Source organism: Aythya ferina (genome assembly GCF_964211825.1).
Source record: "Aythya ferina genome assembly, chromosome: 3".
Taxonomy (NCBI): domain Eukaryota; kingdom Metazoa; phylum Chordata; class Aves; order Anseriformes; family Anatidae; genus Aythya; species Aythya ferina.
In genome coordinates, this window is record NC_140298.1 from 57,886,915 (window position 1) to 58,031,093 (window position 144,179).

The window sequence follows — 144,179 nt, forward strand, 5'->3', positions numbered from 1 at the left end:
ACTATAACTGAAAGAAACAACAGAGAAATACATACCCTCTCTTTGACATCTGATTATGTGTCCGTCTTAAATAAACTGGTATAGGCATGTTTTCCATGTTCAAGCTCTCATTTCTCCCTTATTCAAGAGTCTTATGGATTTCATCAGGGAATTAAAAACTTCCCTTTTTTTTTTTTTTTTTTTTTTTAAATAATTAATTCAGAGTATATTACTTAAGTGCACTTCACCAGAAAGCGTGTATTTCTCACAAGGAAGTTTAAAATTCCAGGAGGGTCCCTTTCAGTTGTCCTGAATAAAATAACATTCAGTCTGGTGGTCCTGGGTAGCTTTTACATAGGAGTATTGGTGATAAAAAGCAGGCATATAAATTCTATTCCCATCCATGAAAGGGTTGTCCATTGCATTTAATGGAAGATGTAATACATAGGAAATCATTGCTTTCCTGTAAGGGCACAACCCTGCTTTAATTAAAGACAATTTGAAATCTGATATATCAGTGGTAGTAAGTGCAAACATTTATTTTTGTCAGGAATTGGTTTAATTCATTGTACTTCAGCTAGCAATTCTGACACCTAGACTGCTAATCAAAGGCTTGGGATATAATTCCCAGTTATAAATATTTATATACCAGAAGAAAATGAGAGGTCCCCATGATTTGCCTTAATTTCTCCCTTCAGATTATCACTACTTCCTTTTACAAAAGTCATATTACAGTATCTGGCAAGCCCCGTTAACTGAGGCATGACTCACCTAAAGTACAGTAGCAGAAGTGTAACAGTGGTTACAGCATGTAAGAATGTCAGAGATGATCACTAAGAAGTACAAACCAGAGGAAAAAGCCTGCCATGAAGCAGCTAGTTACAATCTATCACAAACTGCAACACTAACTTTATTAAACTCAGGAAAATCAAAGTGACAATGTCTGAAACACTTATTTCTCTGTATTGCAGAAGAAATTGATAATTCCTGGAATACCTGTTTAAAAGTGCCATTGTCATGATGCATAAAAATAAGCAGATGGAAATATAATGGGCACTTTTTAAACCACAAGATGTGACATAAATTAGTACACATTTTGTATAATTTAGCACCATGATCTCTTTCCATCACATTCTGCTTTTTCTCTCATACTCCTCCCATTTCCTTTTCCTCCCACTCCCATCCCATCCTATCCTACTCTCTTTCCTCCTGATGTTCCCTCCCTATGTCCCCTGTTCACCTTATTCCAACTTGTGCATGTGGAGTATAAATAGTGCCACAGCAGTTCCTTAAACAGTACATCTCATCCTCTATCCATGGCCTTCAAAGCCTTTTAGGCACTGCTGATCTGCTTCCATACACTGCAAAGAACTGTGTAGGTTCAAGTACTAATTTGGTTGTTCATATGCTAAGTTGGAGAAGGCAAACAACTACTCACAACCCTAGGGTGCCTTAGTTTCAGCAATACGACCAAGTGGGTTGCACATAGGACTGGGAACCCAGAAAATCCTAAATGCAAGAAATAGCTTTAACTAATGATTCTCTCAATGGATCCCGACAATTCATTAATTCTCTGTCTCAGATTATCTGCAATAATATATAATAATGCTTTGCTTGTCTTCTCCACAGAATTTGTGAGACAGGATGACATCCATATTCTTTTCTTAATATACACATGCTTGAGTTTCATTTATTTAAATGGGAGTTATGCCTTATTTCCTCTGAGTGAAGAACTCAGTCCTTCTACATTCAAGATTATGTTGCTCTCTGAAGATGTAAAACTCAAGTTCTATTATACTTTTATTAAGAAGCATATGCAAAATCAAAATTTGAACAGAAGGCTGTTACTCCTATTAAGTAGAGACCTCACAGGAAAAAGCAAATAAAGAAAAAATGAAGAATGGTGTTCCTTTTAAATTAGAACAAATTTGTACCCTGAAATAGAAAATGGAAGAAGAAGATGCGTGCTTTCAAGGGAAAATATGTTAAGTGCATAGGACATTGACTAAATTGTTCAAGAACACTTCATGCTTACTTAATGACTGATTACTCAGAAATGTTCCCAAGGTCAGCAAAACCTTGAGTATCTGTCATCTGAATAGCAGTTCCATGAGTTAAAGTGACCAAAATGAAAGTAACTTTGGACAGCTGACAGTTTTAAAGGCTGTGTCCCTTTACGATATTGTTTATTTATTTAAATGTAGTCAAAATATCAGTGTTCCATCCATTTCAAACTAAGTTCTAATAAATAGAAATCTCCAAACACTTAGACCTTCCTACTTTAAACCCCCAAATTAAAAAAAAAAAAAAAAAAAAAAAAAAAAAGTCTTCAATAACATGCCTCTCATTTTTCCTCCCCAGAGAAGATGTCATAGAAGAGGAAGCATGACCCAAAGGTCAACAGATTCATGCTCTGGCAATAAATGGAGGAAGCAGATTCCATAGTAATAGATTTCCAACTTAGATGTGCCCTGCATCCAGCCCCTCATCTGACCATTAGCTCAAGCTTCTCAGGTATCTCTAATTCAGTATTATCACAGATGGAGAGGAGACGCTCTTTTTGTTAACTAGGGAAAATATATTTATGGCTTTGGGATTTAAAGCTAATTCTTTATCTCACCGCCCTAAACATATCAAAAAGCAGCACAGATCAAAGGACAAGAGCTTTGCACTGTTCTGTATAGGAAACAGGAGAACATGCACATTTGGTTCCAGCGGGAGCTCTAGACGATCTCTAAGGTGTGGCACCATGACAAGCATTTTGCTATGAGCTAATGATGAGGTTTTAAAAGCATAAATCTACTGAAAGGAAAGGTTACAAATGCCAAGTTGCTATTTTTCAGCTTTTTGGACATCTAGAATCAGCTTAAGAAAGGATCTGTAATAAAAGCAGCGCACTCTCCCTCCACTGACTATAATTTTAAATGGCTCACTAAAATGTAACAAAAAACAAAACAAAAAAAAAAAAAAACTGTTCATACCAAAAATGCTATTCCTAGAATTACATTGGAGTGCTGTGACATTACAATATAAATTATATCCTCACAGGAGTATTAGAAAAATGGGTAATTAAAAATGCCAATTTATACATACATGAAACACATTTTTATTGCTAAAATGAAGTGCTTATTATAGAAACCAATTATTAAGCTATATCACGCTTTAGATTTTATGAACTAAACCTACAAACAACTTGGGTGCCTAACTCCATCTTTAGGTATCTCACATTAACATTTCAGCATTACCTCAATCCACAAATCCCTTCCAATTGCTGCTTAAATTTGAGGGGAGAGTAGGATATCAACAGGTATCCACAGGCCAGATTGTGAAACTGCTCAAAGCCCTACCTCATGCTTAATCCTTGCTGGAAAACTCACTTTCAGCATTTTGGGGGAAACTAAGAGGGAGCAGCAGGGTCAAGGCACACATCTGTCAGGATTAGGGCACTTGAGTGTATATTGGGAAATACACTCTGAAACTCCTCTCTGCCTGATTCATTGAATGAACTTGAACCCATTCTCCTGCTTCTCTGGGAAGTGGCCAAATGTCAAAGCTATTCAGTGTTTTGAGAAAATCTGTCTCAATCTGTCCTGCTATAGCCGTTCCACTTTGTATAAACATTTGTACAGTTATTGGAACACATGTGAATCTGGGTCTCCCATATGACCACTTTAACCAGCAGGTTAGTCTCACAAGGTCCCTTTCCCAATGAAGAAGAACAGCTTCAGTAGAAGATACTTGCCCAAAAATACACCACAGCCTCAGATATTGGAAATCAGTGTTCATATGTTGCTCCAAATCAGACCAAATACAAATCTGAATATTGGCCTGCATTTTGTGTCCTCCATCACAAAATAAAACAAATTTTAAAATTAAAAATAAAATAATAATATAAACAATATGATATAAGCCTGTGATGCACTATCTTTCAAGGCATTTCATACTGTTTCATGAGAAATTATATACTAGAGTGAGCTCCAGTCAAAGTTTTGAGTAGGAAAAGCAAATCATTCAGGCAGCGGACCCTACCAACCCAACCAGACATAGAAGCAGGGCAGTGATTTCTTGGTCTGAGCACCAAAAGGCAGGGAGAAGGGGGCAAAGTAGTATTGGTCACACCCAGAGTGAGCTAAGTGTGGGCAATGAGCTCTCCACAAAATGGTACACAGAAGAGCTTGAATAAAAGAATGCAAGAGCCAGCTTGGGAGACAGCTCAGGTATTTAAAAATATTCCCTTAGCACACCAACCCACCTCCAGATTGATTCTGTTTCCTATCAGCCCCAGCTTAAGAGACTCTCATGATGGTAACAAGAAGACGTTATCCTGGAGTACATTGAACCATCCCAATCTTTAAAAGCTGTCTAGATAAGCATTTGTCAGCAGCCTTAGACTAGAAATACTTTGCTTTAAATCAAGAAAATTTAACCCAAGCTTGCCCTGAGCAAAATAAGCCATTTAGTGACAAAGGGTTAGGCTCTGTGAGCTTATCCTTTCCCAAGATAAAGGAATAAATCTACTTCCTCACACCTCTAGCCAACACAGATAGCTGCACAGATAGCCAACACTAGACACCTGCAAGTGTCTAGTAAAACACCTAATACAAAGCCTAAGGCTGAACATACCAGGCAGCAACAGTAAGAGATGCCCATTTTAGTGATCCACTCTCATGTTCGTGGTACTGGGTACTGTTGACGATGGAAGGTGGGTGGGTGTGGGTGTGTGTACCTGGCAGTGAAAAATGAAGTCATTCTCAAATATCTATTCATTCCCTGCCAAGAGAGTATTATTATCCACATAGAAAAGACAGGCAATTACTCATCTGCTCTGAGGTCTCTCTTGTGTAGAGCACTATTCTGTGACCACCCTCACATTAAATTTGGGCTTGTCTACACATGGAGTTGTTCCTGATTAATTGTTCTTGATTAATGTCATGTGTGGCCAGAGCATTCACATGTGGCATTAATCAAAAATAGCTTTATGTGTAGACAAGCCCTTATTCACACTAGTAGTCCTGACAAGATCAGCAGGAATGGCCCATGCCTGGCACTTCTTGAGGCAGATACTTCTAATGTAACATAACGTAACACGGTCCTCAGTCCCTGGCTCCAGCCACGAAACAGCCTCAGAACATATACCTAACCCAATGTGAAGCAGAGTCCTAGGTACTTTTCTTAAGCCGATGGCAGTTGCTTTTTACATAATGCTGTGAGCAGATGCTCAATTTGGAGACAAGTGTGTGAATGTTCTCTAATTGCTCTCTTCTGATGTACATCCCTGCCCTCAAAGAACTGGAGGGCTCAAATGACTCAGTTCCAAGCCTGTTCAAGCTTTGATGATTTTGCTCAGAGAGCAAAGAAAGGGGGAGGGAGGTGAGCTCACTCAGCTGACTGCCTAAAGCAGACTGAGGGAGCTTTTTCCTCACTACCAACCTACAAACTCATTTATTCCTAAATAGCCACTGAATCTTCCATGTTCCTTCCTTCTCTGCCCTGGTTTTATGTTCTTGTTCTCTCCAGTTCTTTTTTTCCCCCATGTTTCTGATGCATGGAGACAAACTTGTTCCTCAGCAAGTTTGTTTTGTTTTGTTTTGTTTTCCAACCTGGTTCAATTACATATTGTATTATAGAGAGCCAAACTGTTATTACTCCAAGTGCCACAATTCAAAAGTACTTTCTTGAATAATTATTTACTGTTTTGTTTTTGTTTTTGGTCTGCTGGGCACCTACTTTCAGTTCTGGCAGTGAACAGAATTTAAAGAATAATTCTCAGCAGAACTTATTAAACCAATGTCATCTGAGCACTCCAGTTTTCTTATTTATATACTCAAAACTAAAGTAGTACTTAAATTTACTAGCTGAGATAAAACACATTTATTTCAATGGAGACTCTATTTTGTGAATGTTTATTTTCCTAGTTCTATCCTAAAATGTTTCTATCTTTATGATGACTCAAAAACTGAACATTGATTTATACAAACTAATAATAATAATAATAATAATAGTAGTAGTAGTAGCAGTAAAGGGAACAGTTCAGTAAATAGAAATTGTCGTGCTATGACCTACATTTTCTTCCTTTTTGTAAATCTTGTTTGTAAAGTTTTGAGGTCTGAGGTTTTCTGGAGGTTTAGGGTGCAAAGGGGAGTTTAACTGCCTGTTTATTTCATAGTGTAAATGATACGTCTGTGTGTTAGATGTGACTTTGGAATTCTCTTTTAACAGTATATCACTTGTGTTAGACCAGGTGTTGACTGGTCAAATTACAGGAACACGAAGTATAATTTGTACTTGTCATGCAGGCAGCCCTTTCTTAAAGACATTAAGTACTATCTTTTTCACCTGATTCACTGAAAAAAAGATCTAAATGTGTGGTGGGCAGTTACACCCACCCAATGTGCCTCCACCCCCATCACCCCGTGGATGGTGCTTTGTTATCTGAGCACTGGAATCATGATGGACCCAGCTGGAAAATAAAGCAATGTGGGAGGAGTAGAGCTCTTAGAAACCATTCCTGGTTTTGTAAATAGGAAAAAGCAATTTTAATTTGAGATGATGTAGTTTCCAAGTGATTAAGCCAGAGAGAAAGATGACTTATTCTTCCAGTGGAATTGGAAGAGGCATGTAGTGAGTCCCTAATCCAAATAATGGGCCAGCCAGCCAGCCAGCCAGAGGTGCCAAAATTATATTATTTAAGTCTTAGACTATGTTTATCATTAGCCAGTAATTTGATAGCTGCAGATCAGTTGATCAAAGTTGTTGGTAGTTAGGCCTCCTATATCTGCAATTCAGGCAGTCTGGGGGACTTGCTTCAGACTAGGCTTAGTCCTGTCCCTCGAGCAGAGTGTGCATCCCCCCCACAGCTGATTAAATGTTATTCAAAGAACCAGTCACAGGCTTGGCTGTCAAAGTGTTGCTGGTGTACAAGCAGAGCAAATCTGGTTTAGTTTCTCTGAGAGGAAGTAAAATTTAGTTAGCACATACCAAAAACACTTTACAAACTAAACAAGAGCATGGTAAGCAGAGACAACTGGGGAATTAACTTCAAAACCGCATCACTGCTCCAGCCTGGAACACTGTACACAGCCTCAGGCACCTAAAAAAAATCTTGATTTCCAAAGCAGCAAAGTACCAACAGTACCCATGGACTGTTTGTCTTAAGAAATAAATATGTAACATTAAACTACATAAAAAGGCCAATTAATTAATATATATATAGAGAGAGAAAAGCCTTGTACATTCTTTCTAATGTCTCATATGACAAATTACTGAATTAGAAAGTTCCGAAGAAGTGTTTAGAGCAAGGGACTGGAGGCCAAATATTTAGGCCAAAAGCTACAAAGGTCTAAGGGAGCCAGCAGCTGTCTAGATGGCGAGCTCACACGGAAATCACTCATTCTCAGTGAGATGCCTAAATAAATTTGTGCCTATTTCCTTTTCCACCAAACAAAGTAGGGCAAATAATTACAAATTTTCTGGGGTTAGATTAATGGTTCTCCACTTAGGCATTTGTATAATCATTTTGTACTTCATCACTTCAAATGCTAAAACAACTGAGAGACTTTCAGACTGTAGATAAATTAATACTACACATACTTTTTGTTTGTTATTCAGTGGATGCTGCATAATTTTTGCAACTATTGCACTTGCGCAACCCCTATTTCGGGCAATGTGTGCTTGTGTAGGAAGAAATGCTGTAGAAGCAGTCCCCATAATGCACTTATTGACAAGATTAATCCTCAGTTTTCCTTCAAACTCATTACAAGCTGCATCACCATTCCAGTGTTCTTAGATAGATTCTTTACATTTCTCAATATGGTGTTAACAAGAAGTTTTAAAACTTTATAAAACAAAAACTTGACTTTATTAAAAAATAAATAAATAAATCCCTTTCTCTCTCCCATATGTAGGACATTCCTCTTGGTGATATCTACTGTATTACAGAATGATTTCCCAATTTAAATCAAAATCAACAAAATTTATAAAATTAGATTGGAAAAACAGTAGAGAACATGTTAAAGTGTCAAGAATCATCAGGCATAAACAGTGCAGATACACTGCTGAATGACCTAACTTGTCATTTGCATCTTGAATGCCTAAGATATAATCTCCACTCCACATTGTAATTATTAGAGAAATAAATTAATTTATTGGCTTCAAGGATGTTGTGAGAGGAATAGAGGTGTGAAAAGAAGAAATCAAATTTTATAGAACCATTATTCCAAAAATAATTCAGAAAATAAAAATCCTATATGTGTAAGAAGAGGGTAAAGGGTTATGGAAGAGAACTGAATCACAGCAGTCAGTTAAAGAAAAAAAGTTTGTATTGCTAGAAGAGGGGCAATAAATTCCATTCCAGCTGGTTTGTTCTGTTTCACTGATCTTTGCCGTTTGTTTTTATATTTACTGTTCCATACAGCAATTAGGAATTCTTAGCAGGCCTTGTAAGCAGTAGAAATTTAAATCAGATTACAAAAAGAACCTCAAAAGCAAAGCAAGATTTTAAATATATCATTGAAACCAACTGCAAAATTCTTTTATCACAAGGGGGAAAACTAATGCTTTTTAAGAATGCCTTAAAATGAACCCAAAGGAGTATCACTTATTTTCAGCATGTCAGATTTGTCAGGTCTTGACTGAGGTTAACATGAAAGCAAATGTAAAAAGTTTTAAAAATTTTTGTTCACCAGACTAGAACACCATGAACCAAAAGCTTTGGGAAAACAAGTTGATACCAACAGTACCAGCCGCTGAGTATGTATATGCCCAAAGCATATACTATTGAGGGAACAGAATGAGGAAATGCTGCTTCTCTTCTTTATGCTACCTGGAATCAGGGTATCAGGATATGTTTTACTTGATGGGATCCGCATCCTATAATGCAGCTGCTCCACTTCATTTAAGCCAGCAAACTAAGTGATCCAACCTTCTCTCAAGCCACCAGACTTCCATTTCCCTCCTGCCCTTGGAGGCACAATGGTCACATTTTGACTAGAATCACAGCTGTGCTTGCATATTTAAACCTCTTATCTTCTGCTAGAAAAAGCCAACAAGTAGTAAACAAAGCAACCTTCAAAACTGCAATGTCTGCCAATTGGGGCACAGTGGCCTTGTCTATATAAGTTTTTTTTCTAGCATCTCTCAGGACTGACAAGGCCAGCCTAACCCCATCTGTATCAGCAGTGCTTGGGAGTACAGCTTTAGATGAAGTTCCCTAGCTGCCCGTATTTTAAACACTGCCATTGAGACTTCATGGCCTGACACTGAAGTGCTAAATTTGCTAAGGTCAAAAAAAAAAAAAAAAAAAAAAAAAAAAAGACACTAAAAAATCCAACACTACCACCAGTAAAAAGAAAGTAAAAATTTCTTAGGGAAGATTAAGCTTGTCGCCTAATTTTAGAGCACCTTTTCTTTCCAGTTGCTATTCTACTTCCAATGGATTGTCAGAGGTCTATACTACTTTCTGCCATTATTTTTTGCACTGGGTGATCATTTGAGCCCTCCTTCCTCTTTTTAAAGTAATTTTCCATTCTCTATACCTATGAAGAAGAGTTTGGGAAAAAAAAAAAAAAAGAGAAAAAAAAAAAAAAACATAAATCATGCCACTCCTCTTACATAAACCTGTCAGTTTGGTGATCCTGACTCCTGGCTTTGGGAGCAAAATAATGATCACTAGTGTGAAACAGAATCATAACAGCGAGGCCCCAAGAGGAGGTTTTGGCTTTGCATTACATTTTACCCTCACAGCCCTTGGTGGAACACCTGGCCTGATGGGGGTCTGCAATAACCCTGGGGCTGCAGACCCAGCCTGGCCCTACCTGGGGTCAGTCCAGCCCTTTTCCCTCTCCCCACAAGGCCCCTGCAGGCCCTAGACGTGCCTCCCCTGCCCTCCAGGCCACAGCAGCACAGTGAGGGGCAGAGGGAGGCGAGCAGGCAGGCAGTGGGCCACTGAGGGGACCAGGACAAAGGGCTGGAGGTGAATGTGCCCCACAGGGAGTGATAGCTGCTGAGTGGCCTGCATCAGAATTAGCTGTACAAGCATGGGACCCTTGAGTTAAAAGCGAACCCTCAGCCAGCTCCAAACTGGGATGTGAGTACTTGGATATGTCCTTGCTGAGAAAGCCTAATTTCTCAATTTTATTTTATTCCTGATACTCTCAAGTGGCTGAGAGAATTGCTTCTGAAAACATTTTTACTCACACAGAAGCAATCAGGCCTTTGGGTGAATTCAGTTTACAAAGCAGCCCCCCTTCGCAGCAGCACTGCAGTAAAATGTTCCTGAAGCTCACCTGCCTTGGCAGGACACTGGAATAACAACACCCTTGGCAATGAAAGCCTCTGGGTCAACCAAGAGTTTGTAAAACCAAAGAAGGTTTTGGTCAATGACCTTTGGATTTTGGAGCAACTTTGTGAAGTGATAGCAAAATGTGAGATAATGAGTAATCAAAGGAAGTTATTTAAACAGACAAAGGCTTTCAATAAAGACCTTTCACAGAGGACTACCAAAGAAAGCTAGTTTACAGGAGCAGAAGAGGTAACATCCTGCCAGTGGTGGATGCAAATCTAGCACACAGGAGCAGAGTAGGAATAATTGTTCAGTCCTCTTCAAAAACGTTAGTGGGGTACCCCATGGATCAATACTAACCATGGTGTTTTGCAACACACTTCATGAGGACCTACCAGAGAGGTTAGATATGTAGGCATGGCAGGCATGATGAGGCTGGCGGATGGCAAGGCACCTGAGAAAGTCTTGACAAAGCCAAATTATCAAGGAATGCCATGGCAGATGGGATGTAGTGTAGATAAGTGCAGAGTAACATGCCATGGAAGGCATGATTTAAACTACTTGTATACACAGATGGGTTCTGAATTAATTGTAACCTTTCAACAAAAAGATTGAGGCATCAGTGCGGACAGCTTAATGAAGATATCTGCTCAGTGTACTGCAATAGTCAAACCCAGAAAACAAGCTGTAATAAAAAGTAAATAAATAAATAAAAATAAAAGACAGAAAAAGACAGAAAATACTGTAATGTGATTATGTAAAGCAATGACAGAAAGTTTCTTTTAAGTACTCTTAGAAGGATGAAGAAGAGAAACATGCCTACAAAATAAACCAAATGACCTTGCAGAGGTCAGTCCTTACAAGTGTTACATTATCTCCCCTGTTACTGACTACTGGGCATCTTAGGCTCTCAGCATGTTTACACAGCAGAATCATAATTTTTGAAGAAAGACTACAAGAAAGTTTATACAGTGAAGGATGGAACAGACATAGCATATATCTTGTTCAATAGTAATAAAACATTCAAAAGGACATAGTTTATCAATGCAACATATAACTAATCTGTGGAAAACTAGTCATAAACTGTTATTATGGGAAAGAGTCTAGTTTACCACTGAAATATGGAGACACATACATTAAAAAAAAAAAAAAAAAAAAAAAAAAGCAGGAAATAGTCTTTCAGCTGATGTAAATTGAGTCAGTCCATCAACTGCTGTAATCAGCAGAACTGATTATACAAGCCAGGGAGGTACCATTTCATCTGTTGTTATAAAGAAAATAAAAATGACAAGAACCTTCATCTTACAACGTTCAAAACTCGACAAGGTTAAGACAGAAATCCCTCAGATTTACATCTCTATCAGTGGTGATATAACTAGCTAGTCACATTGTATTGTAGGTTTGTCTTCTCTGTTGTATGGCCATGAAAGAATCCTTCCCCAATTTATAGTATTGTTCAGTGCCTGATGCATTATGAGTTCTTTAGAAGACATTAGTGTTGGCACTGCTAGTAGGCAGATACTGAACTTACTGTACCAGCAGCTTTTTCTGTGCTGTGAGTACCTATCTTCAGGCAAAATATGTGTGACTGAATTTCAGATATCCTTTTAGCTATATGTTCTTTCTGAAATCAAGTTCCTTTGTGCTGTGCTAACAAAAACTGAGCCAGGGATAGCTAGCCATAATACATGAGCAGCAATGAACCTAATATTACAGTTAAAAATAGCATTAATCAGAGCTATACAATCAATTTAAGCCAGTATTAGTCACAGAGCTGTTTGTTTTATTCCACAAGCGACATAAATATTCTCAAGCAATCAAGTAGCCTTGAGATTTATACACTGAAGACAATGAATGAAACATTCATAAAACATTGTAAACTGGCAGGAGTTTTATCCTCAAATATGAGGACTTCCAGAAAATCTGTAAATGAAAATACAGAGTAGTGAATATTTCTCAGGCTCTTGGAGGAGTATAAGCTATATGTATACAGTTAGTAGTCTTCCTGCCCTGACATGGGACTGGTAAGTAGAGGTGTGAAGAGCAGGCAATATCAGGAGGTAGAAGGGTAGGTCAGCCTCATACTTTGAGGAAATATTTCACCAAAGATCTTGAGGAGAACTTCAGACATACATAAAACACATTCTGTCACTGCACACCTTCCATAATAGAGAAAACTACAGGATATTTGTTTTATTGTATGTGAAGTTATAGTCAGGGAAAGTGGATTTAACATTTGCTGCATGAATGGAAATTGGTTATTGGGGTGTCGGAGTCTGGAGGGAAGAAAGAGGTTGTGGACGCAGTTATGTAAAGTTATCAAAGGTTACAACTTCACAATCATGGATAATATGTTGTTGAACTTCTGCAACTTGCTGGGTGAGAAGGTTTTTGGGGAGAAGGTGTTGCATGTAGCTGCAGGAAAGGGGCTATTCTGAAGGAAAATTTCTGTGATCTTCCTGGGCAAGAGCTATGAGGATTGAAAGTCTGCAGAGATAATTCACCCTGGAGCAGAAAGGAAGCAAAAGCCTCCAAAGAGTCTTGCAGGGATAATCAGTAAGAGGCGCTAGGAACAGAGTACTTAGGACACAGGGAAGGCCAAGAAGGGTGGAGAGCATTTTGTCCTGCTGCTTGAACAGGAGTGAGTGCTGCAAGGAACTGTAGCCAAGAGGTTTTTGGAAAAGAACTTTAGTGTGATATTCAAAGCGGCCAGGTGAACCTTGCCTCCACCGAAGCTTATGATGATAATAACTTTCTACTGACATTAAGGTTGCCAGACTCATGATCCAAAATAAAAGCAGCAAAATAGGATAGCTTTACAATCTTTGACATCAAATATCCATGGCCACAGTAATAATATTCACATGTTCACACCAACAAGATCTCCACTAGGCATTTTCTAGGAGGGGAGTCTTATTTTTTTCCATTTTATAGAAAGACAAAATAGGGTGTGTTTGAGACTTTCACAAGGAGAAAGGAATTTAGGTGCTTAAGACTGAATTTCATTACACTGCTGTAATTGGGAAGGTGGAGGAGAGGGGAGGAGAACAAATACCCTGGCTCCTGGTCTGTTGGTGAAACCACTAAACAGGCTGCTAAAGGGCTTCTTTTCCTTTCTGATTACATATCAGCATTTGAATCCATCAGCTTCTCCTTTAAAAGGAAAAGACTGTGTGCTCAATTCTAGAGTAATTAGGTAGTTGGTATTATGCACTGGAGCTGTAAAGTGCTAATTTATGTAAAAGGCAACTAGTAGCATTATTAGTGCTTGAGTATGATATCATCAGGCTGACGCACAAAAACAGCAAAGTGTGAAAAATCCTGTACATCTGCTGTGCCTTCCTAAAAACATCCTAAAGCCAAATTAATCAGTATAAAATATCAGTGTATCATAAATTTGCAGAAGCCATGAAGATATGCCTGATAAGAAAAGAAGGTTAATCTCTGAGATTCTAAATAAGCAGCTAAGAAACTTGGATTTTGACTAATTTGGGGAAATACAGACTATTTTGAAATGTTTACATTTATTTTGTTGATATTTCATTGTTTTCCAGGCTTTCAGCTGACTTACACTGTACACATTTCAGAGCAAAACTTGAAAGGTACTGAAATTGGGTCTGTTGCTTCTGAATCCCACAGCCCACGAAACAGCCACTTGCACAAGTGGAAACAGCCCTGGCTGGTGCCAACCAAAATGAAAGGCTGAGGGAAAACAGGAAGTAATCCGCATAGAAAGCGTGTAACTAATCTTGAGAGGAATAGCAGCGAGCCTTGTCTGCAGCAAGCATTCAGGAAGGGAGAAGCCTAGATAGGCATCTTCTACACTGAGAATGGCCTGTCTGAGCAAGATTAACCCTTGCCACAGAGAACAGAGATAAGATATCACTGTTCCAGAGAAAGACGATGTGAAGTACTGGATTGAGATGAGACCCAAGTTGATATATAAAGACTAAAAATAGAGGTTTGGGTTACAGGTTTTCAACTAAAGTAATGCAGTGTAAATCCACTGAAAAGATGGGTCATACTGGAATGATTCATGGATCCCTCATGCTTGTAAAAGGAAACGAAACTAGAGAAGGTATACACGAATAAAGTTGCCTAAAATGCTGAATGAGATGAGGTTTACTGCTTATAAATTCTCCTGAACCACTGCATATTCTTAAAGGCCTGGAATGAATGCTGTTGCCATTACCACATAGTACACACATTACAATTATTTAATTTAGGAGAAAAACATAATCAAATCAAAGGAGAAAATGTAACTGAAACTGCAACTGTCTGCTGACTATGTGCTACACGTGACCAACACCACAGCTGCTTGTAACCCTTTATTGTCATGGGGAGGATTAAACTTCCCTATTTATTTAAATAAAATTAAAAATGGCAAGGATGCTGGAGAAGCCTTAGTGACCACTGTGATTATACTATAGAATTACTTGCTACATACTACAATGCAGATTTAACACATATTTGTTTGCTGTGTACTGAGCTCTTGTAGAGTCCCATGGGAGTCAGTATTTCTCCTGTGATTTAGAAAGATTCTCCTGCATATGATACCATGAGGTCCATTAAGCATTCCTAAAGTATGTGCTTACCCAAATCTAAATTGATGTTCAGTATAGTAACAGAACATTTGTCTTGTATAAACATTATGTTAATTCTACTAACATTTTCTTCATTTCAGAAATATTGAAAGTGTAAAGGGAAAATGTAGACTTAGAATAAAGGCAATAAAATAATACAATTAGATTTTAGATTGGATAGTATTAGATTCCAGGCCAGAGACTCACACAGATCAGTGCCTCATGCATACTGTTGTGCTGTAAAGATGCAACCACCTGGAAATCCAGCCCCAAGTATAAACCATCACTGTCTTTAAGTTGCATCAATTTGGTCAGTTGGTGGTATGAGAAGTTATATTTTGTCACCTTTACTCATACTGAGAAGTGTCTTACTTCCTGCATAGACTCACTGATTTTAAACACAGTATTTCTATGCAGATGCAAGAAAGTAAAGTAACTGTGAGAAATGTTCTGCCTAAAAAATGTTGTTGTTGATCTGCCTAAAAAATGTGTACAAATGTATCCTGGACTGGGACCTATATTTGTAATCATAAACATTTTTCTTTTTTTTTTTTTTTTTTTTTTTTTTTGTAAAATTCCAATTCATTCTAATAATAAACTTCAATTATTCAGTGGACTTCAAATAAATTACTTGTCAACTATGAGTTCAATTAATTACAGAATGTACGCAGTGAACACTTTAGGTGTAATCATCCAGGTCTAATACATACTTAAAAGTATGTACTCTGCTTTCTAATAATTTTTAATTAAATAAAATATTTAATTCTATCTAAACATTTTTAAAAGCCTTTGTTGACCCAAAACAGTATTATTATTAGTTGGCTCAGTCACCAATGGAACAAATGGAACAAGATTATGTGTCTACAGCCTTGCTGGTGACTGCTTTTAATCTCTGTGCTTAATTTGAACCTGGTATCATTTGGTTTACTACAGAAGTTACTGCCACATTTCCAAAGGTACATGAACATTTTCCTTTTGTTATTTCTGTTATTTGGTTATTTCTGGATTTTTTATTTTATTTTATTTTTTTTTTTGTACTTCCCACTGATACCCAAAAGTAAAGAGTAGCAAAAAAATCCATGTTGGGGTTCTGTGTGACAGAACAGAATGAAGTGATTCTTCATCAATGATAGATGTATTTATGTGTTTATTTTTTGTATTCTCTTGGACCTCTTCATGAAATAATGTTCTTAGTAAGTATTCCTATGTTTTCCAGAATTTTGTTTTCAAAGAAAATACCTTGCAAGAAAATTACACTTATGGACGAGCCTCAGCAGTGATTACACAGTCTTGAAGCACTGCACTGAGAGGGCGTAACAGTAAAACAACAGAGCCTATCACCAAGACTTTCTCACATGAATAAAACAACTTGGATGAAAGGTGCAAAGCCACATTCATTGTCACCAATATAAAATATACCAGCATATTACTATCTTGAGCCATCTAAACAAACAGGAAATGGTGAGTGGAGAGAGAGCAACACAATTTGCATAGCCCATATTCCTTTATTTAGAACACTGCTTTGATGACTGCATCTTCAGTTCCTCGCACACAAACATGGGATGCGAGCCCATGAAACCCTCTAATGTACTCCCAAATGGCTCAGCAAGTTCCTTGCTCCATGTAATTCTTTGCTTTTCATAAAGATTTGTTGCTAACAAACAGGATGGTAACCACTGTTCTCAGCAGAGTAACCTCTTCTAATCAGCACAGTGATCGATTACCTCGTGAAGCCTAGCAAAGAGAAAACGAGCCCTGTGCTGACTAATGGAGAGCACATGCTCTGCTCCTCCCTACCCTGCCACCCACCTTCCCACACTAGCCAGCTGTGGGGAGGATGACACAAATTTTCTGTTGCTTTGACATCATTCCAGTAATTCCTTCTAACATAAGTCACCATCAGTGCGGTCATTACAGGTACATCACCTCACCAAACTGCAGCCTTCCCAAGAAGAAAAGGCTGCTAGAATAGGAGGGTTTATGCTGAGCTATGTAGAACGACTGGCTGGTGCCTGGAATCAGCATTGGGAATTGTGATGGCTTTAGGAAGCTCGTATTGAATGAATTTAACTGCATTAATACTATGTCTTCTACCATAGTCTTGACTTTGGTGCTTGACAAACAGCAGAACTTGCCAAGGTCATTCCTTCCCACCTGGATACTTGGAGGATCTCATGCCCAGGCCCATAGCTAACCCCGTGTCTGCCCTTACCCCCAAAACCATTTAAGAAGAATAGGTCTCTCAGTAAAGCATGTCAGAAAAAGGAACCCGCCTCCTAGTTAAAAACCCTGTGTTTTCACCCCACAGACAATAAACCCACTGTTCTCCTGACAAAGGCAACTCCAGGGGAGAAAAAAAAATGCATTTTGAGAGACTGAAACAGATTTCTGTGCTTCCTGGGTGCCCATCTGGAAGAAACTTGTCAAGTTCATTGTTTTTCCTAGGGATGGGCAGTGAAACGCAGCAGGCACCCTTGGAGCTGGTAGGGCAAGGAGCTGGGACCCTGCTGTGCCACAGTTGCCCCAGGGAAGGGCGGGATTGAAGGAAGCAGTGACGAGGTCAGAAGTAAGAGCAGCCAGAAAATCATGGCTTGTCATCTCAATAGAATAGCTTAATCATTTCTACAGAAGGGGCATTTCTTCCAGGATATCATTCTAATATAAAATTTCCTATCAGATAACCCTAGCAGATGTCATGAACTTGGTTTTCCTGACTGCTTTGTGTCAGCGTGGGAGGGAACACACAGAAACTCACATCCAGGGGTGATGTGGGAGAAACAAGTCACAGAGAGTTACAGATTATATTTTCAGAGTTGCAAACAACAATTTAGAGATCCAAATCCTTCCAAAGCTCATTGCTCTGTATTCCCAGTTCCAGTGACAGATCCCTAGAACCACAAGTATTCAGTTGACTTGAACATTTCCAGTGAATACCTGGAAAAACACCATCTGGGATTCTCCTTTATAATTTTCCTTTCTGTTCCACCACGCGCTGCAGGCCTGGAAGGAGTGAACTGGGCCACATCCGGAATCCATCAATTCCTGTGTGACCTTCTCATCTAAAATGTTAACACCCAACTGAGGATCCATCTTTTCCTCATTTTTCCATTTCTGTGTTTGATAGTTCTCAGGGATTCTTCCTAAATGTGCATAGAAGCTGCATTTTGCTTTCAACTGCACTCTGTGTCTTCACTGAGGAGCATCAATGTGAACTGTCTGCTTTCATTCCCACCCCTGGCCACCTCCAGAGTTTTCCTGATACGCACTGCCCTGCTTTCTTGTTGTTTGCCTGAAGAACCAACTCAGTTGTGCAGATGACTCTGTGGACTATGGGTGACAATATTGCTTTAAATAACTGTGGCTCGGGTCGGGAGTGGCAAACAGAGGAGATTCAGAGCTTGCTACCAGCTCCGTGGTGATGGGCTCATGCTTTGTCCTGCATTCCCTTAGCCGCCTGTCACCAAGTGATTTCCTGAATGGCTGTCACCAGCCATTTCCTGGAAAGCAACCAATTGATTGTATTCCCATTTTGCTATGGCCATAAAGCCTGTAACAATGAAAAACTTGGCTCATCTTGCACCACTGTGCTGAGCCTTATCTGGACCACATTGCAACCCCCAATGAAGAAAGCTCCATCCTGCCTGCTTCTTTGCATACGGGCTGTAAATACCTGGAGATATGTTTTATATGAGTGAGGTGCCATGGAGGCTGTGACATGCATACTATTGCTTCTGGCAGTCTCTTGCCAATTCTCCATAACTCACTTTGGCATCTGATACCACCTTCCAACATCTGAAAGCTGAAAATAGGAAATGGCATTTGCAGGGCTGTGATATGATGTGTGCCTGGCTTTAAAAAGGATCTCAAACTCAAAGCATGGGAGAGCAAAAAGGCATACCAATATCACCATGGATATGTGACATTAAACAAACCACTTGTCATGATACACAGCTGACTACTTGCCAAATGGAACGGGATCTTCTTATTATTCATTGTTTTGCCCTGTAAAACCTACACAACATTGAGAAAGAAAAATCTCCAGAAAGGTAGTGTCACTCTTCCGACCACCCCTAGCCAGACTGCAGGCCCTGGTTCAGTAGGTGCCTTCCCAAAAGTGTACTTACTCACAGGCATCAGAAGACCAAAACATGAAATCATGGTGGGCATTGTACGTAATCCCTGCAGGAAACAGAGCTGCAGAATGAAGTCACTTCCTTGAGGTAACTCTGACACTTGCAAAGCTGCCTGTCCTCCAAAGGTTCTAATTCCATCCTTACCGTGCCTCACAGCTGGGGGCTCAGTGGGGTGTTTTTCTGGTATCTTGTATGCATGAGGATTGCAGCAGCCATGCAGGGGATTGTCCCTCTCCTCTCCTCCATCACACCTCTCTGCACTCAGGAACCCAGCTCTGCCTCCACCACAGTGGACATGAGCTGGAGTTACCCCTCCTTTTGGTTTCACCTCCGTAATTCACTGTGGCCAGGTAAGGGCCCAAAAGGGGGCAAGAGGGCTGCCGTGTGCCCAGCATCTCCAAGGATCCCCTTTGCCCTTACTGATGTCTCCCCCCAGAAACTCTGTGCATGTCCTCCACTGCTGTGTCCTTGCACAGCACGTGGAGGGGCAGAAACTCCAGCCCAGCCTTCATGATGGCTGCTTTGACCTCTAAAGACGAGCCTCGTGTCCGGGGATGGTGTCCTGCCTACCGCTTCCCCCTCCTTGTTCGTTTGGCAGAGGACAAATGAAAAAGGGGGAAAGCAGAGAGGGGGAAAGCCAGATGAAGATGCTATTGAAAATAGGACAACACCCAGCTCATCCCTGCAGCAGGCCTGCCCCCATCTTCTCGGCTACTTCAGCACGGCCACCCTTGAGAGGAGCTGGTGGCCTTGGGGCGAGAGGCGCACGGTGCAGGAGCGCTGATGGCGGGGGCATTTGGGACACGCGTGTCCCTGGTGGGGCAGCACAGGGCAAGTCTCGCCACAGCACTGCGGGGCACCACATAGGTGGCAGGGCCGTGCCCAGCCAGGACGAGCACGTTTACAAAGCCCTTCCCCACGGTCTGTATTATCTTATTTTTCCTGCCAACGCAAGGAAACAATTCACAATAAGAAGCCTCACAAAGCCGACCACAGCCCGCACACCTGGGGCGGCCGCTAAATTGCGGCCCAAAGCCGGGAGAGGAGGCAGGCAGGGCCGGAGGGGCTGCGTGTGCCCGCACCCCCTCGCCTCCGGCATGCGGCGCCCGCGGCTGTGGAAAAAGGTGGATCTCGGATCTCGCCGCCGGGAGAGGGGCCGGCCCCGGGGAGCACCCACGGGGGTCCGTGGGGTCCCACGGCGCTGGGGCCGGGCACCTGGAGGCCGGGATGCCGCCGGGAGCGGGGGCAGCGCCGGGCGCGGGGAGCCCCGCGGGGGCGCCCGGCCCCACGCGTGTCCGCGGCCGGGGGGTGGCCGTGAGCGGAGCGGGGCCGGCGGGCAGCGCCCTGCGCCGGGGCTGCGCTCCGGGCCGCGGAGCGCCGCTTTGTTCCCGGGGGGAGGCGCCGAGAGGGGCGAGGGCGACCCGCAGGCACACACGTGTGGCCCAGGCGAGGAGGAGCGGGGCCCTTTGGATGCCGTCCAGCCCCGCCTGGCCCCTTCCTGAGCCTCCCCGTGCGTGTGTGTGTGTGTGTGTGTGCCCTGCGAGTGTGTGTGTGCTGGGTGTTGTTTTTTTTTTTTTTTTTTTTTTTTTTTTTTTTTTTTTTCCCTCGCTTGCTCCAGGTTTTACTTCTGGTTGCCTGTAAGGGTTTTGCTCCTCCCTTCTGAAATCCTATATTAGCTGTGGCCAAAGCTGGGTAAGAAACACAGCTCATTGTTGGCAAGTGCCGATGAGCCTCGCCGAGGAGTGAAAAACAGCTTTGGGGCTGCGGCAGCGGCAGCGATAATATCACCATCACGTAAGCGCCGAGGAGAGAGCCAGGGAAGCCCTCTCTATGCTGGGTGACTTTTACTGACTGATTTCACCGCCACCTTTGAAGCAAAAGAAGAAAGAAGCCGGGAGGTGAGTGCGGAGGTTGTGTAGCTGGTGCTGTGTGTCCCTTTTGTGTGCAACAGGAAAACGGGGACCGGTTAAATACCCGAGGAAAGGTGTTTCTCGGCTGCCTGGCTCAATCTCCTTATCCGTGCATTCTGGTATTTTTTTTTTTTTTTTAATCGGGACTTAATTGCAAAAGTTGCTGCCAGCGGCTAGGTGGGACTTCCTAATTCCTTGCTCGTTGCCTGCAAGTTAGCAAGAGTGCCTTTTAAAAACGCTGCCTTCGCTGACAAATCCGGGGGGCTCGGCAGCGTTTTGGACGTGGCCGGGAGGAGGCGGCTGTTGCCGTATGCAACACTTCCCGCTGATAGGTATGCACAAGTTGAAGTGGGAAGGCGTGCTGCTGGCTGGATGAGCCGAGGGGACCGGGCTTTTCGTGCCGCGGGCTCCTCTTCCTTTTTCGTTTCTCCCTTTGTGCTCCACGGCGGAGTCGCGGTAGGAGGTTTTTTTTTTTTTTTTTTTTTGCTCTCCCTCCCGCCCCCCCTCCCCAAAGCGAGGACGGCGGCACCGGCGCGGTCGCTTCTGCCAGGGCCAAGCTAGCCGCAGCGGGTCCGAGAGCGGGCGGCTGGATGTCCGAGGGGGCGCTTTCCTTAACCCGCTCGCTCGCTAACTTTCCAGGTGGGCGATGGCAGAGCACATGATGGCCATGAACCACGGGCGATTCCCCGACGGCTCCGGCGGGCTCCACCACCACCCTGCGCACCGGCTGGGCATGGGGCAGTTTCCCACCCCCCATCACCACCAGCAGCAGCAGCACCAGCAGCAGCAGCAGCAACAGCAGCAGCCGCACGCCTTCAGCGCCCTGATGGGCGACCATATACATTACGGAGCGGGGAATATGAACGCGAGCGGCGGGGTCCGGCACGCCATGGGGCCGGGCGGCGTGGCCGGGGGGCACCCTGCCGGCAGCATGCCGCCCCCCGCCCGCTTCAGCGGCTCCCAGTTCCTGGCCCCCCCCGTGGGCAGCCCGGGAGGGCAGCTGAGCGCCAGCATGCAGCTCCAGAAGCTGAACAACCAGTACTTCAGCCACCACCCGTACCCCCACAGCCACTACATGCCGGACTTGCACCCCGGCAGCCACCAGCTGAACGGCAGCAGCCAGCATTTCAGGGACTGCAACCCCAAGCACGGCGGCAGCGGCAGCGGCTTGCCGCCCGCCGTCCCCCACGTCCCCGCGGCGATGCTGCCGCCCAATGTCATAGACACTGACTTCATCGACGAGGAGGTCCTCATGTCCTTAGTCATCGAGATGGGGCTGGATCGCATCAAGGAGCTCCCCGAGCTGTGGTTGGGACAGAACGAGTTTGACTTCATGACAGACTTCGTTTGCAAACAGCAGCCCAGCAGGGTGAGCTGCTGATTCATTTAAAACAAACAAAGGACTTTCTATCGGTGTGAATGAAAACATTCCCCTAGACGCGGTGTCTCACTTTTCAGTGCTTGAAAAGGTGAGAATCTGGAAAGCAAGAGTAAACTATGCGCTTGTATAAATTCTTTTTTTGTTTTGTTTTTCTTTTAATTGCTGCCACTTTTTTTTTTTTTTTTTGTAGCTTTGACATTCACGTCCCCCTCCCATAGTAATAATTTCTAGCGAACTCTGCCTTTTTACGTTGTTCGCCCCCTCCCCTCCTCTCTCTTTATTTCCTCGCAGTAACATGCCCATAATTCCCACAGTGCTGAACTGTTAGATATTAATCTTGGCAAATTGCTTAATCTTGTGGATTTTGCAAACGATGATTTCCACTGACTTGAACTGCATTCAAATTCTGAGTGAACAGGGAAAAAAATCACATTAGTTGGTTGCATGAACTTTGAAGGGCAGATTCTACTGCACAAATGCTGCCATCTTGCTTAATTTTTAACTATGCATTGCAGTGCAGACTAATAATTTTCTTTTTTTTTTTTCCAAATATGCTCAACTGGAAGCTTAACAGATGTGGGCCAAACCTTTCCAGATCAGGAAAAGTAATACTGTTACTTAAGTCTGCTACCCATTCCCCCTCCCCCATATGTACAGACAATAATATGGTGTGGATGGAATGCTGACTAGTGGCAAACATTTCACAGGTCTTTTTTTTTTTTTTTTTTAGTTAGATTTATTTTGTTTCTGTCTTCAGCATTTTGACACTGTGCTAATATAGTTTATTCAGTACATGAAAAGATACTACTGTGTTGAAAGCTTTTCAGGAAATTTTGACAGTATTTTTGTACAAAACATTTTTTTGAGAAAATATTGTTAATTTATTCTATTTTAATTTGCCAATGTCAATAAAAAGTTAAGAAATGCTTTAGTTTTTCTAGAAGTCATTTACCAGTATTTTTCTTCAAAATTCTCCCCACTGTCCCTGGTAAGTAGAGCATCTATCTGTGCTACCATGTCGGTGTTCAAAAAGACATTCCAACATATAAAGTATACTACGCCCATATATATGTCATGGTGAACTCAGTAGGTGAGCGGGATTTAAACATACTTACAGCATAAAGCCTCATACGTAACATTGTAATATGCCTGTCAGTGTGGTTTTATGAAATTTAAAGTTGCTGAGGTGCAACTTTTGTGACTTGCCAACATACTTGCTTTAAATGTAGTTGTCCAGAGTTATGATGCATAAAGTATTTATTATATTTATCTATTAAACTTGTAATTTTATAAATCTGCTTTCATTTATATAGTAGATTTTGTTCTTTTGTATATTTATTATCTCACCTGGAAGAACTATTTAAAGAAAATGAGTGTTTAATATACAGTAAGTATTTGTAACTTGGGAAAAGAGGGTGGTGGGCTTCCTCCTTTCTCTCTCCCCTGAGATAGTTAGCACAGAAGAGTGCAATCCAGATCTGCATCGCATCAGGACTACGTGTCATTTCTAGTGACTTAGGTGAAGGAGGCAGTAGCTAGCACATCTTCCTAAAAGTATTCCACCATTGGACATCTCTAAAACCTTTCTCTGAGAAATTGCTACCAACTAACACCACTGAGACAAATTTATAAATATCTACTTTGAATATTTGGGAGAAAAAAAAAAAAGGCCCGTTATTATAAGGCAATTGACATCTTGTTCCTTAAGTGCCAACTGTTGCAGCCTTCTGGCCCCACTCAGTCCTTGGCAAAACTCCCATAGAAGTTATTACTTTAGTGAGGACTGCAGGATCGGGACCCTGATAATACACGTAATCCCATTTAGCCTCACTTCCCAAGCTCAATATAGGACCAATACCACTGGGCTTTCTTTTTGCTTAATTTTTCAGTCTTGTGTTCTGAATTTATTAGGAAGAAAAACAGCATGGTGGATGTAGTTAAATTTTAAACCTGGACACGTAAACAGGGGAGGATATCACCACACAATGGGAGCGTAAATAGCAATGTTTTGAATCAAGCTGGGAAATTAAACTGATTACTATTGCTAAAATTGTCCCAGATGGTGAGAAAAGTGATACTTGGCCTTCTTCGCCTAACACAGACATGAAGGAGCTAATACATTTTATGTTAAAAAAAATAATATAATAATAATACTTGTACTAAAGTATTAACAAAATTAAAAATTGTGAAGTGTACACTTCTGGGAAAATCTGATGATAAAATGATCTCTGTAGTTGGTAACGGCCCATTCTTAGACAACTCTCAGTACCCAAGAATTTAAAAAACAACCATCTGGTTTCAGCCAGTGATTGCTAATGTTTTATGACAGTAAATTTAACATCAAATGGGAGTAAATATTAATTTATCAACTCACCAGTAACATAAAAGAGTGTTTAGAAGAATAAAGGTGTAGTTTTAAGAGCCATTGCCCATCTTGCCACTATATAAATCCTTTTTCCATTTTAAGCCTGTTTGATCTGCACACATCACATCGCTTTCTTCTGCTAGAGTTTGGGAGGGTGATTCTGATTCTAATCAACTTCTTGCAAAACAGACTATCAAATTCTGTGCATACCAAATTGTGTAGATGTTTAAATCCTACATGATCTCCTAAAACAAAAGGGAATATTCTAATTTTAATGATAAAGTGCTTTTGCTTCATAAAGTTGGTTAAGCAACAGATTCTTCACAGTTGAGACATCACTACTTAAGTCTGTCAACATTAAATCCTTCCATATAATCTTTTCCAAGAACAGGCAGTTTCACAGGCATGCTGGTAAAGTCTATTTTGTGTACAACTGCTTGTAAAACTCCTGAGAGCCGCTGCCTCTGAACAACAGCAGCTACTGAAAGCGCTGGCTTTGAGCAAGGCATTGTCAAGGATTTTTGCGATTTCTTAAAAGTAGACCCTGGGGAAATCTGTAAAACAATCATATTGGCTACATTGTCCCTTAATTTCTAATGAAGAGTCAGATCCCAGTGGATATCATGGTTCTGTATATTCTTATTCATAATACCATCTACCAAACAATATTGGGGGCCTGACCCTAATCTTCCCGAGCTGAACCCCTTGGCGATGCTCCCAATGGCTCTCACAGCTGAAGCAGTAACAGGCCTTTGAGTTGATCCTATCTAGCCTCTACGTTGTTTATAAATAAGTTAAAATAATTTATTATTTGAACCCGGTGGTTAGCGAAAAATGCATGATGACCCAGTTTTCCAGCTACCACCAGATACTCGCAAACGACATTGCTGCCTCGCGTCCCATTAAGTTGCTTTTAGTACAGGAAACTTGACCTCTGTACTTTGGCTGCTTTTCAAAAACTTCCACCATGGTACACGAGATCTGCTCCTCTTTAAGCCACCTCCATAAATAGACGTGCGGCTTTATTTGGAACGCACATCAGCCCTAAGCCTCCCCGCCACGCCAGGCAGAAAAATAGGTGCCGATGGACGCCGTCATCTGCCTTTTTCGCTGGGAATGCCGAATTTATGGCCGGCCCCTGCGGCGGGCGGCGGCGACAGCAACTCCCCCCTCAGCCCCGGGGCCCGCTGCAGCCGCCATTACGCGATGGGCCCGGGGGTGCCCGGCCCGGCCCGGCCCGGCTCCGCCGCAGCCACCTGCGCGGGGCTGCGCGGCGGCAACATGGCGCCCCCGTGTGGGCGGCCGCCGGCGCCGGGCTCCGCGCAGCCGCCGCCGGGCTCGGGGGCCAGGCCCTCGGCCTTGTGAGGAAGGAGAAGGGGCCCGGGGGCTTCGAGGGCTCGGTCCCCGGCACCACCTGCCCCGAGAGCCCGCAGGATGGACGAGGGGTGGCCGCAGGCTGCGGCGCTCCCCGGTACCCGGCGCGGTGCGGCGCGGCGCGGCGCGGCTGCCCGAGGCGGTGGGGGGCCTCCCGAAAATTCGCACTGTGGCTTTTAGAGAATAAGCAAACAAACCTTGTGAAAACATGCCTGTTGGTCTCAGGTTTTATTTAAAAAAAAAAAAAAAAAAAAGTTATATAAACGAGGATTATCCCCTGCTTATCTTGTCTTGCTAGGGGGATTGGAAAATTCCAACATCTGGATTTGCAGCGTTCCTTTTATTTGTTTCTTTCTTTTTTTTTTTTTTTTTTACTTATTTTTTTCTTTCATTTTTTTCCTTTTTTTTTTTTTTTTTTTTCCCAGGAGATGTTTTCCACACACCAGATCTGCTAGGGAAGTTGCATGCCAAAGTCACTGCGGATCACTGGTGTTTGGCCGAAGGCTACAGCATGTATCTGTGGTGCCACATGGTTACGCTTCTCCATGGCATGGATGGTTTCTGCATCATTGTCCTACTTTAGCAGCCGTCCTGCTCCCGTTTCTGCCTTCTGCCTCCGCTCCCTCCTGGCTGTGCTGCCCAGCAGGGCTTAACGTGGGAGCTGGTACTGAAAGGACCGATTCTGCCTTGAGCTCAAAACCTGTGCAGAAGTGGGGGTGGGCAGGGACACGGAGAGGAGGGAAATGATGTCAGAAAAAGCAGTTTTTGCCCATGACCTTACGGCTATCCTTTCTGAAGCCTTCATTTCCTCTGAAATACTTGCTGCAGTGCTACCGTGGACAGGAATAAGAAATGCCTGTGTTACAGATCTGGGCCACACATACTGACCTTAACCTGATCTATTTCTGTATCATCACTCTTAGGGATAGAAGGATAGAAGAAGTGTGAACAAGGACTAAGTAACATTGACAAGAGCTGTTTAAATGATGACGAAGGTTTTTTTTTTTTTTTTTTAATATTCAGGCAAATATATTTGTCAGATAACACTGCATATGCAATAAAACTAAGATGACAAATCAAAGGAATTGGGAACTCAAGGCAGTAGCATTTTCTCGGGGTTTTGTGTATTCTAAGTGCATCATTTTGTCAGTACAGAGGAGGTGTTTTACATAGTTTCTTAAAATATATTTACACATTTCAATATGGTGCCGCTATTGTGCTCATGCTACAAGATAAAGCAGAGTCTCTGCAACAATATTGTTGCAGTAGCTGCAACAATAACGAGATACATCAAATGACTGAACAGATGAGCTACTGTTATGGTAGGTTCTCTGTTATTTGCTCTGCCTCATTTTAGAAATAAATTTGCATCACCAGGTTTTTAATAGAGATAGATCAGGTATTTCAGTCCCAGTCCATCTGCTGTGCCCTTCCCCCAGTAAAAAACTACAGAGGGGCAATTTCATCACAAACGTGTAACTGATTTTGAAAGATATATATTTAGCATATTAAAAATAAGCAAAAGATTTTTCAGCTTATCAAGCTTCATAAAATAACTTTTCTCACCTTTTTCTTTTACCAGGACATTTTGTTATTTTTTCTATTAGAGTTTTCATCTGGCAATATATTCCCTACTTTATCAGTCATAAAGTAAAATAAAAGAAACTTTCAGAGTTGTCAATCTAAAACTCTGGCTGAAGATAACAGAGTGTGTACATAGCATTTCTTAACACAAAAGCTACATATTTAGGAGATACTCATCACAATTAGATTTTGGAGTTGCACCTACTTATCTGCAGTTTTGACACTGAGCCTCCTAACAATTGCTCCGTGAATTTTATGCTGCAGCCTACTTAGCTAACATGAACCCAGGAGAGGGTGGAGTTCTTGAAAGTCTATAAAATGTCTTATCTGCTGCTACTTAAACATAAGTAACACAGAGGTTTTCAGATTTTTTTCCCCTCTTCCTTTGTTGAGATAAGTATTTAAAGGCTAGTTACTCAAAATCTTTCTGTTTTCTTCAAACTACATTATTTAGCCCAATAATTGATATTATATCCATCTACAAACAGATATAATATATCTGTCCTCCATCAGCTTTGTATGCCATAAAGTATATATTATGAAGGCAGGAATGGATTCCTGGAATTGTCCAAAGATAGAAAATTACATCAAGCCTCTGCACGTCTGCTTTGTGCAGAAGCTAAATAGTTATATTTTGTGTTGCTTATAGGCAGGCTGCTGGGTTGGTTATCTGCAGGCTGCACTAAGGCTAGCATGTGATCCAACAAGGAGATGAAGGACAAGGTATGAACAAGGTGTGGAGATGAGTATAAAGCATTTCTAAGTGGTAGGCAGAAAGAAAAATAGTTACAATCACCACAGAGAAAATTTTTAGAAAGTTTTTAAAAAACAGTCAGACCTAACCAACAACAACAAGAAAAAAGGTGCCTATGACTGGAACAACCTAGTTTTGCTTTTAATGTTTGACAGTGCACAAAATTGTACCCCAGATAAGTGTAGAATTATTCAAAAAAAAATGATGTTAGCCTTCCTCACAGATCAGTATTTACAACATAAATCTGAATTTACTCTGATGGAGGTGTATGAGTGAAACTGCCATTGGATGAAGCCAATGAAGCCTGCAAACATGTCCTGGCTGCTCTGCTCTCAAGGATGGGCATCATTGCTGCTAGAAGATGACTGGGAAACAGTCCTGTTCCCAAGTCAGTCACCATGCTAAAAGCTGTTTTAGCCAAAACATGGACTTGAAGGGCTCAATCCTTCTAAAAAACACTTTCTCTATTTTTAAATCCCCTGTAACCCAGTATTTCAGTCTCATCTGGCAAGGTTGGTTTTTGGTGGCCCGAAGCATCACAGGGCCTATGTTTTCCCTTGTCCTCGCTTCAGTTTAATCAGGGCACAAACAAGCCATTGAGAGTGTTTTGAGGTGGTGGTGTTTGCATTTGGGATGCACGGTGAGCTTGTGTGGTGGTTCATCGCAGCTGTGCCCTAGGATTGCAGGGGAGGGTGACAGCTGATCTACCACAGGTCACCTTGTGTGTGACTTTGCCGAATAAGGCCAAGAGCAGACTGACGGGCATCTCGCCCTGTCCCCTGGTGCACAGATGGGGACCGGTTGTGCTTCCATGGAAGCAGCAGTGCCCATGTCAGGGTTGTTTTTCCCTTCCTTTGCTCTCACCTCCTGAGATGAGGTCCTCTTTGCCAGAACTTTTAATCAAGCACTTCACATTAAAGACAACGGTGTGCAGATAATCACACGGATTTTTCAAAGCAGCTATTTAAATTGTTGATACTTACCTGGAGGTGTTTAGGTTCAATTCACAGTTTAAATATTGAAACAAAGCAGGGGTAATTTAACATGACAGATGAGCTAATGGTTGCGGAAAGGCTGCAGTACTTGGCTTTTGTCCACTAGGTGTAGCTGAAACTCTGCATTTCTTATTGATTAAAGTCTAAAAAAGAAGCCTTTTAATTTGATTTATAGTATATATTTTAACTGAATGGAAGGTAGTCAGAATGAAAAGTGATAAATGCTTATAGAGTAGAGCCTTCACCTAATGCGAGAATTGCATCTCAAGCATGCAGCAATATCATCACAAAAATAGATTAATGTGCACAGGAACCCTGTCTCCTAACCTTCTAATCCAAAGATCCTTCTGGCATGTAGAAAAGACAATAGAAACCTTTTAGAAGGCTTGGTTTTGGTTGTGTCTTTTCCCCAGATGCTATTACCAGAGGCTCTATTTCAATGAGGAGAGTGGCTTCAGAGAAACCAGTAAAGTGAAGCACTTCTAAAACCCTAAACTAACGCTCAGTTTTTATTTTGACCTAAGGAAGAAAGGGATAACATTTTGCTTCCTTGCTTCTTTTTCAGGTCTCTCTACCTCTTGCTGTACATAACAGCTTTACCCTGAATGGTATCCTTCCTCATTCCTCATTGCTCTGATTGGAGAGAAGGCAAAGCAAGAAAAGACCTGGTGTGCAAGACAAATTCAGGAGGCTTGTTCCCCATATAATTGTTTTATTTTATTGTTTTGTTTTATGGTTAGCTTTCAAAAGACAGTGATCTTGATTTGTGAATTGTGAAGATTAACAGGAATTAAGATCATCATTCCTCTGTGATTTTCCCAGATAAACTTCATCACCAAAATCTAGATAGATGATTCTCTGGGTTCTGAGCTTGGCCAGTGGTGTCCAAGTCAAAGATCAAAGCTTGGCTGGCAGATTACCCAGTACAGCTATACCTTTATGGTCCCTTTTGGAGTACTTTATGACAAGACGGCATTGCATATTCTGAGTCTAACACAGTTGTTCAGTGTCCCCTTAAGCCACCCACCAGTGTCAGTGGGCCTGGAAGTGCTCTGCAACCATTGTTCATTTTAAGTGGACTATTCATGACTTGGCCAGGGCACACTGTATTGGTGAAAACTAGTCTCTTTTTTGCTCAAGCCAAAACATTGCATGAGCACAGCACACAGGTAGAGCTATTAACCATCCTCTATAACTCCAACACCTCATGTTATGATCAAAATTATGATCAAAATCCTGGATTAAGTCAGGATTCACAATTACTATGATGACCAGGAGCCAATCCAAGGTCCTTATTGACTGAATTCATGTATAATATCATATATTTGAGTATATTCTTAGTGTGGCATTTGCATCAGGAATAGAATGGAATATTTTTCAATCCATATTTTCCTCTGTCATTAGTTTATTGTTCTAAATTATTTTATAATCATACTATTATTGACTTAGTGGAACTTTTTTTCCTCTGCATAAAATGAAATTATCTGAAAATGTCTTTTTTACTAATTTTGTTGTTGCTGTTGTTTGCTTTGTTTGTTTGTTTGCATCACCCTAGTAGCAGGTTGCCTGTAGTTACTGAAAAGGAAAGGAAGGTAGATGGAAAGCTGTTAGATGTTTTCTACTAAATCTGACTGACTAACTTTTTCCTAAAATGTTTGTGTTTTTTGTTGGTGGTCATTTTGTTTTCCTACAAAAGTGGAGAGCTCCAAACTGCTTTTGGTCAGTGGCGTCTGCCATCCTCTTTCATTCTGAGGAAATTACATGTTACTTTTTAAGGAACCTTAAGTATATGCATGCTGAGGTCTTCACTTTCACATATGTCACAACTTAGGGGTATAGATACTTTCTTTTTCTGCTTGTTCTGCTAAATTAATGAAGAATAGAGTAGATGTATGTCTTACTTAGTATTCCAAACTATTCAGGTTGCCAATAAAGCATTCATTGTTATCAGAGGATTTTCATACTTTCCTTTGAAAAGGCAAGTTGCCAGCTTATACTTGCTTGTGCAGCAGTTACTGGGTTCATGATTCCTCAGCATTTGTTGCCTGAGATGGATGATCACTCTGAAATGCTGTATTCTGCTCTTCTTCCACGTTTTGATCAAGGTTACCTGGAAGACTGATGACCTGTGTGTATCCTCGACACCTGACAGTCTAGGAAGGAACAGGATGACAGACAGGACTTTGAAATTGATAAAGTGTTGTAAGGACACAGCTAGACAAACACTAGTTGGTGACATATAAGGAAAGAGAAGAGAGAGCAAGCCAGATATAAAGGATCTGTATGCTCTTGTTTGGTGTTGGCTAGCACATGGGTAGCTGGTATATTCTCAAGGGCTTCTTGCCCAACATGCCCTCTGATAGCTTTTTCTTTTTTATGTCTGTTTAACAAATAAGTTAGAAAGAAGAATAGGAGTAAGGACTTATTTTCTTTTCCATGCTCTGGCTGGTGAAACAGTCCACAAACTTACAAATGGTAACTATCCTTCCTGCCTACTCTATGGGATGATCTCACTGTGAGAAAGGATTATGCCATCAGTATTTTTCTCTGCTATATCTAGCCTGTGTAGACACAGGGAGAATTCACATATTCCATGTGAATTCTCTAATACCAGGAAAAAATGTCCACTTGGTACTGCTGGACACTGGCAGACTGCTTTATACAGGTTATATTGGACAAAATTAGTCCCAAGATCTGTGTGAAACATCAGGATAGAGGAATACTCACCACTGACCTCTTTCTGACAGAAAAACTGTACAAAATAACTCTGGGTGCATGTATTTTCTAGCTTTATAATGTTCTCAAATGCAATGCTTAAGGTGCCTGGCAGGTTTGTAGAAAAAGTTGCTGATCATGATGCATTTTTAAAGGAATAAACTTTGTCCAGCTAGCATGGAAGAGGTGCAGATAGAATGAATGCAAATCCAAGTGCAGTTTTTAATACAAGTGCACACTGGTTTTTTTGTTTTGTTTTGTTTGGGGGGGGGGTTGTTTTTGTTTTTTGTTTTTAAATAAATGCATGGTTTTGTTGTTATTTTTTGTAAGTGCAGTTTTTAATTCTACCCCCTCTTCTTCATAATTTAACTAACTTTATGATTTAAGAATTTTAAAGGACCATTTCACTGAGCAATAGACGATAACACTAAGGAGAACGAGTGGCTTGCTGCAGTTGCTGTTATTTTGTGCTGCTCCTGAGCCTAAAGGTCAAATCAGGGAGCTGGAGCCTATGGTGCTGGTACAGTACATGCTTGTGACAGAAGGGTGGCCCTGGCACTGGGGAACTTGCCCACTGGCTATCCTATAAGGCAGGAAAGACAGGTGGAAGAACAAATGTTAAGGGAAAAAATGAGAAAATGTATTTATCAGTTAATCAGTTTATCAGAATATATGACAGACCAGGCTAGGTTGTCATAGGTGTAACCCCAAAAAATGACTCAGAGATCTCTAGATGTTATATGAATTTAATGAAAATTAGAAGATTAATTTTCTGTGGTCATGTGAAGGACATTTCTTTTGTGTAGGTAATATTACTTTATACTGACTAACATTTAGGCCCACCAGTCACATCATTTACCTAGCTTAGCCCTCCTATTTCGTACAAAGCAATGTGGTTTTCAGACTGTCTTTATTCAAGCTGACCAGCCAGACCCTGTGAATTTGACAACCAATGTAAACCATTTGCAATTAGTAAAAGCACACAAAGACCATTTTTGTGAGGTGGAACACCCCTTCACTCCAAGTGAGCAACTCCAATCCTCATGTATAAAGCAAGCACACCACAATTTAAGTAGAAAAAAATCTGAACACATCTTGTTCCCATCTGCATGACCTTGGGCAAGTCTTTATTTATTGCGTATTAACATGTAACACTTTTTGTCACAGTTTAGCCTTTCAAATAATGAGTACAATGTGTTTTTTATTGTTCATTACTGCTTGAGGTTGAACTTGCTTAATAGATTATATTGGATGCTTGCATGCAAGATACTACACAACTATAAATCACTGCCACAGAATTTTGTTCCTATATCTTTAATTTAAAAAGGTTGTTTTAAATATTTTAACCATGGACAACCATGATCTGTAGTAAAATACATTTTGGACTCAGAAAACAATAAATAACATCAAAAAAAAAAATAATAGGATAAACAGTAACTAATGATGTCTGATGCTATAGGAACACAGACAATATTGCAGATGGCTGAAGGTGATTTCAGAGCACCAGAGTGAAATAGAATTGTTCTCTTTGATTCCAAGGAGGGTGATAAATAGTTGATTTTTCCCTTGTTCAGCAATTCTCCATACTCCAACTGGTTTGGGTGTGTCCAATTTACACACCCATTGTCCGAATAATTCTGAGGGTATTTAGAAGCACTGAAATCTAAAAACATGTCTTTCAAAATGTTTTAAGAGGGAAACAAAAATAAAATCCATGTATTAGTAGAGTTTTGGAAGTATATATGAAGGTATCCAAGGCATATCTGAAGGTATCTATCTGTATACTCCTATTCAAGCCTATGATCTAAGTTGGGGACCAAATTTATCTGTCATAATAAATATGATTTACATAGACTTTTTATCTACACAAAATGAAGATTTGCTCTATTCTAACAAAATTATTGACATTGTTGCTTTTGTCATATTTGTCTTTCAGCTCAGAAAAATATGAAAGTCATTCTATCTTTTCTTTGTTCACCCCTTCAGATGTTGGGTTTTATTTTCTTCCCCAGTTTTCTTATTTATGTTATTCCCAAGAGATGTTGGGATATTTTTTCTTCCTCTGTCTTTATTTATTTAGTTCCCCAAATGTGGCATGTTTAAGAAGATGGCTAGAAGACGGCTAGAAAAAACTTATCCACACATACAATTAAAACCATTTCATAGTTTTGAACTGTTAATACCAATATACCTTTTGTATCCCTTCACATTTTCCATGCAGTGATTCTCCTTCCGTGCATGTCTTAAAATAGGTCATTAGTATTTACATCTACAATGGTTATTTTAGACATTACACAGTAGTACTGCCAGCTCTGCAAGTCACTGCATGGTTCCTTCTGAAATAACAGTTCATCAGCCACTCTGTCATTATCCTATAAAATAAGGGTCTCATTATGACCTATTTCGCTATCTGCCTCTATTATTTTTCCTCTTCTTTCTACATGCCTTTATCTTTCAGCACAAATGTCCCTATCACTTCCAAGCTTCATTAAAGTATTATCTCAGTCTGTGTCATTCCTATTGTGTCAGTCTCCATTCTTCCCTCCTGTATTCTTAGCTAGCTGCTCAGCCCACCACACCCACAGCTTACTTAGGATTGTCAGCAGAATTCGGACCTTGTCCTTTCCAGAGAAAGATGTTTGGATCCAGTTATGAAATGCTTTACCACCCTTGTACAGCCTGTACAGCTGAGAGAGCTAGCCTTCAATTTCTAATTTGCTTTATTCTCTATTCTGCTCACCAGCAGGTGTTGCTTGTGAAATCAATGGGAGCTCCACATACGGAGCAGCTGCAGGACCGAGCCTTTAATAAGTCTTTTCCATTTCTAATTTTTACAAGCCAGTTAAAGCAGCAATCTAAAAAAGGAAAAAAAAAAATGTTGCATATTGATAGCAAAACTGGCGCAAGTGAACATTACCAGCAAATGGAAGGGGCTATGAAAAGAAAGAGAAAAAGCAACCTTATACGAGGCAAGTCAGTTTACCCTATCTTACTGGAATAGATAATTTTATTCTCTATAACTCATCTTTAACTGATGTACCATTGACATTTAAAAGACTTCCAAATTATATTTGATATGTGATTTACAGCATGATTGCATCTGAATTGGTCCCAGAGATTTCCCCTGGCAGGATCACAAAATGTTCAGGGTTGACAATTGATTGAGCCCAACTCTGCTCCCACTGTCTATTGATAGAAGGTCATTTCTAGCTGGAGGGGCATCATTTTTAAATTAGATTAAATTAAAAATAGATAGTTTCAGCATTCAGTACCTTTTTGAAGTTTCATAGTAGATTATGTATTAGCTTATAATGGTGTAAATCAGCAGTAAGTTCACTGCAGTACCAGGATAACTGGAAACAGATAATACTGTTCTTTTCCTTCCCAATAAATTATCTGTATATATTGGAGAAGAGCTATTTCCAAACTGCAGAGATGCATTCAGGTGTGACTGCATGCCTCACCTGAGGGATTCCTTTACCTCAAGTGTGATTTTTCAAGTGAAGCTATTCTCCACTTTGCCAAATTCTTCAAATAGTGCATAGCATAATATATTTATGGAGACTCTATCTCTTGGGCAAGCTGAAGCAGTGGAAATTGCCTGGAGAAAATTGAAACCCTGATAATTGATTTTGTTTGCTCTTAAGGTTTCAAAAGACTTGAATCTTTCCAAGAATAAATCAAAAACTGTTTAAAGGCAATCCATGGGGAATTCCTCCAGATTCTTAGACAGGTTTCCTTGCTAAAATTCAGAAATTATATTCTTTCTGATGTAGATCAAGAATTAAATTATTTGCTTAAAATAGTTATGTCTATTGCCTATTGGGATTTTCTGTGTCAGCTAATTTGCCTGTGTTATTAACTGCAATTTGTGGCCAGGATCTTTGAGGTGTAAAGAGAAAACCTGGCAAACCTTAGGTATATGACAAACCCTTCAGGACATAAAATCTTATTAGGAGGCAAATCATAACCTCTCAACCCTTTTGAGACTGATTTGGAGTGAGGGAATCTGTAGGAAATGGATGCAGTATGGAGTACCTGCTTTGTGTATGTAAATAAAGGAAAATAGGGTGGTTTTTTTTTGTTTGTTTGTTTGTTTTTAGTTGGTTGGTTAGTTTTGGTGTGTCTTTTTTTTTTTTTTTTTTTTTTTCGACAAAGGACTAATCAAGAGAGAAATGATTCTCAAGAGATCACCATGCAAAATGTCTGATTAGTCCAGATGCTTACAACATTTCTATAGAAATAAATTAAACCCAGCGGAGATCAGTCTTGACAGAGTTGGCATTGGGACCTTGTAGGACTCTTCTCACAACACTCCTTTTCCACAGCAGGGGAACACTGCCAGATTCAGCAAGATTCTGACTTTTAGACCACTGTGTACATATCAGTACGCTTCTTGTACATATCACTATGATCTCTCAAGACCTTTATGAGAGCTATTTCCAAACTACTTTATGTTATAGTTTCATTGTATATCTTACATACATGCTTGCTACTACATATTATGGTTTATTATCCTGGTATAAATATATTATGAAAGTATATAATAGCGTAAGTATATTATAGTACATGTTTAAACAGAATGGATCAATTTTATTTCCAATATAATTAGGTGAAGTGGTAGTATTACAGGAAATTACTCTGCCCAGGCACAATATAATTCAAAATACTTGTATCTCCCCAAAAATAAATAAAAAATTGTTCAGCAGGAAAGCAGTGAAGAACTCCTCCATATTGTTTCCTTGCTAAAATCCAGAAATGATACTCTCCCTGATACAGATTTGGCATTGAAGTGCCACGCCATGGCAGTCCTCTGCAGTCTGCAACAACCCATACAACTTGATAAGGAACAGTTGTCTCCAGATTTTCCTGTGCTGCTAGCAAGCAGCTATAATTTGCAAAGGGGTGCAAATGCTCTCTTCTGGCCAGTGCAGAAGGCAGGAGACCCTATGCAGCCTCTTCACCTTCTATAAAGAGACAGGCCTGCGGGCCAAATCAGTCCATATGGCTTCTAGGGGATATTAGGGCTTAAGTGGTAGATAAACTTTCATTCAGGAGGAAAAAGAAAAACCCTCAAAGGTTTTTAAGTGACTTTAACCAACACAGTATTGTCTGCAGACAGAGTCTACGTTTTTGTAAAGCCCTTGAACATTTGAGAGGGAGACTCTACATTTGAACTTAGGTCTTGAACCTGAAGATTCCCATGGCACACTAAATGAATAACCGTCCGTCCATCCATCCGTCCGTCCCCCACAGTAGGCATTTCAATACCAATGTCTTTAGTGTTGGTGGGAGAGGGGAGCATCAGCAGGTGAGAGCTGCATGTTGCAGGTAAGTAAAACAGCCTGTGGAAAGAAAGACAAAAAGTATATATATACATATATATACATATATGGAAAGAAAATCAAAAATCTTCAACAGCAGTGACTTACTTAATGGTGAACTTGGTAAGGCTGAATTCACTGAATGTCATATCAAGCAAATGATAAGTGTAGGTAAAAATTACTTATTAGATTTTTTTTTTTCCCCTGGGAAATCTGTTTCTTCAGTAGCTTTATACTGCTGATGATTATATTTAATCCAGACACAGGCTACAAGGTGAGCAGTTTCTGTGTAACATTACCAGTGACATCAGTAAAAATGCCACAGTGCTGGTTATGGATGTGTAAGCCATCTGGCAGAACACAATTAAAGAAAAAAATTCAGCCTCACTACAGGAAATTATCAAGAAGTGGTCTATCTTTAAAATGAGGAAGGTACATTTTTCTTCTTTCGCATGGATTAGAGAAAGCTTTTCTTTCTTTTACCCTAAACAGGGACATGAAAAGCCCTAGGCATTCCAAAAGCAGAAACCTCAAAAGCAGTGCAGGTTTTACAGAGAGTGTTTGCATCATGCTCTCTCCTCAGGTTTAGTCTCAGCTCATCAGATGTAACCGTCCCAGCATGCACATTCAGGATGCCTTCATTCTCAGCATGTACATTGACTGCATGACAGTTTCAACACGCTCTCTAAATTTCTCAGTGCCTGAATTCCCCTTTTCATTCTTAAGGTGGTTGTTTCAATTCACAGGCCAAAATCCAGCAGATCCCTTATAATCTTCAGGACCTGCACATACATGCTACCCACGTACTCAGGAACAAGGATTTTGTTTGCCCTGTTCCATTTCCTGACTACCAGAAGCTGTTTTCCTTATTGGATACTTAGGAACAATTCAGAACACATAGCTTTGGTTTTTTTGTGGCTAATTTTTATAATGATGGTCTCAACTAATTTCCTATTATCAATACTTTCTAATGGCTCAGATACATAACCAAGTTACCACTGCATACTGAATACTTGCATGTCATCTGAGCTGTGAAAACGGTCCGTGTACATGCTGTTAGTCGGTTGCAAACACAAGCTATCACATAATAGCCTTAACCACAGTGAAAGAGGGTGAAGCTGAACATGTCTTGCCTTATGTTTGCCAAGGAGTGAGAATATGCTTGAGTGACTTTCTGCAGCTCGGCTGTTGCTTAGCTCCTTGGTAAATCATTTGTGCATTTTGATCCCAGAAACCCTGGAGCTGATTTTATTTCAAAAGAAAAATGAACAAGGGCCTGCAACAGGAGAATTCTCCAGTCAAGACAGAAGCAAAACAAGGAGACTGCACACTCTTATCTTCACTTGTATTCTGTTCACTCACTCTGCCGTATAACAAACCAGAGTTTTATCTTCTCTCAAAACATTTCCAGCCAGTTTCCAAACCCGTCCAAAAGATCCTCAGCAGAAGTCCCTGACCTTGCAAGCTCCTTTTGATTGTCCTTAAATCTGTGACTTCTTCAAGAGCACTACTGAGCCACCACTAGTGTCTGAAGAAGGTTTGAAGAACTGCTTTTTCACTAAACCACAATACCCACACATCCCCAGATAATATGAGCTGCCTTTTCTAAGCAGATAACTATTTCTACAAATATAACTACACCTTTAGACCTCAGTAGTGAAAGACTGGGATGCTCCTAATGTACTGAACATTTCTGAGACAGCTCTTCTGGATAATGAGCTGCCCAGTGCAGTTTTCTCTTATATCCCTTATAAATCAAATATGGTTATGGAACATTTCTGGATCCTCTAGTGATGCACAACAGTCAGCATTGGGTCAGTTTAAGGAATTACTCCAAATCATTGTAGTATACACATATTTTTTGTCCTATCATTGTTCTTAGCTTTATTATTTTCAACTGAAACCAAAGTCACATTTCTTTTCTCATAGCACTGCCTGCCACTTCCAGCACCAGCCTATCACTTCCCAGTTGTTTGCATTTTTGTGCATTAAACTGACCTACATCTCTCCCTGGGGAGTGCACAGCAGACGGTCCTTAGGCCATCTGGCATCTCAAGATGCTGCCTGAGCAGCTTTGGGTCACAGAACTGGGAGATGCTGGTCACTGGACAAACAGTATGCAGCTGAACTCCCTGGGGAGTGCTCTGCTGTTTATATAAACAACTTCAGACCAATGTGAGCTGGCACGGTAACATGCATAAAGTAGGCCAGACAGGTTACCTTGGCAGCAATGAAAACATTTATTTGAGAACTGATGGATTCAGAGGGGTGACTACACCAGCCAGGTCCACCAGTGTTGCTGCCCCAGTGGCAGAAATGGGTACATCTATTGGAGGGAAACTGTGGTGGCCAGGTTGGGTTATTTGCCCATGAGGAGAGGCTGGGTAAGGTGGGACGTACAGCCTGGAAAAGAGAGAGCTCTGGGGACTCCAAACTGCAGCCCTACAGTACCTACCTGGGGATTACCAAGAGGACAGAAATGGACTCTTAATAAGGGTGTAAGGTGGGAGAACTAGAAGCTGAGACATGGGAAGTTCAGATATAAGGAGGAACTTTTTCACCATGAGGACAGTCAAGCTGGAGAACAGGTTGCCCAGAGAGCTCATGTAGTCTCCATCCTTGGAGATTTTAAAGACTGATATAAGGTCCTGAGAGACCTGGTCTGAACTCACAGTTAAGCTTGCTTTGAGCAAGAGGTTGGATGAGAGACCTCCAGTGGTCCCTTCCAGCCTGTGAGTCTATGATTCAGAATCAGTGAGGTTTATAATAAATTCAGTCCAAATCCCGGGTTACAAAGAGCAGTCATAGGTGTAAGCTCATATAGTAGAAAGGCAACCAAGTCTTTTTGGTGCAGATAGAAGAATTAAACAGAGTTTGACAAGTCCACAGCCAATACAGACAAATTTCACAGAGCACAACACATCAAATCTTTGAAGGACTTGGACTTAGCTTTCAAGGATAGCAGCTGTATATGAATCCTTCCTGTATTATCTCTTTCTAAGGGCTTGAGTCTCTGATCTCTTGTGCTATCTCTGTCAGAGAAGGGAATAACCAACATAACTGGGTTACACTGCCAACTAGCAGGCAGCCTCCCTGCTCGCCTATCAGAGCCAGTCCCCTGCAGAGCGTGCATTCAGTCTCTGCAGCGGTTGCTCCTGCTGTGTCATTCTGTCCTTCCCTCCTCGCTTGGTCCTCCTGTCCCTCTTCTCTTGGTGGTAGGATTATAGGACCAGTGTCCTGTGGCTGTTGTGCCCTTGTCTGAGCTTTCTGCCTGACTTTTTTCTCCATTCAGCTCTTCTCTTTGCTCTGGTAAGTCTGACAAACAGCTTCCTCGTTGTCACTTCTTGATGGCATGATGCAAGGACTTTAATCTAAGTACTTCCCTTCGAGACAGTCAGCCCACATTTTCTTGTAATAGTTTTAAAAACCTGGGCATTTTGTGGCATGTGAGGAAAATAGGTGAGTATGTGAGGATGTTTGTGAATGTGAAGTTAATAAATGCTTCTCTAATGAGTGATCAAAAAAAAAAAAAAAAAAAAAGAAAAAAGAAAAAAAGTAAGTAAGTCAACTTTGGTAGAACTTGCTTTTGAGTGAGAGTAAGGGCTGGTCTGATACAACACTAAGTGATCGAGACTTGGATGCCACATGAGATGTGAGGCAGGTGGCATCAGAAAGTCTCCAAATCTGGTCTCTTTCCATGCCTGTAAGAAAATGTGCCACCACACTACCAAAGTTTTGTGTGGTTTTGTACTAGAAAATTGTACATAAATTATAAATCTATCCAAGTGTAGCATGTAGTTGATAAAGCTGATTTTGTCACAGCTTTCAGAAGTAATATATATGAGAGTGTCTAGATTATAACAAGGCACTTCTATATTTCTGGAGGGTAATTGGAGCTACAGCAGTGAAGGCCATTCCAGGGTTTAATACTTGCTGTTTTGAGGTGTTACTGTACCTCAGTCTGGTGTTATACCGAGGTAAAGCTTTAGGCTTTATCAGCATATGCTGTCTGGTGTAATTATGTGGAACACTTTGTTTTTGGGGAATTTATGTGTGAGAGTATGTGAATTTTGAGCATAAAGTGCTAAATACCATTGCCCATTTTAGAAGTGCTTAAAATAACTTCTGGCTGCAGAGCAGGTGCCATGTGTCTTTCTGCTGGATACATGGGGAGGCAAAAGCTAAATATAGGCAATGTAGTAAACCCTCCAGAAGTTCAGGCTGCAAGAAGGGAAGGATAAAAAATTCCCAAGAGAAGGAAAGAGAAACGTTCTGTTTAAAAGCGATAAACAAAACTTTGCAACAGCATGCAAGCCCAAGCTCAGGATGTTTATTTTGTGCTCTGTTCGTGCTGGGGCAGTGCTTCCCGTCACGGTGGCAGCACCCACCCCAGCAGTGCAAGGTGGGCTGATGCGGTGTGCTGCCTGGGAGCTGTTTGTCCAGAAGTAGGGGTTGTTTGTCCATCAGCAGCAGCAGCAAGGCTACTGTGTCTCTGCTAAGTCATGTGTGGGCTCTTGCTGACTGGCCTTTTGCCTTGGAAAAACAGACTGATGTCGAAGCACAGGCTGATATGAAAGCATGGTGAACACAGATTGTGCCATAAACGTGAAATGCTAATGGATATGGTCAGATGCAAAGAAACTCAACATGACACTAGACTGAATATGCACACTTTTTTTCTGTTGCTTCTGGCTATGCTGTATGCTTACCCCATTTGTGTGTCTTTGTGGTCAGCCTGCTGACTGCTGCTGTGCCAGGCACCAGTCTCAGTACAAGCCAGGAGTCCTCCTACAGAAAGGCATCGGCCTGAGATTGGCAGCTGTCACCTCCCACCCAAGACAGGGGCAGTGTCCTGAGGAGGTCCACTGTTGTTTTGAGTTATGCCAAACATTTAACGCAGGAAGGAGGGGAATGGAGAAGAGGCTCTGCCATGGTCAGCTCTCAGTGTGCTTCCCAGTGGTGGAGAGGAGGACCATTTCTGGAGCCAGGCCCTGAGTCATGGTCAGGGCAGTCAAGGGCTGAGGTGCAGTTAACTGCAATGCCTAGACTTCCTCCCAGCAGTGACTTGCAATTTGCCCCCCCCCAGAGACTCGACCTTGACTTTCTCTAACTTTGTGAGTGACAGACTTAGGGTTTTAAATTTAGGCCAAGAATCAAGGTGAAACACCTACCTGGGATCTGGGTTTGAAATTCATTATGGCTATCTCAAGCTAAAAACTTCAAGGCTGATGTAGGGGAAACATATTGTATGGTTGTATTAACTGTACTTTCCCATCAAAATGAGTACCTGTAGGTAGAAACTACAGGTGTCTTGTGTCAAAATTAGGGCTTAGAAAGATACTGATCTCAGGGTCGTGGAATGAGTCCAGGATTTGGGAACACAGGAGGAAAAGAGTAAACAAGACCCAACACTCAGACTCAATCAGAGGTCAGTCCTCCCCCTCACCATAAAATAGCTTAAGGGCCAGTCAGAAATTCAGGTGTGTGGAGACAACAGTGATGGTAGTAGGAGTCACAAAAGTCAAGAGGAGGGTCATTTAAATCAGGCTGTGTTTCCCTTCCATCAGTCTGTTTGAAGCCAAGGAGCCAAGGAATTTCTCTGCTGGCTCAGTCACCTAATTTTTAGGCATTACTGTGTCTGAGACAGCACTTAATGTAAATACTTGTACTGAGAATGACATCGTAAGTTTTCAATGGCCTGATAAGAAAGGATTCCTGATGTATATCAAGGTTAAGCTGGCTGGAGCAAGAGGAGGACTGGGGCCAAATGCAGTAAAATTTCCCAGCAACAAAAGCTGTTCTCAGCAGATGAAAGCTGCCCTGTCTTCCTAAATATAAACTCTGACACTATGGAAGCCATTACACAAAACAAGGTGCAGAAGACTTAACAGACATTGTCTCTGTGCTGAAAGTAGTTATTAGATCTCTGATCTGCCTAAAAGGAGCATGAACAAAAACATTAAAATATTTACTTGTCTGTGTAAACATGATCCCCAGTATGATCCAGCAGGTGGGAACCCTTGAGTTAAAGGTTCGTCATTGTGGTTCGTCATATTTCTGTGGTTTCTGTCTGCTTAACATTCCAAGCTGGTGGCCTAAACCTCAGCAACTGTAAATTGCCGTGGCTTCAGAGACTGATTATAATGAATCCCCTTCTAGTCAGGAATGATATAGATTATATTAGGAAAGATTTCCTGTGAGGCCAACCTTTAAATAACTTGTGTCCTTGGTTTTAAACATCAAGTTTCTCTTCAACTCACCCACATTTCATTTATTACTGAGAAACACCGTTTATAACTTGATCACTGTTGTTGATTTAGAGCCTACTGTGTTTGTAGGCAGACTTAGTGGTTCTCTTAGGAGGAAAACTTAAGCCAGACGGCACTGCTTCATGAGTTAGGACTTGGAGGGGCTTGGAGCCAGAACAATGACATAGTCGATGGGAACTGGAACTTCACCCACAAGGAGCCAGGATGTGGGGCAGCAGGTCAGCGTCAGGATTGGGTCTGTGGGGTGGTCTGGGACAGATACACCCTGCAAATCCACCAACACATTCACAGTGACAAGGCATGTCCATTGGCCAGCTGGGAAGCTCTGGTGCTGGGTCCAGGCCAGGGCTGGAGCCAATGGAGGTTCAAAATGGGCATGGATGTCACTGGGACCTGACTGCGATGGAGAGGGCAGTGGTATGGCCACAGCTGAAAAGCAGGTCCCGAGGGAAAGCAGGGGCAGGTCCTGTCTTCTGGCTTTCTTTGCAAGATCTCCTAGTGAAGAAGAGCTGAGCTGGGACAAAGCCAACCTCCTTCACTTCACCAATAAGACCTCAGGGATGCACAGGGCCCTGACCACAGGAACATCAACCTGTGCCTTCTTACAAAGAGAGGGAGATAGGAATAAGAGAAATTCATATTTGGAAATTAAGCATTTAGTGGTCCAATTCTCCTTCCATGATGAACATGTTACAAAACTACTTAGTTTAGATTGGGAATGTACTTCATGAAACTTTTTTTCTGTCTAAGAAAGAGCTGATGATTCTAGTTTTTCTAGCTGCTTGATTGCCAATTGCCAATTAGCTCAAATTAATGAGAACAGATTGTAAATATTAGTGTAAACATGTCAGAAACAAACACATATTTTGTGGAAATTCTAGCTTAGCATTTACCATAATGTTACTGAACTGGAATTAATTGACAGTCAATTAACTCCAGTTAAAATAAGATCACAAACTCTAGTCTAACATTCTTGCTAACTGGAATTACTTACCTAAATTGCACATGTGGGGTCTAATCTTTCAGTGTAAATTAAAGTCAACAGGATATCAAATCAGACTGATACGATTTTACAAATACTTTGTGGTAGTATAACAACCATGACAAAAGTAGGAAGGAAGGTATCAGATGCGTCTGCCTGACAGGATTCACGAGATCGGGGCCATCTGCCTTCCCAAGCCATTGCTGCTGGTGTGTTTTACCTGTGTCAGGTCATGGTTCCTTATATACTGGCTTTCAGGCCCATCCAGAGCCCCACACAGAGCTTCAAATATACACACTTCAAAGCTTTCAAATATAGTCCCACAATTAATTGCTTTAGAGATGACAAAACATAATATTTGGATATCATATCCATTATCCTGATTAAATAGCTCACCAACTGAATCTTGAAAAATATTGCCTTAGTAACGGTCATCACTGCAATACCAAGCATCTCTTTGACTGGGGAGAGTTTAATAACAAACACCATGTCATATATTACAATAAATTACAACTCTCTTATCATCTTATTTTGCCTTTGGCCGACTGTTTATCATTCTGAAAGCTGCAGAAATTCAGACACCATAGAAAATATACATTACAGCCAACTGTAGAAGGAACAAAATGCTTCTCTGTCAGTTCCATGTTTTCTAAACAACTTGTCTTTTCAAAAACAAGAAAGTACCGTAGACAGTGGAACAGAACAAACAAAGCAATCTTCCTCTCGTTAGTCCCTACCAGGGACTGACACTACCTGACTTCTACTACCCACCTGACTGACACTATCATGTATCATATCATTACAAGGAGGAATAAAATCAGACTGTAAAAGAGAGAGAAAGGATTCATGGCAGTAATTAGCACAGTCTTTATTTGAGCAGAAGTAAGTACTAGTTGCAGTGCTCAAAGGGATAGGAAAATGTAAAGTTCCCGTTGCAAATTCAGAGCTAACTATGTGAAATTCACACCAGAATCCACCATAGATTATCAACCCATGTTACACCTGGTTGTTTTTACAATCCTGTTATTTAGTTCGTATTTTGTACCTTATCAGACAAGCTGTCAGCAGCACACCACAAGTACAAGAGAAAAGTGGTTTATAGTTGTTTATCTTATTATGAACTGTTCATTGCTGGTACTTTGGCAGTGCCAGACCAGGCTACTCATAGATCAAGCACCATGCTGGGCCCTCGAAGAGTACAGTACAATTTTCAGTTCTTTAGTTTCATTTAAACTCTTCCTTTTTTCCTGATTATTGATTTAAGATGTGCTGATGGGTAAGAAACAGGAAATGAAACTGATGCAAATATGATGTGAAGAGGCCCATGTGGGTAGGCAGCCTAGCAGGTAAAAAAAAATAAATAAATAAGAATCTAGAAAAACAAGGAAGTGGCAAACAGTATGTTCAGGGAGGGAAGTAGTATGAATGGCTCTGGTGCCATTTTGTGCTTTATCACTGGCAACAGGAACAAGAGGTTTTGATTTTTCAGTATTAGCTTTGGGCAGGCTTCTCTTCTTGGCAGGTGTAAAATTTGCTTTTGTCCCTGTAGGTAAATCACCTTGGTGGTTCGTTTCAATGTGATGTATTCATCAAGCCAGAGCCAGAGGATGATCTGCCTTCCCAAATTCCACACCAAATCACTCACATCCTGGCTGAGCTTTGTAATCAGCAGGAAGACTAATTCCTCTGTTTTTCAATTAACTCTGTGTTTGCTTTTTATCAGGTATTGCACCAAGCATGGAGAATGACCAGTCCACTGAGCAGCAGCCACAAGCTCCCACCTCACCCAGACTAGATGTCCAGGGGCAAAGCAAGGAGAAACCTGTCCCCAGCTCACAGCCCCAGGCCCCCATGGACCAGCCAAACACCTGTCCTGAGGTGGCCGTGTGTGATATCTCAGAGGAGTTGAGCCGGCAGCTGGAGGACATCATTAATACCTATGGATCTGCAGCAAGTCTGATGGAGAAGGAAAGCACTGCAACAGTAACTGACAAGCCTGAGAAGGGAGAATCAGGCAGCCTGGAGGATGCCGAGTATGAGGATGCAAATGAGGAAAGTGAGAAAGAAAAGCCAGCTCCTGGAGATGCTTCTAGAGCAAAGGAGCCCAGTACTAGCAAGGAGCAAAAACTGGAGAAGAAAATCCTGAAAGGTCTAGGCAAGTGCTTATATACATACATAGCCCTTCTGCAAACAGAAACAAAACCACCTACTGTGGCTGATAGTGACTTCTGGCTACTCCTGAAAATGACAGTAATTTTTATAACTTCTTTTCTATTTGATAATTACCCCCCCCCCCCCCCCAAAAAAAAAAAAAAAAATGCAGTAGGCTGTATGACATAAATCCTACAAAGAGGATCTTATCACATGACTCCTAGGCCACCCAAACTAGTAGCCAAAACTGTGAGTCTGATGACACGCTGCAGAAAACTGCTTCATGAAGAAAGAGAAATCTGATCTCTTGTTTATGCCCTTGTGCATTTATTTCTTCCCCTGCTTCCTCAGATATGACTTCTCACTGCTCATAACTGCCAATAGTGCTACTACATGGAGTGGTCAAGAGGGAATCTGCAGAACAAATTCACTTTCACACTCAGGTTATTTTTCTTCCATCAGTCTTCTCACTGCCACTGTGCTTCTCACAGTCATTGAGCCCCTTGGCCACTGCAGGATTCTCTTAGCTGAGCTAGAAAGAAGTCTTAATAAGTGTTTGTAAAATCTGTCCTTTCTGCTGGACAGCCACTAGAGAGCAATGTAGCTACATCCCAGTCTGGCAAATGTGTAATTTGTTTACCTTCCTACACTTAACTTCTGCCGATCTTCATACTTCTCTTACGCTTGAAAACTCAAACCCAACAGTAGACTAATCCTACTAATTCACTGCAGGAGGTGCTTACAGAAAAGGGACTAAACGCAGGACAGGAGGACAGGTTTTTGCTTTTGTTTTTGTTTTTGTTTTTCAAGTTCCTTGAATATCCAGCAGAAATAAAGTTCCTGTTTCTATGACCTTGGCTTTGGTGCATTTAGTGGTACCTCTCCAAGATGAGTGGAAACACTATCAAAGCACAGTTCTCCAGCTCCACTTGCAACAGTTTTCAATCCAGGATTGTTTTTAGCTTACATTTAGTTATACCAGAACTGTAGAGAGAACTTAGTCTGAAATTGTGGGTTTTCTCCACAGGCAGTACCTCTGGACTGCACCAGACTTCAAGTAGAACAGATCCAGCCTAAGACGGAAAGCAATTTGTCCTTACAGCCTTCAGGAAAGAGGTGCATTTGGAAAAGCTCAGCCAAACCCTTTGCACCACAGCCATCCTCATCTCCAAGGGATGCCAGGGACATTTTGTATTCTAAGACCAAGTGCTGTTCAAACTCCAGCTCACACTGAGGGCTGAAATGAATACCAATGGCATCAACATTGAAGCAATACCCAAGTGGCTACATGGTGATTTAACTATGTATGCCAATATAGTTATTGGACTGTGAATACATTGTCTCTGGTATCCATATTCTCTATACCAAGTGAAGGAACTAATTTACACCACACTCATACAGCCCACACCTGGTTAGCAATACCCACCACTATCTGTTTTTGTCCATGTGCACCATAGTCTCTGTACCTAACTTAATCTTCCTTGTATCTTTGATGGGTTGAGCAGCACAGGAGTACACCAGCTTTTATCTGTTTGTTCCTGCAAACAGATCTTTGGGGCCAGGCCCTTTGCATCCTATTTGAGTCAAGTGTACCATATGTGTGATCCAGTCACGTTACTAAAATATGAAATGAATAACAGATTACACAGGAAAAAGTCATTTTACTTGCCGATGATTTTGCTAGAAGACAGCACATTGCTGAGGTCTGAAATGGAAGAAAATTCCAGCATACTTTTTTGTACAGGGGAACAAACAATAAATTCATAGCAAAAACAGTTCCTTTCCTTCCAAAACACTGTGAGTTTTTACGGATTCATGTATTAAAAAAAAAATAATAATAATAATCATGACAGCACATCAGGTACAAACCACATCTACCATCAAATATTTTCTTTTTCTTTTTAAGGGAAGGAAGCTACCCTGCTGATGCAAAGCTTGAACAAGCTGAGTACCCCAGAGGAGAAGCTGGACCTGTTGTTTAAGAAGTATGCTGAGCTGGTTAGTACAGCACTGGTCCTCTCATAACTTTCTATACAGGAAAGTATAAACACACATGCCATGTAGCATGGTCAAACCTCACATTGTAGTAGCATCTCTCCTGTTAATTTTATCCAAAAATAATTGTCATAATGTTAAATAACCAATTATGAGTGAGAAGGAGGAAAAAAAAAAAAAAAAAAAGTAAAAAGTAAGGAAAACAAGCTGGACTTTGGGTTAAATTTGGAAGGGGCTAAAAAGTTGATGAGGCAGTATATTCGTACTTAAAGGGAAATTTGTGTAAACAATTCTGGTAGAATTAAGCTTAACTGAAGGCATAGGTTCATCACTTAAATGAGAGATTATAGCCATAACAACAACAACAAAAAACACCTCTTTGTTAAATCTGTTTATTCACCATTATTCTTAATATAGTTTTCATAAGTTGATATATATATATTTTAATACTGTAAGTATAATTCATTTTTCAAGGAGAAGATGATTTTATTCTAATCCTCTACACATCTCTTCCTTCTTCAAGGCCTGTATGATTCTTCTGTTGTAGAAACTGTTTTTGTTAAGAGATTATCCATGATTATTTTAGACTAAATATTCATTTTATGCATCCCTAGAGTATTCACTGGAATTCATATAATACCAAATCTTTATGTAACAGGTATTGGAATAGGCCAATGAATTTTGAAACCCTAGATATTTCAACATAGGAAAAAAAAAAAAAAAAAAAAGCCTTTTCTCTATCACCATCTTTTGAAAATAATACAATCCTCCTTTTCCTTGTACATACATCATACATCATATTAAAACTGCCTTTTTTTGGCAGGCAGTAGGGATGCAATAGGCTCAAGTCATATAGCACAGCTTTCAAGCTGGCACTCAAGCACTGCTAACATGTCCAGATAGCTAAGAAAGACAGGATAGATTTGCAAGGTTAAGAAAAATAGAGATGTGAAGCTGTTTCACAGCACCAAACCAACCCACGTGCTGCAGATGAGCACAAGCCCTGCTTTCAGGCTCTGGTTTGCCAGCCCACAGCAGCTCAGAATGGCTGGCGCTCCCACCTTCCCCTTCTGCAAGGTGCCTTGCATACCCCTGCATGCAGGTGTTGCTTTACATTACGTATCAGTGATTTGATCAACAAAAAAGCAGCATGAGGCTTAGTACAAAATGTTAGAGAGTAGAAAATAGGGAACTGAAGCTAATCATCAGAGAAACCAAAACAGTGAAATGAACAGTCAAATTCTCTGCCACCATAATAGAACCCCTGTAATAATGCCAGCTACTTAACTCCCCTTCTCTGTTTTTTTCCATGCTTGAGATGGGTTATTTTCAGATGAAGGATTTTCTTCTCAGTAGTTAAAGGGCTCTATGATCATAAGCAATGGAAATCTTACAAATGAAATGGCTGCAGCATTTTACATTTTGTTGAGCACTGAAAAATGTGCCAAACAGGCCATTGACTTTGTAATCAGTTTTATGCACAGATGTGTTCAAGTCTTATCATAATATGAAGTTCAGCTTTCCTTTTTTTTTTAATCTAAAATTCCCTGACTTCATAAATTGGGCTCTGGAAGTTCAGAGTTTAGCCCTTGCCTAAAGGGACTTCATGCTAACAGGTTAACTGAAATAAGACTTTCTGTGTGATATACTCTCCACTGCATTCAAACATTGATGGAATACTTTATAAAAGACAACCCATATTGCCAATAATCCATGCAGGAGGATAGTGCTAAAACAAAAATACTGTGTATTCAGTTTTGATATTCTGTGCAATATCACTAAAATGAATTGTTTAATTTATATAATTAAAAGCTTGTTGAAAAACAAACAAACAAACAAACAAACAAACAAAACCTTCCACTGCTTATTCAGCACAGCTAAGGAACAGTGCGGAACTAGTGTGGTTAACAGGTTGTTAGCAGTCAGCACTAGTAGCTGCCACTCTGTCCTTTTTCCCAATCCCATCACACACTGAAGGTCACTTTTTGCTTTTGCTGAGTTCTTTTCCAGATGAATCAGCTTCCAGGTCCAATGAACCATGTGGTGTCAGAAGCACTTGCTGCAGCACAGCTCTGGAGATAGTGCAGTGCCATGCCAGGCTGAGCCGGGTGCTGGCAATGGCTTCGGCTGCATTAGGTGGTGCTGCTGGTGGCTATGGCTGAAGATGCTGCTCATACATGGGGACCCAATGTAGTAGCAGCATGTCCCCACAGCCACCCAGCTATATGCTATTTAACTGTTAGGATAAGCCCTAGCATGGTGTATAGCAATAAGTACAAGAGAAAATGGGTAGCATCAGGGAATAGCTTGGGTGCTGGTGTGAATAAAGCCATACCTGCAGGGACAGGGAGGAAAGGCAGTTTAGTCACCTGGGCACAAGCTGAACCACACTACTCTCTGCCAGAGAAGGTTTTATTTACTGATACTGATGTAGTCAGAGTGGTTCGTGTTGGTAGAGCAGACTGTGCTTCATTTTAGCTTTTGCCTACAAACAGTTGTTATAGAATTCATGGAATCATTGAATGGCTTGGGTTGGAAGGGACCTTAAAGATTACCCAGTTCCCACCCACCTGCCATGGGCATGGACACCTCCCACCAGCCCAGGTTGCCCAAGGCCTCATCCAGCCTGGCCTTGAACACCTCCAGGGATGGGGCATCCACAGCTTCTCTGGGCAACCTGTGCCAGTGTTGCATGGGTTGAAGAACCAATGCCCAAGTCATCTCCACCACCGCTGCAGCACACACCTTTCTCAAGCACTGGCCCCACACACTGCAAGCGCTCACTCAGCACCATCTCTGGAGCAGAATCCTCATTCTTTCCTATTTTCAGAAGCCCTGAGTGTCTCTCAAGTTCTGTATGCAGCAATTATACACTAATACATAGACATAAGTATTGTCAGTCTGCGGCAGGATCAAGATAAAACTTTTTTTCCCCCTAAACTGAGAGTTCATCTAACCATGTCATCCTTCAAAAATCAGAATTTCTTCTATTTGAAGTTAATTTTAGCTAATATTTCATCAATTATTAAAAAAACAAAGCAACAACAACAAAAAAAACCTCTAGTGCTCTTGTGTCATTCCTATTTACTTGTGAGTATCCTTCTTCAGTGCAAAAGTAATGTCATATCCTAGATATTTCTGAGAACTTTCAAACATAATTTTCTACAGCAAGTCATTTTTATGGGGGGAAAAAAAAAAAAAAAAAAAAAAGGACAAAAAATGCTAGGAAGGCTTTTCCTATCATGATTAAGATCAGTTTCATTCTAAGCCCCCTACCTCAAGCACAGCTTGAGTGAATCATCTAAAATTTGGACAAAGCATTAACTGCTAAGCACAGACAGCACATGCAAAATGAAGCAAAAATAACATTTTGTGTGTGTTTTTATAAGGAAAGGGGAAGGGGCCAAAATCAAGCTTATAAAAAAAAAAAGCAAATCTCAGCCTTAATTACAGAGAGTTGTTTTTTTCCCGTACAATACTAGAAAAATTACTTCAGCTAGTGCAGCTTGATTAGATGTAGAGGCCCCTATTCTAATCTTCTGGGGTAAAAATACACAAAACACATGCTGAAAGTTGAGCGTAAACTGTAAATATACTTCAAGCTGGTGATTGCATTGGTTTGTGGTATGACTAGCTGTGATTTGATTGATAATACACAGAGCTCTGTACTGTAAGCATAAATTACAGAACATCTGCAGAAAACAGATCCTTGGGCAGAGAAAGTGCAACATATTATTTCTGTCGTCTGCCTTGTTTGAGCTGCACATTGCTCCTCTGCACTCACAAACTTTCCCAGTCATACTGGGATTAATAATTAATACCAGTGATACCATATTATTACATAATATATCCTAATAACTATTATTATTAAAGTTTGCATATTGCAGCTAGTGAATAACTGGAAAACATCTGGACTTTAGAAATGTCTCAATGCATTCATGCCTTTAATACAGAGAGGAGGGCTACTGTGGGTTGGAATGGAAGAAGAAATCTTTAGAAGCTTCAGAATTGAAACAGTTCTTTGACGTTTCTGTTACGGTTAACTTGTAGTGCAGCAAATTTCTCCAATAATAGGCATGAATCAGAAGAAATGACCAGTCCATTAGCAAGGCTGTTGCTCCCTCTCATCCTATCTTCAGTGTCACTCTCCCCACCAGCTCTTCCGGGAACACAGGAGCTATGCATCCACAGAAACAGTTCCTAAGTGAACTGCATGGACTGTCCATAGCTTCCTCAGCAATTACATGGAGCCAAAGAGCTGGAAAGAGGCTTGATTCACTGTAAGCCACCCCCATGAGGGGATAAATGGCAGATACTCCCACATGTCTGCAAGTGAGAAAAGCCTGGCAAAGAGGAAGTGTCCGCAGTTTGTTCTGGAAAACTCTTCCCTGAAGAGCTTTGTCCTGATTTCAGCTGGGATAGAGTTAATTGTCTTCCTAGTAACTGGTGTGGTGCCATGTTTTGGATTTAATGCTGATAACACACCAATGTTTTCAGTTGTTGCTGAGCAGCACTTACAAGTCAAGGACTTTTCATCTTCTCATACTGTTCTGCCAGGTAGGAGGCTGGGGTTCACAAGAAACTGTTCCTATCTCAACCCACAAGTTTGTGCATTTTTCAATTTTCTCCCCTATCCCACTGTGGGGAATGTGAGTGAACAGCTGTGTTGTGTTTAGCTGCCTGACGAATTAAACCACAAAAAGACTTCTGCCTCCAACAGCAGCAAAGCCCTCACACAGACTCTATCCTTGGTGTCCAGCACCTTTTCTGCTGTTTTGTTGTTGTTGTCATTGTTGTTTTGTTTTGTTTTCAACAGCTTTCTGGTTATCTAGGAAAACTGGGGACTTCTTTTTCATGAAGTTGCAAAACAGGACAAGCTACTAGTGAGTTATCTTGATGATCTGGAGAAATCTCATTGCATTAAGAGCTACCAACTGTTCTTGTTCTTAACACTAAAACAAAAATAAAATCTCACAGCTGCCCTTCAAATAAATTATTTTTCTTTTCTTTCCTCTTCATCTGTTTTAACCCCCATCCCCTGCCCAGCTTGAAGAACATCGTGCTGAGCAGAAGCAGCTCAAGTATCTGCAGAAGAGGCAGGCCCAGATCACCAAGGAGAAGGACCAGCTGCAGAGTGAGCACAGCCGAGCCATCCTTGCCCGCAGCAAACTCGAGAGCCTGTGCCGGGAGCTCCAGAGGCACAACAAAAACCTCAAGGTGAGTGCTGGCCTTACCAAGATGCCCAGCAGAGAGAGGAAAGATGCCCAGGACCATGTCTCCAGGTGGTCCTTCTTTACCAGGGTGATGTAACCAGGTAACCACCAGAGGTCCCTTCCAACCTCAACCAGTCTGATCTTGTGATTTTGAGTTCACCTACATTAGCTGTAACCTGTTCTGGTGTTACCAGGTAGTCCAGCACAGGAAAAATAAGTAGTGCCAACAGATCAGCTACGCCAAATTTGCTGTGACAGGTCACCCTCTCCCTCCCAACAGGGTCAGTCACCCAGCACCAGCCCTAGCTGCAAGAAGTGTCCATGTTGCCCCAGCTCTCAGCTCAGCTTCAACTTGCTGGCATGGAAGGGCCAACTGTGGAGCAGGCAGCTGGGGAAGGGTGTTTTTTAAGCTGTAGCAGCTGGGTCTTCCAGAAGGCACCTTCTTAAGTCACTGAGACTGCAAATGTGAATACAGGTGTGTGGCCAGAATTATATGAACACCAGATTTGCTGTACAGGACTCACAGAAGGCCAGCAGCTGTTTTCATATTATTTGAGTACCTGGGCATTTTCAAGTGATCTGTGATGTCTGTCAGTCAGGACATTTTCCTCAAGACATCAAGCCTAGAAACACCAAGGATGCTGACACTGTGGAAGTTGTCTGGATTACAAGCACCAGTTCAGAAAGGAAATCCTCAAGAGTGTCAAGAGGCTGGGATCCATATACCACATCTGCCTTGGTGCACCATGCCATTTAAATATGAAATTTATAATCTGATTATGGTTCTTGAAAAGTTCTAGGTTCAAGATATATGTTTCTGTTGTGATCTTTCTTTTTACTTTTGAAAATATGTTAGTGAAAGTAGTGTTATACAAAAAGCCTCTGCTTGCTCTATTCAAAATCCTTTATGGAGGTATAGTTACAAGTAGAATAAAACATATGAATTCTTAGCAAAAACCTCACCTGATATAACCTCTATTAACTGTAATAGTTTTTCATTCACTTCCACCAGCTCAGGAGTGGGCGTTCAGGGGCTAGCCTTAACTTTTACTATATGTTGATAAGAATATATCTGTTAGAGGAAAGAGCCTTGTCTAAACACAAGCTATGCATGAGTAGGTGTAAAGTAGTTTAACAGACAGGAAGCATACCTCCGTGTGCTCAGTTACAGTAGCTCAAAACTGTCAGTGTCAAATAAATTCTTGCCTATCATTTGTAGCAAACCTGGTGTATATTAAGCTGTATCTCAGTATCGATCCACACTGATGTACCAGACCATCTTTGGCAAAATCTCTCAGCAAAAATACAAACCAATTTCAAAGTGATTTAAGACTACAGCTCTCTGTATAGACTTAACTGAGTTTTCTAAAGCAATCAAATCATATGCCCATCAGTGGAAAAAGGTATAGGGAAAAACTAATTATATTCAGAAAACGTACCTGAAACAGGTTTTGTTGAATGACTTGCACTATCTCCCAGCTATCATATGCTTATTAATCCCACTAGTAGAGAATAACAGTTTTTCTTTCTCTTTGCATACAAATAGTTCGCCATGCATTTCATCTTTACATTTAGGAAAGTCTCTTTCCAACATCTTCCCACTTGTTGGGCTGCAGCTTTGCAACTAAGTCCCTTAAATAAAATCATCAATTATTCATTCAGTTCTGATTTTTTTCCCTTGTACTTAAGCCAGGGGAGCCAGGAAAGGTACCTAAGCTGATATTTCAGTTTAGGAAGAAGTGCTTGAATTTTGGGCATTTCTTTCTAAGAAGCTGGAGAACCTTTAAGAAACACTGAATACTGGCTTTCCTCTGTTTCTTGTGTCTTCAGCATTAAAAAAAAAAAAAAAAAAAAAAAAAAAAAAAAAAAAAAAAGTATAACAAACTTATTTGCAGAATGCATTAAGAATAAATTAATAAACAAAGACATTCAATATATTTATTTGGTTTTGTCTCTCTAACAATTTTACCACAATTCTTGGAATATCTGCCTTTAAGCTTTAGCTTCTGGAGATCTGTGAATATCCAGAATCTCATCTTCTGTTTATTTAAATGAGTGTAATTTTCTTTTGCTTATGACTGTATTGAGTGGGCTCAAAACAGGGCTATTGTGTGTTATTTTTAAAAACCCATGCTTAAGGAATTTTTATTTTGGCTTTATCAGGATGGAGAAGCTGATTCATATTTTTTTTTTAACATTTGGAATTAGCTTTTCTGATTATGTTCCAAAGGAATAGAAAATAAAAATTGTTGGAGATTGTGTCATTTTAAGAGCAAAGGAGAAGCCTGGCCTATCCAGATCACGAATATCCTCTGACTTGCCATGTGGTACATTATATGCACATCATGTCATGTAAATGTCGTCTTCACTCATCTGGTGTGTGGAACTCCCATTAATTGGAGATTGGTGCAGCCAAGTGGTGATGAATATGCAATGCGGAGCTGTGCTGAAAATCCACAGTGCAGATCAGAGAAGAGAATTTCTGGTTAGTATTAGATACTGGCCTCAAAATTTCACTTACTTACAGTCCAGCTATTCAGATTATTTCCTCGCAGTTACAGCTCACAGCAGAAAACAGATGTTTAATTCTCCCTCCAAGAAAAGCAAAATAAATGTTCGTGAAGTAACAACATATTCCCACTGCAGTGGAGAATAGCTCTGCTAAGAGCAATAGCATCTCATTTCTCTGCATTGTGTTAGTGTTCTGCCAATTAGCTGACAGTCTGGTGGCTACTTAGTGTCTTGTAGTCACATAACTCAGGTCCCTTGTCCTTCCTGCTACCAGCATTAAGCAGTGACTTTCATACAAATGTCACAACAATCAACAGTTTTGATTATGGGCTCGGCTCCAAACTGCAGACCTAAGGCTCAGACCATGCTGCCTGAGAGTGGGGAGAGCAGTTCACTGAAAATGAGGAGTCTGCACTCACATCATCTCTGCTGATATGGCTTCAGCAGGCTAACAGTTGTCTTGATTTGCCCTAGAGAGAGATGAGGACCAGAGATAACATTGCCCTTCTATTTGCAAATTATTTCACATTCCAGTGTTAAATCCCAAAATGCAAAAATATCCTTGCCTTAATTTTACAAGGTTTTGTTCAATGCATTTTTACATTGTTAGCAGTAAAACACATGAGAGTGATAGCAGTGCAGGAGCAGGGTGGATACAGAGTACAAAGATTAAGAAAGGGCAGAGGGAAAGAAACAATAGTTAGTGGCTGGAAATAGTCTTCTGCAACCAGAAATCTAAAAAGAATTTACAATGCTTTCCCCCTTTACCCCCCCCCCACCCCCCCCCCCTCACTAAAACCGAATGCTTAATTTAAAACTGTTAAAAGAAATAAACAGAGAGTTCAGGAGTGTGGTTCACACATTATGAATTCACTGTGGTGATGCTGAGAAGTCACCACCCCAAATGCTCTCATCTCTGCTCCATATAACCAAGCAGGGCAGGAGCTCCAGACTGTGTGCAGCTAATTCAGCTGTGGCAGAAATAACACTGGATGGAGGGCAGTCTTCTATCTTCCATCAGGGGACAACCTTACTTTTACAAGGATTTTACTTTGCAGTATGTATGGAGTCTTGAAATGGGAAGGACTAAGGAACCTACTGGAAAAAGAAAAATGAAAAAAGAAAAAAAAAGGGGGCCAGGTCTAAAGAAACAGCTGTGGCCTTGTGACAATAAAATCTTTGTGATGCTGATGACTCGGAGTCTGTCAGTGTGAGGTGTGTGAAGGGGACCTGGCAGGAGAGCAGGGCTGCATGGGCATCCAGACCCCTCCCTGGCTCCGGTGCAACCTCAGCCTTCAGCTTTCACAGCTAGTAAAGGCTCAGTGGTAAAGTAGACACCTCCACCACTCATCACTATTCCCATGGTATTTTCAGTACTGCTGACAAACCTCTGAAGCTGAACCTGTATTACTTCAGGCCCAGGCAACAGTCTAGCATCAGACGGGAGCAGCAGCATCACAGGCAGCTCCGTGGTATGGCATAGCATCAGGCACAGAGGGCTTTTGTTCCTTGGTACAGGGACTCTGAGGAACTCACCAGGGCACACCCCAGCCCCCATAGGCTTGTTCTGCAAAGGAGACGAGGTCAAGAGAAATTTGCTGCCCAGCAACAAAATGCACCTTCATTCTCAGCATTTATAACCATGAACATTTGTATTCTCTCTGTTCTCTGTATAATTATTCTACTCAGAAAAAAAAAAAAAAAAAAAAAAAAAAGATGAGCAGAAAATAAGATCTTCTGCGTAACACATGCACTTTTCTTTTTCTAAATATTTGCATGATTGCTACTCTTAGGATGTCTCATTTCACCTTGTAACAGAGCCGTTCAGTGTGACTTATGTGCAAGACACCATTTTTTTATTTTATATTCAGATGGATTTATTACTCCAGTGAGCTTTAAATCACAGCAGTGACACTGTTATAACACTGTTTGGTCCATTGAAACAATGAAGTATTTTGGGGGAAGGGAGTTTTGAAGCCACAGGAATAGGACTCCAAACACGTTCAGTTTTTCACTCTTGCATTTGACTACTTGAAGTGGAGGCACCTGGTCAGTCTTCTCCCTGCTCAGAGCTGTACCTATGCAATGGAGAAGAAAGAGCCATGAGCAGTTTTTTTAACAGTGTATTAAAGGTAAAACGGAGTTCTGACTAAACCCATCAAGGAATTCAAGTTCAATTTGGCAAAGTTTCAAACAAGAATAAAAGTTTCAAACAAGATTAAAAAGGATGACATATAGATATATATATAAATATATTTCTGGGAATGCTAAAACTGTTGTTTTAAAACACTTTCTAAGTAGCATTTTAAACTCTCTATTTTGGAACAGCATTTCTGTTCTAAAATCATCCTTGAAAGAGTTAAACAAAAAGAAACTACAAACAGAACACAGCTCAAATTCTCATCAAGCAAAATATTTCAGGATAACTAAAAATCATTCTTACCAATTTCTAAAAATAAAAATTAGAGAATTTCTCTTTCATCTTGCTCTGTATTTTTTGTGTGTTCAATTTCCACCCTAGGTATTAAACCAGGAAACCTCTCAGCCATTTTCCCAGCTCCCTCTGTCATTCTTTCCTCCCCTTAAGAGTTCTTTGCTCACACTATGTTTTACACTGTTAGTGAACACACATGCATGTTCTTTTGTAAAATTCAGAGTACAACTGGGTTTTATAGTGATTTCTGTCCACTACCGTACTATTATCACACATAGCTCCAACAGTTTCCTCCTGTCATCCAAAGCACTGTCATCTTTATTGCTTCCTGGCAGCAAAAGGACAAACGTCCTCTACCTTGAGCTGGAGTTTTTCAAGATCAGTCTTGTGATTTGCATGTTAAGCAGAAATTGGGTCACTTGGTATTCAACTTACTTTAAGAGCAGGACCTGAACCAACACCTTTTATGTCACATTTGTGATATAAATTATACTTCATTAGAGTTAGTGAAAGCCTTCTTCAGATCTATTTACAGAAAATATTCATATGTAGTGTTATCAGAGATTTTTATGTAAATGACTACACCAATTGAAACTTTATTAGAGTATACCATTTGCATGCTGTGGAGAGGTTTCTTAAAATGGTTCTGGCATGATTCGTAATGACAGTAGATATTGTACTTGCCACTGCATATGAGGATTACATTCCTCAGAAGGGCACACTGCCCTGGAAGCAAACGGGTAAAAGGAAATAAAACTTGTGCACAGTTCTTCATTGAAAGCAAAGAATCTAGATTCTTTCCACATTCTCTTTTATATATAAAGAGAAATTCAAAACAGAATTTCAACCGTTGGTTAAAACATAATCCATCAATCTTTCTCCAAGACAAATTCTGATTCTCTACTTTGACTCTCTAAGAACTAGCCCACAAGCTTTCCTTGATTCCACCACCTAGTAAGTTCATCCCAATATTAGTGACACTTAGAAAGCAAGGGTGGGAAATGTGAGGAATGGGGAGGGATTCTACAGAAAATGAGGAATTCCTCTTAATAAATGGAAATACCAAATTCCTTAAATTTGATATGAGGGTTTCTAGTTAAATGGAGGCATTTTAAAGGGTGAATTCATAATTCAATCAAAAAGCATTCTGATAAAAGAGCTTTTGACTACTTCCACAAAATATCTTCCAAAGCAAAAGCTGTGCTACAGTGTCATGAATTAAGACATGCATGAACGTCCCCTTTTCCAGGATCACTTTGATCTGAAACTCTGTTCTACATCCATCTTTATAAATGCAAATTCTTAGTTCTGTAATTTTTTCAAGACTGCTGTATAATTTGCTCTGTAAATTTAGAATCATGCCTAATGCTGGAGCACATGAAAGCAAGAAAATCTCCAAAGAGGAATGCAAAGATGTATAAACCCTTCAAAGAATAGCGTTATGCTACTCTGAAACAGTATCTTTTTGGAACTGCTTGTTATGCATCTTACATTACTGCCTTCTCTCCCATTTAACAGGAGGAAACGATTCAGAGGGCACGGGAGGAAGATGAGAAGAGGAAAGAAATTACTAATCATTTCCAGGGCACGCTGAGTGAAATCCAGGCTCAGATCGAGCAGCAAAGTGAGAGGAACATGAAGCTCTGCCAGGAGAACACAGAGCTGGCAGAGAAGCTGAAAAGCATCATTGACCAGTATGAGCTGCGGGAAGAGGTGAGCACAACACCCACGGAGACAGGCAGCAAACCCAGCTTCCCAGAGGAAAGCAGAACGCATTGCCAACCTGTCCCCCTGCATGATATCGCTTGGGTATCTCATGGGCGACTTCCACTGTGCTTTGCAGTCTGATTGGGACTATGCATGCAATGAGCCAGTGGGATCCCATATGGTGAACGTGGGTGAAGAGTTGTCCAGACCAGCACCCTGCCTGCAGCACCCACAGCATCTTTGCCTATGATGGGTGGGAAGAGGGATGAATGTGCCCAAGCAGCAGGGTACCTGCTAAGCTGCACCCCAGCCCACTCACAGCTTCCCCAAGACCCCCCAAGTCCCCACTGAGCACCATCTTTTTGCAGTCTGGTCCACTGGTATGCCAGATGCACTTCTGATCCCCCAAGACACAGGTTGATGAGAAGAGTCCTGGTTTGAATGCTTCCACTCTTCCTAGAAGCAGAAAATTAATAACAAAAGAGAGTGAGGGGCCCTTTGCTTTGGAATATATCCTTCTTTGCAGGAACAATGTTTACCATAAAAACTAGCAGATAACAGACAGATGAAAAATTGCATTAAATGTAAATATTAGAGTAGGTCAGATAATTTTGACACCAAAAAAAAAAACAAACCAAAACAAAAAAAAACTCTGGAAAAGTCCCAAGCTACTATTTTTGTTTTGATTTTATGAAAATGCTAACACATATCACAGTGGGTCTTTTTATTGTTTCTAAATGTGTTGATTGTGAGTCTCAGTGCAACCAGACAACATTATCATGCTGAATAAAACATAAGTAACCTGTCTTTACAGTCTGGAATGCCCGATAAAATACACTCATTTCTAAATCTGTTGCATCTTGTATGAAGCCTTATGTTGAACGAAGGGAATGTACATTCCTGTCTTGTGGTTTCTATAAAAGGAAAATGTAAAGCAGAGGGATGTGCTCAGAATATTTAGTCTTATTTAAATGCAGCACAAGTTAGGAGGGCTATCAGCAACACTTACCTCCTGAAGGTCACCATGGAGCCAGAAGTTTTACAGGCCACAGGAGACCTATGGTTCATCAGGTCTGATCTCTTCCACATCCCCACTCACCCACTTTATCCAAGCCCTCCGAACCCACATTATGCATGTGAGGACAGAGCAAATGAGATGTACAGGGCATGTGTTTACAGAGAGGGCAGTAGGAGATGTGCATACACTCCCAAGTACTGCAGGTGCAATGTGTCTACACATTTATCTGCACGGTGATTTAGATCGACTGGCCCCTTAGCAGCTCCAAAAAAGTCCATTCCTTGCATGTTAATTATTGATGGCCAATTATTTTATCTTTAATCATATTGGAATATATTGATGACTTTATATTTAGATCATAAAACTGGCAAAGATGCTGAGGCTTTTCTTTCTCTCTCTCTCTCTTCCCCTCCCCTTTTCTTTTTTTTGTTACAAATCAAAATAGATCATGTAAACACATTTCCCTTCCTATGCAAATTCTGGCACAGTTTTTTTCTTATCAGCACCACAGCTTTTTTGTAACTGCAGTGGGTTGGGAGTCTTCCTGTTTTGCAATATTTTTGTCTTGTCTTGTTCCGGTAGATAGCTGTACATGCATGAGCACGAAGGTCTGTGTACATAACTAAGCCCGCACATTCAGCAGAATTTATTTTCTTACAGCACCTTGATAAAATATTCAAGCACAGGGAACTTCAACAGAAATTGGTGGATGCCAAGTTGGAGCAGTCTCAGGAAATGATGAAGGAAGCAGAGGAGCGACACCAGAAAGAAAAGGAATATGTAACTATCTCACTAACTTGTCTTTTATCTAGCTTCAGGCCAAAAAGAGCCCTGCATGATATTCCACTAATGTATCAGTTCTTCAGGTCAAAGCTGTGACACAGTAGTAGAGAAACACAAGAGAAGTTTTTAATGCTATTGTTAGTGCTTGATGTAAAAGAACAGCCTCTGAAAGACTGCTTTCAGCAGTGTTTACAGCCTTTGAAACAAACTGTGAGCAGCAGGTTAGAGCACAGTCTGCTCCAGCTAACTCATCGCTACTGCACAGTTGATTCATCATGATGTTGTGTCAGATGATGCCATTAGTTTCCAAACGGCTCTGATATTGGATGCTCCAGCTCCTCACATGGTGAATGAGCACATTTAAACAAGAACAAGAAGAACAAGGACATGTGATTAAATCAGCAGAAGGCTGGTACCCACCCCAGACTCAGCCTCCCCAGACGCCCTCCTGTGGGTCTGGTTTTGCCAATGGAAGAGACCACGGGAGCATCAGGGCCCCCTTCTCTCCTGCAGAGGCTCCCTCCCCACATTGGTCTGTCCAGTAGAGCCCAGGTTCATTTCACAGACTCATTTGCTGCTCCTCCCTGCCTGGTGGAGGGACACCTCTGGTAGGGGGACAGCAAAGAGCAGCTCTAGGCAGGATGTCCCCACAGGCACAGCTGGAACAGGGGGAGGACACCCCTCCCTGGCCTCACATGTCTTGTGCCTGAGGCAGACCAAAACTCACTTCCTCAGGCTGCCTGGTATTTTCACAGTAATTCTAACATCTACCAGCATTCACCACTGGCACCCAGATCATTTTCTCTGTGGTGGCAGCAGCTGAGGCTACGTACAGGGGAGCATCAGGCTCTCAGCAGCTTGAGGAAACCTTTAGTCCTTACCAGTCCTGTAGCTAGCTCAGGAGCTGCATTAGAGAGCTCTGAAGGAATATTTATTCCTTTTTTTTTTTTGTCAGAAAAGAGATACATTAGTACAAGCATAGCCAAAATGCCGTAAAATGTGGATGAAACTGTGGGGCTCTAAGCCCTGTGGACAGCACACAAGGGAAACATAGCAAACACCTCTCACCAAAAGTTGTTCATAAGAGATTTTATCCTCTTTCTCTGCACGGATCTTGTGGCTGGGACACCCACTCCTGCTCAAACGCTACTGCCAGCTAAAAAACTGAGGGGGAAGAGGAGCTGGGACTTCTCCGGGTGCACATACACGTCTCTGCATGACAATGTATGGTCCAGCTGAGTGCCCTTTCACTGTGGGGTCTATTTAAAGCCAAAGTCCAAAATTTAATTCATGACAGTTCATCCTAAGCAGGTTCAAACCCCAGGGAACATTTCTAAGAAATCCTTCAAAATGACAAGGCAAAGTTGGGCTTACTTTACTACTGCCACTATGAGTTTTGCTACCAAGTCCCAGATTTCAAATATTGAAAAAATAAAATAAAATCCAAAAGACAGAGTGACCTTGTGGAAAGTTCACAAACACAGCCTTGTACCAATGACCATTCTTGCAGTGCCTCAGAGAATATGAGCTTTGCTGCTGTCTGCTACAGTGCCTGGCCCTGATTGTAGCCAAATCTTCCCTCTGCGTTTTATTCATCTACATTTGGGAGTGGGAGATTTCCTTTGTGGCTGTGCTGAATGTATGACTAGCACCTATGAAATAACAGGTTCGAAAACAAGATACAAAGACTTTAAGTAGTGGGTGTATAATTATATGCACTGTGTTCAAAGATTTTTTTTCATACTTTCCAAGCTAATGCTCAAAACTCTGCCTTTGAGGTAGCTTGGTGATATATTACTAACATCACCTCAGAGCAAGGTAGCTTTAGCTGGAAAACTTAAGTGACTGGCCAAAAGCCATGCCATGAGACAAGGCATGACCAGTATGTCAAAATTCATCACAGGTAGCCCAGCACTGAGAGCTAGCCTACACATTCACCCCCTCAGTCATACTGCTGAGCTCTTACTCCCACCCACCCAGCTATCATGTGGGGGTATGAATATATATATATACACATATATATATATATACATATATATATATATGAAATTAAGGTGTTTTTGACTGAGTCCTTTCATTAGCTTGCTCTCTCTTCAGCTCAAATGTGCAGTCAGAGCCTTGCTGCACTCCAGCATCCTGTACATAACAGTTCTCTGCATACCTTTTTTTTGACATCCTTCTGCATCAGTTTGCTGCAGGACTTTGCAAATATCTTTAAATGAGAATTTTTATACTGTTTTATCAATTTGATTTCTCCTTAGAGGCTCACTTTGATGTTTTTCTGTGCAGTTCTTCCATGTAGGAATCTTTGCTCTTATAAAAAATTCCTTTACCTCATTCAGGGAGAGATGTCCTCTCCTGCAGCCTCTGGATATCACAGCTCAACAGGCAGATTGACTCATTCTCACACAATTCATTCTTCACATGCAACAAGAATGTGATTCCCTGAGTAAGCAGCAATCATTTGTTTTGCTGTGTGGCCTTCACAAACGGTCAGCCTGACCTAAAGATGCAGTTTTAGTATCATCCCATTACTGGTCAGCACTACCTGGGACTTCCTTGACATACAAGACATTTTTAGCACTTGTAAAGCAAACTTTGTTTTGTAGCTAACTGCAGTTTAAAGCATCTGTGGCCTTCAAGCGTGTGACTGGAAGGCAATGATCAGATTTCTACATAATCGGAATAGTGCAAAATCTGGCACCAAAAAAAAGGGAAACCTAATTTTCACTAAACCAGCCCCTAGGTCCATGTCATTAAGTGAGAATGTGTGTTCCTGGGGACTGTCTCTTTCAGACCAGAGCATGATGTGACTGCCTGAGTCTCCAGCAGCTATTGTAGCTCTAATGATACAGTCTAACAACACCAGGCTTCACAGAAGTTCTGTTTTGTAAACACCACATGCAGTATTTAATCATTTCTTTATACTTCAGCCTCCTTGTTACCACTTCATAGCCAATTAATAAATGTGTCAGTTCTCCTGGTGCAGTTTCTCTCAGCTTGGTGTTTGTAGATGACCCCAAGCTGCATAAGAGTGCACATTAATTTGAGCAAACCTCTCTGTGGCTTGCTTCCCTTACAGAAGAGTTTATTAACTCTTGGATTTTAACTAGCTACAGAAGCTATGTGGGTCAATAGTGGAGAAGAAATATTTCATTAGTAGGCAAAAGAAGCAACTTTGCTTTCTCTGCCCATCTCACATCTATCATACTGTGGCAGAAGACATGGCAGGGGAGACAAGACCTCTTCATTATCCCAGGCACACAAGATAAGATTTAAGACAAGATTTAAGGAATACAAATAAAAGCCAAGTTCTTGGAAGCATTGACTGTCCTGGAGACTGGGTAGCTCTGAAGAGCTTCAAAGAACTTTCCAATAAACATTCGACCCAGACACCCTATAAATCCTCAAATGAAAATAAAATTAAAAAAAAAAAAAAATCACCAAGTAGGTATCACAGAAACCTGAAACTTAAAAATACAGATTTCATTCAAACTTTAAAAAATATTTTTATGTGCAAGGAACATCCTCCCACAAAAACAAATGCTGAGACCCACTTAACCTAGGCCTCTTCCTATCACATCATTTTAATAGCTAGGACATGCTGACATGACCTATTTGAAATCTTGAAATTTTAGCCCACAAGATCTAAACTCAGAATTTGACTTACCTCAATTGAAACAAACATTAAATTAAATTCTTAAAATAATAATTAAGAGGCAAATATAAAACTAACAGCACATGGTATTTCTTCATACAATGCATGGGTAAGCTGCAAATCATTCTTATTCTCAAAATTGTAGATGCTTATAATTCAGTGGTTCTGAATCAAAAGGCCAAATGGATGGAGAAAATGGATCTTTTACAGCTTACGTATTTATATGTATATATATGCAACAAGTGTAATTCAGTTTCTGTGCCACAAATAGCTGGAGAAGGAGAGAAGTCATTATATTGTTTAATCAGCATTTATAGCATACATCCTCAGCCCTTTTGCCAGGTGACATTCAAGTAGTTTACATGTGTTATTTCTAACTAAATATTTAGAATCAAGGTTCTTACTAGGATCAAATACATTTTCTGCATGTGGTTCTACTCACCTTTCCCTTCCAGTACGAGTGGGTTCTATTGACTTATAAAGTAATTTTCAATATATTTTCAAAGCCCAACTGTGCCATTTTAAATGGTACAATTTAGTCCAACAGAAGAAAATGCCGTGGCAAATGAAATTGTTTATATTTCATTTCTCAAGCTATCATTAGCATTTTTTTTTCCTGAAATACATTTAGCCTAACCAGTAAAAGTAACACTGTATACATGATTGTTAGGCACTAGAAGTTTCTTTAACACTTCAATAAATGTTCCCTGGGTTCAAATAAACCAATTGTTAGAATCGTTTGGAAGTGCTGATTCCAAACTGCAACCTGTAGAAGTGTCCATACACCTTTTCCTACAATTCATTCACCCTCAGCTGAACCTCCAATGTGCAGTCTACATGTCCCAATGTCATTTTGCTAATGCCTTGAAGATTTGCTAATGCCTGGGAAAATAACACCTTCCCAGGAGCTGCCAGGGATGAAACTGCAATCAAACTCTTCTTGGGCTGCCTCCTTGATCTAAGTGAGGCATTTATCACCCTCAGCTGGGAGTTTCTGCTGATGGCATGTCAATGCAAATGGAGCTGTAAGATAACAGACACCAGAGCTTGATTTTGCATGACATTTACTGTGCATTCCCTTTCTGGAAGCTAGCAGATTTTTTGAGACATGCCTGACTTTGACCACATCTGTATGCTAAGTCTTGATCATTATTGCAAAAAGGAGTCTACCATTCACAGGAGAGCTGAAATTTAGCCTGAGCCATGCTAAAATGACAATGCCAGAAGGTGTCATAACCACACTCTACAGGTCACATGAAGATATGCTTAAATACCATACTTCTTAGAGCATACTGTACTACACGCTTCATTCCAAGCAGTTTTTAAACTAATATTCAGACATGTCTTTTCTAACAAAATGCCCCGTTCCTCTCCTGAGGATAGCAATAAATATTCGATCTTGCCTGTCGCCTCTTCCTACATTCATCTGAGAGTTAAATTATTCCTTACCAAGGTAGCAGCAACAGAAGCATATGTAGCTGGAGGCTGAGGATTTTCAGCTGAAAAAACAGGGATCTAACAATTTTCTCTCTGTTGCCCAAAACACAGCTCCTGAACCAAGCTGCAGAATGGAAGCTCCAGGCCAAAATGTTAAAGGAACAAGAGACTGTCCTGCAGGCACAGGTGACGTAGGAGAGGTGATTGCATGGTGTGCCTTTGTTTGCCCACTTTTAGCCCATGAGACACATTTCAGGTAAAGTATACAAACTGTTTTCTGTGTATTCCTTCTAGTCTCATTTGACATCACGCAGGCTACAGTGAAGGCAACAGGTTATTTTCAAGCTGACTCTAAGGCAATGTCCCATGCTGCAGATCATGTTGTGGTACTTATGAGTGTTTACAGTGTTAAACCCCACAACAATGTGGGTGCCTTGGCTTGATTATTTACCAGAACTATCCTTCAGGCATGCTTCTAACCAGCAAAGCACTGAGGTACGAGCATATACTGGAACATATCTACCAAACGAGCTGATGTGCTATGCGCTTTTCTGGATGGGGGTGTGACAGCAGAGTTTTCATTAACTTTAGCTTGAACTTTGCATACAGAGGGTTTATACAAAGGAGCTTCTAGGCTTTCAGTACTTAGATTCTGAAACATTCAATAAAATAGCGTGACTTCCCCAAATTATATTAAAAGTCAGGCTGGAGCAAAAGACAGGCAATAGGTAGAAAAAAGTTCCCCCCCTTCACTTTAAAAGCAATGCAGTAATTCAACCTTGAATACAAATGAGAAAGCTAGGTGATATGACAGACTTTCACAACAAACCAAGACAGCACCAGTAGATTTTCCTGCACTTACAGGAACTGTCATGGATTCTTATCTTCATCTACATATCTGTGAGGATGGTCCCTCCCAGCAGAGTTTTGGGGCAGTCAGTCCTGCAGCCACTCAGCTCCTCACCCACCAGCAAGTACTTTCAAAGCCCTTGCTCGCAGTTCAGCATACTGCTAAATTGTTCAAGTTTAGCTCTTGTAGATAATCTAACTCCTACCTGTTGATCAGTCAAGATGGGCTACTGTTAAAATGACAACCCGGAAATATGTTGTCCTTTATGTAGTGTTCCAAAGGCTAAGATAAGCAGGTAGCACACCGAAGGATATCAGGTGAACTGCTGCTGACACCAATTGGACAGGTTCTGCAATCAAACCTCAAAGGCCTCTGGCTGCGTCAGTCCCAAACACAGTCCCGATTTTCTCAGAGTGGTTTTAATTAAACTTTTATGGTCAACTAAAAAGAGTTTTGCATGCAGGCAGACCTCTGTAGCCAGTTTAATGAAGGTGAACATATCGATAAAAAACAGTATATTAAGCATACATTTGAAATGGTAAAATCGTTTTTAGAAAAAATCCAGTCAAACAAGTGTGCAAAGGCGTTGATAATACATGTGCCCCTTGAAGACCTGTTTAGATGAAAATTAAGGGGTTCACTTGCTGAAATGAAACATGCAGTTAGGTGTTCTGTTCACGCATGCACACTCTGTCACTTACACAGCAGCCTCCATTTGGAATTACTGGGAATAATAACAATAATTAGCATTATTTACAGCCTGGCAGCACCAAAGGGCCTCCCACACGGACCAGACACCATTGTGCAAGGTGCTGTACAGGTGCAGAACAGAAAAAACACAAAGAGCTCCTTGATGCAAACAGCATGAAACAACCAATAGAGAAATGACTGCATGGACTTTATGAGAAGATCCTGGTCAATGAGGCAATTAGAAGCCCTAATATAGCTCTTGCTGCCTGCTGTGCTGAGTGAGATAACACTCCAGCGTAGAGGAGGTGATGGAACACCCTGTTCTTCCTTGAGCTGAAGGGAACCTGAGGACAACAGCTTCATGCAGTCCTGTCTCTGGTCAGCACAACATGTTTGAGACAGCCGAATCCAGCCCTCCAAATGGTTGCAGGGCATTGGCGCCAGCTCAAGGAATACACCCAAACTGTGGTGGCACCTCCCAGAAGATGCACACCCTCCCCAGGAACATTGCTTATGTGGACTTCTTTAGCATCATGTTTTGAAACAAGGCAAGACGATAAAAGTCAGCCAAGGCCTTCCAGTTTTGGTAGCCAGCATAACACAACTACAGCAGTATGTCAGCTGAGAGGAATGTGAAGGAGATGAAGGGGAGCCCTCACTGTAGCAACATACCAGGGTCAGCCTCAGAGCATGGAAACGTGCAAACACCACCATTTCCTGAAGCCATGTGCTCACCAGCTGCCCCTTGCAGCAGTGCTCCCTCTGCTCTGCCCACGAACCTCACAAAAGGGCTGGAGGGGTCCTCATCTGCTGCTTGGCCCTTGTCTTCCAGACCATGGAGCGTGAGTGCACGCTCCTGTAAGAGACAGCTCCCTTGGCCTGCTCCCAGCCACTGTAAAAACATTCATTCATTTATTATTCAAATTTAAAGTGCAGCAGCTATTCTTTGTGCCCTGGTACTGCCTAGGGCCCCAGCTGAGATCAGAGCTGGCCCTGTTCAAACCTGACAGGTTTTTTTATCTAATTAAACAATAGGTGAAAGTTGGGAGGGAAAAGCAGAGACAGAACTGAGGTGAGCTTTTTCAAGACAAGGGCTCTGGGCTGCCTCCCACCCCAGCTCCATCACCTCACACCAGGCATTACTCTATAGGGACAGCCAGTCTGCTGAAAATGGCCTGCTTGGTATCAGGTCCCACCCAGGCTGCTAAAGTAAATGTCTCCGAGTTTCTGTTAATGCACGTGTCCCAGCTCTGGCTACAGCCTCATATAAATACTCAGGGGTACGCTGTATGTCAGCGAGCTCCATTTTCTGCAGCGCAGAGCTCGGCAGTGATTAACCTCCCATGCATTTACACAACTTGGCAGGGAAGGGCTGCAGCCAGGGAGCGTTCACAGCCACCGAGACCCTAATTGCCCAGTTTAAGCTTAGCTCGGGCATATCCACGCAACACTGCAATTATGGCAATGACGTGTTCCCAGGGGCTCTGTAACAGCTAACCAGAATGAACATAAATCATAACATAACTATATCCAGTCTGAAAATCAGAACTAAGCCTACCCCATTATTAGCAGCACTTTCTACATCCTCTTTTCTTCAGTAACTGAACAGTAGTGCCAGGGGAGGTGTGTGTTGGCTGGCACCACAGGAAATAAAGCTCCCAGTTAATCTTTTCATCAGCTCCCCATGGGTGGCAGCTCCCTGGCTGCTTGGAGTCCCCGTCTCCTCTGCGTCCACCCTGTCCCAGGCAGTGTGTGCCATGCCAGTTTCACCATCTCTAATGAGAGTTGTCAGGCTGGACAGATGAACTGTCTGATCACCTCAGCATTGCTGGGCATGCCTGGGAACCAGGATGAAGTGTCTGAGCTGGGACTGGTCGTCTTCTTTTCAGAAAAGCCGACAGATGTACTTTATATAGCATCCTGCATGGTTTTGGAGCTTTGAGAGTACTTTGAAAAAATAGTCTCAGATCTTCAGAACAGATTATTCGAAAACATCCACAGATTTTAGATAGAAGAACATGGAAGTATGGTTTACTGACAAAATGCAGCCACAGATGAATTTTCACATGGCTACCAGAGGCAAACTGATAAGCAAAATACAGACCCCTACTAGTCTTAAATGCTGGCACATCGCAAACAAAAGACTTTTTTTTTTTTTCTTTTTTTTCTCCTGGTCTGCTTTATGAAGTGAATTGAAGCTGGCAGAAGAGGTTGCCAGGAAATTATTTTCTCCACCTTTGCTGGCCTTGCTTGCAGCTGGAGCACACACACAGGCTGCAAAGCAGAGCTGACAGGGTGCCCTCCCGGCTCTCCTGTGTCATGGTGCTGGGATGCAGGTCAGCAGCACCCAGAGCAGGATCATGGTGGCATGATGCCAAGGTGGGCTTCACTCAGCAGCAGGGCTGACCCCATGTCAGATAACACAGGAGGAGAGCAGAAATGCTTTCCTTCTGAGGTCTTGTCCAGTGAAGCATCAAGCGCTGCCTGATGCCACTGCTGTCCATGACTTGTTCCGCAAATGGGGACTGGAGAGAGGGGAAACCGTGGCTGCAACATGATGCAGGGATGCCTCACCCCTAGATTGTTCAGATGTCAGCAGCAGTGTAGCTAGGCTGGCACATAGCTCCCAGCCTGGTTTGTCAGGTAATCGAGATGCTGGGTGAACAGGTGGATAAGCAGGGCTTAATGTTAGCTCGGGCACAGCTCTGACTCTTACCTGGAGCTAACCCCACTGCCTGGTCCTGCACAGCATTAGTGGTCAGAACAGCTCAGGATAGTCCCTGCCCATGTTCCAGTAGTCCAGTGCACCCACAGAGATGGCTCAGTTATCACATTGTCTTTGATTCAGTACGTCATCCTAGGAGTCTTCTCCTGCAGATCTCAGCCACAATTGCATATAGGACTTGTGAGGAAAGCAAGGGAATGAAAATCCATTCAGATTTAATGCTGTCCTCCTGAAGTCTCCAAGGAGTTACTTAGGGAAATGTTTCCACTAGTCTCCACTTCTAGGGAAGTTTTTCATTTCTGGTCAACCTGCACAGAGGCACCACAGCTGCAAAATTCACATACAGCATGCATAATTACCAGGTCTTTTTAAAATCACTGGCCTGTGTCTTTCTATTCTTCCTCAGATTGTCTTTCTGCAACAGAGGCATCATAATAATTTGCCACCTTAAAAAGATACAGAGTTTTAGTTCACTTATGTTGTTGGTGCTTCGTGGTCTCCAAACATTTACATGGCAAAAAACAATACCCCTTTTATTATCTAACAAAGCGAAGTATCATCATTCAGTGCACTGTTCTGGTGTCTCTGGAATCACTCTGTGTTTTTATTTTTCCCATTGATGTAGATCACTCTCTACTCTGAAAGGTTTGAAGAATTTCAGAAAACATTGACCAAAAGCAATGAAGTGTTTGCCACTTTCAAACAGGAGATGGAGAAAGTGAGTAGCTGCTCATATCTGAGCTCTGTACTTGGCACTCTCCTTTTAAATTTTGGTCTTTCTCACTGCAATAATTTCATCTGGGATGAGGACATTTCTGCATATTTTGGAGAGCAGAGTTATGAGTACAGCCAAAGGGCTGCCCTAATTCCATTTGCAGTGTGGGATCCCTGTTGAGATTCAGCTTTTCTTCCTGATTCTATATAGATGACAAAGAAAATGAAGAAATTGGAAAAGGATACTGCTACATGGAAATCCAGGTTTGAGAACTGTAACAGAGCATTACTGGACATGATTGAAGAGGTGAGTGTTCTTTTTCTTCTCATGATGCACCCCTTCCACCATATAATGCTTTAACTGGGAAATGCAATGATCTGAAACTGCCAAAAGTCAATTTAAAACTGTTCTTGATTCTAAGAGTTGTTTTTTTTTGTTGTTGTTGTTTTTCCAAGCTACCTTGATAATAAGATCACTTTAAAGAGAAAGACAAAACTCACATCTGCTGAGACTTTTAGATTGTGCAGAAATATGCATTATGTCCATGAGAAACTGAATTATGTAACTGTGAATTTTAAGTGCTCTAAAAATGCATAACTGTGAACGCTGTAACAGAGAAGCAAATTGGCATTAGTTCACTTCATGCTACTTTCTTTCTGCATAAGAGCATCCACCCAGGGAATTAACGTGCCCTAATGAACTTTACATTCACACCTTTCGTTAACTTCTGGTGTAGACAAACTCTAAGAGCCAAAAGCAAGCACTGTGGCTCATTGTAATTTGAAACATGCTCTTACAGAGGCGGTGCAGAGGAAATTAGTAAGCATGCTGGAACTCATTCAAATAAGATAAGAAGCTGCCTGAAGTTTCACTCCAGACTTACACTAAACTTGGGCCAGGTCTTGCTGGTTAGCCTGAAGCTCTTTTCTATATTTATTTTTATGGATTTTTTTGTATCTCTTGGTTCCTCACTGGGTGTAAAAGCAAGAAAATACTCCTTTTCAGGCTACTCTCACAGAACCCAGAAGAAAAATATAATAAAAACGTAACACAACTTTTCCCCACCCCCCTTCCAAATTCATATCCAGCCCCACCAGAAACCCAGGTAGGCTTTTGGGTGCATATCTATATGAACATATAGTATGTTCTTCCATCTGTACAGGTTATCAAAGGGTATTCCTTCAAACATTTGGGGATGAAATTGATCTAAATCTGTATGGAGAATTTTGATATACTAACAGGGGTGAATTTCCTCTTGCAGCCTCAGATCATAGTTATTGTAGAGCAATTAGTGAAAGCCAGCTACCTCAAAGAGTCCTGTGAGGGCTGCCTAGATCTCAAATTATTTTCTAATTGCCAATTCCACCAATGATTTGCATGCACACAAACTTAGCCCATGCCTTTGTCTAATGTCTTTGACCACAGAAAGCCATGAGGACCAAGGAATATGAGTGCTTTGTGCTGAAAATCCAGAGACTAGAGAACCTTTGCCGAGCTCTGCAGGAAGAAAGGAATGAGTTGTACAAAAAAATAAAACAAGCACAGTTCCCTGAAGAGGTGAATGGAAATGACATCTTAGAAGAAGAAGAAGATGATGCTGATACAAACCCTTCCTCCTCTGAGCAGGCAAGCATTGAGTTGCGTGCCACTGATGATAGCATGCTAAAGGAGCTGGCTGAGGCTTTCAGGGTGTCCCACAAGGTGGATGAGTCCCTCCCAAGCAACAGCAGCAACCCAGAGCCTCATGATGCTCAAACATGTAATGACATCTCAGAGCCAGAGCTCCCCTCTCATCTCACCCCATGGTCAGAGGCTGGGAATCTCCATGAGCAGCCCAGCACAAGCACATCAACACCTCCTGAGCATGTGCCAGCACCCACTGAAAATACAACGCCCACCAAGAATGTGCCAAAGCCCACCAAAAACATGCCCACACTCCCAGAAAGGGTGCCAGCACCCACAGAAAGTGTGCCAATACCTCCCGAAACCATGCCAGTTCTCACTGGGAATGAGGCAAAACCCATTGAAAACATGCCAGCAACCCCTGAAAGCATGCCAACACCCACTCAAAACATACCTGCTCCCCTTGGGAATATGCCAGCAACCACAACAAGTCCACCAAAAGCTGCAGAACGTATGGAAGACCTAGCAGAGCAGTCTGCCCAAGGTCAGCCTGCAGAACAAACAGGGGATACAGACATGGAAGCGGTAGATTGAAGACACTGATGTGTTCAGGCCTGCCTTTCACAAACCACAGCTCTACTTTGTTCCCCAAGATTGGTATCTTTTTTTCTTTCTAAAGAAACAAAAAGTAGATGCTAAAGCACACTCATACATACCTGTGAGCGAACGTAAAGTGCTTCTCTTTGCTACCACTATCCTTTAATATTGAGTCTGCATATTTTGCTGTCCTTCATCTGCTTGAAGCATAATATTTTCTTAATGACAGGAAAATACAACAAAATTACAGTATCTTTTTTCTCAGGCACAATGAGTCATCTCATTCAGCAAAATAATTTTGAATTGTTGAAGTTTCATGTTTGAAAAGTCATTGCAATTCTCATACATATATTTAAAGTCTCAGAATTAATTGTATCTGTTCGGTTTGATGTTGCATAAAAGATGCCCTACTTGGAAATGTAGAGATCTCAATAAATGAGGGGAAAGAAATCTGTGATTATAAAGTAAAATAGTGAAACCATCGATGTGGTCAGCCAGCTCCAAGGTGATGTGTAAAAACAAAAGGGGAATTTTTGTAAGTGTAAACTACCACTCGGTGCTATGTGGACTCTACAACCACAAACCCTTAGCCTTACTCTGGATTTGTTTTTTCTGATTAGTGCTCAAAAAGAGGTTTTGTTACCAACAGAACAATGGGGGAAGGAAAAATATATTTTCTATATTCTTCATAAAATGTCTGAAAACAACAGCAACTTCTGAACTGATGGCAATTCCAAAGATAGGGATAACAACCCTTCTCCTGCATTCAACAGAAACTAGTTTTCTGGTTTGTTTTACCATTTGAGATCACAGCTGCCACAGAGGGGTGCATGCCTTCTTCCAGCCAGCAAACAAGTTTGGAAGTTCAGAAGTAGCATGCAGATCCTGGAACTTAGGCCAGGGGCAGAAAAGGGAACCAAACTACACAAGAAGGTACCAGGAGGTACTCCAGAAGAACCCCCTGTGGGCGTGCTTCAGGAGAGTGCGATCCCTCCCGGTCACAGCCACATGAACAGTGAATCTTCCTCACAGCCACATGTTCAGTGAAACTTTCTTCTGTCCCTGCTGCATGTACTGATGCACCCAGGAGAAAGGCCTGTCACCCTGTCCAAGTAAATAAGAGAATAGGTACCATGAAAGCAGGAATCCCTCTTACCTTCGGGAAACCAGCTGCATTCCCATCCCCTCTCTCGTCTAACCAGACCTTCCTATCTGCCTGCCAGCACACCATTAGCAAACAGTTTTGCCACCTTGTCAGAACTGCCAAGCCAGAAATGCTGATTCTGGCATCTAGAACAAGGGTGAGGAAGGAATCAGGTAAGAGAGTGCACGTACCAAGACAGCTGTACAGTCTCAAGCAAGAAGAGTAAGAAGGCTTTAGAGAAAAAGGTTAAAAAATCCTGCTGGCACATTTCTTGTTTCTCATCCCCTTCTTCCGAATTCAGTCTAGGTGTTTTGGATCCTGATCTGAACAGCTTAAGAACCTGAAAAGGGCAATTACATGGGATGTCCGTATGCTGGAAAGAGAAATGTTACAATCAAACAAACACATGTTTAGAGATAAATCCCAAAGTTGAACCAAGAGAAAAGATGCCACTTTGGCAAAGCATGGGAGACAATTCACAGAGTCCTTCCTGCACACCACCAAAAGCAAGGTTTGAATCTTTGCTTCCTGCCAACATGTGCCTGCACTGCTAGTCCAACCTTTTCAAGAGCTAACCCTTCAAGGATACAGACCATGATTTGCAACTGTAGGTTGTTTTGATATGGCCTTACAAAGTAGCTATTTGGGCTACAGTTTAAAAATGTAGATGCCTTATGTTCGATACCAAGACTGGCAGGATTTATTTCATGTCTTTAATCACCTGAAAGTGGATTATTCAAGTCTTAGTTATCTTAAGCTCCTTTTATAAGTAATTGAGATGAATAGGCATCTTTTAAGGACAAGTCATCTTACAGTAAGACTGGCATCCAAGACAGAGCAAAGTGGCTTTCTCTCTGAAGGTGCCATTTCTCTTCAATGATTCTAGGGCTAGCCTAAGACAACTAGCTTAAATTAAAAATGATGATTATTAGGTGTCTAAAAAAGGCAAGAGGAATCTCACCAGACATTCAGCTTCAAGGCCCTAAGCAAATCATCCTCTGAAATGAAAGCCTGTGTGCCTGTGAAAACATTAACTTGTAACAAGTCTTTATCCTAAAACAGAAAACTATACTCACTTGATTTATTTACTTTAGTTTCTATTAACATAATTTAAACTAGATTTCTAAAAAATTAAAAGTTTTGTTTGGTTTTAGGGTGGCATTTAAAATTAATTCAATTTAAATGACTTTTTTTTTTCCTTTCTTGGTCTTGTTTGATTCTGTTGCCATTGTGGTATTAGCCAGCATGTAACCAACTTCTTTTTCTTTAAGTAGGCCCTTGGAATACCTTTAATTGTTGGAGTTTTCTCATACAGTCAAATATTCAATTACATAATAATAATGATCAACATGTCCTCATAACTTTAACTCGGTTCCATTTTACATTAATCATTACAGCCACGTCTTTAATTATATAATAGTTATCTCATACCTTCCAACTTCAGCAAGCAGGGAGGTGAGGATCCTACAGATAAAACCTTCCTACATAGTCATGATCGATTCTTACAGCTTCATCCCTCATGAAGAATTACACAACCTTCTGGGAAAATCACTCCCACTCAATCCCTCCTTCTTCATTTGGGCCTTTTTTAATATTTGCATCTAAAATTGCACTCACATACCTGCAATTCTTATTACTCCATGATTTTCTACCCACATACCTGTTGCTTCTGCACTTTATCCCAGCAGTTTCCTCTTCGTACTCAATACTTACAACACTGAAAGCACAGGAGATGCCATCTCCCTGCTTTCAGAACTTGGCCTCGTGTTCACAAGAGATGGCAGAAAGAGTTGCAGGGGAGATTCTGACTGACCCCAGGCTGGACGGAGCATTTACAGTCACACCAGGGGGGTGTTTTGTCTGTAATCTTGTGGTCTGTGGGAGGGAACCTCCTCAGCAGGGAAAGTCTAGAAAATCTGGCCATGTACCTGTTCATTATCTGTTGCATCAGACTGAAGTTTAAGCCAATATCACCATCACAGATTCCCGTGCATGAATCCATTTTCTCAAATTCTTCTTCAATGCTGACTGCCGGCCTCCTCTTGCTCTCTTCCTGTACTGGTGCCCTATACAAAAGCTGCCTCTGCATGGTAGCAGTGTCATCTTGAAAAACCTCTGGGATTGCAGTCAGTACAGCAGTTCTGCTGCACATCCCTTGGTTACCTCTGGACTCAAGACACAGAAACCCCAGCACCCTTCTGTGGTCACTTGAAGGCAGTAAGTAGCAGTGACACGTGTAACTTCCCCATGGTTCATTCCTATCATCATTCTCCTACTGACATTGCCAGTCTCATCAATGCTGTTGCGGGCTGTGGTTCCCTCTTTTAGTCTTCCTTTTATTTCACATAATTTTTCCCATACCGTCCAGCACAGATTTTTGGGGAGGAAAGGGTTATGGTAGCTGTATCCTTCTGTATCCTTGCTAAAACCACCCATTGCTGCAGTGCTTCCAAACCACCCACGGCCTTTGATTTGCAAAAGCTGCAAATGAAGAAGCATAATATTTCTCTATTCTGCATGCCTGACCTTTGTCACCTCAAAAATTTAACAGCTCCACTGCTGAACATGTAAAACAACATTTTTCAACAACCCATAATTTATCCAAATGTGAGGGGATTTTCATGACGACAGCTAAAATCACATCCATGATGCTAACACAGCCCTCTCACCTAATTTCTGATCACTGTGGCAGACCGCAGCAATGGTAAATCTTGTTGGCCAGAGATTAGTAAGAAACATTACAGCTCAGGAAAAATAGTTTTTAACTGTGGTCTCAGAAACAGCTTAACTTTTCCAACAAAAACTGAACAGAAGTAGACACAGGCATGGAAATATATAATCCAGATGACTGAACTTCAGCAACAATATAGGCAGCGCAGAACAGGGATATATAATATAATATAATATGGGGCAATGTTTTCATAAGCTTCACTGTTAACAACATCTTTAAATTCACAGTCAATCAGACTGCAGCCAGGCACAGATGATGTTCATGCCACCTCTCTCTCTTTGCAATGAGCAGCGTTGCACTCATCAGTATGGCATTTAGGCTTTTTGCTCTGTTAGAGAATTACAACAGGACTCGTTTCTCTCCTGGGCCCACGGATTAACACTGCATTGCCATTCACACTAACCTTCAACCATTACCTCTGCTTAGCAAAGGGGCAAACAGAGGGAATGGAGGAGGCTGGACAAGGAAGTATGGAGGGCAGATGGAGAAAAGGTGTTTGCCACTCCTCTTGCCCTCAACAGCTTGCACTAACAGTTCACTGTGCAATGCTGTCTTGTCTACTGAGAAAAGACTTAGTGCATCACTTTCAAAGATGGAGGAGGAGAAAACAGCTATGTCAAACCTCTAGGAAGACCCAGAAATGTCACCAGCCGGCCCTGGGAGAAAGGCCAGAAAGATGCCAGGAAGCACACCATTCATGTACAATTCTACACCAGCAAAGTAGCTTACTTTCTTAGTATATCTGATTGAAAATATTTTTATGCTTAAAAAGATAAATAAATCAGGAAGAGGCTTAAGTGCAAGTCTGTCTCTGACAAAGTTATTAGGATTCAGCTTTGAGATGCAGATGAAACACTTGCAATCCAGCTTGAAATAAGGACAGCCTTAGAAAAACACGATATGCTCAGCATAAAAAAAGATTGTGGAGTTGGACTAAAATGTCACACCTTGCAGCCATGAGTCATGAGAAAAGGAAAAGATGAGGAAAACATCTCACATTTGCTGAAAAAAAATAAAAAACAAGTGTAAGTACAAGAAAAAAAAAAGTTCTGAAATAGTAAAATATTCCTTCTTATGAAAGAAGGGAAAAAAAAAAAAAAAAAAAAAAAAAAGGTGTTCAGAAAGCCCTCTTATTTGCATGAATCATTTCATACATTGATTCCCAAAATATGTCATGGAGTGCCTTTCATCTCAGAGAAGCCTAAAATGCTTTTCAAGCTGTAAGCATTGAGGAATGACTTCACTCCAGGCTGGAGAGCCACCTGCTTTGGGCTGTAATACAGCAGCAGTGCACAGCAGAAATAGAGTTGGGCAGAAGCTCTTATTAGATATAAACCTTCAGAGCAGAACCCAACCAGTACCTGCCTGGTATCAGAAAGAAACATTTGCAATGATCAGTTTATTCCCTAATTGCCTTTGTTTTTTGTTTGTTTTTTTTTTTTGCATTTTGCTCTGATAATTCTGGCACTGCTATCAGCAGAAAACAAAGGTCCAACTCTTTGCAGGTGTAAGTCAGAGCAGCTCCTTTGGAGCCAGTTGAGCAACACATATTAACATCAAATGAGAATATACTCCAATTACTGAATTACTGAGCCATTAGCAAGTTCTCTGTTCCTGTGAGTGAACATTTTACCCAGTTGATATTTCAGGGGCCCTGAGAGAGTCAGAATGGATTTACTCAATTAGAATTTGGCCAACATGTCACACTTAATGAACCTATTTTAGTAAAAGTGCCAAGATGCAATCTTTATTGACCACAGGTGGCCATGGCCTCAGCCTTGCAGCTCATCCAAACATCAAGCGCTTCTGTGTTCCAGCTAACATCCTTTCCTCAAAGACGATCAAGGACAGAGCACAATTTCGTGAACCACTATAACCACTTCCTGCAGCGCTTCATTCTTTCTCACGCTTCTCCCACCCAATGACTAGTCTAAACCCATTCTGCTTACTGAAGCTTGCTGGATATACCTTGTTAATATTAGACCAAAATACGATTAGTTTTAGATTTCATTTCACACCAGATCTAGGTCAAGTCTGACGAGATGGTTTGAGCTTACAGATGCAACAACTCACTGACACCATGAAGGGGGAAGTCCTGCTCCTCTCACTAGGTTATGGCATTACTTTGTAAATAAATAAACAAATTCTTAATGTAGCTCCCTAAACTGGATTACTATGTTGTTAGAGTGCCAGTGCCTCGCTCAGCAAAGAAGCTGAAAGGAGCCAAGGGCTTTTGAGCATTCTTGTGACCCTGCATATCAACAACAGGTCACGAAAGGTCATGAATTGCTCCCCCAGCAGATCATTCTTATTGCACATCACTTCCAGATTGTGAACCAGGGCAGCCTACAAACTGCCAGGTAGTTCAGTTTCTGGTGGGAGGAGGAAGGAGAAAGAAAAAAATGTTAAAAGCTGAACACCTCCAGTGTCACAGCACTTCTACAAAGGAAAACCCTAAGTAAGTTCCAAGGGGAAAGCCAAGTTGTACTAGCCATCGTGTTATGCAGCTACCATCTCTTCCCTGGTGTTTCCACCCCGTTCCCCAGAACTAAGAATGAAACACTGGCATTAACAGTAATGTGACTTGCAGCTTCCTGCCCCACTCAAGGCATTGCTCCTGCCTGTGCACTACACCCCCTGCCCTCCCCAGTGTGCTGATGTGTGGCTGCACTCCAACTAGGTCACTCAGAAAATCTGGGTTAAAAATTCCCCCCACATATCAAGAAGAGCTATTTTTTAACTCAGATCATAGCAGGTTCTTTTTTTTTTTTTTTTTTTTTTTTCTCCTTTTAAATGAAAATATCTCGTGAAGCTATGACCTAAATTCTGGTCAAAGTAACTGCTAATTGAACTTCATCAGTCTTTCCATCAAAGAAGTGGAGGCAAATGTATGCAGCTGTGCATTATTTGGATGTCAACTCTGGAGCATAGTGCTGTTCTCAGAGTTAATACTAGCATTTCCATTGATTGTTTTGCAGAAACCTCCACTACTTGTAGACTGAAAACTGAATTTGAAGAGGGAAATTTGTATTTTAAAAATGAATCTTATGCTATACAAAAGACAGGGAAAATGCAATATACATTTTGCTTTGATAGTGAGCAACTACACAGTTTGGGGCTGTTCTTTGCATCTTTTGATGGTACAGGAAATAAAAACTATCATGCTTTGATGCAGACACCCTGGGCTGAGTTTCTTTCTTTCTTTGCTTATCATACTGCTAAATGTCATTAAATCGACGTCTATAGACCACAGAACACCAAAGACTTGTCTTTTTATTACATCAGAGACTGAATGTAATGGAAAGAAGATGAGGCATTTGTTCCCAGGAAAGGGAAAAAAATGGTGTGGTCAATGATATTTGTCTTAGAAGCAACCTTTTTTGTGTGTTACCTCCTGAAATCAGGGTCACAGATGAATGACCTCAACTGGAGACCATGTTGGTTTTAAATTTGAGCTGCTAGACCATTGCTAGACTGCCAGACTCTTGCACCAAACCGCACTTGATTGGTGCTATTCCATACAGCTAAAGCCTGTACAGCAGTCTTGCTGACAGAAATAGCTGCATGATGTAGGGTCAGGAAGAGAGGTACCTGCCACCACAAAGATGTCTTAGTCAGCGGCACTTCTCTCCAAGTGCCTAGGTCAACCCATTCCTCTTCACCTATTGTTTTCAGTATCATTCAATACACCCACATCACTTTAAAATACAGATCAAAATAACCTCAACTTACAAACAGTTGGCTTCACCAGAAGGGAGACTGAACTTCTCCTTCTAAAGTAGGACCCTATTTACTTTGTGTGAGCACAACAGCGGCTCTCATTTACCCGCTCAGGCCCTCGACATTTTTGGTTTATTTTGTCTGCCATTATCTATCTTTACATCTATATTAAACACATGCTAGTTTAGATTCTTGATGGAACATAGCTTCCATCTGCAGCTACCAGTGAATTAACGTATACTAACATCTTAACTATATATTAATGTAACACACCACATGTAATTCATGTAGCATGTTCTGTCACAGCTATAAAGCATATAGACCTGCAGAGCTGTAACATGTGCCTCCAGCCTTGTAACACCTCAGCTGCAGGGGTACACTGCAACCTCCTGGGCAGCAGCAGTAGCAGAAGCTGCAGCATTGCTGCTCCACTTAGGGATGCCCTGGGATCCTGGTGGCACCCTACACAGCCTCATCAGCGCTGGCAGATGGCAGGCACAGAGACATTCTAGGCTGCATACCTGGAACCCCTGCAATCTTTGTATTATATACAAAATCCCTGCTCTTAGGGCCTCCCTGTCTCAGCCAAATGATCTTTCTGCCTCAGCTTCCTGCATGTAAAACTGGGACAACACACCTGGTCGCTAGTTATTTGGAGTGCAAGTTTGCTTATCAACATTTACTTCTCAGTAAGATTAATTGCTTTCACCCAACATAAAGAGCCATAAAAAATCTACAATAATAGAATACTTCATGTTGATAGGGACCTCTAGAGGTCACCTCCCCTTCCTAACCCCTGATTTTGCTATTGTAACAGCTCACATGATCATTTCCTAACCCAGCTTGGTAAAATTGTGTCAGGTGGCTTTAGATTTAGTATGAAAATGCTGAAGCAAATCAGATCATCTTCACCTGGCTTTGCTTGGTGGGATGACTTATGGGGCAGCTGTGCTGGCAGATTAGAGGAGCAACCTTTGGCAAGTGGATGTGTTTATCCAAATCTACCAGGAACGCAAACTCCTCACCCCCTGCACCTGCAGCTCCAAAAGGACATGTGGCACAGCATCCGTTACTTGGATTCCACCTCCCACCAGCTCAGGTTCCTACACTTCATGAAGTTCTCCTGAGGCTTTGACAAAACATCCCAAATCCTCAGCAGAGTAGTAACTGTTAACAGTATTTACACAGGTGTATGAACTTCCCACATGTTCTGTTCTTACTTGCCATGCAAAATGTCACAAAGATTAATACAAAGCAAACTGTAGCATCACTGAGAACTTGAGGAAAGCCTACACATACACGTTACATTCAACTAGATAAAGCAAGCAAAAGCCTTTTATAAACCTCGGAGGTTAAGAAGCTTAAGTCAGTCCCATAAAGACAAAAGCCAGTCTCGTTATACCTGCCTATCACAGAGAAGCCATTCTAGAAAGCATGCCAGGCTGTACATCTCCCAGGGCTACTCCAGCCAGCAGAGTCTAAACAGTAAGCATATGATGACCATTGGATACATTTTCGTTTTAAATTTTTGCTGAAATAACTTAGCTAAAAGTCTCATTCACAGACGATGATTAGCAAGTGACAATTAATTAATATTTAGCTAGTAAGACTTGTGAGGTGTCTGCTACTTGGTCCCAAAAGCCAGGAGAAATGTTAAGACACTATGAGTAAGTTCATATGCATTGTGCCCTTGCACTACTGACCCCAGGAGTCAAAACCTGGCAAGGTACCTTCCACTGTGCCAGTGCAGTGTTCAGCTATGGCAGTCGGAGGGGGTTATGGGGCTAGGGAAGAAAGTCAGGCTCCCTTTGACACCACAGGTTTTCAGAAGTGCAACACAGGAGTTTCTGGGTCTTGTTCATGCCCATCCATTTTCAAACTGATGCAGCTAAACCAGTTCAAGTTCTTACATGCTTGTTTGTTGTGCCCTGACCTTTTTCAAAGCAATCAGAAGAAAATGAGAGTTTACAGTTATACCTTTTTTTTTTTTTTTCCTGGAGATTAAACACATCCACTTCAGAGTTTGGCCCAGTCTCTCTGGCTTGGCTCCCAGAGCTATGTTTCCACTAGCAAGCATCTGAGTGCAGGAGGAAAAGAGGAGAGTCCAGCTGCTTTAAGGATAGGTGTGTGTTTGCACAGACTTGGCCCCTGTGTGGTGAATGGCAGAGCTTTCAGCCCAGGAGCAGAGAAGGGCTGGGCTATGCAACACTCCTCTCTTGCCAGTACATTTTCATCAGAGAAGGTCAGACTCAGAGCGTGCCAAAATCCACACAAATAACAAACTTCCAGCAAGGCTTTGACAACACCGCCATCCCAGAGGAGGAGAGAGACAGAAAGCAGCCACCTTCCTATGCAAAATCAGAGTGAAACCCAGAGGCTCTCCTCCCTTCTCAAGGCACTCTTCAATGGCCTCTGCCAAATACTACAGTGTTAACCCATGCCAGCTCTAATGACGGTAATGACAGCAAGAAGAGATCAAAGCAAGCCTCTTGGATTTGAAAAGGGTTTCTCCAAAGCTAAATTTTTCATTGCAGGTAAATTAATCTAGGCAACAAATGCCTTGTTTGAACATCTCCCAGTCTTCACCAAAATGCTAATTCCACCTTTTTTTCCCCATCTGTTGCATTCCCTCTCACCATGCTCTGTTGTACACTGCCCAGAAGGGGAACTGGAACGTCATTTCTCCCATCACCTCTTTTGGTCTGCATGCCCTCAGCCAAACGTCCTCACCTTGCCCTGTGAATCAGACTTCTGAGACTTTTCTTCCCATGAAAGGGATTTACAAGTGTAATTCCTCATTAGTAACAGCATTATGATTCTTATTAAGAATTCTATGTTAATAAGAAATCTCCCAATTTATACATCACTTACTCTCTGCAATGTTAGTACTGTGAATTTCTGATGTCCAGCAGTTAACAAACTGAAGCACTAGCAGGAACTCTCTTCTGCCTTAAACAGGCACACCACCATCTCCACAGACTTGAGAAGAGAGCGGGCAGCTACTTTGCCAAAATCCTGGCTTAGCTTCCTGGCTCTGCTGCAGACTACACCTTTTTTATTTGTTTTAGCCACAAATGAGCAAAACTACATCTATAAAGACCTCCACAGGTGGAAAGGTGGCTTGGGCTCCTGTTGCACCTACCATGTAGCTGCTCAGCCTCCAGGCACCTCAGCTGAAGCAGTCAAACCACAGACACAGGAGTGCGTCCCCACTGATCCTCTTCCAGCACATGACTACGGAAGAAACCTCACCAGAAAGCTTTGTGATGTGGGGAACTTGAGCAAGCTCACAATGCTTTTCATTCCCATGGGCAACAGGTATTACGTTGTCAACATGTGTCAGGAAGGCAGTTAAATGTTCTTTTTTTTTCCCTTTCATTTTCCACGTAAACTTTAAGATAACTTTAAGATAAGAAGTCCTCGGAAGCATGTCACAAGCACATTACAGGTGAGGGAGGGAGAACACAGAGGCAGAATAATTCACACCCACCCTGGCTCTCTCCTGCGCCTGCTTCAGCGCCTTGGAGGTGCAGAGCCAGCGCAGTGGGTCTGGAAGGAGCCAGGCCCTTCTTCCCAGCTGTAACCATTGCCTTGGCCCTACCACAGCTGGCCCTAAGCCAGGCCAGGTGCGAGGAAAGAGGAGCAGAAGGGGAACAGGGACCCTTCCAGATGCACCCAGAGGTACTGATGGGGAAGTTAAATTCAACAAACACTACCACATTTTAAGTGAGGACTGCTTACAGAAACATTAGGAACAACGCTTGACTTGCACTCTCAACAGAACTGGCTGCCACACTGACTTCAGCAGTGAGTTACAGCTCAGGCAATGTGTTGCTACTGCCCATTAGCTGCTGATGTCCTTCATTACCACGCGCCAAGGTCTTCGGCCTGCTCCTGTTCCACCGCCAGCCAGCCTAGCACGGGCTGCGCTGAATGGAAAGGCTGCCCGATGATGAGGAAAGACTCCCACACGGTTCAATATATTCTTTGGCAGAAAACTGAGATTAAAAGCAGGCTAAACTCAATTACTATTTGTGTAACTAGAGTATCCTGGTTACCGGGCCTGTAACCATAGCAATCATTTAAACAAAGCTTTAAGGAAAAAAAAAAATTCCCTTGTTATTAAAATGTTGATCCTTGATTCTGATTCAGCTTCTTGATCTTCCTATTGTCTCAGGTCTCAGAGGTGCTGTCTGCCTGCAGGTTTTGTAGGAGACACAGAAAAGGAAGAGCTCAGCTCAGAGCCACAGAATATCCTCAGCTAGTATGTGTCTTGTGCTAACAGCATTATTAATAGAATTATGCTTCCAAAACATACGAATACCAAAGGATCAGATTGTCATGCAGGGATTCAGACGTTTGTGAACATAATACAAGTAATCGGCTAGCAGGGATGTTTCTTACAAGTCTCAGGCAATTAAACCGAGCCTACTATTCTTCACATTCCAAACAAGGTAATACTTAGTTTGGAGCCAAACTCATTTAAAACTTTAGGCACTGAAAATGAAAAAAAAAAAAAAAGATGGACGCATTTGGCAATTCTATATCATTATTATTTAAGTCTCCTCAATTTTACGGCCGGATTACCTTCCATCTCCAAAGACTCCATTCCACAGTCATGACTCTTGTATTAGTAAGAGTCATGCAGGCATTACACAAAGGGCAGCATTGATTTGTTATTCTGTAACTCTATCTGGATAACCAGGGAGATTTTTATTTTGAAAAGATCCTGCTGGAGCTTTTTTTTTCCCCCTCCTTCAAATGCTTGTTAAATGAGTATGTAGCCAGGAAAATGGGACACAGAAAGCAGTAAGATGGATGTGATCTGCACACGTGTTTTTCTCACAAGAAAACAAGTGCAATGCATGTTTAACAAAAGGGAGTAGCTTCAGGGTTATGTTATATAACGGACCCAGATGTAAACTCTTCAATGTATAGCACTCCAGGCAGGTCCATTAGAAAAACTAAACCTTTCTGTTCATAGGAGGCAGGAACAAATTTCTTCTTGAACCATAGCTTAAGAGCTGCTCCTGAATGCCACCACAGCTAGTTTAGACCCAGAAGCTTTGCTCACATGAGCACAGCATCAGGCTGTCTCTGGGTTAATGAGCTATACTAGCAGCCATAATTTCTCTGCGTATCCCATTGATGTTGGTTGGACATCACTGAATGAAAAGAAAATATGCAGCAAACAGAGTGACTAATACATGCATTTAACGCCAAAAAATACTAATGTATCAAGTCAGTGACACAACACAGCAGCTGCAGCCTTAACAGGAGACCAGGTTTTGTTTTATATGGCCAGGTTTTACTAGCATCAGAATGAACAGAAGTTGTTTCACAGAATACCGTCAGGATAGAAATCAAATGTGAATATAGCTGTGTGAAACCTGGACATTTATTTTTAGGTACACACACCCACACACATATGCAGCCTGAATAGTTTGTTCTCCTCCTCTGATACAATTACGGATGCCTCCAGCCAGAACATGAGCCCAGGCTTGCTTTTAACCCAATTTGCCAGTGCCACCCCTATTTAACTACATACTATATCATGTAACAGCTTGAAAAGGGCTTTTTTTTTTTTTCTTTGACTTTTTCTTTCCTCCACATTCTCCCAATGCTATTCAGTTTCTTTTAGCAACACAGTAATTACCATTCCAGATCAAACCCGAAGTTCTGCAATTTAAAGCTCAATACCATATGCCTCCCAAAAAGTGGCAGAGACTGCAGTAATTAAGCCAGGGGAAGAACAGTCTCCCTTTCGCATTACTTCCCATTTTGTTTTCCCACTCAGGCTGAAGGCTTAAACCATTACCTAAGATCCCTTTAGCAAAATACCAATATGGAATCACTGCATGTACTTGCAATTACCTGTCTGTGGCTTATTTACATTTCCACCTCATAAATAGATCTTCGTATGTGAAGAGGCAGGTATCCAAAGTGCTTTCTACAATTAACACAACACGCAGTTATTCAACTTGAATGTTATTCAAGTCAGTCACAGCATTTGCTTCCAAAATTAAATCTGAACAGCTACAGCCAGCTCTTCAGAGAGTGTTTCCAACCTCCTAATCACACCTCATCTCTTTTGAGCTGTGGCCCTCCTTCACCCGTAGCAGTATTTGCTTTACCTTTTGTAAGTTTGGATTGCTTCCATCACTTATATCCTTCCTGAATTCTGTGGTAATATGCAAAGGCTGAAAAATCTTGCTGTAAGCATATGGAGAAAGGGTTGCTAGATTAGATGATTAGTCAGACTGCCGAGAACCTTAGACATGAGATGAAGTGTTCAGTCAGAACATGGGAAGCCCTTCTGCCTAGGACTACTGTGCTGCACTGCCATCCACAGAATCCCTTCTGAGGTTTCTCCGGCACCAGAGGGCACATTCCCATTAACAGATGCAACAAAAAGCAAAGGATTCAGCACTCTGTTCCCTGTTCATCCCTCCTGGCAGCACACAAGCACTCCTGAAACAACTCCCACGGATCACACTAGGCTGCAGGAAGGGCATTTCAAATGTCAACACGCCAAACAGTACTTCTGTTGTGCAAAGGGACTCGTCGCACTCCCATTTGGTGCAGCAGTCTTCAAAATGACTGCATCTAAGCTTCTTGTTAAATGACACCCAAGAACTGTTTAGCTTTTAAATTTAAGGTGAACAGATTAAGTCTCTCAAAAAACAGTAGGTGTGAGAAGCCAGTTGACAGAAGAGCGGGGAAAGAAAAACCCACACTATTAGGTGTCTGGTATTTATTACTTTTTTTAATACAGAGAAGTCACAACAAAATATTCTCTAACAACACACGCAAATGATATCATAACCAATTATTTTAATTTCATCAACATTCATTTTCTATGTACATATTCTTCCATTTGCAAAAGTGCAATCCAAAAATGTCTCAACAAGAAACCTTTACGGACAAGTATATTTTTGAGGGGTTTTCTCACCGGTGGCCTTACAACAGCATGTTTGTTCTCAGTTACCTGGTACAGCAAAATGAAGAGTACATGGGGGGGAAAAAAAAGAAAAGAAAAAAAAAAGAAATTGTGTTAGATGCCTCCCTCGTAGGAATATTCCCTATTTTCCCAACTAAATTCATTATGAATACACTGCTCACTACTGGACACATGAATGCAAATAGACTGGAATAGTCAATGGACTATAGAGCACTGTAATTTTAATGTTTCTGCAGCATTAGACAGAACATGAGTTTCAGCCTGCTCACGTTGGTAGATGTCAAATTATGTATCAGCATGTAAAAGATGTCTACTGTGTTAGTTATGGTTATCAAAACTTACTTTTAAACGTCCTATCAATGGATGAATTCATTTACACATCCAAAATATTAAGTCTATCTAAATGCAAGCCTCTCCTATGGAAAACATCATTAACTACTGGAAAGAAAAGCATTTGCACATGCAACTCCTATTACTATCACAAGGAGTATCGTGCATTTAAGAGTAGAATGAACCTCCAAATCCAGAGGACTGCATTCTCGTTTACAAAACATACTTCAGGCACAGTTTAATCCGACCACAGGCCAGACTAAAAAGAACACACAGCATCAGAAAAATGAAAGGTAGTGAAGAGTAAACTTTAGCCAACAAGCAAAGCAAGCAGCTCCCTACATTGACAAATCATTTCCCTTTTGACACATTTAAAAGCTCAATGACTACTACCAATGCTTGTCATGACAGACATCAAACCAACTGTTGTCTAGTTCAACCTCTTAAGCAGCCATTAAGTCCCAAAGTTCACTCTGACTTCGTACTTATGCAACGCCTAGCCAAAACTCTCATGGCCAAAGGGTGGGCCTGTCTGCTTGACTGGAGTCTGATGCATCTTATTAAAAAAAATAAATCTTACTTGCATTGTGCAGTAACACAAGACCAGTTTTCAGCATCAGCAAGAAGCAGAGAAAGTATTCCCTACAAATTAGGGACAATTTACTTTAGAGGAAAAGTTCAGAGGAATCTTTCTATAGCTCAGCTGGTTTCCATTGAGAATCATTTTACAGTACTACATGTGCTGCTAGCCTGCAGTTGAGAGATGTGCTTTGCAAGAAAAAAGGTATTTCCTCAAGTGGTAGCTAAGACTCACTTAAAATCAGAATTAAAAGGAAAAGGTGATTGAGAACTAAATTGTTGCCTGGGATAGATTTGTAAACAACTTCTTGTTGCTATTAAGACTTTAAACATGCTTTCCCCTCCCCACTTTCTCGGTCTGCTGCATTCTTAATTTTGACTTGAATATATTGTATAACCTTTAACATGTTTGTGTTTTTAAGAAGTGGTCAAATTGCTTTTCTCCACTTCTACTCATTCTCGATTGTCATACATACATATCTTGAGAGGCATCTAAGAAGATAAAGAATTATAAATTAAGCTACTTTAAGGAAAGTAAGTGAACAAGTACTTAGAAGAACTCCACATCCCATTTCTGCCCTACCATGTGCATTGCAGTGACACCTCCCCTCACCAAATGTGTGAAAAAAATGGGTACAGAATGCTACTATTTTGTTACCCTTTCAGTGCATGTGGGGCCTTAGGCTCAAGGCGTGAGTGACTAGCACTCAAGATCAAATACTATATGTATTCTTTATTTTTTATCATGACAGGAGCTTTGTCTTTGCTGTGTGATTTCAGACTGCTACAAGAGTCCAGTATTTATGTATGTGATCTGGTACCCATGGTATTGCCAGACAATGCAGCTCCAAACTACCCTAACTCCAACAGCTTGTGGAAATATACCACTGAAGGTGAAGGGCTCATCCTCCCCAAGGAATTAATTTGAATTATAACTTGATTGCTCTCCATAAGGGAAATCTACACTGCACAGCTAACCAGGTTATCCATCTGCTAGCTAACTTCTTCCAGCCCACGTACACCTGGGCCAGATCCTGTTTCTATGGCCAATGGTTACAGTGCTGGTGCCACTGTAACTGGAGTGGGCATAACTTGGTTTGTGATAGCCACACCAGAACAGTGTTAGAAGTGCCCCAAAGTTCTTCCCACAATTTGTCTTAAAAAGGAAGCAGTTTTCCCCAAACTGTCACAAATAGACCCCCAAGGAACAACTACACATAACCCCAAGAATGTGCTCCAGACACAAACACACAGACAGAAGAGAAGACAGAGCAAGGGGGGAGCCAGTGATGTAGACTATCACAGCCTGTTAATGTTGCTGTTCAGACCAGCGGTGGTGGACCACCAACATAACCGTTACGAGACAGTCCGGTCCTATCCGGATGTGAAAATCATTAACTTGACTTGGCTAGCTTCTAAGGACATTACCACTCAAGTTAGCAGTAAGTGATGTGTGCCAACATAAGCCCTCTATGCAGAGTATTACTTGAAGAGTGGCTAACGCTTAAAGGAGCTAATTTTGCAGTGAAGACAGCCAGGAAATAAAACTGTGAACTTGGCATTTTTTACGCACAGAGAAACATGGATATTCAGTTTGAATTTTATGTGCATGTTAATTTCTTAACTTAGCAGAAAGTGTAACTCTGTCCAGTATACCCAACACTTTCTTAGCTTCTGACTTTTCTGTTTTCCTTCCCAGGGTGTGCAGATTATCAGGGACATTTTTAAGATCATGATTTCAACGGATACACTCTTTGAGATTCTAATTTGGGAAAACCAAGAAACTTCAGAAGAAACAAAAAATAATCCCATCTCATGAAAAGAAACAAAACCCATACCTTGAGTGACCAATCACTCCATAAACAACAAAAAAAAAAATACAAAAATCTCAGCTGGCTTTAGAAGCCAAGTAAAAGATTAACAACCTATTTTAAAACTTTTATTTATGTAAGGGAAAAGTTGGGAGCAAGAAACAAAAATTGCAGATTCTACAGGGCCAACCCCTATGACACAAATTCACTGCCTAACGCATTGACTACTATATACAGCACAGAGGCATGTAGAAAGTAAATACACTAAGTTTGCTTTCTTAAAAAGTCTCCAAGGTTTTTAGATCCTGGACTTACATAATTTTGAAAGACAAAGGTGCAGCAATTAATTGACTTAAAAACTGAGGCCATATGTCATACTAAGTACCTCTCAGATCTTACTGGTCTGATGGCCCAGATCCCACTTCATGGTCCTCTTTCCAAGCCAGTCACACCAGTCTGCAGTAGGCAGCAAAGCCTCAGTCCCAGCAGACACACACAAACATCCCCGTTCAGTTCAGCCTGTTCCTTCCATTTATCACAAGGTCCTAAAATATCTGTGAAGAAATACCTTTAAATAAAGCATTTTAAGATCTCCAGCTTGTTTTGGTATAAACAAATGACCTGACCGCTAACATTACAACACTGGTGGAAGCAGTACGATTGCCGTACAATCCGTCAGAGAAACACACATCAAACATATACGGCAGGAAGACGCTATGCCAAAAAATAACTCAAGGTTGCCTTTTCTGGCATAGATTTACATTCACTTGTCACACTATCTTTGTTTATCCCATCTTGGGAAACCTGAAAGAAAGCCCACTAAGATGACAGTCTGGGGCAAGCTCCTGTGCCCACTGGGACTCGATGATTTCAACAACTACAGGATGATTTCTTTCCAAGGATTCCCCATTTCCACCAAGCTAGAGGGACAACAAGCCTACACAGTTACACCCACTTTCCAACTGGACGTATTTCTCTGTCCCATATATGTCTCCCCATGTCCTTCTTATAAACTGTATTACAATAATACGAAAAATAAAGCCAAATCATTTTAGCTGAACTCTACCCCACACTTGGGATATATTCAAAGGCCATTAAATTGGCTTGCCTCCAACCTTCAGAGATCTCGTCAGGAGGATTCTGGTTTAACAACATGTATATATACATATTCATATGTATACAGACAAAGAAGCTGCTCTTTCGTTAGAAAAGAAAGTAATTTCATCACAGAATGAATCCTATAAAAAGATATGTAATAAAGTTGAAATACCCATAAAATAGCTATTACTAAAGCAAAGCTTTCGTCAATAAGCCTCCAAAACTTTAAATGAAGAAAATGGCTTCACGAAGTGGTAGTCTAGATTTCCACAGTGAGGACACTGCTGGACGTTGCTGTATTCAGAGAAATACTGCATGCCAATCCGTACATCTATTACTGGCTTTCCACAGTGCTTACAGTTCAGTCGAGCCTGTGAAAAAAAATAAAAACACTTTTGAAATAACCAGATTCACCTCCATTCCTTGCCTTTGCTAAACAGACACTCAGCCCTAGCCTCTGGCAAGGCCACAGCTTCAGTCAGGAAAATGACAACCATGGGGCCTTGCTGGTAAGGACGTTTTTCACCCAGACCAGTAACTTACAGGCATACAGAATGGTTGTCACATGAGGTAGCACCTACTGCCCAGCAAAGTCTGGAGAGCGAGTTATTTCCCACTCTGACAGGAGGTACAGAATTTCAGAGCTTACATATATACATATATATATATATGTATGTATAGGTTGTTTTGTGCAATTTCACCTCTGAATAAATTCATGTGCTCACCGTAAGAAGTGCTGTCTCAATAAGCCACAAACGAAGCCCTGAATTGAGGAGATAAACTTCACCTTTGTGAAACTTTACGTTCTTACCATGCAATCCTTACCTTAGTGTTCCCACTGCGTACCTGTTTAGGTCTACATTCGAACATGATCTCTCCATGAGACGTATCAGCATTTTAATCTTTTGGTTTAACAAATGTATAACTTGATCTACTTTATCAGCATGGCGTTGTATCACTTTAAATATCTATTTAAACATTTATAATACGTATCAGGTTATATAAACTTAACACAAACTATTCTCCAGCTGAGACGGGACCAACATTAACTGAATAGGTAGGAGAACTGATTAAAGGTGAAGGGTGAGGAGAGGCAGAGCTATTCATGGTCAACAGAAACAACAGCAACAGAGCCTTCAGGAGACATCTAGCTGAGATATCCAGCCCATTTTCTGTGCAGAAAGCAACAGGCAGTGTGAAAGCTCAGCAGGGAGCATGAAACACTCAGGAGAAGCAGGAGGTTTAAGACCACAAAGGAGGTTAAGAAGTAAAGGTGGCAAATGAGCAGTGTGGGCTTGATCTGTACCGCAGTTTAACCTCTCAGCCTCACGTGCTAACAAAAGCTTCAGCTCTTCATTGAAAAGAACACCAAATGATTTTCTATAGCAACCTTGACTTAAGGGATTTTCTTGGGAGGAGGACAGGAAGCAATTATTAAAGTACTACTGCTGTTGAGACAAGACTCAAAAAGAAGCAAAGCATGAAGTCCACAGATAGCTGCTTTGCTTGACAAGCAGAAATTCTGAGAAATGCAGTCTAATGGGGCATAGATTTATGGTGATTTTCTTAAAATGTGGGTTTTCCCCTTGCTGGTGTCCAGCCCACCACCTAGCTGCCATCAACCTGACAGTGGATGTAGTTCATTATCCTATACACATATTCTTGAAGTATAATGAAATATTTTGAAATAAGGTATAAAATTATTCAAAACAAGAAATTAGCAAGGCAATTCAGAGTTAAATTATATACCATATTTAAATGTCATTCCTCTATATGCAGAATCATCTGTAACAATACCAGTGAAACAATGACACACATTACCCAGCAATCAGTAGCTGAAGCTAGTGGTTTTATATTCAGATCTATTATTTACCCTGTACTGTCATACTGTCCATTAATCATACAATTAAGACTCTTTTAGAATGAGACCTTAATTCCTGTCTTGTACATTCAAAAGAAGCAATTCAGATTTAAATTTCCTGAATTTTACAGAGCTAGTAAGTTAGCATCTGTGTTTTATCTTTAAAAGTCCCTATTTAAAAAAAGCTGCAATCTCAAGAGGCACAAAAAGGGAGGCATCTCTGCCTTTTGTTGCAGTCATTAACAATGTAATTTTATCCAGTACCAGCAACTCCACTTGTCTTGTGATCAACACATCTTGGTAAATATGTTAAATTTAAAATTAAACAGTGTGTCACATATTGGTAAAGCTCTATTAGAGATTGCTCTCATATTGCCACATCTTCAAGGGCAGCAACTGTCTTCCTTTTAAGCCTCACTCAGAACTAACACTGCTAGAGCTTAGAAATTTTTAATCTTAAGAAATTAAGAGACTGCAAATCTTTATGGAAAGCATTCACAAAACCATGAAGTGACCATTCTTGGAACACCTGCTCTAACCCCGTTACAAACCCTGCGTGTCAGGAGCCAGCCACTGCCTTCTGACACGCCAGAAGGAACCACTGAGCTGCACCTACAAAAACAACACCTGGTGCTATTCACACGACTGCCTACAATGGGTCACCCCTACCTCCGCAACACAACTTTGCTGAGCTTTGAGACCTCAAACAGAAAAACGTCTTGAATACTGCTGATGGTCCTGCTGCATCAGGCATGTACCTACTTTGGAGTAAACTGAGGCTCTTTCCCACGCAAGATATAAATGAGGTGAGCACTTAATGAAAGCTAGGTTTCTTCAGGCTGTAGCAGAGTACCATCAGCACAGTCAATTGCAGCAAAGATTAAGGAGAGATGGGTAATCTCCAAACACAAAGACTCTTAGACTTTTAGATTTCCTCATCTTTTTTGCAATGATCATCTTATGACAGAACTCAACTCAAGCAACTAGAAGAACCTTGAATGCACATATCATCTGCTAAAAAAATGTGCAAATATTATTAAAATACTACTAGAATTTTACCTGATGCCAAAGGTAATGCCTAATGATCATCCCAAGCACCAGCTTTAATTGTGAATGCATTTAAAGGGGCTTTAATTAAAAAAAAAAAAACGTAATCACCGACTGTTACATTAGCTTTTGTCTAGCTATAGGCCTTCATGCTATGTAAATTAAGATAAAGGGACATGAGCTCTGCTTTCTTATACTACACGCATAGGCTGAAAAAGAAGGATGGAGGAAGGGAAGGGAGGAGAGAAACACAAACCTTTGCTTTATTTATCATCAATTGGAATCTCACCTTAGGAATCTTACTTATCGAGGATACTGACCTGACAACAGGGAGATGCTGCCAGAATATCGTAGGTATACATAGTTCCCAGCTGATGCCAGCTTCCATCCCATCGGGACTTGCACTTAATGCAGATAATTTTGTGAACCCCTTCTAAGCAGTCTACACAAACAGCATAGAGATGCATAAGCCTTCCTGTGGACAGGAAACACACTTCTTAAGGAGACTGTAACAGAAGATTAAAACAGACATTTCCTGCAATGTGTTATTTGCCCTTTAGTGTTACAAATCACACCTTATTAAGATCTTTTTGAAAAGGGTGAACAATAAGTAAAAAATATTTCTCAATCACAAACACATAGGACTTAACTGAAGCTATTTTCCATTAATGCAAAATTCAGGAATCAGTCATCATCCTGCCCACTCTAAACCCCATTCCTTTAGTTGCTGGTAGACCTTAGCAAAGTATTTTGTAAAAGAAGTTGCTTAAGCTACATGAGCAGATGCCAAATTAAGCTATGTGATCAGCTGCCATTTTTACATGAAGACGACTACCCTAGCTTCATCCCCACCTGACAGAAGAAGTGGAGAAGTGTTGAAGCTTTTTAATAAGACTCATCTAACAACTTGCCAAAATCTTCCAGCAAACAGGTAACTAAGAACCTAATACTCTTCACGGAAAAAAAGTAACAGCCAGAAGAACTTTCTTTCCTGTACTTTTTCCTCTTGATTCATTTGCAGTAACTATATTTGAAAACATATGTTACACATACAATTTTATCATGCCACACAGAACGATGAATCTATCGAGCTCTCCCATGAACTTAGGTTCTGCACAAACAATGATTTCAAAAGCTGAGTTATACTGCCTTCTGTAAAAATCAAGTGGTTCAGACTTCAACATGAAATACTTTCTGCACAAAAAGGTCACTGAACTCAACAATTTGAAATCCAACATGCAAATTTCCCACAAAACAAAAAGCCCTGCACAAACTACAAAGATCTGCTATCCAGATTAAGCCTGATTTGTAGTGGCTAGTTGTTTAGTGGGCTTTAGGCGGACTGATGCAGAGTATAATTCTGTAGTATACCAGGTTTTGCACTGCTATACAAGAAAAAGTTAGGAAGTAATGTAGTTACAAACAAGACTGTGCTTATCTTGGATTACGATTTGTGCCCTTCAGCACCAAAGGCCTGCACACATCACAATTCGTAATTTAAGGAGCACACACATGGTGTACCTTTTTTCTAGATATATGGAATAAAATATTAAAAATTGCTGACTAGTAACTAGGTACTTTAAAGATAACAGATTGTTTATTAACTTTTCTTTTTTAAGCCGATTGTTTTAGAAAAATGAGAAAGAAAATCAGATTCTACCTAAAATATATATAAACCATATAGTTGCCAGTATGAGCTGATAAATTCAGTAACTCCACATCAGGCTGTTCAGCTCTAGAGAATGTGATGTGACGAGACTGAAGAGCAAATATAATAAGCTCTGTTTCTAAAGTGAACAACAAGAGATGGGAGCCTTTCAAATAACTCCATGTGCTAAAGCTTTGTGTTGAGTAGGAAGACAAATAATTTTCCTGAACTGAAGTTCTCTGCTTCTGCATATTAAGATGCTACATTTCCCCACCACTTGATTTTCACAATCCTTGCTATATAGGAAATGAGACTCCTTTTACCAGGCATGTTTAAGATATCAGAAGTGATTTTCATTACTGAAGAGAAAATAACACCCTGAAACAGCACCCTTTCAAGCGTAATTTCATTTCAAAGCATACTCCTGATAATAAACCCTTTTACCCAGGACAAGGAGGTAAAAATTTTAACAATTAATTATTCACAGCACGTTGTCTGAGCAAGTTTTTCAGGTGTATCATCCAATGGGTAAGAAGCAATTAACTAAAATATAAAAAATAAAATAAAAAATAGTTCAGCAGTTTCATTCTTAGTGGCAAACAATAAGAAGTGGCAAGTTTCACTATTACTAAACCATCTATTAGCGCTGATAAGATCACAAGCATGTTGTGTATGCCTCCTCACAGAAGCAAACAAGCACGGTTATCTCACACAGGTATATTCTGTTTATCCTGGAGAATTTTCAGCTTGTATGTTTGTCTGTCACTTTTTCCCCTCGAAAATACATTAGGTAAGACAGAAACAAGAATGTTAGCATGAATACAGTTCAGTGACTTAGCACGCCATGATTTAAATAAAGGAAAAAAATACAAAGCTTGTTGAGCAAAGGAATGTTACATAATAGATGTTATAACCATGCATGAAACATAACAAATTTATGGAACGGAGAGAAACTTAAATGCTAAAATACCTCCTGCTAATGCATTCCCATAACACTTTTCAACATATAAGTTTATGTTTTTGAAAAACAACCTAGGAATAGTTTCTATGGCTTATGTTAGCCATGCTGGCTGCCAGCAGACTGCAGAACAGATGTGTTTTGCCATGTACCACCTTGATCACTTAGTTTCAGACATACCTCTCAGGAAGAGCTGAAGCTCATCCCAGCTCATGTTTTGTTGTTGCTTTGTTTTGTTTTTTTTGCTCTAGGAGAAGAAAAATGATACATGCCTTGCTCCCAGCTCAGCAGGGAGCTGGGACATGGTCAGGATGCTGCTCAAACTGGCAGCAATTTGGGACCAAATCTAAAGCCCCCACTACCTCAACGCCACTTCATCCCAGCATAATAAAAGCTTACTTTCACTGTCTAATTTCTCCAGGCCACAGAAATAGTCTTTGCCAGGACTGCACTAACACATGCCAAACTACAGTCCTTGCCATGTTAAAAAAAACACAACAACAAACAAAAACAAACAACACAAAACACTATGTGCAATAAAATGAAACTGATATTCTCTAGGCTGAAAGCAGATGAGAGCCACAAGTGGTGATACAAATATGACTTTCATTGATGCTGCAGTACAGCATGCTTAACATAAAAAGTTGTTTAAAAGGCTGATGTATGTCTTGGAGCAAAACTCACAACACATAAATCAGTACGTACACACTGCAGAACAGGGTGGCTATAGTCTACTTAGAAATTAGATGAAATGTCTGCTGGTTATTAAAACCAAAAGCAAGGCATGGATCTTTCTACACATTTGCTTTTTGTAATTCATTCCTAACCATTTCAGCCTGACCCACACCATAATCTAGATGTGACTCCAGCCTTTACAAAACTGCTCAGAAATGCAGAATCATGATGAAAATCTAAAATGGGGGGAGGGTGAGGAAAGATGGAAGAGGAAGCAGTCCCATCACAGAATGAAACCTAGCATGACTGACAGACAACCTGTACCTTGAAGGTGACAGGGAACATCATATTCAATTTCATCGTGTCTTGATGGGCTAAGGAACAGGGTTCCATCCACCAGCGGAAACTGTTCAAACACTGGCAGTGCCCTGTGGCACAGCGCACAGTTTACAACGTTCCTGTGGCTGGCGCTAAGAGCAGCAAGAATAAACTTCCGCAGGTCCTCCCCTTGGCCCACTTGGGCGTCATCTTCCATTCGCACATGGAAAGTATTCAATTTATGCCTGGGGATGTGAGTGAGAAGCTCAGACAGGTCGAGCCTTCTCAGAAACTGCACGGGGGCGTCGAAGTGTCCCGATCGATGTGCTTGCAAACCGGCTGCCCCGTAATCGAAGTGCGCGTTCCTGAACATGCCCCCACCGGCCATGTTCTTCTTGTGCGGCTCCAGGTGAATGGCGTTCTTCAGGAATTCTCCCAAGTACCGCGAGGAACGGGGGCCGCTGAAGTGGGTGGGGGCAAGAATCGAGTAGCCGGTGGGTGGGGACTGGCCGGGAGAGACGCACGGGGAGCGAACCGCGTAGCTCCCGCCTATGACACCCTTCTCCTGGGAGTTCTGCCTGTCCATCGAGTGCCTTCGCTGGATGTCGTGACTTAAGCCTTTCTGCGGCTTGTTGGCTGGCCTGCCCTTTTTGGCTTCCTCTGCTGACTCCGCCATAGACCTTCCCGTGCTCTTCTCCAACACAGACTTCTTCTTCTTGTCATCCTGCATTCGTTTCACCTGGTACCAGTCAGTGTCTTTCTTCAAATGACCCTGCCCGCACCGACAGGAGCAGAAGCGGAACGCGAGGTCGTATCCCTTCTTTGTCCACATGTTTTGGCGACACTGCTTTTCGTTCCAGCTCCTCGCTCTGCCGATGCAATTGAACTGGACCAGAATGCTGCTCTCCCACTCGTAGAAGCACTGAAGGTGCATCCAGGTGCTGTAAGGGCAGTGCTCGTTGTTGCATATGACCTTCTGGTAGTCATCCTTCTCGAGGTCCACTGGCCTTCCAAAGCTGCAGATCAGTGGAGTAGCACAAGGGGCTTCTGTGGAACATAAAGCAGACAGATTAATAACAGGCTGCTCCTGGCCTGCACATCACACCACTCGTTTAAATGTCGTGCCAAATACAAACAAGAGTTCTTATGCATGATCCGTACTATCAAAGAGCCCACAAGCACTAGGTCTGGGTCAGAATAACAAATAATCTTTGCTATAGCTCTTTTTTTTTTTTTTTTTTTTTTTTTAAGCAATGAAGGAAGAAGAAAACAAAAAGACAACACAGCTTGTTCAGCACTCAAAGCCAAAGCACCTCAGAAGTCTTAACCTTCCTCGAGGCTCTGTGGACACTGCTGCAAACCAAGCATTAAGAAGTAAGGAGAAAGCTTTGTGGACATTTCTGGAGGGTTGCTTTGAAGCCTGAGAGGCAACATGGGAAGAACACATAGAAGTGCTTGTTTGAAAAACAAGCAGGATATACAACTGGGCTTTGTGATCATAAGGAGAGGCAGGAATTGATCTTGTCTTTGGGACTGAGCAAGGGACGATGGATAGGGAGAGAAGCGGGAAGCAGAGGACTTTGAACAGCGAGACAAACAGATCATGTTTCTTGTACAAAAAGGAGGCCCTTCGTTATGTTTTCAGGCAAACACAGGATATGCCACCATTACTGACCTACCTGATAGATAAATTTCACAAACCAAATAGTTCTGTAACACAGATAAAGACCAAACGCCACGTGGTCTTTTATCAGCAAAACAGCAGCCTTTGCTATATCCTTGAGCAAAGAACAGAGTATTTCAGTTCTCTCCCTGTAACAGTATCACCTACACAAAGATGTTCTGTATTTACGACCAAGGACATTTTCCCCTCCCTCACCTAAGTGCCACAGATCACAAACTACTCCAATTTCTGACTGCATTGGTGTAGCTGCAAGGCACAAAAAAAAAGAAAAAAAAAGGAAATTCTCATCGGAACTTTCCACTGGATCTTAAGTGAGTCTAATTCCCACTCCAAAACAAGGTTCTCAGATGCTTAGTCAAATATTACCAAGATTTCTTCTGTGTATTTCTAACGTCTTACTTCCTCAAAAGACACCGCTCCAATAGGACTGGCAGGCTGCCTTTTTACCTCTGCATTACTGCATTCAAACAATCACACACTTCTTTAGGGTTTTCCCCGGTCAAGTGCTGCCTCACCCAGCGCAAAAAGCTGCCAGGAGCTCCCGAATCCTGCTCAGAGCTCCAGGACTTGCAAGGGAGACACACCGAGCCTCATCACAAGAGTCTGCTGCCAACTGTGTCTTTTTCCTTAGGATTTCAAGCTTCTACCTGATGAACAGGGAAAAGAAAACTCAATTGTGTTCTTCTTAATCCAGCTCATCACTGCTTGAATGAATAATACAACATAATTTGCACCAAGCTAACAGGTTTTATGCTGTTTCCTTTCCTGGTATTCAAGACATTAAATAACAGGCACACAGCAGCAACACAAAGTAGGTTTTGCAGCAACAGGTCATTGGCATGCTACTGTTTTTGCCCCTTTCCAAAAATTCTGCAAGCAAGCAAACAAAACACCTTCAGTAAATTCAAGACCACTGAAGTTCTTCAAACTTATTTACCCAGAACACGCGGGCACAAGGAGTACAAGAAAATTCTCCCAAGCCATCCCCTGGAACGTGCTACATCCTCAACTCATTTTTCTGCCTCTGTTTCACACACCAGAAACAGCACAGTTGCAAGGAGAACTCGCCGCAATACCCTTCCTTCAGGGACTGACTATAAACTGCAACAAAGGTGCATTCCCAAGAACATTCTCCTGAAGCAAAAAAAAAGCCTGTTTCAGTTCAAAATACTGACTCGTTCAGTCATTCAAAAGGAAAAGAAGACAGGTTACCAAACTGGAGAGAACATGCTAGGTAAGAGAAGCATTGCCTCGGGACTTTTGGGAAGTTCCTTCTATAGAGGCAACGTGATATTCCTGCTGCTTGTCTCAGGTCTCCAAAAGGCATGCTGAGAACACACAGGCTTTGGGATGTCATCTGAGAGGTATGAATTGTATTGGCAACCAATGACTAATTTTTCCTCCGTGTTTTTACTCTGTATTATTGAGTGTAATGTCACTGTCTAAATGCAAAAGTGAGTAATTTATCTACTTGGAGTCAAAATCTGTCATTTTACCAATTCACAGAGTTCTCCATCCATTCTCCCAGGCCGTTACCTTTGATTCAAGTCACACCACGCCACACCAAGCATCTCTGCAAAGTTTTTCGCTATTTGCCGTTCTTTTATCATACTTAGGATCTGAAAGCATAGTTTGCAATAGTAGCATCTGATGCAGTTTATCTCCGAAAAGTCAGTTAAATTGAAACCTTTCAAAGCTCCTCATCGAAAGTCAGATGTGCTGCAAGATATGAGAGGTACCACTACGAACAGCTCTCACTATGCATTTCCCACATTTATCTATTCCGGCCCATATTCATTGCCACCACTGACAGAAGGCAGGAAGAAAGGACATGCCAACAATCCACTTATGCTCCCCCTGTGTTTCAGAGTGTAAATGTTCTAACAGTCGTGCATATAATTATAGCTGACAGCCCAGGGAGTTACTACACAGCCACGTCTAGAGAACCTCCAGTTAAGAATAAAGACTTTGCACTTGTTCATCCATACCAGCATAGTTAACCGACTAGAAAACAAAAGCATTTCATTAATGAGACTTTGAACACGGTCCTGATTTTGGATGGAAAAAAATACTTGATCTCTAACCCTCTAAGAAGTTTACTGCCTCTTTGTCATGTGGACAAGAAATTAGATTAATAAAGTGGCTGAAATGCAGGGAAACAAACAAACCAGTCTGTGTATTCCCCTCAATGTACTCACAACTATTTGATTACTATAATGTTCTGTATGTCTAGAGGCTCTTTTAAAGTGTGACTTTCAACAGATTCCTCCCCTTTGTACTGGTCCATCACCAGGACTGTGAAATGTGATCTTCTCCAGCTCTTCCTTGAGAACTTAAAGCTGTCAGATTACCTAAGAATTTGCTACCTATGATAACTATGAGGAAGAAAAACATTCTGTTTTTGGACAGCAATGCCTTTTTTTCCATATTTAAGTTAATTAGATAACAACTTTATCAGACATTTCCTCACCTCATCTTCTACCCACTCCATGTAAATTAGCTGGTCACACAACCGTCATAGCAGAAGCAAGCGTAGGATAGCCAGAAGACAGCAACAGAGCAAACAAAGAGTCTTATCCCACACAGAAGACCCCACCAAATTGCTAATCAGTGGCACCAAAATTACAGATAATTCGTAGAAGCAGAAACACCAGCATTCAGATTACTTAGTATGGGATCCACACTAGCAAATGTGAAGAGCTCTTCCCATCAATTCACACCCTTCAAAGTGCTCTGCGTTATTTCATCAACATTTTATAAATGAGACTAAGCACTTATTACAGAATTACAGAACTTTAAACATTCTCGTTATCAAGCCCTTCTAGTTCCTATCAATTAGAAATGATTTTTAAGATTATTCCTCAGAAAGACAGAGGTAAGATCACTGCACTCATGTTTTATGGTAACTGTACTTCAGTTACTGCCAAGAGCGACCCACAATAAGCCTCTTCTGTGTAAAGAGAATTTCACGTGAGCCAAACTGCCCATCCACACATGGCAGCCCCAAGCTGATTTGTCACCTAAATATAACCGGACTCCAAGTACCTAACACTTCATCAGATTTCTGGTTTCCAAAGTTACAAAAAATAAACTTCAGGAAAAATTAAAGGCTAACATGTATCAGAGAAGCATCCATTCTCCTAGCAGACCCTTTTGAAAGAAAGCCTCACTGACCATAAAAGTACCTCTATTTTACCTTTCAGTTTCAAGATGTCTTTCAGAGCCTGAGAGAACAACACAAGGCAGCAGGTAGCTTTGTGCAGCAGAACAGCTCTGGTGTTTAGACACAAGTGTCCTGCTGTAGCAGAAAGGCTGCTGATTTGGAACCACAGCTGCACAATGACTTGTCCAAGAAGTTACGGTTCCACAATAGATGTTTTCTCATATTCCTCTGTAGTGATTTTGATCAGTAATTCTGAAACTCGGTGTATGGAGCAGCACATACATGCCCTCTAAAATAGAAATGAGAAATAATATTCCAAACAAACATACATCTAAGCAAAGATATCTGACTACTTAAACAAGGTTGTATTTTTGACAGAACTGCCATAAAATTAACTTTTCTTTCAAAAACAAGAGCATGAAAGAAGACTGCAAGGAGCTGGCCTGGGTGTTTGGCTTTTTCTCAGATTTTCTGTTCAGGTTTAAACATCAGCAGAAGTCAGAAACACAAACAGAGGATTGAGATAAATGTCCTTCAAAATGGAAGGCATCAACCTGTTTCTACATTTAACAAAAAGCCTTTAATACAGTATATGAAGGCCACCCTTGCCATGCAATGACACTAACGAAAGCAGCAGAATAACAACTGTCTGAGGAACGTCTCTCTGGTGAAGTAAATGGAGGAGAATGTTGTTTACTTCTGTTTACACACCCATCAGAAAACCAAAGGCGCAACCAGCAAGCCAAACGCAATGACTCTACGGCCTCAGTTTCATGACTGCTCTCATTTGTTCTGAATCCTAAATGCAGATGCCTGAAGCAAAATTTGCTCTTCCCCCCATGTTCCCACATTACCCATTGTGCAAGCACCAGAGATTTTCAGTCAGTGAACAGAAACAGATAATTATTTCCTGTACTCGCCAGCGTAGGTTTCAGCTCCCCCCCCCCCCCCCCCCACACACTTAGGAGTGCCAGTGAAGCTCAGGGGTGGTATTAACAGTGTAAGGCTGGGGCAGAGGAAGAAAAAGTGTGGTGCTGCTGGAAGAGGCAGTCCTATTATCATTGTAAAGCAACTGAGAGCAAACAGGTTTTTACGGATCTGGGAAAAAGTAGTTTAAAAAAAAAAAAAAAAAGCTAAGGTCTTGGCACTGAGTCAGCTGCAAGACACCTACTACAGCCTGGTTTTGGTCTACCGTCACTCTAGCACCTCACCATCTATGCCAAGGACACTTTGCCAGCACATTCCCTCAGCTAGAAAGGGTACCTGTGGGGCACATACATTACACTTTAACCTACATTACCACCTTCACATGAACAGGGCTCTCTTCACAACCCTACACATCCAAAAATTGTTCACCCTGCCAGCCCGAACCGGAGTTGAGCCCTGTCTGTGGACGGCTACTCCCCACCAACCACCTGCATGAATCTTGAGAGCTTCTCCTACCATCAGGATAGCTTTATTTTAATTGAAGTCAGGCAATACTATTGTGCTAGTGCAACTATAAAAAGAAAAAAAAAAAAAAAGTAAAGACAACAGCAATGAAACAGGCTGAAAACTTGTATTAATTGCCCAATGTGTTTGCTCTGGTAAACCCTGAAATATAATCTGACATGCAAAAAATTACCAAGAAGTAACAAAAGGGTATTGCCATATGCATAACGAGCTAAACAGCACAAATCATACAGCACTACAGAAATGATCACTCATCTTCCTAGAAGCCTGAACGCAGCAGGAAGAATACACTGGGAAAAAATGTTTCACAAGTGGATCCAAAAGGCAGGCTTGGATGTTCAGTGCAGCAGCAGCAACAACATATAGCAGCAGAAAAACAGTACAAGAAGTCTTTCAAAACAGCTTGGCTCACTGCTTGCATTGAAAACGCTCACTGACGATGACTGATACCTATCCAAAACTTCTTAGGCAATCTACGCAGACTGATTAACATTAAAGTTTCCAGACTTTCTCTTGAAGGGCGGGGAAGAAACAGGACAACAGTACCTGCTAAGCCACCCAAAACACAGGCTTTTTCTCTCATGAGACTCCCTGTAACATTCTTGGACAGAAAAGCCAACACTACAAGTCCATCTTCAGCCATCAGCAGAGCAGGACAGCGCAGGCTGACATTTCACCTGGCACAGTGTAGTAGCAGTGGTCAATATTTACACTTGGAAGGGTCTTAAAGAGAAAAAAAAGGGTCTAAAAGAGAACACAAGCCATAAGCAGCCTGGCTCTACCTGGCAGCTCACCCAACGGGCAGGATGTCACAAGCGAGTAGTCACATGAAGTGACCACCTTCCCTTTCTCGAGGGAGGATTTCAGGTAAGCTGGGGTTACTAAACCCTGGTTCAGCTGGAAACTCAGATGATGAGAGTCCTGGGCTGTACAGCAAATGCTAGAACCACCTCCACGCACTTCACTTACACTGACTTCACGCCCAGCCTCCAAAGGAGTTTCTTCCCCCGGAAAATCTGAGGAAGGCCTAACCACAAAGCAGAGGCAATGGAAATCATGAAGGCTGAAGTCGTACCTGTCACATTAACACCTGCTAACTTGAAGCACAGCCAGAACAAATGCCTGTTTATGAAATCTGCGATTAGCACATGATACACAGTTGCTGTTATCTACGGCTCTCACTCAACCACCCACTCCCAGTTCAGCCATCACCTCACCAAAGTCAGGAAAATCAAGAGCAGAACCATACAAACTAAGGACGGGAGGCACCCACATCAGCACAGTAGCTCTGCAGTTTGCTTGCACAGCCATCTGTGCTCCAAGCTGGACCAACTCTGCCTACACAGCTGAAACCCATCATAAGAATTCATATGGTCTTAAAGAAATCACCAGAATCTGCAAGGTTATCATCATCCAGCTAACCTAGCCAATTCTTTCCATTTAGTCATCAAAACACAGAACAACTCAATCGCCAGCTTTGGCTTTGGTTCAGGATGTAGAGAGTCTTGCTGCATAGGAAAAATCCTGCCCTGACTTGATGTATACCCTCAGTCCAACTGAAAGCATCACCAGTCCACCATACCAAGGAGAACAGACCCACCAGGACAACTAACGCCAACACACTCCTGATCCTACCACACAAATCCTGGGTTGGCATCGCCAGGCCAGGTAAGGAGCAGTCCCCTCTGTGCCACAAGCAATTGTGCTGAGGTCAAGAAGACTCCTTGCACTGCTCCATGTAAAGTGGATGTTTACGGTGTCCTCTATCATGGTGAATGCAGAGATTGGTGATTATCCCAAGAGTGGTGGGCTTTAATGTCTTCTGAACCTTGGCTGTCGCTTTGTCCACACCTGGATCATACAATCATCCTCACAGCGAAGCATTTCCACCAATAAATTCTTTTACTGTAGCCTTCCAACAGCCTTCAATACCTTGAAACGTTACAGTAAACTCACCCTCATGTCTGATGAAACAGATATCCTAATAACTAAAGCAGACTAGAATGCACCTGCCCTAGCAAGTTTTCAGTGGCAAATTCCACCTTAAGCTGGGAATAAAGGGATAAATGTGGCAAGAGAGAAAGTAGATGCCTTAATACCAAGCACAGACGTGGACTGGATTTGCCCAGAATCAGCCAGCTAGCCACGAGGCCCTGCCCAAAAGCACAACAGTAAAGGGACAAAACGCTGAATCAAATGGTATCTTTTCCAGCTTTAAGTCTAGGGGTGTTTGTACCACTGGTCTATACTTTCCCAGTTTGAACAGGACAGTATTTTTACTCTCATGTGAAAGGCTGAGCAACCGGTAGAAGCTCAGTGGGAAGCGGGGGACGCAGCCTCCCTAGCTGCTGCATCCAGCGTCTCAGCGCGATGACGGCTCCAGAGGCTGGAGCTGTCACTTCCAATCGACGTCCCTCTCACAACGCTGTGCTGGCTCCCAGCCCGGCCTGCGTGCCACCTCTGGCACCCGCGCAGCACGCAGAGGCCTCAGCTGCACGCCGCTCCCAAAATGGTATCCTGCAGCACAGCAGCGGAGCCAGGGAATGCCAGGCACACTCAGCAGCCAGGCTCTGACTGGAGCTATCTCCTCTCCCAGCGAGCATTCGAGACGGGAACAGCAGCAATATCCCACTCAAGCCCTGGCAGGAAGACTGAAAGGCTCTGCCATCGTGAGAGAGAGAGAGAAAGATAAAGGTTAGAGTGAATGCTCTCCAGATAAATGTCACTGAAGTCTACTGGGAAATGCGAGCGCTCCACTCAAAATCCTGCCAGCTTTCAAAATGGAATTATCCACTCCAGTGACTAGATTACTACTTCAAGAGGCCTGTTTGAAATTATTTGAATTTCTATGAAAACTGTTTAAAGAAAGCCCATGCCCTACTAATGCTGTTGTAATTCAGATACCTCGAAGATTAGCTGGATTATCTTTCCCTGAGCTATATGCAAGGTTTACCTCTATTTTTCCTCGCATGTGCTGTAGGAAGAAAAGCAGAGAAGGAAGGATGCCTGCCAGTCTTTATGCTACTTTCATATCAAAGGATGTGTCAATATGCAAGGCTGTAAGCAAGGCTGAAGAAAACTTACAGACGTCTCCCAGGACTAGAAGCTGTTTTGTCACTGCTTGTTGGATCACTACGAGGAAGAAACAGGATGAGTACACACAAAGTGAAGCAATCAGTTCAAAAACTGTGTTTCCTCACATGGAACCTAACAAACATCGAGCGTAACCCTTACTCATGTAAGCTTTACGCTTCAACCAGTGATTGACTGATCACACGAACACAGAGCACAGTTGGGCCCTGATACCCATTTTGAGAGCAAGTAACTTAAAAAAAAAATATATTAAATGCATACTTGCTCATATGAAAGGATATTTATTTTATTCAGCAACACCATAGACACGATCCCATTTGCAAATGCCTGGCATTTGCCATAAAAGGATGTAACTGCACAGCTTTAAAAATTCCCAAACTAAGATAAAGTGCTCTCGAAACCAATTTGCATTGATCGAGACAGTGGAATTTGCATTCAGCTGATTTCTGCAGTTAGAAGAACTCAACAGAATTAGGAAGAAAAATGGTTCTCCTTTACAAAGTGTGCACGAATTAGATTCTGACACTCACTGCAACCAAACAGAAACCTAATTTTCCAGGTGGCTTCACCGGTATCAATGGGACTCCCTCCCTCAAGCTAAATAGTAAGGAGGTTCCAACACCCAACATCACTAGACTGCCAAACTGGAATTAGATGTTATATGCAGCAGGGAATATTCATCAGCAAATACTAATCCACACATATATTAGAGTGATTCATGCTCTAAAAATACATTTTTTAATTGAATATTGCACTGACAAATCTTCTGGCCCTCTAACTACCCCTCCTCCAGGATATAAGTTTTTTTTTGGAAATCTTACTGGTTGGCTAGTCACAGCTTTCTATATATTAGTCACCACAGTACTGAATGATTTGCTGTCTCCATACACTTGTATTATGTTAACATTTTTATTTGAAAGTAAATCAAAGCCTTACAAACTTGTACAACACAGGCGAAGAGTATGCAGAAGCCCACCTGGCCATTTGAAAACCAGGTACCTAGGAAAAAGTTCCATAAAGATCTCATATGAGCACAAGGATACTAAAATACAGTTTTTAAGCTTCTTGGAGAATTTCTTCTTTGAGAAGTTATAAATATTCAACTCACTCTGGTACAGAGTACATTGTACAGAGCAGATGTATACTCCAATCCGCCCACTGCGTGAAGTGTACCTGCTGCACAGCTCTCAGGGACAAGTCATTTACGAGGAAGGCACATTATAATTTTAGCTGTGTCCTTCTGGGGTCTGGTCCTCAGCAAGATGATCCACAGGGGGTTCCTGACGGTAAAGGCAGAAGCACAACCGGGAGGTGCGGCAGGGACCCAAGCAGCCCAGCCCCATCGACATGGGCACCGCTCACACAACCCTTCAGCTAGCACAGCACAACGACATCCCAACGGGACCTAAAACACCCACCTCCATCAGCTCCCCCACTGCCTATCCTCCCCTGAAGGACTTTCATGACGAGGATCCTACATAAATTTGCACCCTGACAATGCCACTAGACAGCCTACCAATTCGCCAGCTAGGCCAGTTTTGCAGTTTAAGGTCTCATCTTTGCCAGTGGGAAAAAGTATGACACCAAATACACTGTGAGGTGGCAATTTAGAGACAGCTACACCACTTTATTTTTTCCTTTAATTGAGCTAGCTCTAATGAACCCCCTGTTAAAGGGGAAAACTATAGACACGGAGGGTGGACAGACAGATTATTCTTTTCTCTCATCTTCTCATGGCACCAATGCTGGACAGAACAAATGTTGGAGTGACAAGGACATGGGAACAAACCTGGAAGATGTTATGGTAGGGACCAGCAAGAGGAGGAACAGGATTTGGGTCTACTGGATAATGAGACCAAAACTGAATGCAAGGCAAATAAAATGGATGGAAGAAAGAATTTCAGGGACAGAAACAACTGTATGAGGGGTCTGGATCAAGGAGTTTATGGGATAAGAGGGATAAACGGTAAACTGGCAGGAGCCAATGAAGTAAAAGTTCCCAAGCTCATCAGGGCAGAAATGGGGAAGGAATTTGCTATTCAGAAACATCACATCTGACATAAGCCCTGTGGAAGGTCCTTCCTCTGATGCTGCTCAGAGCAAATGATCCACAAAATACCTTGCCTCCCCACGTTCATTTATGTCTGCAGATGAAGATTACCAACTATTGCTATTGGGATTCCTGTAAGCCACAGGACTGAAGTCATTGAGGCATAAACCAAGGTAGCTACCGATGTAATTTTATATAATAGCTAAGATTTTCCAATTTGACTAAGAAAACTAACCTAGAAAATTATCTAGAAAAAATACAACTTTATTTGGAATTCAACCCCTCTGAAGACAAAATTCTACTTCTGAAGACAGGAATCTAACTAATGAGACTTCCCATTACACCAAACTTCAGTTTCCTTGTGCATTTTGACACTGGTAAATTAGTCCATTAGCCCACCATGACCTGCACCTTGCTCAGCACAGAATATAGATGTCACTTTGGTCATGAAAGATTGGGCTGTCATATGGAGAATTTCTCCTTGCTCTGAGGGAAGCATGGGAATTCTCCAGGAAAAGAGGTGGAAAGGCACAGGAAAAGAAGCAAGAGGAACAGAGGAATGGAAGGCACAGCTACAGACTGCAAATGCTCCTTGGGGACTTCATCAGAATAGCTGCCAAAAAGTTTCAGTGCAACACGGAGAAGAGTCATCACATCCCGTCAGTATTTATGCCCCATCCTCTCAATCCCCACCATCCAAAATCAGACTCATAAGCCTGAACCCTTCTGCTGACTTCCACCACGGTCTGAGCTGTGAACATGCACTAATTAAAACACCACCAAAACCAAATGAGTGCCCTCCTGGGCAGAAGAAGATCAATCTGTGTTTCTCAATCACCATGCCAAAAATTGGCTGACAAACTGTAAGAGGGAGCAACACCTTGCTGCTGTAAAGGGCTGCTGTAAGAGGAGATCTGCATAACACAGCACTGCTAGTCCTGGCTACAGAGAGAAGCACAGGGGAAGTTAAAATTTCTGTTTCATTCTGGCGTTTGGATGGGAGGTAGAAACAATATACGGACCACATAGAGAACAACGAGGACTTACACAAATAAATAAATAAATCTGCATCACTGTCCCTTCCTCGGATGAAGCAGGGTCCTGATGTGACCACGTCATTAGACTGTCACACTGACATCATGATGCAAAGCCAAGGCTCACTTGGCCCACAAGGAGCAGCACAGGGAAGAGCCTCCCTGCACCCAGCACACTTAATCCTCAACACAGATAATCTCCCATGAATAATCGAGAGTTGACTGTGTACAGCAGAACTCTATTAACCTCACAACTCGCTGCAGTAGGCTGTGTCCTCGGTAAACTGCTTAGTGATCAATTAACTGTAAGCACACAGCTTCTTACAAACATCTCCAGTCTGGTAACGGGATACTTGCCTCCAAGGCCCAGCTATTCCACGCAGCTTCATTTCGGATTCATGAGTTTTACAGACACGAGGGAACCTATTATCATCATCTAGTCTTCTCCCTGCACATGAGAACTGGATTCCCAGCCTCGCTGCATGACAGGAGCCACTTTTTCTTTCATTTCCCAAACCAAATCTGTTGAAAGCTTTGGACGTCTCAGTAAAAACACAATTTGTGAAGCTTCCAGCTGAGGATTATCTGACGGGCGGTAACCTAGGTAAAAATAAAGCTAGCAGCCACACCTACTCCTCCTGGCTTTAGGAGTTCCTGAAACGAAAGATACAGCTAGACACAGTGACAAGTCACAGATCAGGTGCGCTCACCAGGTGCTTCACGTAAATACCAAAACGTACTTCATACCTCTGTTGTGAGGACAACAAAACAAAGGAGCACAGGGGTAACAAAAGAAACAAAGATGTTTCTGACCACTGAAGTCATGAGGAAGCAGGAAGGGAGAGAATAAAAAAGCATCTGAACTGCATGAGGTTCAACCAGTCCAAGTGCAAGGTGCTGCACCTGGGCCGGGGCAATCCCAGACATGAGTACAGCCCAAGAGAAGAACTCACTGAGAGCAGCCCTGCAGAGGAAGACATGGGGGTTCTGGTGGACAAAAAAGCTCAACATGAGCCAGCAGTGAGTGCTTGCAGCCCAGAAGACCAACTGCATCCTGGGCTGCATCAACAGAGGGAGGTTGGTGAGAGCTGGTGGAAGGAGGTGATTGTGCCCCTCTATTCTGCCCCTCTGAGGCCCCACCTGGAGTGCTGTGTCCAGGTCTGGAGCTCCCAGCACAAGATGGGTGTGGGGCTCTAATCTGCTCTAACAGCGGGTCCAGAGAACAGCCAGAAAGATGGTCAGAGGGCTGGAGCACCTCTCCTACAGAGAACAACTGAGATAGCTGGGGACATGCAGCCTGGAGAAAGGGAAGGCTCCAGGGGGACCTCATCACAGCCTTTCTGTACCTAAGGGGAGCTTATAGAAAAGATGGAGAGAGACTTTTTACAGATAGACATAAGGCAAGGGGAAATGGTTTTAAACTGAAAGAGGGGAGATTTAGATTAGATCTTAGGAGGAAATTCTTTACTCAGAGGGTGGTGAGGCCCTGGCACAGGCTGCCCAGAGAAGCTGTGGATGCCCTGTCCCTGGAGGTGTTCAAGGCCAGGCTGGATGGGGCTTTGGGCAACCTGGGCTGGTGGGAGGTGTCCCTGCCCATGGCAGGGGGGTGGAACTGGGTGGTCATTAAGGTCCTTTCCAGCCCATTCTACAATCTCAGGCTACCTCTCAGAAATGCAACTTTGACTCCATAGGAGTCTGGCTAGTGTAGAGTAAGGATGTGCAAGGCACCTGGGACAAACTGCCTTACAGATGAAGACAGAAAACCTGTCCCACCAGCAAGCCATAGAGATACGTGTGTTCACTGGCAGCACCTTCCATGGAAACTGCACATGCAACACAGCTTTGTGCTCCCCCCACAAAGCATCCGCACCTGTACGCACCATTTGCTGCTGTGCTTTAGAGATAAAAATTGGGAACACCGTTTCTCCCCACCTCAAAAGACAAGCCAACACACCAACTAATGCTGTCTCGTGCAAGACGCTACCTGTGAAGTACATGGCACCGGACTGCAGTCACGATAAAAATGCTCTAGAAATCCTCCAACTCTTGCTGATTTCTATGTGTTTTTTTTCTTTTTTTTCACTTGCTCACTCAGGACAAATGGACAAAAAGAAATTCTCAGCATCTCCCATGGCTCCCTGGAGTAAGCAGTATTCCCATAGAAGCAGCCTGGCCAAGCCCTTACGGGCCGAAGCGGCGCACGATTAATCGCTAATATTCCTAGGGAGAAGTTTCCATTAAACGACACGCGGGAACCGGGCGCCTCGACACCCGCAGTAGGATTCCTGGAACCCCCAGCACCGCCCAGCAGCAGCCAGGCAAAACTCCTGCCAGGAAACACCGAGCCAGGCGCACCGACCCCTCAAAAAGCGTTAGATTTGGGAGATGGGGGGGAGAAGTGGAGACGAGGGGGCTCCGCAGAGCTAATGTCGGAGTTGGGAATCTTCTTTTATGGCTTTACAGGGAACCTCAGCCTACCCCCAGCTCTGGCCTTAAATTCCGTTGTGCAGCAGGGCTGTCCCCGGCAGCACACAGCGGGGATGGCCGCTCCGGGCGCTGCCCCCCAGCACCGCCCGGCGCCCCCCTTCCTCCTCCTCCTCCTCCTCCTCCTCCTCCTCCAGCCCGGGCCCTGCGCCACGGCGGGAGGAGGCCGCGGGGCCGTGCCGGCCGCTCACCGCTCTTGGCGTCGCCGCCCGCCGCCGCTCCTCCTCCTCCTCCTCCTCCTCCTCCTCCGCCACCGCCGCCGCCGCCGCCCGCAGCCGCCGCCGCTCCTCCGGCCCCGCCGCCCGCCGCGGCGCCGCCACCGCCGCCCCCGCCGCCGCCGCCTCCCGCTGCCGCCGCGGCGCCGCCGCCGCCCGCCGCCGCCCCGTTCTCCTGCTCGTCGCCGCTGCTGTTGGCCCGCTTGTTCTTCTTGCCCTTGCCGCCCTTCTGGTTCGGCATGGCGGGCAGGCAGGCGGGCGAGGCGAGGCGGCGGCTGCGGAAGGCTCCGCCGCTACCTCCGGCTCATGGCGGGGCCGCCGCGGCCGCCCTGCGCTGCGCCGCGCCCGCGGTGGGCGGTGGGGCCCGGGGGAGGGAGGAGGGCGGAAGGCGGGGCCCGCTCGGCCGCCGCCGCTGCTCAGCGCTGCCTCACGGCGGCAGGGGCGGCGCTGCGGAGGGAGCGGGGGGGGCCTGGATCCTCTCCTCGGTGGAGCCCTGAGCCACCGCCGGCAGGCCTCGGGGTGGGAGTCGGGAGGGGAAACGTCCGCCGAAGGTGGAGGAGTGATAAAAATAATAAAAATATTTGTCAAAATAATGCTGTCGTGTGTGTAGGGGGGTGGAGGGGGAAGCCTCGCAGCGTCGCAGCGCTGAGGATCTGAAATGAATTTCACTGCTGGTGAGGGGTGGCAGAGGGGAGCCTTCAGGAGCAAGTTGGGGGGAGGCTGTCAAAGTGCTGCGCTCGCCTCATGCAGAGCTGGAAGGGGGCTTGGTGGAGGGGCGGCAGCCTCGGCGGGTGCTGGAGTCCAGGCTCGGTGGGAGGCACTGTATAAAATTGATAACAAATATTCCCGAGATTCCTGCGCTGAGAGGCGAGATCTGCCAGTCAGCCGCAAAGCACAGCACTCGCAGCACGCCTTTGACAAGCAGAGGCTCCCCACTCCCAAACATCGCCTGCCCGTGGGTGTGCTCACATAGGTAGCTACCAGTTTAACCAACCTAAAAATAAAAAATACAGCTTGCCATAAGATCAGCATACCAACCTCCATCCTGCACAGTTATTCTGAGCCTGGCAGGCTTTTCCTTGCACGTGAATTAACCTTTTTTCCTTCTGACCCAAATCCTAGAGATTAGGTTTCCATGATTTCCTTGAGGAAGAAGTATCCAGACGTGCAAGAATGTGCCCTCATGGAGGCGTGCACAGCTAGCAGCCTGTGGCTGGCCCCGTCTGCAGAGAAAAGAGCTTACCTGGGCTGTCTGGGCTGCAGAGGTTAAGTCAGAGTGGGTAGGACAAAAACTGTAGTAAGTGAGGTCTGTCCATTGCGAAGTTGCCACATTTTGTAAGTCACGATTTATCTACAGTCAAAGAGTTCCCAAACATGCTCCTGCCAGAAGCTGGACGAACCTCCTGCACCACCTTGTACCTGCAGCTGGTGCCTTAGTTCACCACAAAAATTAGCCACTGTGTTTTCAAATACCCTTTGAAGCAGCTATCAAATAGAGTTTGTAGTCACAGGGCCCGGTTTCTTTGCCTGCAGACATCAACATTTTAGAGAGACTTTAAAGCAGTTTCTTGTGTTGGTGGAAACCTTCTGAAGTAATTTGCTTTGCAGTATCTTGTATTCCCGTAGCTAAAGGTCCTGCCTACCTTAGCACACAGCTTTGAAGCTTCTAAATTGCATTTTTGTCTAGAAATGAGAGGAACAGAGAAAGTGTGGCCAATTTCTGAGGCTACAAGTTTGGGCAAATCCTAATACCAGTCATCTCAATAGCAGAATTTCCATTTATTTTGGCAAGAGCAGGTCTCACCCCTAGTTCTGCAGGTTTCCAAGACAAAGAAATGGATCTGTTCCACTGCTGTGCTCACAGTCTCGTAAATGTGCCTGCCTGCCTGCCATGACAGGGATCAGGAAATCTTTCCAAGTCTTCATGTTCCTATAAAACCAAAATATAAAAACTAACCATGGGAGTGAAATTGGGGCCTTATTCTCATACCCAGAGTGCATGTGGAGTTTCAGACTAAATGTTCCAGTTTGAGCCAAGGGAGCAGCCACTCACCGTGCCTCAGAGTCACTGGAGGAGTAACTGCTGCAACGCTGTGCCTGGGTACCCACATAATGTCTCTAACATCAGCTGTGCAAATTTCGGCTTCCTGGTTTGCCAGGTGAGATCCAGTCAGCCCTTGTACCTGCACGAGTCATGCCACGTGTAGGTGAGATCTCCTCAGGGTGAAATCATGGGCGAAAGGCCTCTTGGTAAAATTTCTGAAGAGACATTTGTAGCTAAATGGCAAAACTTACTGAACCCAAGCAGTATGTGGGTTAACAAGGAGCAGAAGGGTTGTGAGCAATGGGAGGAAGGCCAAAGGGGGTTCCTAGGTAGTATCAGCAGGTGAAATTTCTCTGCAGTGGTCTGTTGTCTCCAAGCTGACTGTGTAAAGTGGGCATTGCTAAGCGTAGGTGTAAGGCCAGCCACAAGAGCAAACCTGTGCCATGGGAATGGGAGTAGGGTCCCTTTTCCCCCAGGGTCAAGATGCAGTCCAGCCCTGTTTAACTTCTTCATTAAGGGTCTGGATGATGGGGTAGAGTAAATGTGCAGGCAACATGAAACTGGGGGGAGTGGCTGGTTGACCAAAGGGTCACGCAGCCATCCAGAGAGACCTCAGAGAGGTGGGCTGACAAGAATCTCATGCAGTTCAACGAGAAGTTGGTGGATGAGGGAAAGGCTGTGGATGTGGTCTACCTTGACTTCAGCAAGGCTTTTGACACCGTCTCCCACAGCATTCTCCTCAAGAAACTGGCTGCTCTTGGCTTGGACTGGCGCACGCTTCGTTGGGTTAGAAACTGGCTGGATAGCCGGGCCCAAAGAGTCGTGGTGAATGGAGCCAAGTCCAGTTGGAGGCCAGTCACTAGTGGCGTCCCCCAGGGCTCGGTGCTGGGGCCGGTCCTCTTTAATATCTTCATCGATGATCTGGACGAGGGCATCGAGTGCACCCTCAGTAAGTTCGCAGATGACACCAAGTTAGGTGCGTGTGTCGATCTGCTTGAGGGTAGGAAAGCTCTGCAGGAGGATCTGGATAGGCTGGACCGATGGGCTGAGGTCAACTGCATGAAGTTTAACAAGGCCAAGTGCCGGGTCCTGCACCTGGGGCGCAATAACCCCAAGCAGAGCTACAGGCTGGGAGAGGAATGGTTGGAAAGCTGCCAGGCAGAGAAGGACCTGGGAGTGATGGTGGACAGTCGGCTGAATATGAGCCAGCAGTGTGCTCAGGTGGCCAAGAAGGCCAACGGCATCCTGGCTTGTATTAGGAACAGCATGACCAGCAGGGCTAGGGAGGTGATCGTCCCCCTGTACTCAGCTCTGGTGAGGCCGCACCTCGAGTACTGTGTTCAGTTTTGGGCCCCTCGCTACAAGAAGGACATGGAGGTGCTTGAGCGGGTGCAGAAAAGGGCGACGAAGCTGGTGAGGGGCCTGGAGAACAAGTCCTACGAGGAGCGGCTGAGGGAGCTGGGCTTGTTCAGCCTGGAGAAGAGGAGGCTCAGGGGTGACCTTATCGCTCTTTTTAGGTACCTCAAGGGAGGCTGTAGCGAGGTGGGGGTTGGCCTGTTCTCCCACGTGCCTGGTGACAGGACGAGGGGGAATGGGCTTAAGTTGAGCCAGGGGAGTTTTAGGTTAGATGTTAGGAAGAACTTCTTTACAGAAAGGGTTGTGAGGCATTGGAACAGGCTGCCCAGGGAAGTGGTGGAGTCACCATCCCTGGAAGTCTTCAAAAGACGTTTAGATGTAGAGCTTAGGGATATGGTTTAGTGGAGGGCTGTTAGCGTTAGGTTGGAGGTTGGACTCGATGACCTTGAGGTCTCTTCCAACCTAGAAATTCTGTGATTCTGTGATTCTGTGATTCTGTGAAGTGCAGAGTCCTGCACCTGGGGACGAACAGCTCCAAGCACCAATACATGCTGGGGCACCCAGCTGGAAAGCAGCTCTGCAGAAAAGGACCTAGAAGTGCTGGTGGACACCAGGTTGAACATGAGTCAGCAATGGGCCCTTGCTGCTAAGAAGGCTAACAGTATTCTTGTCTACATTAGGCTAAGTATCACCTCCAGGTCAAGCCCAGGTCCACTCTGCGATTTCGTTCTGTGATTTGAGTAGATTTCATTCTGTGATTTTCATTCTGTGATTTAAGTAGATACACCTGTCTAGGGAATTCAGCAATTCCTGTGGCTCTGAGGCACTTGTCAGCTAGAATTGTGACCTAGGACAAGTTTGTGGCAGACCAGTGAGTAGGAGCAGGAGTGTCAGGCAGGAGAAGGTTCAAAGTTTTAATTAGTAAACTCATCTCAACTCTCCTGATGCTACCACTTAGCTGCCTAATTTCTAGGGTGCCCCAGTCCCCTGGCACATGCACTTTCCTACTTAGACCAGGTCATGGAAGTCCCTCCACATGGGGGCAAGTGGTCCCTATGTGGGGGTCAGTGGTCTGCACCATCCTCTCCACAAGGACCCATGCTCTCCATCCAGTGAAACCAAGTTGGCTCTGCTCAGCTCCACAGGTCTTTACTGTGCATCCTCAGCTGGGGTTTGTCCTGGAGATGTGGCTTTCTGACATTTGTCCATACCACTCAGTAGTAGGAATTCCCCCTCCACGATCCAGTCCTTTGTAGACATTTTGTTTTCCATAATTAGGAAGTAAGCACCCTTTTTTCTTAAAGGTGATAGAAGTTGTGCACAGAGTAGTTCCGACCATTTCACTCTGAAACGTGTTATTTAAAAGCCAGATAACTAGTTACAGTATTTGCACAAATTTTGAAAAACTTAACCTTACAGCTGTTCATACATGAAAAAACAAAAAAAAAACAACAAAAAAAAACAAACAACAACAACAAACAAACAAAAAAAAACTTTACAGCCTTTTATTCTTATATGGTTTTAATTTTTGATATTTTATTCTTTTCCCTATACAAAAGGCTAGCTGACCTAGGCTTAACTGATTTGCAGGTGTTCATAAATTGTTTGGTCACACTGACTTTTTATTTGGAACATAAAAAACACCTTCACACCCAGCTGCAGTAGCCAGAACTATCACATTTTTGTACTTCAAAAAAGATGTACATAGAAAGGATCAAGAGACTTTGGGAAAATGTATGAAGACTGCATCTGTGGAGAAGAAAAATTCCCATAAGTAGTATATTTTGTTTTTACTGGTATTGGCCGGTATTTCATTCTTGATGTAATCTCTTTTGAGGTTAAAAATGAGCTGAAAGTATCCATAACAGAAATAAATGACTGTGCCTAATCAGCGCGATGGTATAGGAGGAAGCAAAACTTTCTCAATGGATACAGAGTACATGCTTGAAATCAGGGTCATACTCTGAGAAGAGACTCAAATGACAGGAAATGGGAGTAGATAAAATAGTGCCATTTTACTTAAATTGCTGACATAGGGAGAAAGCCATATTCTACTCTATGGCTGTCAGAAAGAGTAAGGAAGCTAATAGGAAGAGGTTGTGAATCATTTTGTGATCTTCCTGCCTGAAATACTCAAAACAAATATACTGCATTATAAAATTTTTATTTAGGCACTTGTGTGGAAGCATAGGATAGCAAAGAAAAAATTAGATTAAGGTTAAAACAGTGAAAAGTCAAACCCAGACCTCTGCAGTTCTCCTGCACAACTTTAAAATGCTCACTCAAGTCCAATTTCAAGCTGATCAAATAAAACCACTCATAACCAAGAAAAAAAAATAATAAAAGGTTCTTTGCAGGAGACAAAATAGTCTAATTTGAACTGTTTGTTTTACTGCTAGTTTTCATTTTCCCCTATCCAGATACCAGGATGCCACTCACCCAGGTGGCTGAAAAGTCACTGCTAGGCTCCAGGAAATTTTTTTCTTTCAAAAAAAACCTCCCGCAGAAGACAAACAGATCCCTCATCCTCTGCCTCTGCAGTCCCCATGTGTGGTTCCACTGGCACTGCAGTGCTCGGCATCGCCTCCCATCCTTGGTTATTGAAGCACCCGGTGCCTGCCCAGGAACGCCTGCGCAGCAGCTCCCCTGTCCTCCACGGCCTTGGCTGAGACTCAGAAATGCAACGGCAGATGTGAGAGATGAAATGACATTGGTTTTTCAACCTGCTCTCTCTTTTCTGCTCTTATAATTTCTCCCAAGTAGTGTTATACGAGTCCTTCCAATGTTAAAGACAATGAGAGCTGTGTTTCCCAAAGCATCTTTCTCCTTAATGTGGAATAATGGTGAGCAGGCTGTTCTAGTCGCAGTTGGTCAGTGAAGTTTGCCAGGGAAAAGTGGCTTAATCAGAAAATATGAGCGCCTCAGCTCAGAAATGATTTGTGGCAGCTGACTGAATGGAGCCTCTTGCGAAGCCCTGAGTATTTTTTTAAGTCCCAGGAGCTCCAGTTCCAGAGAAGCACATTCAAGCCTTTTGCAACTACTGAGGGAAAATTGGTGGCATTTGTAACCTTCACCGCTGCTATTCAGAAGAGGGTAGGTGATGAAGTTAGAGGAAATTATATCAATTTCACATAGTTATTGCTGAGATGACAGGCAGTTCACAGATTTTCCAAGGGAATATTGTGTGTCTGTGAAAAATATCCTTATTGTAGGAAATTGCAACACACAAAATTATCCACAACCTGGAAGGTTTTCCATGTCTCTGTTAGCATTTCTTCTGGTCATTTCTTAACAAAACAAAAACAAGACAGCCTGCCCCCCTTCCCTTCCTTCCCCCCCCCCCCCCCCGAAAAAGAAAAAAAGAAAAAAAAGAAAAAAAAAAGCACAATATGTAATCTGTAAGCTGTTACTTGTTACTCATTCCTTGAATAATGGATTCTATTTTTCACAAAGGCCCCAAGCAATGCACAGTCAAGTCTTCTTGGCATCTGCAGGATGGTGCCACACCAACAACCATTGCAAAGGAATCAGCAAAGATTACTCTTGTGGTGTTTGCTTCTTAAAAACAGGGATGTATTTCAAAACATGCAGTGGGGAAGCATTTGCCACCCCTGCTGTCTGGCTCTGGCTCCGAGGGTAGGGACACAGGGTCAGCCTCCTGCCATAACTAACTACGTGTAAACATCTGGGTTTGGGGGTTTGTGCTGAGCTCTCAGGAGATGGGTTCTGCTGTTGCTAATTGCTGTTACTCGTTTGAACAGGAAGATTGTTTTAGAAATCTGCGGAAGGCAAACTACAGAGGACTGTGGAGCTTTACATGAAATTAAGAGAAGTGCTGTTGTGTGTAATCCCTTGTGCTCAAGTGAGCTTGAGCACTGACAATCAGAACTGAAGGACCTGACTCCAGCAAAGCAGGAGCATGAGGTTCAGCCTGTACCGAGCCTGGTACCTGCTGCATTTCCCAGCTTTGTGACCAGGTGGCTGCAGCTGCATCCTGGACACAGGGTTTTCCCGAGCGCAGCCACTGCAGCAGGCTTACCTTCTTCCCAGCACAAAGGGAAAGCCCTGTTGGTAACAGCCACCAGCTATGGCATGCTGCATTTCTGGAGACACCGCCGAGTTTTGCAGTAAGTAAGGGCACCTTGCTCTTCAAGTAGCAGGGCAGCACTCGCTATGCTCCCAGCACCCTCGCTCCTGCAAACAGATGGGCCGTATGCACAAGTTAGGTTTCGGGTGCATTCAGCTATCAAAAGCAATGACCGAAATCACCACCATGTCTACAAAGAATAATGAGGATTAGAGTCCAGCCCAGCGTGCCGGGAGGCTCATTTGCATTCCCTGGTCTGGCTGCTCCCCTTTTCCCCTTGTATGAAAGCAGCACCCCACTCGCACACGTACGGCTGTCTGTCCCTCAGACAAGAGCGCTAAAAAGCTTTCATTCATGGGAGGGCAAAAGATCGTGTTCATCACAGCTCTTTGATGCATAATTCTTACACATCTCATATTTCTGCCACAATTATCATTTAATTTATGTCTCTCCAGAAAAATGCACCAGTCATCTCAGTGGTCACCCTGTTTATCGTCTCCGGCTGCGAGAACTGGTACCAGCCAGGTGCAAGGACAATGCCTGGCTATTAATTTCTCTGCACCAGCTGTTCCCCTCAGCATGCACCAAGTCTGGGTCCTGCTGATGAGAACCCTGTTACGGCTGCTGCTGCGAGTTTAATTTTATTTTAAGAGCTCATCCAGACTGCTTGTTCTGGAAGCATGTGTATGTATAGCAAGGGGTAAGTATATTTTGTAGAAATGTGTATTCCAGGCTTTAAATCTCTCATAGAATAGCTTGTAAATCTGTGAGCTTTTCTTTTCTTTTTCCCTCCAGGCCCATGGGAGATGTGGGTTGGTAGGATGCAATAATTAGCAGTAGTGGATTGTTAACCTACCGTAGCTGCCCATCACGTTCTGTGCTCCAGCATATGGCTCAAACCGTGACTTAAATCCCAAGTGACAGCAGTCACAAGTCCAGTACCTGACAAAAACAGGTGGATGCCAAAAAAAGAGCCTGCACTACATCCCAGCTCTACAAAGACCCCCTAGCCAGCAGGAACCCCCTGCCTTGGACCTGCTTACGAGCCCAAATACCAGTCTGCAGGGGGCAGCTTCAAGGTCCAAGGACAATGCCCATTTGGGCATCTTCTTACATGGACACGGACCAAAAAGAGGAGATAGTGCTATTGTTAAGGAGTTCCTAGTGAATGGGTGGCAAAGGAAAGAAAATAAAATTGGTGTCATGAGGACTTTGAAGCCCATATTGGAGATCCAGTCTCTAGTCACTTGCTTTAAGGAGAATCAAATCCGTAGTTTCCCATTTAAAAATCAAATAAGACTGTGTTTTCAGAGAGTTTCTGGTTCTGGTTTCAAGTTCTGCTGTTCACCAAAACATTATGTGTGAGATTTTAGAAAATTGCTTTGAACAAGACATTTTGTAACAAAAGTGGAGATATAATTTGCAGCTGTAGGAAAACAATGAAAAAAAGGGGGGGGCCAGAAATTAAACTGGGAAAATCTTAGGCAATGATGTCATTGACAGATGTCTTCCAACTAATTGCTTTTAATTTAATTTTTCAAGTAGTTTTCCTTCCAAACCTTTTGCACGAATATTAAATGGAAACAAAACCTACTGCCTTATAGCTATGCCAGTTAAATTTAACTTACACCAGTGGAGATTTTCCTTCCCCTCTTCCTTCTCCCAACTCAGTCTATTCTATTCTAAGTCAAATTTCCCCACCAAGGGATGTAATTCTGCTCCTAAGATTTCTGCTTGCTTCCCCCAGCTAAGAGAAGGAACTTGCCAGTACTTCGACCTTTCTGTCCCTGCTAATCTAACTTGACCAGTAGATGCCAAAGCTAGCTTAGTTATTTTGTATTTTTCCAGTTTTATCTGCCTATAGTCTGTTGTTCTTTGTGTAGACTCAGGTGTCTGCAGAGTAGCACGTTACCTCCTTCTACAGGCTAAACAAACAAAAAAAAGAGACTAAAAGTATGCTCCTAAAGACAGTAATAAACCCCCTGAATAAATTAAGCCACCAGCTTCGAGAGCCCACTCAGAAACAGCTTCAGTTTTAATAGACCTTGTGTTCGTGACTCAGATGTGCGCACACAGCCCATTAAACTGTTGGTTCACGCAGAGACACAGCAATCAGGACCGCTGGCTATTTTCTGTGAGTATTGGCTCTCGGCACGGGAGGTCAGCGTTCTCATCTCAGCAGTTCCACAAGTTTGCAGTGTGGTGTAGAGCAAGCCAACCTCTCTCTCTAGCTTAAGATTCCCCCTTCCTTAAAATAAGGACTGTTGTGTGGCTGTCCCTTGTAAAATGCCTTGAAATCCGTGTATGAAGTCAAACCTAACACTGAAAAATCACCAACAGTATGCATTTACACAGAGATTTCTAACAACCTCCAAAAGCTATCCTAAAATTAAACAAAAACACACACATTCACTCATGAATATTCTAATTAGATAAAGCTGTCTGAAAAGAACACATTTCCAGTACGTCTTTTTTATAATTTGCCTTTTTATTTTTATTTTCAGTTTTGGACCAAATCAGAGCAAACTGGGAAGTGATTAATATTTCCTGCAACTGGGATGTTCCAAGGAAAGGAAAACAAAAACGAAACAAAATAAAAAACACACAGAAATAGAAGAAGGACAGTTTCAAAAAAAATAATTACATTCCCAAGTGAATCATGCACTGTAGACAATGGGTGCCTCAGGTAGGAGGTAAGGAGGAAAAGAAAATTAATCTTGCAGGATGCCTGCAGAGAACCAGATGCACCTCATGCATTTAAATTACTATTCCTCTTCTTTTTTTTATTTTTTTTTTCTATTTTTTTAACCCTAACCCTTAGCCAAAATTCCAGATTCTGTAGTTATTTTATGTCAGGAAGAGCAATTAATGATAAGAGAGGTGGACATCATTGTAGTGAGCTGGAGGTGGCCACTCAGAAGGGGCAGCTCCAACCCCGGGAGGTTTTCCCAGGCCAAAACGTGTCCTTGGCCATCCCTCCTGGCAGGGCTCTCAGGCAGGGCTCATGGGAACACCATGCAGGCAGTGGGTCGGGATGACGCATGTAGGGTTGTGCTGGGTAAAGGTGGTCAATAACTTCCCACAGGCATCAGCAGCATCTCGGCCTCACACAGCAGCCACTGCTGGGTCTCAACACATCTCCACGCAACCTGAACCTTCTGTGTTGCTGCAAGAAAAAGCCTGTTGTTTAACTCCAGAGGAAAAGTGGATCATGTGTCACAGATGATCTCACCAGGAAGCATGCACAAACTCAGTACAAATGAAAATAGGGAAAACACAGTATAGATATAAATTCTAGAACCCAAAATAATCTGGTACCAGGCAAAAAGGAGAAACTAGAAGAAAATTGAGAGGTCTTTTTCATTCTCTAATGCCATCACTCCTTGATTTCTCCAAGTGACCCTGGGGTGGATCATTAAGACTCCTTTCTTTGCTGTCATATAGGCGGAGGCACCACAGGAAAGTGAGCTCAGCATTGGGAACCATGGGGATGCTGCGGTCTCCGTCATTGTGGTAAGACTCCACAGAGCTTTACGGAGGATAACCCCAGGTACATGATCAGAAGGGCAGAGAGAGTGAGAGTTACCTTCAGTCTTTGGAAAAACTGAGGATGGCTGAAGTTTCTTGGAAAAAATGAGCTTTTTTTCTCTCCAAGTTTTCTCATTTCTAATAAGCAAGAGTACTTGTGTCAGGTATTGAGTTTAGTTTTAGGTTGCAGTGTTGTTCAGTGCTCCGGTACAAAAGTCAAATATATTTAACATCCAGGCCTGTAAATCCTCTGCAGTGAAACAGAAAAAAAAAAAAAAAAAAAAAAAAAAAAAAAAAAAAAAAGGAAGTTACAGAACAAAGACCAGCTAATGGGAGTATATGCATGAACGGCCTGTAGCGTTTTCTCATTAACTGCTGTGCTGATTTATATTGTTGTCATCACAATCTTTTGGTATTGTTTCATTATATTCACTGAATATTGTTACAATTAGATTGAAATTTGTCTTCATGAGAGACATTGCCCTTGCTGGAAGCATGATATTCCTGGGCAACCTGTGATACAATTTGGCACTCAAAGCTGCCAGCTCACACCCGCTCTATCTTAATCGCTCTGCATAGGGTGAGTTTAACCCGGTGGTTTCAAAATACCCCTGTCTGCACTAATCCCTCGGATAAAAGGCAGACACAGACCTTTGCACAGGACTGAGGAAGGGAAGATGCAGACACCCCCTGCCCGCAGCTCCCTGGTGCAGGAAGGAGGATGAAGGATGAAGGAGGATGAGGATGAAGGATGGAGGCTGGCCACTGTTGCTGGCTTTCATGCTCACACTGCCAGCAGCAGCCCAGGGGATGTATGCATGTGTTGTGACTCTCACACTCTGCACATCAGACAGTTAAAAAAGACCAAATAATCACTTTGCCACCTTAGTAAATACTGTTACCCTCACCTTACCTACAGGAAAAACGAGTCATCAAGCTATTGCCAAAAGAGCTGGGGCCAGTGCCAGGACTGAGAAACAGGTATCCAGAGTCTCAAGTTTGCTGGCGCTTGCCCAGCTTCTCTCAGACAACAAAACTGATTTCCCATGGAGTCAGACTCCATTTGGCTCCTCTACAGCAGAGGAAGGTTGCAGCCAACCTGTCCTGATATCCCATGGATTGCCCTGGGCAGCAGGACCCTGCAGAATCCCCCTCTTTGCCAGGAGCACATTGTGCTTCCTAGCATTTGGCTTCTCCTCAATCATTCATCACTTGTTGGGAGGAGCTGAGGGCTTGAGGAGCCACATCAGTCCATGCTCTGTGAGGGATTCTGGATAAAAGTGCAGGTCCCTGCCTCTCTCCATGGGAGTCTACATTTGATGACTCAAGTCCCGCCTTTTAGCCCTGCAGCCCCATGCAGTAGCAACAGAGGCTTCCAGTTGCATCTATAAAACCAAAGCAGCAGGCACAAAAAATAACACTGACAAGCTGTGAAGACAAGCTAATGTTTCATTTCTATTTAATTTGCAGAATTTTGCATACATGCATGCAAACTTAGGTGCAGATTAATGCTTCTCATTAAAAATAAATAAATAAATAAAAAATAACAGTAGCCTGGACTTTTCTTCAACTCAAGTGTCACAGAAGATGCTTCACAGGTCCCATATCCACCCCTGTCCTTTTCAAAGGCAGACCAACGCAAACGTCTTGCCCCTGTAAGTTGTAAGTCAGCTCGCCCTGCAGACTTGCTGCCTGTAAGCCCACGAGACTGCCTGTCTTGAAAAAAGCCAGCAGGTGTTCACCTTGAAGTGCTTCCCTCTTGCAACAGAACAAGGAAAGAAAATATTATAAATAAATAAACAGACAAACAAACATCAAACTTAGCAGAGAAAACAAATGCTTGGCCAAGCCTGGAACTCTGAGGGAGACACCAGCTGATTTATCCTACTAACACATCAATAATTCTCCATGCTACAAAAAAAAGTCTGGTTCAGCTTGTTTGCTGTCCTGGCTTTGGGGCTGAAATCCCCCAGCCACATCCTCAGGAAGGAATCTCTTTATCAAAAAAACTGTGCTCTTTGCATTGCAAGTACTGCACGTAGCTGATATTGCCCTTCCACGATACCCTTTAGGTGACTGGCTGTAGCAATGAGCCAGCAATGTGGCAACAGCAGAATTTAGCCCCGGTTTGATGGGATAAGGCAAGTACAGATAATCTGTCACATTTGGGAGCGCTAACAACAATGAGGAGGTCTCTGTGGATATTAGTAGCTCAGTGGGAAAACTCTGTGGATCTATGAGAAAACAAATGTGATACAACAAAGGGAATATGAGGTAGAGACAGGGATTTGAACCTGGCCTGAGGAGTCCACCTCCAGACAGAACCAGCACAAGTGACAGTGGCGTTTGTGTACACAAGGACAATGAGGACACATCTTGTGCTTGCAGCTGGCTGGGGAAGGCTATCAGCTCTGCCTATTTCCTTCTGGAAAGTAAAAAAGGCACCCTGTTCTGCATTAAAAATTAAAATAATAAAAAAGCAAAACTGGAGAATTTCCACACTGGACACTTCTTAGGCCACCTGTGCAAATACCTTTGTATCCATTGGCAACAAATCCCCAAGGTCCATCTGCTTCCAGCCAACACACCGACACCCCCTGATCCAGCTCTGCGTGCTCTTACTTTATGCCCCTTCATTTTACCAGATCATAGAAAGGGAGGAGGAGGGAGAAATCCATGAGATTTACTTTAATCCCTGAATGCAGCTTTGGATCTGCTTTGTATGGTGTCTGACCCACCTTGCCTGTAGGAGCAATGCCCCATGCTGAACGGGTGACTCGATCCTGCCCATGAGAGGAACGAGGAGAGAAGGAAGGGCAGCGAGAAACAGAGGCACTGTGTGGTTTAGGTAAGCATAATACAGCAGAGGCAGTGTTTGTGATTTATGCCAAAAGATTTCCACCAGTTTTCTTGGCTTTTTTTTTTTTTTTTTTTTTTTTTTTTTTTTTAACTAAAACTTGCTGAAGTAAGGAGGCAGAGTGCGATTTTACAGACTCAGACACATTTAGCTGAATGATAGAGCAAAAAGCTTGGGAAATACCTTTCACATTCAAATGCACAAAATAATATGTCTTGTAGTTTGTATCAGCCTGGCTTTCTGCATGCCTAGGATTTAAATGTAAATCTTTGCCAAACGTAGGAGTTTTTAAGAGTGTTAATCACATAGCCCTTTTTACAGCGTGCGAAGTGATTTGAACTCATTGGGGAGCATTAATACCTCGTGGGGAGAGTTCCAGGTTGGAAGACTGCAGTTGCAGCACTGCTGAAGGATATAAATCACTTCAGCTACAGCAGAATGTGATGATTCGAAACCATCAGCTTTGGAAATGGAAAAAAGGCGTGATCTTGAAAGATTCAAACCACTTTGAATATGCTGAGCCCAGTCCTCCAGCTCTGATTGAGACATATGCAACAAACATCAAAGCACAAGCTGTGAGATCAAATACTTTCTGCTGGAAAACTTTCAGTAAAACTTAGCCTTTCTAGCTCTGCATGTATTTAGAAACACTGGGCCTAATTGTACAGCAGTTTGCGCTTGGTGTAATCACCACTGTTGTGCAAACTGAGCATAAAACACCTCTTTTGATCCAGTAATAATTGTACATCATTTTGCCATCTTTGTGAGGTGCAAAGCCATGGTGAACGAGTGCTTTTATTCTGTAAGGAGAAAGAAGTTAGAGTGACACTTTTCTCACTTCCACAAGATTGCCAGGCTATAATAAGCAGGAAAAGATGGCAAAACGAAGGATGCCTGCAAAATTGTGGAAGTTACATAAAATGGAAGTAGAAAAAATGGAAGCACAGCAGCTTCACTCCCACTAGTAACATCAGATGGAGAACAGGTAAACATCATCATCTTTACTGTTTTGTCCTTTAACCTTGCTCACAGTCAGTCTTGAGAACTGCAGGGAAAGCACAGCTTGCAACTGTTTTATGTGTTATTTATGCTAGACCTGCCCTGCCTGAGAGCTCTAGTGTGCTAATGGGAAATTTTAAGAAAGGAAAGCTCTAAACAGGATTCAAGAACAAATAGTTGTCAATTATTGATGCTCAGTATGATGTAATTAGTGACAGTGGATCAGACAGGATGCTTTAAACATTACACTCACTTCTTAAAACCATCGTTTATCCTCAGAGAAGACTAAGTTTACCAAATTTCTAAGCATACCAAAATCATTCTTCTCCTGAACAAGTTTCCCTGCGTTTTGCCATGACTTAGTTCAGCAGTAAAGCTGGTAGGAGAACAAACTGGACTTGTATGTGCAGGTTGTGAGGAGCTGTGTATTCAGCTCAGTTAGTATTTGCTATTGCAAAAGATGTCTGACCTTTTTGGAGGAGCTCAGTCGCTACTGCTGCCTTGTAGCAAGCCTCTGCAAGTTTGGAGGGGAATGGTGACAAATGCTCTGCCTGCCTTCCACGGAGCTCCATTCAAGCTGGGATGACAAGCAGCATTTTCTAGGTTGCCACAGACCTTCTGCCATCAGCATTTGCACACACAAGATCCTGCTGAAATAACTGAGCAGAAGCCCTATCAAAGACAAGAAATTGCATATTTTATATCCTTGGGAAATGCATATGCATTAAATATACCTGTGTGTGAGTGTGTGCACGCGTAAGCACATGTGTATATATGCTTATCGATATGTAACTGTTGATACTGATATGTATATATGCTCTTACTAAACACACTACTTACATAATGTGCTCTAAACTGAGGTTAAACATGTCAGAATTATCAATGATACCTTCCACACAGCCTTAGTTCAGTTTCTTGTATACGTGCAATGGGAGATAACCTTTAATTATTATTATTAATATTTTCCACAGGGATCTTGTCATAGGGTGAGAACTGTGAAAAGGAATAGAAGCAAGACTGGGAAGTAATGATGCTCCTTGCTTCATTTGCTCCATCGTGTAGGAAATGAAACTTCTGCAAAGACCAAAAGCAGGAGATTGCAATAGAGAGCATGGCTTTTGGAATAAAGCAAGTGAATATTTCAAAATAAAATTCAGTTGTATGCCTGCAACTACTACAGACTTCCTCCCCAACCATAACCACAGCTCCCTCACTCTCTTTCACTGGCAGTGAATCTACAGTTTAGACAGGGCAAAGAAGTATGAGAGTCAGTATAATATGGGCCAGTATTGCAGCATCTGTCAGATGCAAGACTGAATCTAAGAAAAGGAAGGTACAAAAACAGGACACAGCACCAAGTGGGATTATGTAGCTATTAATATCCTAACTCCATGTGATATGGTACAGTTCTTCCATAATAGAAAATTTGCAGTTGGCAAAATTCCCCTGGGACATCTTCTAAGCTCCACGGTAATGTATGAAACACGCAAGTTTTCTGAAAGACCAGTCACTTTGTTTGAAAACAACTACAGAAAGTGCTTCCCCAGTTCTCCTTGCTATAACCACCTGTAAGATAGAAGACTGTATCAGATGTGAGTCAAGTAGCTGTTCATAGCACTCGGTAAGAGATAAAGACTTGAAAGCATCTCTGCAGTGCTCCTGACCAGGGGACCACTCTACGTGGAGAACTCAGTGACCCACATCAGTGAACCTGAGCAGTCCAACAGCACATATGCTGCTTGTGCTGCTCGTACAGAGTGATTTTGGGGGCTGCGCTGCCCACATCCTAGGCCACAGGACAAACCTGGCTGCCTCGCCGCAGCAGAGGAACCTGCAGGCATCTCTCACTCACTGCTGGCAATTAGGCCACCTGCGTGGTCTTGCCTTTGACTGGGAATGCAGCAACAAGTTCTCATAAGAACATGGTTTAGGAATAGGGTTGTTTTCTTGTAAAGAAAATATTTCAGAGGGCCAAAGAGGAGGAACCTCTCCATGGAGGGGATCTGCACAGCATGTTGTGGAAAAATCCATCTGGGGCCTGCCAGATGCTGCATAAATACCTGGTGTCTATCATCTCAATTACTCACTATTTATATTCCTCTCTTTATTGTGCATCATTAAAATGACTGTTTTATGAAGCCACTTGTCCCCTTCTACTCATGAGGTCCCACCTGGGGTACTGCATCCAGGTCTGCATGCATAGACTTATCAAAGAAACAATATTTATTTCAAAGAATTTCCAGCAAAAATCCCTGGTGCTACCCAGAAAGGCAGATGGCTGTCTCTTTGATCAGCTACCTTTAACTTTTTCCAGTGAGGGAAGAGACAGCCACCTTTTTGGGCAGTCACCCCATGAGCCACATCTCAGAGCTGTGGTGGAGAAGCAGCACACTGCATGCCACCAAGCAAGGAGGAGCAGAGTGAGTGTCCCCACACCATGTCCCCCACTCCACTTCCCCACCTCATCACTGCGGGCAGGACTGGGCTGCTCACGTGGCACGGGTTCAAATCACAATAAAAGACTGCATCTAGAACATTATTTAATGTCTGAGCTGTGGCCTTGGTACCACCCATGGTATGGTGTCACTAATCCATAGTACGGTGCCACTAACTGTGGTTGGCCATGAAGCCATAAGGTCATGACATTATGCCTGGATGTCTCACAAACTACTTGTGCAGAGGATGTGGACATGCATAAACAATGAATGCAGTTATTATATCTGTGATTTTCATTCTGACTGTCCCCTTGCTTCTGTAGCCATGGTCATACTCTTGTAACATAGGAATGGCCCCATTGACTGCTAAACACTGGCAAAAATAAATGTCCTGTGAAATCCAGAAATATTCTTAGAAATTTGATGCAAAAAATGTATTTTTCTTGTGACCTCACCTTAACCATAGAATACTCTCAGGTTTTAGATTTTAAAAACCTTGCCCTCATCCTGTAGACAGTAGCTTGAAGACATGACCCATTTGCAGTCAGAAAAAAAAGGATAGCTGAGAAGAGACTCAGCCACTCTTTACAAAAGAACTTTCTAAAACCTCATCTTTACATCAGCCTCTCCATATTTTCACAGCCTGACTCATAAAATGCTGAGTGTGTGTGGGAGAGGTAGAGTGGGAGTGAAGGGATGGCACTGCCATTTTAAAAATGATTATAAATAGATAAAACACCAACTGTCTGCATTTTACCCTCAAGACATCATTAACTGGCCAAGATTGTTGCTATCATCTATAGCCTGTAATAACATAGATGGGCAAAGATGATTAGTTTTCCTTCTTAAATTTAAAGGAGACTGTCATAAAGCTTGACAGCAACATACACATACACACATTGCAAGGTATGGCACAAATCAGGATTTTTGTAGACAGTTTCAGCTATGTTTCTTTTTTCACTTAAAATTGAGATTAACATAGCAACTTTAAAAAGGCGCTTGCCTGATTGCTAGCAGTATGTATTAAGGAAGAATTCACAGTATCATTTACTTTGCATTGTTTATACCATTTATTTCCTCTTGCTTCTGTAGAAATAAGCTGGTTTCGATTTCGTTTCTGCAGAACTGCAGAGTGCCTCATGTCTCACCCCAGCTTTCCTGCAGCAGTGCATCTTGACTGTGCTCGGGCTGCAGACCTCAGGGGAATGCGTAACTTCTAAACTCAAAAGCAGAGCCAGCTGTGTTTGGCTGTTTTAAAAATGTAACAGAAGTATGTTGGCTATAGGCCTAAACAAAGTGATGATAATGCGACTTGTGGCTTTGTCATTTTTTTTTTAACCTTTCATTTTCTAGCCTGCATATTGTTAGTCTTGTATTCAATAATGTCAGCAAAACTGTCGAGATCCTTATTAGGGCATGCATTTATGCATGGGGTCCCGAGGACAATTGGGAGCTCTTTTCCTCACTGTGCAAGGTATTTGACAGGGAACCAGGCTTATGCAGGCTGCAGGCTGCCAAATGTGTTTATAGAGAAGAAAACAATTCTGAGAAGCCACACCATGGCCGTTCCCCTCTATCTAGCCAGCTGCCTGGGCTTGTTTAAACGTAATACAATACAAATGTAAATACACAAAGCGTGCATTGTTTTCTGCAAGGCAAAGTAAGACGGGGGTTCGGGAATCTCACCCTGGTGCATTTGCTTGAGCAAGTTGTTTCCTTCAGTGCGGTTAGCAGAGAAGCCCTGACCAACTCCCCGAGGAGCCTGAGGCACAAGCTTTTATAAAGTGCTCTCTCTCCATCTGCTGACATGTTTTCCAGCACACTCCGTGCCATGCAGGAGGTAAGCACGTAGGGCCAGCAGCTACCTGAGCTCACCTGCTCCAAGCATGCTCCTGCCCCCTCCAAACCAGAATGATTTGCCCAGGTAATGAAAAGTCTCTTAGTGGATCCTCATGAAGAAAATTACAGATGTTTCTGTATGGGGATGAGTGTCCATGTTTCCCAGCACAGATCCTGGGGGAATTCAGGCATGAGTGTGTGCTGATCCCTCACAGACGTAGATCTGAAACAAGCACTTTGATATTCTAACACAAATAAGGTGGCAATATCTCTGGCTATATGGAGTCTCATGCGACTTTGGGTTCCCATGAAAGTTTTCCAGTCAGAATTTAGATGCCTATGGACTTGTAGCTGCCTGAGTACCATGTAGATGCTATGAATCACATTCTTGAATTTAAGTACTCAAATACAACCAAATGTACCGATAACGCAGTTATTTCCATAATTGACTTCTGTTCTGCTGTGGCAAAGTGCTGAACTCCTATGAGATGGTGTTGATTGTCTTCAGCTTCAGTTGTTTCTCTTTTTTTTTCTCTTTTTTTTTTTTTCTCTTATTTTTTTTCTTTTTTCTCTCTCTCTTTTTTTTTTTTTTCTAAGAAAACTGAAAGCAGACATCCACTAAAATCATACTATGTTTCAAATTACCATTTTTTAAATAAAGTTTTTTAGAACATTACCTACAGAGACAGACAAGAGCCTCTTAACTAGTACAAAGACCTGGCAATCGTATGTCACCTTTCACCAAAGCTTCACAGAAAACCTGCAAGGTATAAACTCTCAATTCACAGAATCATAAAATATTCTGAGTTAGAGGGTTCCTGGCCACAGGGCCACCCAGATATCAGACCCTCTGAGTGTTGTCCAAACGCTTCTTGAACTCTGGCAGCTTGGTGCCAAGACCACTGCCCTGGGCAGCCTGTCCTAGTGCCTGACCACCCTCTGGGTGCAGAACCTTTCCCTAACCCCCAGCCTGACCCTCCCCTGTCCCAGCTCCATGCCGTTCCCTCGGGTCCTGTCACTGTCCCCAGAGAGCAGAGCTCAGCACCTGCCCCTCTGCTCCCCTCGTGAGGGAGCTGCAGGCCGCCATGAGGCCTCCCCTCAGCGTGCACTGCTCTGGGCTGAACAAACCAAGGGACCTCAGCTTCTCTTCATATATCTTGCCCTCAACATCTTTGTAGCCCTCCTTTGGATGCTCTCTAATAGTTTTATGTCCTTCTATTTTAGTGCCCAAACCTGCACACACTGCTTGAGGTGAGGCTACATCATTTCAGAGCAGAGCTGGACAACCCTTTCCCTTGACCAGCTCTCAGTGCCATGCCTGATGCACCACAGGACATGGTTGATCCTTTGGTTACCATATTGAATCGTGTTAAACTTGATGTCAACCAGAATCCCTAAATCCCTTTCTGTGGGGCTGCTCTCCAGCCTCTAGTTGCCTGGTTTGTATGTATATCCAGGGTTGCCCCATGTCAGGTGCAAAATCTGGCACCTGCCCTTGTTAAACTTCATGCAGATGGTGATTGCCCAGCCCTATCATTTGTCAAGGTCTCTTTGCAAGGCCTCTCTACCCTTGAGGGAGTCAACAGCTCCTCCCAATTGGGTGTCATCTGAAGACTTACTTAGTTTACCTTCGAGTCCTGCATCCAGATTATTTAAATTCCTCCAGAGTGATCTTCTGCAACATTTAGAAGACTTAGAAAAGACCAGTAAATGCTGCTCACTATACATATATATTTTTTTTCCTATAATTGTCATTTACTGTGCAGTTCCCCATCAGGAAAAAACAGTCCATTCTCGAGTACGTGCCAATACGTTTACATAACATGCATATACAAATACATGGTAGATGCTATTATCCTGTCTGGAGAAACAACTTTAAAGATGGCAAGGTGGCTGTAAGACTTTCAGTGTCATGCAGTGTTGTATGTGAGTGACTTCCAAAAAGGAACAAGGTCATGAAAATGAATCCGCAGCATTTGTGAAAACATCCGTACCTGTCTTTAAGCATTTCTCCAAAAGGATGTTGGGTCTGGACCTGATGGGACAAGAGTCCGGAGGTGCTTCTGTAAGTGGTACCACTCCCTTCTTGGGTACCAGCCTGGTACTTGACCTTCTGGAGTCATGCAGGTGCTCTGCCTGAAATAAGCATCATCTGCATGATATCTACGCTGCATCACAAGATAGGACTTCAGGTGTTTTATTCAAAATACCTGCCAGAAGCCTAGCTTCAGTTACTGAAATATGCATCTGTATTGTATCTGAGGCTAAAGCTGTACTTAGAGTACTACACTGAACTGCCACCCTCTGGAAAACTTTATTAGAACAACTTCATATTGAGTAGTTTATGTAACTAGATCTTAAACGTACTGGCTTTTTAGAAACACTGTTAAGCACTTACCCTTGCCTAACCCATACCATTCTTTTTTAAAAAAGGAGTACCTGGAAATATTGACCATACAAATTCTCTGAAATCATTGTACTGGAGCTACTCCAGCCTGCTATTGATTTTATTTGAGAATGCTGAAGGTTTAAAAATGCAGAAGATACCTTTCCTTGAAAATCAAGCCTCAGAAGATCTAAGTTGGTACAAGGGTTGCATCTTTGAGCAAGGAAGAGATTTGTTTTTTAGTGTCAACTGTGACATCAACAGTTTTAACTTCAATCCTGTCTGCACATATTTGAGAGCACTATAAGTATTTCCTTTGTCCTCGTGTTCTCATGTTTTTGTCTTTTTTTTTTTTTTTTTTTTTTTTTTTTTTTTTTTTTTGCGATACTCATTAAATGCATCAAAGGGGTAAATTTGGGTCTTCATTATTAGCTTAGAGGATGGTTTCCAAAGTAAAAAAAAAAAAAAAAAAAAAAAAAAAGACTTGTCTGTAGGCCAGCACAAACAGAGTATTTTGGCATATATCATCATCTTCTGGGTTGCGAAACAAACTATACCATACCGACTTTTGTACTGAGAAGTATTTAGACTTAAATAAGTCATCAGGTCACCAAACTAATTTTTAATCAAGGCAGATCATACGTTGTTCCAGACAGCTGTCAGACATTGAAACATATTTTTGGTCTAGGGGCTCATTTTCCTTCAAATTGTTTGTATTTAAGTCTACCCTTCACAGCTGACATTAGGATTAATTGCTTTCTTATACTCCATAAGAAAAAAATCCATTTATTACAGAGCAAACACGTGCTGTATTTGCTTGAGAAGGACATGAACACTTTCATAACATTTTGCCAGCTTCCGAAAGAAAAGCATATTCATTTTTTGTTGTTGTTGTTTAGTTGGCTGGTCTGCTTTAAATCCTTGAAACCGTGATTCCCACCATACACCAGACATCATATATCAGATGGAGGATTTTCAGGCAGTGGTGAACATGACTCATTACTGATTAATCTTTTGATATCGAGTCATAAGGCCAGGCCTGTGACATTCACTGGTTCATGCTACAGTGGCCTAACAAAGGCTCTGCAACTGTTGAAACTTGCTTACTAACTACTCGGTGCTGCTGGAGGAGAAGAGAATCTCAGCCTGTTTCTGAAACATCCAGCTATGTGTAAATAAAGCTGCTAAGTGTGACTGGCAATATAATCATTTTTTAGCACAGACGAACTTCCTGCTCCTCCTACTCTTCTTCTTTCATTCAAGTGTTTTTTGTGACAAACCAAGTGAAGACAACCAGCTTTACGCGGATATGAATGGCAAAAGTGGCATGGCTGTCACTGAGAGGAATCCCCTGAAGTGGAAAGAACACCTCCAGAAAAGCTTTGGAGGGGAGATGAGAATTAAGCAAAAACAACACGCATTTTCAAAATTTGTTCCAGCTTGAAAATTGCATAGGAAAGATATTACGGCATATATTTTGACCCTTTGTTTGCTCAAGTTCTCAGCAAAAAAAAACACGCTCACATGAGAAATAGCTGTGACAGTTGAAGTTGCTACCACCCATTGCCAGAGGTTATACAACCCGTGCCTCAGCGAATTTACAGCTTAGCCAAAACTGCTTTGAAAGGCACGTTTATGTTCAGTCACTGGATTTTGCATGGAAACAGCTGAGGTGATTGCACACGCTCCACTCCACAATTACTCCAACAGTCCCTGCTGAAGACATACAGTAGTAACATCTTAAATTGCAACAGCTAGATTTGTTTGTCTAACCTTGCTCACAGATTCCACCATGCACTCATGTCTTACACAGATAGGAAACCAAATTAGTTAAGCCACTCTTTAATTTCCTAACATCATCGTATGCAGGCAACCACTCTACTGGTCACTCTTTCATGCTGCTGTCAAAGACTTCCTGCTCAGGACAGTCAGGAGATGACACTTGCTGTTCTGGAATCACTGGTGCTCCTGGCCAACCTACAAAACCTCCCTCAGACCCACAGCTGGTAAGGTCACGAACCCCTCACAGGGGACTGCTGATCATCCTGTTGCTCGCAAAAATAGGTAATGGCTTTCCCATACTTAGCTTCTCTATTATTGTGTCAAGTACTCCAGGAACCACATCTTGTATCCAGGCAGTCAGCTGTGGTAATTATTTCCTTCACAGAGGTGTGGTCCCACACGTGAAAAAATAAATAAAAAATTAGAAATGAAGCCATGAGTACTTGCATAGAGCCTAAAGAAGCCTGCACGCTTCTGTGGCCACTGGACACATTGCACAATGCAGTTAGTTCTTGGAGATGCACTCTTGTTCACGTTGTTCCTTGTCTGCTTTGAGAAGCAGAGGGACAATGAGTCTCAGCTCCCCTGAGACATAGTCACAGTCTGCTCTGGTTGTCCCGGGTTTGTTTTAGTGTCAAGTTTCTCTGTCTCTTGCTACCAAGTGTTCCCAGATGCACTGAATACATTTATCAGCACAGTTAAGAGGATAAATCTAAAATGAGGCATAAAAGTCTCTTCATAATCCTGTCTCAGCTCCAGCCCAGCACTGAGCCCTGAATCTACAGTTGCCTCAGTTTTTAAGACGGAGGGAGGCCCATTCTGTGCTTAAGGAGGTGCTATGAACAGAGAACTATAGCCTGGCTGGGGCGAGCTGCTGCTCTCCATGCCAAAACTCACTTCTCAGAACACCGCAAAGCACTCAGTTTGTCAGCATACTCAGGCTATCCTGGGAAGCCAGACAATGACTCAGGCTTTTGACAAAACACAGAGAGAAAAACAATTGTGGTTATCCAGTAACACAGAGTTGCCAGACCTCCTCCCAAATGCAGGGGTCCTGGCCTCTGCCCCGCTTCTTCCCAGCAGCAGGGCACAGCAGTGCGTGCACTCATGCACTCAGGTCTGCAAACAGAATCGCTGACACCAGCGAGCCATGCCAGCAGCCCACGCTGCTTCTGACCACAGCCGGCTTGTACCCAGCCCAGCTCAAGTTTCCCCACGTTCTCCAGATGCTGAGGCCAGCACAGGCAGAGGCAGCCCAGATCTGTTTGCACACAGGATCTCAGCTGTTTTCCTGTTGCACCAAGCAGAGCAAACAGAGATGAAAGGGACAGCAGCTGAGCTTACACAGCTTTGTGGAGAATCCATAATCACGCATGCACTCTCTGCATCTGAAAGTAAAGACTTTTCAAAGTATTTTGCACTTGTAAAAGACAAGTAAAAGACTGCACAAAACACAAACCAACTAAAGGGTGCATACAGGAAAGCTGGAGAGGGACTCTCCATCAGGGAGTGTCATGATACGACAAGGAGTAATGGCTTCAAAGTTAAAAAAAAAAAAAAAGTAGATTTAGATTAGATACGAGGAAGTTGTTTACTGAGAGGGCGGTGAGGCACTGGAACAGGTTGCCCAGAAAAGTGGATGTCCCATCCTTGGAGGTGTTCAGGTTGGGCAAGGCCCTGGGCAACCTGGTCTAGTGGGTGAAACCCCTGTACAGGACAGGGCAGCTGGAATTAGTTGGTTTTCCAGGTCCTTTCCAGCCCAAACCATTCTGTGATTCTATGAAACTCACCCACTCAATAACTGCAAGAGCTGTGGGGATGGGCAGCACAGAGCAGCATACTGCTTGCTTACCCACTGCTGCTTTCCCCATGCAGCAACTTTCTCCCCACACAACAGAGTATTTTTGTCTGCCAAGGATTAGCAGTAAGCTACAAAACCTTCAAAATGGCTTTTTTTCCCCTCTCCTCTCTTGGAGGGATCTAAAGAACCTAAGATTTCTGTGAGGGGAAATAATCACAACCTAGAGTTGCTGCATCCCTCTTGGTGAAGACTGCATGAAAGCATTCAGGGAGCTCCACACCCACCTCTTCCAGAAGTCTAGGGAAAAAATAAAAAGCCTATTACATTGCCACGTTGCTAGAGTTGAACAAGGTGGAATATTATTCATGGCTTTCTGTGCACAATCTGGTCCTTGAACAAAATCTGATGCAAGCAAGTGAGCATTTGTCTCTTAAGGATCCGTGAGAAAAATTCAAGACAATACCAAAAATTGCAATTAAAAGGCAATGAGTTTGGAAACTCTAGCTGGAAAACCAACCCGTGCTTACTGTGCGTTTATGTGCTCTTTCCCTTGTCAAACTGAAGAAGCTTTACATCTGCCTTAAACTGCATTCCTCACTGCCATCGCTTTGACGGAGCTGGGAGTGATGAGGAATTGCTGCAGCACTGGTTTGCTTTAGCCACTCCTCCTTACACTAAGGGGAGGAACATCAGGGGGCAGGAAGGGTTGGAGGTTACAGCAAACTCTGTTGAGGAAATTCAGCAGTGTGGGAAGTAAACTGTGATTGCCACACAGAAGCAAATTATTACTAGTTTGTGCTTCATTGAATATGTCGTGCTCAGTTTGCTTACAAACCTGTTATGAAGCCAGACTACTTACACATCCAACTCTTGGAAATAATTTTGCCACGTGATTCAGTCAAAGAATGCCCATTCTTTGGAGTGAGGAGCAGTAACAAAGAAAGAACATTCTATCTTGCTGGCATGCTGCCTGTGAAGTCATTTAACTATGATGCTTATAGAAATTCAGTTTGCCTTCATTTCCGATCGCAAATAAAGAGAGAATCAACCACTGCAATAATTATATAAATCGAAGTATGTGCTTTTATTTTATACTTTCATGGCACGTTTAGATTTGTAAACATTAAGACACCAGTTCTATTTCTTCATATATTGAAAATAACCATCAAGTACATTTAGGAGTATTACCTGAGATTTAAAAAAAAAAAAAAAAAAAAAAAAGAACTGGCATTTTTTACCTTAATCGTGTACAGTACTGTTTTAGGAAGAATTACAAAAGGGAATGTTTTTCCAAAATAGGATCATTTCCTTTCAACTATAAAGACATAGAAAATACATCAAAAACACTATAGAATGATCAGCCTGATTCAGAGGATGTTGCAAGTCATTGTCTCAAACAATCCAATTAGCACACAACTGAAATGCAGATTGCATCAGTCCTGCAGTAGTACGATATCAACATTGTCATGAACACCTTGTAAAAGCAGTTCCCCTTGATAAGTGACAATCTTTCGTCGTTTTGCAGCCTTAAGAGTTCCCACTAGGGCTTCAAAGAGGTTGGCACATTTTTCATCAGCGAAGAGCACACCAAATTTCACGCTCACTTGTCCATCAGCATCTAAATCAAAGACACAACATGAAAGCACATGCAGATACTCTTTCAGTTAGGAGATGACTGGGGGAACAGAATTGATAGGCAGTCAGAGTGCTGAATGTAAGCCCCATAGTATTTCCCAGCTGCGAGTAACCTAACTTCACTTCCACGAGGTTTGACTTCATAATGGGAAACATACTATGAATGCTGATGATTAATGGTAGACAAAGGTCCGGCCTGTCAAGACTTTCCTTTCCCCCCCGCCCCAGAAATTTGTATCAAGGAACATATCTGCTATGTTTATGTTATGAAAGACTGATGTCTTTCTGGAGCCTATGAACAATGCAGGCTATCAAACTTCCTTGAAGCATAAGAAGGAAAATTGTCTTGAATACCTAAAATGTTTAAATACTTTTTTTTTCCCCTACCTATTAATATTTAAGGTTCCTTATGAAGAAGGTATAATGGGAAGTCATTTATCACACAAAGAAAGAATTTTAAAAGGTTAGCTAGGTTTTTCTTAAGCAGCAAACTCTTAAACAGTCATATCAAGTACAAGATTTATGTATCAGGTTTTGAAAAAGAAATGTAATTAAATGAAACTGCATCAGAATTTAAATATGTGAGCAGGTCCTACATCCACAAATTGCACAAATACTTGTAAAGAAAGTGGAGCTTTAACAATGAAAAGCAATCTTAAGATAAAAATCTATATTTTATATAAGTTTAAGCAAAGTTAGGGACTGTAACTCCTGGATTAGAGTTTCAGGCATACAGATCAATTCCCTCTAAATAACACTGTGATGAATATAACTGAAGAACACAACTTTCGAAAAACAGAAGTTACAAAGAAAGGAGGTGAAATATAAAGGTGCCATTTCTTTGAAGACTGCAGCAAGTATCTTTGTCTAAAAAAGGTAATTTTAGATTTGTCTAAAAATGTAGTGGGGGCAGGATTTCAGGTCTGCTTCTTCTCTGCTGCAAAGGCTTAAATGTTTAACTTCACAACAGGACTGCTTTAAGGGATAAGACACAGGGAGCACCGCACAATCTAGCAATACATATATATGGAATATATATTTTCAAGTTACCTGAACCTGCTTAACTAAATTTGCCAGGTTCACAACAGGTTGGTATAACATGATTACATTTGCGTGTTCAGAGGTATACAATACTTACTTCTGGTTCCCAGTCGCCGAATCTCCTCAACTAAGAGGGTAATTTCATGTTCCACGTTCATTGTGGTCTAGAACATAAAATAAATTTGTAGCAAAGTTATTAGTAGACCTGTAAATCCGTTGCACGTGTTCATCTTGGCCTGTTCTCTGTTCATCAGGAGTATCACAATATTTTGTAAATCCCAGTTAGCCCAGAGGCACATAATTAGAGGATCTTCTGACATTTTAGCCTTGAAAGGATAAAGAGCCTTCACATCCCCACGTCTGTGGAGAAATGGATAGAAGCTCCCACCTTGGTACCTTCTATACACAAACCCAAGGAACTCATCTCAAAAAAAGGGGAGGGGGGGGGCAGGGAAGAGAAGAAGGAGAAGGTGTTTTTATGTGTTCTTGCTTGGTTTGGCTTTTAAAGCGCTTAGGCCAATCATTATCACAAAAACAAAGCATCCTGCTAACATCACAGGTCTTCAGGGTCCTTGCAACTTTCTGTCAACACCCACAATAAAAAGGGAGCCTCTTCCTTTATGTTTTCCTCTGGGATATAGGATGAATGGTAGGTGAGTGGCCTTGGTTTGCATGTGCATTTAAACCCCACCACAGCTTTCCACTCATGAGACAGCCCAGACATCCAGCTGGTTACAGCAGGTCTGTGCATGCCATGCCTGAAAGGACAGCATCTGCCACACGTCTGCTACCGAGAGCAAAACCCAACCAGAAACAAGCCATGGAAGTGTCCTAAGGCAGCCAGCACTCATCTCCTTTCATATAGATCCCAAGAAGCAAAACTTATCTCATGCACCTCTGCTCTGAAAGTTCCCCCAGTGTGCATCAATGCCTTCCGTCACTTCAGCCACATGCAGCTTGGTAGATAGCAGCACTACAGTCACGGGAAGTACTATTTGGCTACAACACATCCCAGATTAACAACCACAGGCACCTAAAAAGCCGTTCTGTGATGCAGTATAAAAAGCAGCACCAACACGATGCGAAACTCCTTCAGCAAATGTGGGCATTGAAGGAAGGACACGAAACCATGCCCCACGGGGAAAGCAAAGCATCAAACGCAGCTTCTGCTGGTGCTGGCACACAGGCTGGAACAAAAGCTACAGAGAGCTACCCTGGAGCTCAGCGCTGTCCAAAAGAGTCTCAGAGTTGTGAGCAGAGCGACCACAGCAGTTGTTCAAGAAATAGCACTTCTGCACAGATCTGGTTAAGTAAACGGTGTTAAAAATTAGCATCCGGGTGCACCACAAACCTATCCTGACAGGAGGGCTCCCCTGCTTTCCCTTTTTATTGAGCTAAAGTAGGCAGCGGGGGCACAGTTCCACCTCCTGACCCTTCACCCATTGGTCTGAGACAAAGAGGTTGACAGAGGCTGAGCTTCAGATCCCAAACTCACTTTAAAAACAAATAAATAAATAATCTTTTTACATGCAAAATTAAGCAGGCTTACTACCAGCAGGGGTTTCAGACCCAGCCTCACCCCCTAACCCACCCTCAGCA

General features: G+C 42.3%; 4 protein-coding genes and 2 long non-coding RNA genes across 13 annotated transcripts in view; 3 read left to right on the top strand and 3 right to left on the bottom strand.

Annotated features, from left to right (window-relative positions):
- LOC311435293 overlaps positions 1-4,856 on the bottom strand; it is an 11,346-nt gene extending 6,490 nt beyond the window's left edge. The window contains exons 1-2 of the long non-coding RNA XR_014692040.1: positions 4,796-4,856; positions 4,603-4,705 (exon numbers count right to left, since the gene is read on the bottom strand). This is a non-coding gene — a long non-coding RNA (uncharacterized lncRNA). The remainder of the gene's footprint in view (positions 1-4,602; positions 4,706-4,795) is intronic.
- Positions 4,857-20,601: 15,745 nt separating this feature from the next.
- Positions 20,602-23,559, top strand: CITED2 (Cbp/p300 interacting transactivator with Glu/Asp rich carboxy-terminal domain 2). Of its 2 annotated transcripts, none has more exons than XM_084515637.1 (2): positions 20,602-20,872; positions 21,524-23,559. In XM_084515637.1, exon 2 carries the CDS (start codon positions 21,531-21,533, stop codon positions 22,263-22,265), a length of 735 nt encoding a protein of 244 aa, XP_084371763.1. In that variant the 5' UTR covers positions 20,602-20,872; positions 21,524-21,530; the 3' UTR covers positions 22,266-23,559. The 2 variants fall into 2 exon arrangements, with proteins under 2 accessions (XP_084371763.1, XP_084371764.1); XM_084515638.1 differs by lacking the exon at positions 20,602-20,872 and adding an exon at positions 20,886-21,340.
- Positions 23,560-36,167: 12,608 nt separating this feature from the next.
- Positions 36,168-115,257, bottom strand: HECA (hdc homolog, cell cycle regulator). 5 transcript variants are annotated; one of them, XR_014691526.1, is made up of 6 exons: positions 114,767-115,257; positions 99,622-100,662; positions 96,337-96,491; positions 93,281-93,479; positions 79,557-79,611; positions 36,168-37,397 (listed from the first exon to the last, which is right to left on the bottom strand). XR_014691526.1 is itself a non-coding variant. In XM_084514691.1 (5 exons), the coding sequence occupies exons 1-4, from the start codon at positions 115,029-115,031 to the stop codon at positions 93,315-93,317; spliced, it is 1,626 nt and encodes a 541-aa protein (XP_084370817.1). In that variant the 5' UTR covers positions 115,032-115,257; the 3' UTR covers positions 89,076-92,564; positions 93,281-93,314. The 5 variants fall into 5 exon arrangements, 2 of the variants coding, with proteins under 2 accessions (XP_084370817.1, XP_084370816.1); XR_014691527.1 differs by having other exon boundaries at positions 92,396-93,479; positions 114,767-115,255; XR_014691528.1 differs by lacking the exons at positions 36,168-37,397; positions 79,557-79,611 and adding an exon at positions 89,076-89,317 and having other exon boundaries at positions 92,396-93,479; positions 114,767-115,255.
- On the top strand, positions 40,530-75,152 carry TXLNB (taxilin beta). 2 transcript variants are annotated; one of them, XM_084514688.1, is made up of 10 exons: positions 40,530-40,685; positions 46,351-46,782; positions 48,685-48,776; positions 53,820-53,990; positions 60,450-60,644; positions 62,317-62,436; positions 67,646-67,720; positions 72,425-72,517; positions 72,725-72,820; positions 73,940-75,152. In XM_084514688.1, exons 2-10 carry the CDS (start codon positions 46,365-46,367, stop codon positions 74,729-74,731), a joined length of 2,052 nt encoding a protein of 683 aa, XP_084370814.1. In that variant the 5' UTR covers positions 40,530-40,685; positions 46,351-46,364; the 3' UTR covers positions 74,732-75,152. The 2 variants fall into 2 exon arrangements, with proteins under 2 accessions (XP_084370814.1, XP_084370815.1); XM_084514689.1 differs by having other exon boundaries at positions 46,351-46,776.
- A 12,618-nt stretch (positions 115,258-127,875) lies between the features above and the next one.
- Positions 127,876-131,799, top strand: LOC311433354. Its single transcript, XR_014690701.1, has 3 exons — positions 127,876-127,946; positions 128,511-128,653; positions 130,633-131,799. It is a non-coding gene; the product is annotated as an uncharacterized lncRNA (long non-coding RNA).
- A 9,165-nt stretch (positions 131,800-140,964) lies between these two features.
- ABRACL (ABRA C-terminal like) overlaps positions 140,965-144,179 on the bottom strand; it is a 3,465-nt gene continuing 250 nt past the window's right edge. The window contains exons 1-3 of one of the 2 annotated variants that reach the window (XM_084513176.1): positions 143,476-143,892; positions 142,678-142,744; positions 140,965-141,522 (exon numbers count right to left, since the gene is read on the bottom strand). In XM_084513176.1, coding sequence (XP_084369302.1) covers positions 141,338-141,522; positions 142,678-142,744; positions 143,476-143,505 — 282 coding nt within the window. In that variant the 5' untranslated portion in view covers positions 143,506-143,892 and the 3' untranslated portion in view covers positions 140,965-141,337. Of the gene's footprint in view, positions 141,523-142,677; positions 142,745-143,475; positions 143,893-144,179 lie in introns of those variants that run through there. The other variant, XM_084513177.1, reaches the window with a different exon arrangement.

What these genes read in the sequence shown, in the direction of transcription:
- CITED2 (XM_084515637.1), top strand. Translation starts at nt 21,531, where the DNA reads ATGGCAGAGCACATGATGGCCATGAACCACGGGCGATTCCCCGACGGC.
- TXLNB (XM_084514688.1), top strand. Translation starts at nt 46,365, where the DNA reads ATGGAGAATGACCAGTCCACTGAGCAGCAGCCACAAGCTCCCACCTCA. An exon ending in TTAAGAAGTATGCTGAGCTG is followed by an intron (nt 48,777 to 53,819) that starts GTTAGTACAGCA and finishes TCCCCTGCCCAG; the next exon opens with CTTGAAGAACATCGTGCTGA. An exon ending in TCAAACAGGAGATGGAGAAA is followed by an intron (nt 72,518 to 72,724) that starts GTGAGTAGCTGC and finishes GATTCTATATAG; the next exon opens with ATGACAAAGAAAATGAAGAA.
- HECA (XM_084514691.1), bottom strand. Translation starts at nt 115,031, where the DNA reads ATGCCGAACCAGAAGGGCGGCAAGGGCAAGAAGAACAAGCGGGCCAAC. An exon ending in GGGCGGCGACGCCAAGAGCG is followed by an intron (nt 100,663 to 114,766) that starts GTGAGCGGCCGG and finishes TATGTTCCACAG; the next exon opens with AAGCCCCTTGTGCTACTCCA. An exon ending in CAGCATCTCCCTGTTGTCAG is followed by an intron (nt 93,480 to 96,336) that starts GTCAGTATCCTC and finishes TTTTTTTCACAG; the next exon opens with GCTCGACTGAACTGTAAGCA.